Source organism: Anabrus simplex, chromosome 1 (assembly GCF_040414725.1).
Source record: "Anabrus simplex isolate iqAnaSimp1 chromosome 1, ASM4041472v1, whole genome shotgun sequence".
Taxonomy (NCBI): Eukaryota; Metazoa; Arthropoda; class Insecta; order Orthoptera; family Tettigoniidae; genus Anabrus; species Anabrus simplex.
Genome location: NC_090265.1, coordinates 1,777,570,969 through 1,777,715,147, shown reverse-complemented (window position 1 = coordinate 1,777,715,147; position 144,179 = coordinate 1,777,570,969). Strand labels below are relative to the sequence as shown.

At 40.7% G+C, this 144,179-nt stretch overlaps 1 non-coding gene across 1 annotated transcript; it reads right to left on the bottom strand.

Moving 5' to 3' along the window:
* Positions 1 to 83,724: 83,724 nt before the first annotated feature.
* LOC136859371 (5S ribosomal RNA) lies at positions 83,725 to 83,843 on the bottom strand. The gene has a single exon (XR_011017732.1). It is a non-coding gene; the product is annotated as a 5S ribosomal RNA (ribosomal RNA).
* Between the last annotated feature and the right edge of the window lie 60,336 nt (positions 83,844 to 144,179).

The following is a 144,179-nucleotide window of genomic DNA, read 5'->3' as shown; positions in this document are numbered from 1 at the left end:
CCGAAGTTAAGGAACATTGGGCGTGTTGGTGGGGGTTAAGGGAATGGAGGAGCGGAAAGGAACTGGCCACACTACCGTACGTAAACTCCGGTTCAGGCACCCCTCTGAGGAGGTTCGGACCTGCCTTCGGGCAGAATATACCCTTACCTTATTGTGAATCATACACAAATATTTGAATACTGTACAACTGATACAGATTAATATGTACTTACTTACTACCGCCTCAAGGGCAGTGGCCTGGAGCTTCAGACTTTGGGTCGAAGGATACAACTGTGGAGTATGACCAGTACCTCGCCCAGGCGGCTCCAACTGCTATGCTGAACAGAGGCCTTGTGGGGCCTTGTGGGGGATGGGAAGTTTGGAATGGATAGACAAGGAAGAGGGAAGGAAGCGGCCGTGGCATTACGTTAGGTACCATCCCGGCATTTGCCTGGAGGAGAAGTGGGAAACGACGGAAAACCACTTCGAGGATAGCTGAGGAGGGAATAGAACCCCTCTCTACTCAATTAACCTCACGAGGCGAGTGGACCCCGTTCCAGCCCTCGTGCCACTTTTCAAATTTCGTGGCAGAGCCGGGAATCGAACCCGGACCTCTGGGGGTGGCAGCTAATCACACTAACCACTACACCACAGAGGCGGACCAGGTTAATATGTAACCCGACAGTATTTACCGTGTCCTATCCTACGCTGGCGCGCTCGACCTCAGCCAGTGACATGTATATGGTCGCTTTCCTGGCCATTTTCCAAGAAAACTAAAAGATCCACTGAAACATGTTTCAGTTTTTTTAAAAAAAAGGCGATTTTCTACATTTTTCTCCCAGAAAAAAAGTTTATTGGCTCGAAAACAAAAGCTTTGCCCCATACTGAAATTCAATACATGATTCTACGGATGATAATTTACATGTTGAGGTTTCTATTATTAATAATTATTTAAAGTGGTTTATATGGAAATTATACCGCTAAAATCAGCAGTTTGTTGAAGCTTGTAGTAAATCTTGTTTTTTAATGTTGTATGAGGTATGATCAGGAGATTGGCAGAGAACAAACTGCCTCGCACTCCGAAATGATGTGTTCAGTTACAGTACTAGACATTTCTTGGCAAGTTGCTATTTAACCTTGGCAACAGTGTAATTTCAGTCACCCGCCTAATTTGGTGGCCGCACTGTAGTCATTTCACCTAAACCAGAGTTTTACCAAACTCTTTGTATCTGAGCCCCCCTTAGTATATCGCATTCATCTCCAAAAATCCCCCAACAACAGAACCTAATACTGGATTCAGTGAACGAAGAGCATAATTTTCTCATGTTACCATGTTTGATAGGTTTCGTATCATTTAGGACTAATATTTACTTTCCTTTAAATTTAAATATAACTTCATTTACACTAAGATACTTTATGTAGGGCTATGAATAGAACATTGTGACACTTGGCTAATAATTACGACAGTCTGAACCTGGAAACTTACTTGAGAAAATTTACGTGGTACAGTTGTTGGTGCTGTTCTCCAAAGACCAAGCGTTCTAGAAGTTGATCATCCGAACCGAAGATCAGCCTCTACATTAGCTCTGCTTCTGTACTTCGTTGTCATGTGGGTGAGAGTGGAGAAGGCACACTCACACAGGCATGTTGTTACGAAAACATGACCAGGTTTATGCATAAGTAAAGAAAACACGTAATTTTCAAGTGAAGTTCATTCTTTGTTTATTCCCAATATTGGCCATCGGCTTCTACAAACTTCGCCCATCTTTTAGGTAAGTTATGAATACCGTGCCAGAAAAACTGGATGTCTTTTGCGGCAAACCATTCCTTGAGCCATTTTTCAACTTCCTTGAAATTGCTGAAGTGCTGCTCTGCGAGCGCATAACCCATTGATGAGAAGAGGTGATAGTCATATGCCGACAGGTCGGGGCAGTACGGCGGGTGCGAAATGATGTCCCATCCAAGCGATTTCAAGGTGTTCTTCACTGTGTGAAACGACGCATTATCGTGTAACAAAATTACTTTGCCGTGCATTCCAGTCGTCTTTGGATCAATCATCATCATCATCATCATCATCATCATCATCATCATCATCTGTTTACCCTCCAGGTTCGGTTTTTCCCTCGGACTTAGCGAGGGATCCCACCTCTACCGCCTCAAGGGCAGTGTCCTGGAGCTTCAGACTCTTGGTCGGGGGATCCAACTGGGGAGTATGACCAGTACCTCGCCCAGGCGGCCTCACCTGCTATGCTGAACAGGGGCCTTGCGGAGGGATGGGAAGATTGGAAGGGATAGGCAAGGAAGAGGGAAGGAAGCGGCCGTGGCCTTAAGTTAGGTACCATCCCGGCATTCGCCTGGAGGAGAAGTGGGAAACCACGGAAAACCACTTCGAGGATGGCTGAGGTGGGAATCGAACCCACCTCTAGTCAGTTGACATCCTGAGGCTGAGTGGACCCCGTTCCAGCCTTCGTACCACTTTTCAAATTTCGTGGCAGAGCCGGGAATCGAACCCGGGCCGCCGGGGGTGGCAGGTAATCACGCTAACCACTACACCACAGAGGCGGACAATTCATTTTTTGTTTGTTCAAAATATTGGCCATCGGCTTCTACACTTTTCGCCCATATTTCAGGTAATTTATGAATACCATGCCAGAAAAACTGGATGTCTTTTGCGGCAAACCATTCCTAGAGCCATTTTTCAACTTCCTTGATATTGCTGAAGTGCTGCTCTGCGAGCGCGTGCCCCATTGATGAGAGGAGGTGATAGTCATATGCCGGCAGGTCGGGGCAGTACGGCGGGTGCGGAAGGATGCCCCATCCAAGCGATTTCAAGGTGTTCTTCACTGTGTGAGACGGCGCATTATCGTGTAACAAAATTACTTTGCCGTGTATTCCAGTCGTCTTTCGATCAATGCGTGATTTAATGAATCATTTGTTGGCGATAGCGTTGTGCATTAACGGTTTAGCCGGGCTTCGCCTGCAATTGCTCGTCTTCGCACGTTTGTGATCTACCAGAGCACGCACTGTCTTTCACACTGAAATCACCACGTTGAAATTGTCTCACATATTCTAATCGATGGTGCGTGTACACCATATGTTTCTACGAGCAAACGATGACTTTCCACAGCCTTTTTTTCTTTTGATTAAATAAGAAAAACAATGCTTGCCACAAATGTTCTTTTTCAGGCACAAACGTTGACATGATCACTGAACGATACAACACAGATGCTAGTGTTTGGCTGACTCAAATGTCGTGCTAGGTTAATGCCAGACGAACAAACTGATGTATGTGTCAAATTCATACGCTGCGTAATGTTCGCTGGCGCCATCTCTTAGTGAAACCCGAAAAGACTCATGCATACACCCGGTAAGCGCAGTATTTCCTTTATACAGGTAGAAATTTTAGGATATAGAGGATGTCATGGACCTAAACGTTGATCAGAGATGTGAAGTGTGATGCAAAGTCTACACAAGATATTTCAAAGTTGTACCATGTATCAGTCCGCCTCTGTGGTGTAGTGGTTAGGGTGATTAGCTGCCACCCCCGGAGGTCCGGGTTCGATTCCCGGCTCTGCCACGAAATTTGAAAAGTGGTACGAGGGCTGGAACGGGGTCCACTCAGCCTCGGGAGGTCAACTGAGTAGAGGTGGGTTCGATTCCCACCTCAACCATCCTCGAAGTGGTTTTCCGTGGTTTCCCACTTCTCCTCCAGGCGAATGCCGGGATGGTACCTAACTTAATGCCACGGCCGCTTCCTTCCCTCTTCCTTGCCTATCCTTTCCTATCTTCCCATCCCTCCACAAGGCCCCTGTTCAGCATAGCAGGTGAGGCCGCCTGGGCGAGGTACTGGTCATACTCCCCAGTTGTATCCCCCGACCAAGAGTCTGAAGCTCCAGGACACTGCCCTAGAGGCGGTAGAGGTGAGATCACTCGCTGAGTCCGAGGGAAAAGCCGACCCTGGAGGGTAAACAGATGATGATGATGACATTTAATACTGTATCTAAGTTATACGAGAGTGAAGACAAATATTCTTAAATTTATAATAATGATCTATGAATTGTGTGTACAGTAATATTTCACTCTTCAAATACTTAAAACTTACATTATTATTATTATTATTATTATTATTATTATTATTATTATTATTATTATTATTATTATTATTATTATTATTATTATTATTATTATTATGCGGAATCCTTGGATTATCGTCGCGGCCCTCCAGGTGTCCGCGAACCAGAGTTTGACTGGCTGAACGATAGCTATGATAAATATGAGCTTTGAATTCTGTTGCTGCCATCGAATGTTGTACGTATCTATGTAAGCGCATCTCATGATTCGTATCGAAGACTGCAGTGGACGATATTGAAAGCCATAAAACGAAAACAAGCGTTAACAGCATATTTTCAAATACCGTAACACAATATACGTCTATAAATGAAGTACATAAATATCTCGTAGTAGAAAACACTTCATGCATGGTCTCCGTCCGTAAAGAAAATAGTTTCGTTGCCATAAAACGGGTTTACGATGTATTTTCTGTTCTCTTATTCCAAGGAGATTTTGATCTAAATGGACTATGAAATAGCAGAGGAACTACAACGTTGTCGGTCAGTTTGAAATCATATCCCTGTTTTCCATTGCTTTTAGCCTATAGTAACATTTCATGGCAGTTGGATTTCCTTTTAAAAAACGCGTACTCGGTGAAAGTACCATCGAATCTTTTAATATCTCTATACTGATCCACATTGTCGTAAAATTGCCACTCTAAAAAATTGGTATAAATTCCAAGTAAGAAAAACATGGTAGCCGGCTCAGCGATCGGCTGCTTGCGTCTTGACTGTCGGGTCTTCAGGTTTGGGGTTCGATTCTCCACCCAGCCGTGCTAGTTTAATCTTGGACGGTTAATTTCCTCGGCCAGGGGACTAATTGGTCATTCTGTCAATATCCTCACAAAAAATGGCGTATGGCTTTTAGTGCCGGGAGAGTCCCAGGTGCAGGTGTTTTGATTTGACACCTGTAGGCGACCTACGCGTCGTGATGAGGATGGAATGATGACGAAGACGACAAATACACCCAGCTCCCATGCCAGCGGAATTAACCAATTATGGTTAAAATTTCCGATCCTGCCGAGAATTGAACCCGGCACCCCTGTGACCTAAGGCCAGCATAGTAACCATTTAGCCATGGAGCCGGACAATATTCCCACAATTCACACATCACTCATAATACAATCCTCCACCACAGTATTACTGTACGCGGCACCGAACTACTTGGCCGTGCTGTTAGGGGCGCGCAGCTGTCAGCTTGCATTCGGGAGATAGTGGTTCGAACTCCACTCTTGGCAACCTTGAATATGGTTTTCCGTAGTTTCCTGTTTTCACACCACGCAATTCTTTGAGATGTACCTTAATTAACGCCATAGCCGCTTCCTTCCCACTCCTAGTCCTTTTCAATCCCATCGTTGCCATGAAACTTATTTGTATCGGTGTGAGGTAAAGCCTGGAGCTCTTCAGACCATCGACTGTTGTAACTGAATCTGGCAATGCTTATGTCTTGTTCAATAGGGTCCTTTACATGAACATGTTTTGGACCCGTTCAGACGCCTGCCGCTGTGAGTCGTGTCTCTCGGGGAGAGCATAGCGCGTGTTCTGGTGCAGTGTGGAAGAGAACACTGGAATGTCGAGATGGGGCTGTGTACTGAGTTCTATCGGAGTGTGTAGAGCGAACTGCGAACTGTGGACTGTAGTGTGACTGAGCGGCTGAGTGAAACTGTACTGCTAGTGACCGTAGTCTGTGTACAGTCAGTACCGAGAGAAAGCGCGTACTGTGTAACTGTGTGTCGTAACACAACCCCTGCTTCAATCTTCTGGAAGCGAAACAGTTGGAGGTCAGTTACAGCACAGTCAACAAGGAGTTGGGAGTGAAAAAATCGGTGGAGGAAGTGTCTGCCGTCAACTTTAAGCAGGCGAAATAATCTAAAGCAGGGGTTTCCCAATGGCGGCCCGTGAGGCAAATGTAGTGCTCTCGAAAGCTATTTCAAGAAAAATATGTCAAGAAATTTGAAGAAAATTTACTAAAAACATTTCAGGGCTCGTTCAAAAATATTATTAATTTTCATACACATTACATACCTGAGTGAGAACTAATTCATTCCTTAATTATATTTCCTGCTTTTATGTAGTCACTTCATCTAAATAGACCATATCTAACCCGTTTGAAAAAATGTAAACCCAAATATTGATGAAAATGAGCCCTCACAAATGTCAGTATTAACTATTACAAAAGTGGTCATGAGAAACATTAAAGATTTCCATCGAATTTTTGTGCAACCAAATATAAAATCAATACCAAAGAAGTACTTCATTTTCATTGGTGTAGAAGGTGGTTTCCGTTCACTCTTCTCTTGTTGGTAGTATTGGCTCGTACTGGCTTCATTTTCGGAGACATTATCAGGAAATAACACTTGAAGATATCTTGATAGGGTTTTAGGCTCTTCAAACTGAACATCAATGTTCTGCCCACAAAGAAGATCATTGAATTTGGACCAGACAACAAATATATGTTCTTATATTGCTATCTAGAAGAAAATTCCCGAATTTAAGCAAATTTACCTCTGTTCTGTTTGCAGAATTTTATTCAAATTGGCCTATTACTAAAGTGCGACCCGTGATCATGCCAGTATTTCCAATATGACCCTCAAGCTCTCACAAGTTGGAAACCCCTGGTGTAAAATAAAACATTTTATATCATTCATTTCTTTTATTTAGTCATACATTGTTTATTTCCTTATTTCTATATACATTTATCAATTATTTTAACTTTCATTATTTCAAAAACATTTATTAAATACAGACGTATTGTATGAGACTTTATGTTACCCACGGATGTTTCAAGCAAATGTTAACTCTGTACTTCTTTTGATCGCAGTGCACTTGATTTTTTTCTTGCAGAGCTTTTAACTGTCTCATTGTGTTGAGAATTTAGGAGTCTTATGAGTGCTGGATTAATCGGACGCTTTTGACTGCATTGTTGTGGTTTTACAGTGGATATGGTGAAAATGTGTCGAACATTTCACAAAATACTTTATTGTAAGAGATGTAATCCTCTAACAGATTCAACAAATGAATTTATTTCAAAATCATTTTGGTGGGTATTATCAAATACAGTAGAGACAATACTCGACACTTACGGATTTAGCCTTGTTAAAATGGTAGATAATTCGACGGTGGTGCTCCTAGTGACTTGACCTGAAAAGTAGCGCTAAATTTAAATATCAATGAAAATGCATATACGAAAATGGATAAATAAATTACATCCAGAAAGAAAGTGTTATTGAAATATTAACTTCGAAGTTGCTAAAGCAATTCGGGATAAATGAATGACGAATTATTTAAAATGTTATTATTGAAAGACTGAAATTAAACATATAAAACGATATGAAATGGACTACTGTGAAATGGCTTGACCTTTTATTTATGCATTACATCTTTTGCTTTTTCATTCCTGTCTGAACTTTCACGGTTAGATTCGTCTTTTTTCTCATTTAAAAACATTTTATCATAACATTAAGACACTTGTCAATAAAAATATCGGCATATTCCTTACACACATGATGTAATGAATTAGCATTTAAAAGCTGGACAATTTTATTCTTAACATGAAGCCTACTAACAGAAAGAAAATCTATAAACTTAGCCTCAAAAACATTCAAAACTTCCCTATAAGCAATACTTGCTATTACATTAGGGGGAAGCAAATTTGCATCATCATATTGCTTCAACAAAATGTGTACATTTCTTAAGTCACCCATATTTCGTTCAGTATTTTTAAAGTCGCTGGCCTGGAAATGATCTGAACAGATCTAATAATGCTTATATAATCCTAACATCCCTTCTTTCTTGTACACCTTATCCAGTACTCTTGGCCCCTTGCTGTTTTCTTTGTTTATGGACGATCTGCCGTCCGAACTCAACGAAACAGCGAATACCCTACTCTTTGCTGACGACTGCAAGATATTTAGGGAGATCAGGAATCCAGCAGATGCAGCTCTGCTACAGTCCTCACTTAATGCCCTCTCGAACTGGTGCCGTACTTAGAAACTTATCCCCAATCCACAAAAATGCAGCCACATGACCATAACACTGCGTAAATCTCCTCTACCGACATCATATTACCTACTCGACAAGCCCATCACCGTGGTTACGCAACAGCGTGACCTAGGTGTAATATTCGATACAAAATTACAATTTAAGACCCATATAGAAAAATATACAGCCAAGGCTATGAAATTAATAGGCATTCTCTATCGCTTCACAGAAATTTCTGACCTCATTGCTCTTCGCCACTTCTTCCTCACGATCGTTCAACCTCTCTTAAACTACTGCTCTCCGATTTGGTCAACAGCCGCCCCCTCCAATACTAAGCAGTTAGACAGAGCAGTGTCCTTCTTTGCTGCAATTGTAAGGAACAGAAACCCCAAGCTCAGAAATCTGTCTACGCAGCAGGTATTAATGGCAATTAATGTGTCACCGCTGCACATCAGGCGACAGGTAGCTGACCTGAGTTTCCTCCACGAGATCTTAAATGGACATTACCGCTCGGAACATCTTGTTTCTCTCTTCTCTCTCCGCGTTCCTTCCCGTTCCACCAGAACCAAAGAACTTCTCCACATTCCCCACACTCAGCACTCAATACTTCAACGATCTTTCCCAATCCGCCTCCCAACACTCTTTAACAATATTAACAGGAGACAAGAGCTTGATATAGCATCAAATAAAAGTGAATTCGAGAGGTGTGTAAATAGTATCTTAAAGATAAGTTGATGCGAAGTGATTATACCGCCATCTTGACCCACGACGACTTGGCTATGAACATGGACATTCTATGGTTTTCGATTTGGACAGTTATTAGTAGGACGTGTACCTGATCTTGTTATATTTTGTTATGTTTATTATATTTTATTATGAAAGTTTACGTTTGTTAAATAGTCTGTTGACAGTGCAAGTGAAATTTGCTCAGTGCAGCTGTATCTTGTGCTTCGTGAATAAATAAATAAATAAATAAATAAATAAATAAATAAATAAATAAATAAATAAATAAATAAATAAATAAATAAATAAATAAATAAATAAATAAATAAATAAATAAAATCACTTCTCTGACATTTCAAAACCCACGGATCACACCTACAGCAACACATCGGTATTGAAGGTTAACTGCTGCACTATACAATAAAATATGCGTATTATATTTGAAGCCACTTACAATATGAGCCGAGCAGGTCAGAAGATTATGAAGTACTATAAAATTCTCTTTGTCACTGGAAGAATATATGTGCAAACAGAATATTACTTACATTTTCTTGTCACGACGGAAACGAAAGAAAGACCGCGCATTCTTCTCTACTTCATAGTTACTGCAGCCAAACATAGCACATACCTTTCCCCTCATGTTGAGAGGAGATATCAAGGAAATGAAACACGCTACTATTTAATTATGTTAACTCACTGAAAACGCATAAATAACACCAAAACTTCACACACAAATACACGTGCTCTTATGACAGAATCAGTAGTTCTCAGGTCCATCCGCTAGAGAGAGCTCTTATAGCTGTCCCTCGATATCTCGCTGTGTGTCGTGTATTGTCTCTACTGTATTTGGTATTATACGGGCTTTTAAAGGACTCTTCGTTTTTCGAAATCGGCTGACAGTTCTGAAGATCTAGCCGGAGTCCGGAGGTACTGATAGGTTACAATACAAACTTCTTGTAAGTCAGTAACAAACATACCCTACCGTGTACCGTGGTTATGCTATGGGATTTGCATAGATATTAGGGGTAAAGCGTTTAGAACTCCTAGAATGTATGTTACTCTTGCTACATTATAGAAGAACGGGTTGCGCGACACTTCCTATTATCTGAAATATTTACATTTTAACCTATTACTGCCTAAAAATCCGATGTCTAGTTATAATGATTGCTCTCGAGGGGTCTTATTTAGGGCCATCTACTTTTGATGGGCGACGTCACAGAAAATTTGTTCGATGTTGTTCTCTGCAGCGATATTGTTAATAGATACGGAGATAGACACTGAACGTTATAAATTAATATCAAGTTCTGTGACGGGCGTTTCAGCGCTATAGAACATAATGTGTTAAGAAAACAGTGTTGCTCTTATTACAACAGGGTTGCCATATCGAATTGTTCTGCACAGAAAACGGTTGCACGCAAAATTTGTGGAACTTAGTATCTAAGTTCAAGGTAAAAGGAGGAAGAAGCAACGATGAAAATTATTTTTATGAACTCAACGGGACTGGGGTTTTAGAAGAGGCTCATTTTGGTATTCATAGCATAAGGGGAAAACTTTACTGACAATCGATACAGCAATACTGGAGATTTTTCGATAATCACCACTAGAATTGAGACACTTGTCACATCGTGGGATCAACTTTTGTATGCTTATGTCGTAGAATTCTGCCGCCTAGGAATGGAACCAGCGGGCGAGATTCGTCTTCCGCTCTTCGTCTGTGTGGGAATGCTGACAGGAGTAGAGGAATTTCTCGAGGTGCAAGAAAAGATGAAAATCAGGACTTTATGGTGGATGATAAAACGCCTCCCAGCCGGACTCATGCAGAACAGTTGCTGAGCGCCGAGCATTGCCATGGATCTGCACAATACCTGCACTGAGCATTCCTCACCTCTTGTTTTGAATGGCCCATCGCAATTTTCGTAGAAACCTTATCACAGTCCGAACGTCACAGGCGGCGGGAAAGAGAATACGAGCCGCCATTTCGGGCCACTCCTCCTACGCTACTGACACCGGCCGGTATATTATTGCGCCGTCAAAGATCTGTCACGCATTTTCATAATTCTCGGCCAAATACATCTGATTTACAGTAAAAGAAATAGAGAAACTTAATTTCTGGATGGCTTAGGTATCAAAACCATTAAACAATATAATGATACTGTCGGGACTAGATTCGGTCGGCCACGTAAGACAAACCTGAAACCGTAAAACCAGTCGCCGAATGAATTCGAAGAAATCTGCTCGGCAAGGGAGGAATCGTGGTATGGGGAATGAAAATCTCGCCAAAGCGAAGAAAATCTTTTCACTTTTGCTCATAAGTCAGTCACGCTTTACAGCAGTTACATGTAGACTTCTAGGCTTGAAGTTGGTTCGGCTCCAGAGGCAGTCCACAGTGAAAAACTAAACATAAACAGCTTAAGAGTGTTAATCAGCAGGACAATACTCCTCACAACAATGGCCATTACAGTCACGACATGTGCCGCTCCAATCACTGATTCTAGGACGGTCCTTAGTCCACAGAGGCAAACACGTACAAGGCTCTAAAGCAGTACAGACCGTATTCTGTTCCGTAAATATCAAAGAAACGCAGACGGCACCTGACAGTACTTTCACGGCACACAAGAGCCACAAGTGCCCAGAGAATGTTGACGGAGCATACGAGTGAGACACCACCAAGTTCTCTGCTCACATGAGAAAGTTTTCATCGTGGAAGTATAACCGAACCGTTAGAATGATCGATTGTATATTCTGAATTTCGGGAAGCGCTGCCAACTTCCCAAAAAAGGAACACCTCCCAATGTCGGTGTTCGATTATTTGGGAGTGTTATGAGAGAGATCACATCAGTACACGTCCGTTCAAAGTTGGAAAAAACATGAACCGCCTACTACTAAAGGAATTTAGTGGTAAAATTTTTGAAGCCCTTAAACACCGTATTCCGAAGGATATTCCTTCCCTAGTGGGTGGGCGAGGTAGGATACATCCACGGTATTCCCTGCCTGGTGAATAAAAAGCGGATCCAAGGGATCTGAACTTGGGTGTGTGGGTTGGAGATCACGATCCCCTACCTGTGTCTGGAATTCTTTCCACTTGCTTATGCCGGGCTGGTAACTTTCGTCTTTATTATCCGACTTCCCTTGGCCAGTTCTTGTTCTCTTCCAGCCCCAAAGCTATTACGTTTCCGAGCCTAGGGATTCATTCATATTCACGCGCTTTGCTGCTCTTCCCTTTAATTTGCCGATATCTCCATTTATCCAAGTGTCAACCTCTTTAATTTTCCTGTTTGATTAGTGTTGTTAGTGGATGGTTGCCCAGTTGTACTTCCTCTTAAAATAGTAATCACCACCATCACAACACCACTAATACAAAATATCAAACTGATTTCAACCGATTTAAATTGCTGATAAGCACAAAGACTTGGAAGTGCATTTTGACAGTAGTCTCAGATATAAACAAGGTATGCCACTTCTTGGTTTACTGTACAGGTTTTCTGACATCACGCATGTAAATTCCCTCAGAGCATTCTATGTTTCTGTATCTTACAGATTGTCAAATACGCCTCTCTAGTCTGGTTCATTTCTCCTTCTTCTTCCCCCTGTAGTTGGGGCAGTAGAATCACACCCACGGTATCCCCTGCCTGTTATAAGAGGCAACTAATAATGTCCCCAGGGGCTCTTTACTTCGGTGCATGGTTTGATGACCACGGGGCCCTCAGTTGAGTCCTGGCATTGGTTCCACTTCTGCTAGCCTCCTCACGTTCATCTATCCTATCCGACCTCCCTTGGTGGACTCTTTCTCTTTTCCGGCCCCGACACTATTAGGCTTCCGAGGGCTAAGGAGTCTTTCGTTTTCACGTCTTCGTGCTCTTGTCTTCCTTTGGCCGATACTTTCATTTTTCAAAGTGTCGGATCCCTTCAATTTCTCCTGTCTGATTAGTGATATATACAGGATGGTTGCCTAGTTGTACTTCCTCTTAAGACAATAATCACCACCATTCTTCTTCTTCGTATTCAAACCTCAGCCACCTTGACTTCTGTACAATCGTCAGAGCCAGGGCCCGAGACTGTCGCAACCTAAGCACTAACTAATCAAGTGCTTGAGAAACTAAAACTCAAATCTCTTTCTGCTCGGAGGAATGTAGCCTACCTGAAGCTGCTATACAAAGCACCTAATAGTCTTCGGAACTCCTAATACACACGTCCCTCCCCTTACCCAAAGTCCCATAGCAATACGTTTTCCTACCATGACTAATATCTTATCTGTCAACAGGAACCTAGGTATATTCCTATCGCATCCTTCCTTCTGTCAAGATATTTCTCACATAACGTAATTTTCCTTCTGGTTCTTTCCTGTCTTTTCTCTTGTATCTAAGTTAATTTTCCTTTATTTATGTAAGTATGTAAAATCTAGGATTGTACAGTTTTACTGTGTATATTTGTGTCCTTTGTAAATGTATGTATATTTTTCATTTTAGATTATTAGCTAGTGTACATATTTCAGATCTTTTTAATTCTGCGTTATGTTGTTGTTGATCCTAAATAAATAAATGAAAAAATAAATTAATTAATAAATATGTAGCCATTGTCTGTATTTTCTGACTCATGACGTGAATTGATGGTCTTCCTTCATGTACGAATTTGCTTCTTTTTATCACGTTGATGGCATAATTTTCCGCTAATAAGCCTGATGGATTTCTAAACATCGTACATGGATCGGTGGTTGTCCACAGGTAATGTCGACACAGCTTTAGATGGACAGAAATATGTCTCCGAGTTTACCACCACTGTCGACTTGCTCTCCGGAAGTCCAGACTTGAATCCACTGGACTATCTTTTGTGGAGGATTTTATAGAAAAGTCCTGCTCTAAACATATTCGAATGCCTCAGTGATGAGGAAACCAGCGGATGGATGTCATTCACGTGTGGTAAGTAAGGAAATGCAGCGATCCCTTTAAAAATTCACTGTTACAACATTTTAGCTTTAATTAGTTTCAAACGTTTACAGTAGAATCTCAAAAGGATGTAGTTTACATTCATCGACTTTGTATTTACCTTATAATGTAATAGTGGAGAAGAGACCCTCCACATTTTTTACGGAATTAAAGTGGCGTTCTACGTCTCTGTGGTGTAGTGATTAGCTGCCACCCCCGGAGCCCCGGGTTCGATTCCCTGCTCTGCCACGGAATTTGAAAAGTGATACGAGGGCTCGAACGGGATACACTCAGCCTCGGGAGGTCAACTGAGTAGAGGTGGGTCCAATTCCCACCTCAACCATCCTCTAAGTGGTTTCCCATGGTTTCCCACTTCTCCTCAAGGCAAATGCCGGGATGGTACCTAACTTAAGGCCACGGCTGCTTCCTTCCCTCTTCCTTGTCTATCCCATTCAATCTTCCCATCCCCCTCGCAAGGATCCTGTTCAGCATAACAGGTGAGGCCACCTGGGCGAGGTACTGGTCCTCCTCCTCAGGTGTATTTCCCGACCCAATGTCTCACGCTCCAGGACACTGTCCTTAAGGTGGTAGAGGTGGGATCCCTCGGTAAGTCCGAGGGACAAACCAACCCTAGAGGGTAAACAGATTAAGAAAGAAAGAAAGAAAGAAAGAAAGAAAGAAAATGAAAGAAAGAAAGAAAATTTGAAGTGACGTTCTTGTCTTTGCATGGTTTTTTTTTTAATGCAGTGAAAACTGGGGTAATCTGTGCCTCGGGAACTTTGAGCAGAATAACAGGGAAGAATAGCTTTAAGATTCATTTCGAACAAATGATCAGTTCTTGAGAAGAAAGACGTGTTTGGTCGTCCATTACTCGGTCGCACGCACCATGCATTCTCATTTCGTATGTTATATGCCCATTCTCACTTTGCTCAGTTCAGTCTCGTATAGTTCCGTTATCATCTGATTTATTAAATATTACTTCTCTTTCATTCAAACTGGACCGTGTCATACTTCTGCGCCACACAATGTCGTATTTCAAAGTAACAGTGAGTCAAGTAATTAGGAGTCGTAACAGGTTGAAAAAACCATGGAAATCCTCGACTGATCATGCCAATATCCATATGAGTAGAATGATGGTTGTTGCGGCTTTTGTGTTGGTACTCGTCTGCCGCATTTCATTTTGTAACAGTTGGCAATGTGCTGCTGCGTTTTTGTTTTATACACAGACACTGAACATGGCGACCGGCAGCAGTACACGTGTTTTGGTGTACCTCCGAATTTGTTGTACATAATGTGTAAATATGCAGTGTTTTATTCATGTGTAATAAATGTTTGAATCACCTTGTGAGTGATGTGTTTGTGTCTGCTCGTTTGGGGCAGTCTGGTCCTCCATTTGATTTGTTTCAAAATTGTATTTGTGCGCCTATGGAACTGAACTTTGTTATGTGCGGCCGATATGTTGTTTCGTCGTTCGCAACAATGGTGATATAAATTAATCTACGTAAGGAAACGTCGTGTACTTTTACATTCATCCGCTAGAATGCAGCAGAAATTTAAGCATGCTTTCAAGGGGAAAGAGGTCAGAATACTTCAAAATCTTTAGGATATATTTTTTTTGCTAGTTGTTTTACGTCTCACCGACACAGATAGGTCTTATGGCGACGAAGCGACAGGAAAGGTCAAGCAATGGGAAGGAAGCGGCCGTGGCCTTGATTAAGGTACAACCCCAGCATTTGCCTTGTGTGAAAATGGGAAACCACGGAAAACCATTTTCACGGCTGCCGACAGTGGAGTTTGAACACACTATCTCCCGGATACGAGCTCACAGCTAGGATGGAAAAGAAACAGTAAATTGGGCTGATTCATACATACAAGGAAGGAAGATATCTTCACCTTAAAAATGTACAATTTACATCTCGACAAATTTAAAGCTCTACAAATTAGAACAAATTGAATTTAGGCCAACAGGGCTCCATATCACGCAGGGAAGTCGGCAGCATGTGAAGAAAAGGAGGTCTACACGACGTATCGAGGTCGGCGTCAAGGGATTAATAGCAGATTCGTTGAAGGCAGCAGGCGTCAATACCACTACTAGTGGTGCGAGTGGACGTAGACGACTGGTCAGATCACGTGAAGAAATGTGTCAAGGAAAAGGGTTCACATGTAGAGTAAATTTGAGAAGTATACCGTGTGTGTATAACAATAAATTATATATGTGTACTTCTTGAATATTTTTTCTGTACACTAGCTTCTTTTGCATGAAGGACGGAACTTGCAGCATGAACAGGTAATATGTAGTGCAAATATTACAAGGCTAATGCGCACTGCCACTTTGGAAAACCCAGCTGAAAATTTCTACAAGGAACGACAAACAGCTACAAGTCCACCCCACGAGGAGTATGTAAAAGGCTGTCTGTAAATGGCGCAAGGAAAACGTCTTCACTTCCGGAGGCACATTATTTGTTAAAACTATTGACTTCTTTATATATCCCAGTTCCTCAGCGAACTTCTCCCACCGCGCAGCAATTCCACTTTCGGTGACACGCATCAGCATAGAAGATATTTTTGGTAAGTATGGCGAATGTAACTTTGTCAAGATACCGAAAGACATGGACTGTATTTCCTGGCTCATGATGTGCATTAATGGCCTTCCCTCATGTACAAATGCTCGTTTCTTTATCACGAACTTCGCATAATTTTCCGCTGATAAGATAGATAGGTTCCTAAACATTGCGCAGTGGCTAAGATATACATCTGTTGAAAGTATTCTCGGTTTCAACCTGCTGTCAAGCAGACTGAAGGAATCGTTTGCTGGAAACAGCTTCTGCTGGTGTAGGAACGTGCTGGGAAGTATGACAGGTAGCCCTGTCTTGTAGAGTTCTTCAAACGTGTTGATCTCTGGGAGGTACTTGGCTATAGCCAAGTAGCTGGTCAAGGAGCCCTGGAACGTACTCGTGATGATCAGACTGAATAACACCCAGAAAAGCACGAATATTCTCTCCGATGTTATATCGGGCGCACTCTGCAAGGACACGGAAAAGAAGGATGAAAACATGTCAAAGAAAGTAGTGGAGAGTGTTCTATTTGTTGGACTGTAGGAGCGGCAAATACAGTGAATCAAATAATAAGAAATGGTTGCGAACGGCACACTGCAAAGCACACCAGCCCATGTGATGGCACTGAAGGGAAGAAATATGTTTCTATATTCGGGAATGCGTTTTGCACTGGGGACGACGATAACGATATCTGACAAGATGTGTGGATAAACGAACTCATAATCTTTGACGACTTGATGAAGCAAATTAAAACCGATGGAAGTAAAGTCAACCTTTCCCGACGCCACAGCGTTCCGTGCGTCAGGCGCCGAAATAAACTTAATCGTGGCATTTAGGTGAGAAAGCATTATTTCCCATATCTTGGTATCAGTCCCCTCTTCACCCTGTATTTTAATGATTCGTTTGTGTAAATTTGTTATTCTATTAGAGTACACAGCGTTTATCCCGTGTTTCTTTACATCCTTTGTCACATCAACAATTGCGATGGAATCACCATTTTGAAACGGATCATATGTATTGACCCACACAGTCTTAAATTTGTCACTCGCATAGACTAGCGCAACATTCAGCATTCCATTTTCCCAATAAGCTTCAAACGCCTTCTTGATCACTAAAGACATGTTTCCTCCTACCATGGAAGAAACCATCACTAGAAACCTAGCCCGTGGGTTCCAATGAATGCACTGGCTTAAAAGAGAGATGGTTTGCTCAGCAGAATTCAGGGAGAGTTCTTCAAGAAGTATCAAGAACATATCACTCGTCGTGTACCGCTCTGCATCTTCAATACCACGATCGTTTGTCAGTTGAATACTGGTGTCATTGCAGTAGATGTTAATATGCTGCAGCATAAAGTGGAACTTTGTATCAAACTCCGAGTACACCGTCGTAAATTTACTGTCTTTGAAACAGGGATTCAGTATGGACAGAATTGAATTTTCTTGCTCTTTTTCAAGTTTGTAATCGACAATCTCTTGAAACAGGACTGTGTCAGACAACTGAGTATATAATGTTACTACGATAAAAACATATCGCGGCACATACATCTTCTTACTGAAAAAGAAACAAAAATAAATGTTACATAATACATATACATTCAATTATTAATAAAATATGTAGGAAAGTACAAACAAAACATGAGAAAAACGAGGGCTGTAAGTAAAGTCGTGGGAATATAAATAGAACTCAATATTTAACAGGTTCAATTGCACTGCGTTCCTTCAGAGTAGTCACCTTTTACCAAATGTCGGCAAGGCGTTCTCTGCTGATGGCAGCAACGGAGCACCCCGTTGCGCGGAGTACAGATGCCACGTCAGGATGCCCCAGAAGAGTTCCCTCAACTTTGGAAACAGGTCGAAGCCGCAAAGATTCATGTCTTGTGAGTTCGGAGTGTGTTCCAAGATCTCAGAATGCCACCGTTGCATTGTTTGAGACATGACAACGTGCGTTGTCATGCGACACCACAGGGCGATCGCCTCACGATACATGACAACGTTTGTGCCGCATAGCTGGACGCAGATGTCGCTCCAGAAATCGGCAGTAGTACTCACTGCTGACGGTTTGTCTCCAAGGCACAGCGTATGTAAGAGTAAAATCCTCGTTTTTTATGCCACAATAAGCTGAAGCTTCACCCGACTGAGTTTTGTCAAATTTTCTGTGGACGTGGCGTACCTGGGTGACGCTATTCATTGGATTGACGCAGCCCACGTCTCATCAATGGTGAAAATACGCCGAAGAAATGCGTCTCCTTCGTTGAGGTATCTGCCCAGGTGGATGCCAGCCGGTGAATACGTCGGTGATTTGATGTTAAATCCAATGGATCGCAATTTTCCTCATGTTAGCTATACGAAGAGGTGTCCGCCAGGGATGTGTCCTGTCCATACACCTTTTCAACATCTACTCTGAAGCTGTGTTCAGAGAGGCTATGGAAGATGTTAATCTAGGTACCAAGATCAATGGCTTAGTCATTAATAACATCCAATTTGCTAATGACACTACTGTGTTAGCCAGCAACCCTAGTGATCTTCAAATAATTATAAACAACATCGTGAGGACTAGTGAAATCTACGGTTTATCCTTGACTATTAACAAGACCAAGCTGATTGTATTCTCGAAAACACCAAAACAGGCCTCCCTTTACATCAACAACAACATCGTCCAACAAGTATCTTCCATCAAATATCTTGGAACTCTAGTGAACCAGCATTGTGATTCAAAATGCGAAATCTTATCCAGGATTGGACAAGCAAAAAAACATGTTCAATACCATGAGGACCTTATTCACCAGCCGAGAACTCAACCTCCAGCTCAGAGTTCGAATGCTACGTTGTTACGTCTTTCCTGTTCTTCTGTATGGTTTCGATGGGTGGACGCTTAGCCCTTTATTGGAGAAGCGTATTCAAACTTTTGAAATGTACTTATACAGAAGAATACTCCGAATATCGTAAGTAGAAAATAAGACAAATGAAGAAGTCCTCAACATCTTAAACAAGAAGAAAGAGCTTCTCATAACCATCAAGGAGCGTAAGCTCAGCTACCTCGGACACATCATGAGAGGTGAACGATACGAACTTCTCCGACTGATCATTCAAGGGAAGATTGATGGGAAAAGATCTGTGGGAAGACGGAGAAATTCCTGGCTGAAAGACTTGCGGCGGTGGTATGGTCATACGTCGATAGAAACCTTCCGTGCTGCCGTTTCGCGTGTAATCATAACCAATTAGATCGCCAACCTTCGGAGGGAGACGGCGTCATAAGAAAAAGAAGGAGAAGATGAATGTGGCACACAGTTTGATGACTGATACCAACCTCTACGGATGTGTGCCGGACAGTTTATCGATGGTATACGGGAAAGAGACGGCTCACGACGTCAATCTGATCTTGAAGAATGGACGGCCGACGTGTGCAGTGCAAATACATAGTCTTATTCCGACCCGCACGGAACACCCTGACCCATCGTGGAACTGTCCTGTACGGTAATGCATTCTCATCATAGGCTTCACGTAATCCTCGACAACATTCTGATGCTTTTTTGCCACAGACAACCCAGATTTTAATACACGAACGCTGATTATCATTTGGAAACCTGTTTTAGAGCGGTGGTGAAATCGACACTCTTCACTTCAACGCCACACAGCAAAAACAATCCCAACTAGATGCCCGTCGAACGCATATTACACATCGACAAGAGCGCCGCGTGATCGCTCCCATATCCTATTTGCGCATGCCCGGATTACGTTGCCACTACTTTATTCACAACCCTCGTATACTGTGGTAAATTACACATTCAGAGTTGATTCTAAGAATCAGTCGATATATAGAACCGACATAGGAACATCCTAAAGCCAACACTCCGGAATATAAATTCGGTACAATTCTGGGATTACGCAAATGTTGGTATAACTTATAATTAGTTTTTACGAATTCAAATTTACGAGAATACAATTGTACAATTGAATTTTTCAAAACATCACTTTCTCTAGTTCAACATTCGCCAGAAGAAAGAGAAAAAGAAATAATGTACAAGAGATAGCTATCCTAGAAGCAGGGGTACCGTAGGGTAACAGCATCAAATAGAGAGTATAAAATAGGATAAAATAAGCGTGTATATTTTTGAATTTTGAAATTCCCCTGTTATTCAGCTATCGCCGATCAGGTAAACTTTATTAATCCTTACATATACCGCATAAATGGTGATTTACCATCGGCAATGAAATGCGTAAAGCATCTATTGATATATCTTTTAAAAAGGGAACAGGAATTTAGGTTGTGTGTTTTCGCAGGATGATAATATTCTAAGTGGGATTGAATCAAGGTGTAGTGAGGATAATGCAGTGAGGTCGCAGTTTCGATCAACAGTATTCTGTAAGAAGGAAGTCAGATCCCGGACGAACCTATCTTTACATCACTCTGTTTTCAGACAAACTTTGCTTTACGGGAAGGAAAGCTGGGTGGACTCGGTATATCTTATTCATAAGTTAGAAGTAACAGACATGAAAGTAGCCAGAATGATTACTGGTACAAACAGGTGGGAGAAAATTCAGGAGGGTACTCGGAATGATGTGATAAAGGCTAAGTTAGGATTGAACTCGATGGGTGAAGCTGTATGCATAAACCGGCTTCGGTGGCGGGGTCATGTAAGGCGAATGGAGGAGGATAGGTTTAGGAGAATAATGGACTCTGTTCTGGAGGGTAAGAAAAGTAGAGGGAGACGCACCGAAGAACAACCCAATCATAAATGTGGTAGATGCCAATTTTTCAGATGATACAGTGGTTTCTTTGCCCACAAATCAAGAAATGACATACCAAAATGGACAGAGAATTTTCTTCCCATGTATGAGCACTCGCAAAAATCTACAGTTAATTTCGAATATACACTTAATTTTTGTGTTGATTTTACGGAAGGTTGCTCATTTTATCGGATATGGCTGTGAAGTCAGTCAACCTGTATTAAAGGAATATAGACTGCATTAGAGTTATGCTTTTGTCTGATGCAGTTAAATTTAAGTCGTCGTTGCGCCTACGGAAAACTCTTTGTGGGATAAATACTGACCCGCGGTACATAGATAATTCTCTGAAATGAATCGCACAGTATTGAACCTCAGATGATAAAATCTTACCGGGCAATGTTGTACGCTGAAACGTTAATAGGTTTTATAAAATTTGTTTCAGGGGGCCCAATTTCGTTTTCCACTGGCGGGGTCTTATCGATGTGTCACTTTGGCACCGTGCGGCCAGCTGTCTTCGCGCATCCCATGAATTCTGCATATAGCAGTGGATCGCCATCCTGTGTTGGGCGGACAGGAGTGTGTCGATGATAATGCTTGTTGTTTAAAGGGGCCTAAAATCTAGGTCATCGCCCCCTAATTGTACGAGGTGGAACGAATTGTAAGGATAATTAAAATTTTAAAATGTATCCACTGACTAGAATTTCAAAAATTGATTATGAGTTTAAAATAATCACCGGATCTAATTCGCAATGCCTTATTTTCTTATAAACTGACAGAGAGAAAATAGTTTAAGGTAGAATAAGTCGTTGCCCTGAAAAGCAATCATATATAATTGTATTTAGAAGTTAAAAACACATTTAAATACAGAGAGCAAAACTAAAGCAGAATTAACTAAATGAACTGTACTTAACAATAAAATGAAATTAAAAGCAGATAGAAAACGCAAGATAAAGCAGGCCACTATAACTCATAAAACGGATGACGAGGTCTGCTGACTGCTCGTCATCTCGTGTGATGAGGGAGATTGTGCTCGGACGTTTCAAACTACGGCGAAGATTGGCCAGGTCCGTAAGGATGTGGATCACGGTAAGATGATCAGGAGGGTTTAGATATAAAAAAAATCGCTCTTATTTGCGATGTCAATATAATTCCCATATTCCAAAGTCTGCATGCTATTTTCTTAATGCAAAGATAATACATTAAAAATATATAACGCAAATTACAAAACATTACAACTTAGCATTTCAGGTCTCATCACTCTAATGCCAAATTTGCTTTGTCCAGTTACCACGGTGTGTACAAAAACTTGGAAACCAATTCTTTCATGTGATTAACGAAATAAATCGTAGGCATTTTTTTCACAGTGGAAGATAATTTTGACCGAACTATATGGTCTCTCTGGTAACTCTTGAGACAGATGGGCACATTGACAGATTCACAGTATTGTCGTGGGTTCGAGCATGATTACTGTCTTTTCCCTAGTCAGTATTTTGTACTAAAGGCAGCAGAGTGGCGCTAAAGTAGTAAAGTATAAAAAACTGAGAGAATAATGCCAACTTTGTGATATACTCACAGCCCACATAGTGATCATCAGTGGGCATTTCTAAAATTATTACATTACGAATAAAAATATGAAAAATAATCACAATTCCAAGAAGCAAAAGAATCAAGCAGAGCCTGAAACGTGATTTTAGGGAGTTAGTCCCACTCAGTAACCCTCAATTTTCATGGCGGCGCTAGACAGGTTAATTAAATGAACAGGATATTATTCGTGCCCACGGCACCATTTTAATGTACTCAGCACCTCTAATATTATTTTCTGGTGCTTCGTCTCAGTTTAAAACTTTTGAATGGCTTGTGCCTCTTCTTTTTTTTTTTGCTTCACTCGCACCGACACAGATAGGTCTTATGGCGACAATGGGATAGGGAAGGGCTAGGAGTGGGAACGAAGTGGCCCCAGCATTTGCCTGGTGTGAAAATGGAAAACCACGGAAAACCATTTTCAGGGCTGCCGACAGTGGTGTTCGAACCTACTATCTCCGGAATAATGGATACTGGCCGCACTTAAGCGACTTCAGCTATCCAGCTCGGTTGTGCCTCTTCTTAAAGGATACGTGAGATCGTTGAGTTTTCTAGAAACCAAGCTGGATTTTTGAAAAATTGTGGAACAACCGGTGCAATCCATGCTGCACGGCTCTTGGTTTCAAAGCATCATGAGAAAAACAAGCCGATGCATTTAGCATTCTTGAACCTTGAGAAGGCCTTTGATTGCTAACCGTATGACCTAATATAGTTAGCACTGCGAAAGAATGGCATACCAGAATACGTTGTCAACTGGGTTCAGCTGCTTTATGTAGAGCCACGGCGGCGTTCACCAAGGTTCGGCTCTGTCACCGCCCTTGCTCACTGTAACAGCAGACCTGTACCAAGAGACAGAGAGAAAGATACCGAATGCATTAAAAAAGAGCAATGAACTTGACAGCATGACACCTGCCTAATAATAATTGTACCGGGCGGTACACCTCCACTCCGCTAATTTAAAATGTGCGCCTGTGGAAACTCCTCTGCTGGAGGAAGTCTGAACTTTATTTACCCTATTAATTTTCTAGTTTCTCAGAAGATGTCACCACCTGGAAATTTTTGAGTTTGTGAACTGTGTCATTTTCGACGTACTTTTGTTTTGCTTGAAGTAAGAAGTGTGAACTTTCTCTTCTAGAGGACACCACTGAAAAACTACAATAGTGCACCCTAGTGGGAAGAAAAATAACTGTTCTTTGGAGAAAATTTTATTTCAAAAGTTTGTTCTTTGTTAAATTTCTTTCTGTTATTGTTTAAGTTCGCTGTATACCCCTCTCTTTCCCCTTGTTTTGCATTTGACCAATCCCGAATTTCTGTTATTAATTTCTGACCAATCATTGGTATCTTCCCCCAACTTGAATATGTTTCTATACCCTAGCCAATAAAAGGTTTGTGGGAGGGTGTTTTCTTTCCCCTAACACCTAGAACCTTCCGCGAGAGGATATAAACTGCTGATTTTTGGGTCTCCGGACCACTTCTGTTCCATCTTTCAGTGTATTAAGTACATAGCAGGAGGCGGGAAGCGCCTCTTTCTCCGGCAGCGGTCAACTATAAGGTAATGGCCGATTAATATATTCTTTCTTTGCTAGCTCAGCAGTTTAACTCTCGGGGCGGGTGCGAAGCGTTCCACCATGTAACCTTTTCCTAAAATGTAAATGTAACTACTCTTTTCATCTATTCTCTTGGAAAGCTACATTCTGGGATAGAGAGTGCTAACCCTCTCGAGCTCCCACTCATATTGTTTTGAGGTGAACTTATTTTTCTCAACCTATTCTTCGTTAATGTAAAACAAATTGTTCTCTTCTTAAGTCACCTCCTTAGTATGGGATTAGCCCTTGTATTAACGGCCTAGCGCCAAGTAGGTCTTAATCTAGTATATTAGGAGTGCAAGTTCGCCTCCTCTCAAATTGTTATTTTAGAGGTCATTTAATTAACATTCTTTTCGTTTAATAGACCTCAGTAGATTGGGTATTTTACCCCTGTGTTTATGTCCGTTGAGGACAGCTTGAAGGTGGAGTTTGGTGTGGCCTGGGAGAGGCTTAAATTTGAGAGCGAGTGGCTCTTTTGAAAATTTGTATGTTGTATGCCTCGAGGAGGCTTTTCAGTGTAATTTGGAGCAAGGGCTCCTAGGTATGAATGGGGTTTTCTGCCCCTCTGTTAAAACTTGTGTTTGGGGTAAAACTGAGCTGATTGCCCAAGCATTGTGAACTCGGGGCGCGAAGCCCAAATTCTGTAAATATTGTAACTACCTTATTTTGACTTGCTATTCTGTACCTGCCATGCTTGTTACTTATTTATTTTGAAAAGAAAATATAACCGTATTAAATTTTAAATTTACTTTACAGGCACTATAATTTCGTAGCTTGAGATCCATTCACACCCGCACCTTCTTTCACCTCTACCTACCGCTAAAACACGGTAACAATAATAATAATAATAATAATAATAATAATAATAATAATAATAATAATAATAATAATAATAATAATAATAATAATAATAATAATAATAATATCTGAAACTCAGAAACCACTTCACATCACTTTTGTAGATTTTCAGAAGGCGTATGACTCGATTGACCACACAACCCTTTTCCTAGTTCTCCAATAATTTGGCCTAGATAACAAGACCCGACAGATCACTCAAAATACACTCCTGGTACGTCTTCCAAAGTGAAATTCAGATCTGATATTTCTGAAGCCTTTCAAATCCAAACAGGAGTTCGACAGGGGGATGGACTAACATCACTACTTTTCAACGGTGCTGCCCGGCTCCGGGGTTAAATGGTTACCGTGCTGGCCTTTGGTCACAGGGGTCCCGGGTTCGATTCCCGGCAGGGTCTGCAATTTTAACCATCATTGGTTAATTTCCCTGGCACGGGGGCTGAGTGTATGTGATGTCTTCATGATCATTTCATCCTCATCATGACGCGCAAATCGCTTACGGATGTCAAATCAAAAGAGCTGCACCTGGCGAGCCAAACCCGTCCTGGGATCTCCCGGCTAGGGCCCTTTCACACGATCCACTGCTTGCCACGCCACTCCACTCCACTCCACTCCACCAGAGGTGTGGTAAAAGGCCGGTAGCGTTCACACGAGACAACCTCCGTCTACTCTCGTCAGCAGCAGGCTGCTGTCAACCGGCCTGAAGTGTCTTCCACTCTGGGCGACCGGAAGCTCCCTAAATCAGATTAGCTCGTTCAGACGGTCAACAATGTGTGTGCGCCACAAGTTCGAAGTTTTTGTTTCAAAATCTGGGTTCCATTCATAGATACTGAAAAGTTAATAATAGAAATACAAAATCACCCTTGTCTGTGGGATTAACGAACAACAGACTATTAAAGGCTTCAAATGTGGAATGAAGTTTCCCATGAAGTGATTCCACTTTCTGCCGAACTGGACAACTCCAAAGAGAGAGAAGTTTATATCTACAGTAATAGGCTATATGTGTTATATGTTAACAATTTTCGATATTACAATAACATGGGTCATTGAAAAATAATTAATCAAGGCTTTTTAGCAGTCTCCATTTCAAAAGAACTGCTTCCAATTAAATTACATAATAACATTTTCTTATTCGTGCCGAACACGATAGCCGCAGTCGCTTATGTGCCGCCATTATCCAGTATTCGGGAGATAGTGGGTTCGAACCCAACTGTCGGCAGCCCTGAAGACAGTTTTCTGTGGTTTCCCCATTTTCAAACCAGGCAAATGCTGGGGCTGTACCTTAATTGAGGTCACGGCCGCTTCCTTCCCACTCCTAGCCCTTTCCTGTCCCATCGTCGCCATAAGACCTATCTGTGTCGGTGCGACGTAGAGCAACTTGTAAAAAGAAACCAATCTTATTCGTGAGAACTACCAGTCTTATTTACAGAAGGTAGGTATAGGTAGCAAGGCCATACTGGTAGCTCACTAAATCAGTCGTTCAAACGGTCAACATTGTATGCGTCACAAGTTTGAAGTTTTTGTTTCAAAATATCGACAGAATACATTTTCTCATGTTGGTGTCCTGACGCTGTAAACTTGCTTCAAGGATTGACAACAATTCAAACAAATTCCCACTCATACGAAAGTAATTAAGGAACAGTTTTAGATCATTGGTACGTTCATCTAGAAGAACGACGAGTTCCTCGTTCTAGGCGATATGAATTCAATGGATGGACCCAATGAACCTTAGTACTGTTCTTTCACCTCAACCTTCTTTTCGGAAGAATAAAAATCCCAAGGATAATGTGCGCGTCCATGGACCAAATTCAAACCGAGACGCAAATATGTGGTGGGGACGAGAAGTTTCCGGCAAGTTGACGGAAGTGGACGGCAAGTTGACGGAAGTGGACAGCAAGTGTCTGAGAAGTGGAGTGGAGTGACGTGGCGTGGAAAGCAAGTGGACCGTGTGAAAGGGCCATACGTCATTTCATTTTTTTTCAACTGTGCTCTCCAGAGGCTCATTCAAGAATGGAGACATGTTCTCCAATCTAAAAGAATTCCTAATGTTGTTCAAATGAGCCCAACCCCTAATGGTATTCTGCTTTGCTTTTGCTCCTGACTTCCTCTCCTGAACTAGCTACTCAACAAATCAAGTACCTGCATGAATGCGCAGTTAAGATTCGCCTCAAAATCTCTTATACCAAAACCCACTTCACTTCTAAAATCATACATGCTCCACCATATCTTTTGACTACCCACGGTAGAGTCTTGAAAGTGGAAAGATTCAAGTGGGTATGTGTATGTTTGATCCCCAGCCAGAAGGCTGGTTGGATCCTCAATACCTCCGGCATCAGCTGTCATAGATGGCCTAGGCATCACTGAAGAGGCGTACTAGGGAAATGAGAAGTGAAGTAGTTTCCCATTTCTTTCCTCACTGAGCCAGAAGTTGCTATTATATTTCAGTCTTTCGAGCCGACTGAAATGAATGAACAAAACGACCCTATGAGCTACACTTTCACACCATTCATAGCAGGGACTGGCTGCATAAGGAAAAGCATTACTACCATCGCTCATATCTTAGTCACTTTCATTTTGTCGAAGCCGAGGATAAGGCTGAGACAGTTCAAGGAAAGTAACCAAATTGCTCTAGCCTATACCAGGAGACATAATGCACTGTAAGTACTACGTCCCGCCAGCAAAAGCATAGCTTGGTGAATCCAACAATTCTGGAAAAGTCGCCCTCTTAGCACGTGTCAACAAGTTCGAAACAAATTTTCCGACTCACTAAAGCATATATTTAAAAAGTCCATCTCATGAAATGCAAAAATTCAACATTATCAAACTGTAATTAGACCTTAAGCATTATATGCAGCCGAATATTTAACATTCCGAAGACATAGCCTGCTTGAAAAACTGGCAACTAAGTAAAGGAGGATTATCCGAAAAATCTTGGTCCCAACTTCAAAGATGGTGTTTACAGACTTCGGTGCAACTTAGAAATAAATACCCACACCGATAAGACATCAAGCGTAATCTGGAAAAGAAGGATACATTTTTACCCTCATCTCTTCAGATTGCCAGCTGACAGAATCTGTAAACGTGTGTTATCTTACTTTAGAAGTCTTAAAACGATTCCACCTTGGTTGGTGGAGATCTAGAAATTTCCTTTAAAGTATGGAATCTCAGGAACAGACATTCAACTCCGAGCACCACTCAGACACAAACTTAGACAGGTTCATCAAGAAGAAGTCCCAACTCGACTGAAGCATGTCCATTCTGATGGATGGAAGTAAGCACGCTCCGAAAGGATGACAACCTGGTTGGCCCGCAAGAAAACAAACAGTTGAGTTGTCGCCGTCCTTAGTGTCTCTAACGATGAATAATAATAAGAGTAAATAAATAATTCTATGCTTCGCTAACTACTTTCACACTTTTTGATGACTCCAAAATGCCGAGGTTTGTCCCGTAGGAGTCCTTTTAAGTGTCAGTAAATCTACCACCACGGGACCAGTGTATCTGTGCACATTCAAATACCACCTGAGTGAGTCGAGATAGAACCATCCAACTTTAGCTCAGAAGGTCAGTGTTTTACCGTCTGAGCTACTCAGCTCGATTAGTGGGAGACAGGCCCAGGATGAGAGAGTGACAGTGACCATGTGGCAGAGACCGCTTGATGGGTGATGCCATTTCAACATAGTACGCTGCGCTGTATCGTATGTGGCCAGGAGTAAATCTAACGAAACTCCATTAAAGACAGTCGGACGTTAAAGAATTATATTTACATTTTGAGATCCATAACAGGCTGAATATTACTTCTAAAGCATCCCTGAAGTGGCATTAAGACATTAAAGTAATTTAACACCGTTTTCTAACATATCAATACAAGTATTTAATATTTTACCTCACACAGAAGACGCTCGTTTGGTGTGATATGGCTCACTAGTTTCATCGTTGTCAAACTGAATAATATTGCCTCTGAATACATTTTTCTTATCTCAATCACGGACACAACACGGTTAACCCATTAATTGATTGCATCAAATACCGTAGCTGCAGTGGTTCAGTAACAGCTATACTGGAATAGTGCACGTTTATTAGCCGTAGTGTATAACAAAAAATTCCATTAATTCATCTCGACATTTTATTTCGAATGCATTAGTAAAGAAGGCGCGTGATTCAGTTGCTCTCACAGGCATGCACTTACATTCGGTATGCATCAGATTAATTATTCAGGAGTTATTTAGGTTGGTTTTGTGCATTTCTTTTTACTGATTATTGCAATATTTATCATGCAGCAGAAAGCTCTATTAAGCAGAAAAAATATTAGAAGCAATTCAACTGTAAGGGGCAGTCAAATTAAAACTGAAAATCCGCTACAGCGTGACCATGGTATGGGTTTAATCAAAAGTAATTACTAAACGTTTAATACATTTATCAAACTGGGAGACAAGAAGATCAATTCCATTTCTGTAGAAAGAGGTAGGTGGCTGATGTATCCACAACGGCATCCACTCTTTCACTTCCTCGTCCGATTGCGACGTCCACGAATGTATTTATTCCTCGTGAATCGTCTCTGAGGTCCAGTAGTGACTTTATATTTCATGTTCACTACTTCTTTATAACTTACCCAATTCCTGAGTAATAGGCCCTAACCTAAATAAAATTTATTTTCGCATCCTTGATACTGTATTTCACATATTAGTACAAAAATGTCAAAAATATCAGATTTAAGGCTTTTCAGGCGTTTGCTCTATTAACCAGCGTTTCGTCTTAGGTCTGACACTAGACTCATCAGAGTGGGATGTGTCAGACCCTACCCACTGATGCTGGGGTGTATGCAGGGGAACTTATCAGAAGCCCTTATAAGAGGCACAGTCTGATAACTGCATATGTGAGATAAATCTCCACAATGGAATTATTGCCCGCCTAGCAATTCCGAATGGCAAATTCTTACATCTGATATTTTTGACATTTTTGACATGCTCTATTGGTGAAAAATATCTAATTCCCTCCATGGGAATTTAGAATTTAGAAAATAAGTGCATATCGACTAACACAAAATATCTATAACAAAAATGTATCTCCAAGAGAAAGAAAACCAAGACATTACCATACAGTCATTAAACCAGAATGTCCTTACATGATCGGAGACGCTAATTTTGAACAGGAAAGCACGCACTGAAAATATTGAGAAAAATGAACGCAAAATCATAAGAAAAATTCTAGGTCCAAAACTAGCCGACGGACAATACCAACTTAGAGGAAGAGAGGAAATCAAACATTACACAAATATTCGCAGTGAAATTAGAAAAAGCAGACTAAGATTCTATTAACATACTTAAAGAATGCATCCAGACAGACTTACCAAAGAAATAGTCGAATTCTATGACAACAGGAGTATCACAATGAAATGGATTGGCGAAATTAAAACCGATTTTAAACAGACATGAATTACACCAGCAGATGTCCAAAACAGGATAACTTTCATGTCCAAAATTCACAAATGGCAAGTTGACCAAGAGGAAATACCAAAGGAGAAGACACTGGAACAACCTGGTCTGAAGACAGAAAGGAAGGCCGCAATAAAGGAAGGTAAGAAATATGGACACAAAGGAAGGCAAATGCACACCTCTAGGTACTTTACGTAGTTTTAATGGGCTTATTCGCATATAATAATAATAAAAATAATAATAATAATAATAATAATAATAATAATAATAATAATAATAATAATAATAATAATAATAATTCTACCTCAACCCCGCGCATTTAAAAGAAGCGCTTAAGAAACACTATCTATCGAACAACTCTTGAAACCGCTAATGCATAAAGTTGGGACATTGATCAGAAGATGTCACTACTGATTAACTGAGTAATATGTTATTTTAAAGTTTCCTAAACTGACTGGATTTATTTGTTTTGTTTTGGTGTAAATCAAGAAGTTTGAACTTTTTTTCATGGATGTCTCTATAAAAACTGAGGTCACGCACTCTGGTGCGAGGTGGAATAATTAATGATTTGAAGAAGTTTTGTGTTCATAGGTTTTCGCAACTAAATTGACTTTCATTTATTTTGGTACTTCAAGGTTTGCAACACTTCCTTCCTTCTCTTCCCGCCAGCTTTTGAGTCTGGCCAATCACAAATTTTCTCTAATTATTTTTCAGCCAATTACAGGCTTCTTGTAGGTTTTTGGTTTATCCAATAAAATGAGGGTGTGTGTCCGGATTTAGTCCAGAGCCTTCTCGAACCTTCCCCTCGGGTATATGAGCTGCAGCTTTTCCTAGTTACCTTGTCTTATTGATCGTCGAATTTCTGAGTGTGTGTATTAACACAGGAGGAGGGAGGTGCCTCATTCCTCGGCAGGCAGTACATCAGCCCAGGTAATGGCCACCAGTTTTATATCTCTGTAGCTATCTCCGCAAACTTACCCGAGGTGAAGGTTCTAATTTCTAACTATGTAACCATCCGTTTCCTAAGAATGTAAACTACTTCTTCTTATGTAATATTTCATAAAGACTTAAACGGTAAGTCGGGGATAGAGAGTGCGTTACCCTCTCGAGTTCCCCTTCAATTTATCTTGAGGTGACTACGACTTTGTGACTGTTTCTCTTCCAGTAAAGCATTAATTAACCTTTCTTTCTAGTCACCTCAGTAGCTTCGGTTTAGCCTCTGTAAAATCGGGCCGCGAGCCCAAGTAGGGTTTTATTCTTGGTTTTTTAGGAGTTCAAGTGTACGCCTCCATACATTTTTGAGTTGGGGCCAGTAATTTAACACGTTCTTCTTTTCACGAAGGCCCAGTAGTATGGGTACTAGATACCCCTGTATTAACTAGATTGTAAATTGTAGGTTATGCCTAGAGAGGCAAGAGATTGTAAAGTTTTATGTAACGTTGTCTTGAGTAGGCTGTAAGGAATTGGGAGCGCAGTCTCCTTGGTTGAATTTGGAGTGCATATAAGCTCTTTTCTGTGATTTGTGTAATATTGAGTGGGCCATTTGGAAGGCCGTATTTGTAACCTGTGAAGTAAAGTGCTCTTGAATTCGGAGATTTCTCTCCTCGTCTAACTAAACGCAACATCTGCGATGTTGTAAAATTGTAAATTTGAAGCTGGAAGCTCAGTACTCATAATTTCTAACCCTTGGGATTTCTTTCTTGTATCAAACTGCTATTTGTACCTGTAACTTTGTTATTTCAATAAGTGAAAAGTTTGGTAAGTTTGAGATTTGAAAATATAACCTTTATTTTTAAAGTTTTATGTTCATCTTTGATATCGTAGATAGACCCATTCCAACCAGCACATTCTTTCACCTCTGCGTTCAACGGATAACCCTGGAACAATAATAATAATAATAATAATAATAATAATAATAATAATAATAATAATAATAATAATAATAATAACAATAATGTGATACGGTGTTAGAACTCCGCAAGAAAGCAGGACAAGACTGCAATTCACAGAAAACCACGGAGAAGTGGCATACCTTCATTAAAATCCAGGAGACATCAAAGATTATATGATTCTAAAAACATCAATATGGTCAGACCAGATTGGCATAAATCTAGCAAGAGTTCAAGGAAAACAATACCAAGAACTTTTACAGAACCTTTAAAGAAGAACTGACGAGTTATAGGGCACCCACTCTCTGTTTTACATGACTGGATGGGGCTTCAGAAACAAATAATGAAGAAAACTGTAAACCTTTGGCAGATCATTTCAAAGACCTTATGAATTACGAACCTCCTACTGACAAACTCACATTTGAAACATCAGAACCAAATGCAGATTCAAAGCCTCCAACAATGGAAGATATTGAACATATTGTATACGAGTTAAAAAACAACAAAGCTCCAGGAGAAGCTGGTATAATTGTTAAAATGTAGAAACTAGGTATGGAAATCTCGCTCAGAAAATCCATACAATTCTTACAGATATCTGTACCAGTGAAACAATTCCTAGGGACTGGAAGTGTGCAATAATTCATCCATTACATAAGAATGGGGATAAAACTGACATAGATAACTACAGAGGTATTTCCCTACAAGCTATCACCTACAAAATTCTTTCAGAACAGATTCTTAACCTCAAGATCATCCTACAAATTCGTAAAAGCAGGCAAATGGTGATCAAGAAAATTTATTGGACCTGTCTATACAGGTAAAACTTGATGATAAGGAAATCTCATATACTGTTCCAATACTCAAAGAAAATCTGAAACACGTTTGAGAAAAGGCGTTTGAAATTTTAAGGACATATTCTCAGAATGAGTAATCAGAAATTAACCACAATAATTTTGAACCTTGCTCTATCAATGAAAGTAAAAAATAATAGGCTGCTCGAATTTGGAAAAGATCTCCGTTAAATAGGCATGACAGACTACATTGTGTTAGATCTAAGTTCAGAAAATTAGTCAACTATGCCCGCTTTACACACCATCCAAGCACTACCACCAACAAAACCTGCTCTACTGATCGCAGGAAGAGTTTCAGGGAAAAGATGAAGAGATTTTGGGAGAAGGAAAAATGCAAGGACATCAGCAACAGATAAATAAGTTCAATAATAATAATAATAATAATAATAATAATAATAATAATAATAATAAAATAATTTCGTGTGGCTATTACTAGCCAATTGCAGCCCTTGTAAGGCAGACCCTCCGATGAGGGTGGGCGGCATCTGCCATGTGTAGGTAACTGCGTGTTATTGTGGTGGAGGATAGTGTTATGTGTGGTGTGTGAGTTGCAGGAATGTTGAAGAAATCACAAACAACCAGCCTCCGGGCCATTGGAATTAACCAATGAAGGTTAAAATCCCCGACCCGGCCGGGAATCAAACCCGGGACCCTCTGAACCGAAGGCTAGTACGCTGACCATTCAGCTAACAAGTCGTACATAATAATAATAATAATAATAATAATAATAATAATAATAATAATAATAATAATAATGTAATTGTTTTTACTTCCCACGAACTACTTTGATGGTTTTGCGAGACGCCTAGGTGCCGGAATTTTGTCCCGCAGTTTTTCTTTTACGTCCTGTAGATCTACCGACACGAGGCTGACGTATTTGAGCACCTTCAAATACTACCTGACTGAACCAGGAACGTACCTGCCCAGTTGGGGTCAGAAGGTCAGCACCTCAACCGTCTGATCCACTCAGTCCGGCGAAAAATTAAGGAGAGCTCGGATGTCCAACCTCCCATACGTTAACATTTCCAAATTCATACATTATCCTTCTACTAATTTCAATAATATGTGACATTTAATGAAGACAGATGGTAAAAATTGTCAATGAAGTAATGCATTATGTAGCCGCCAAATTAAAAAAAACTGTTAATCCTGTTGTTTTGCGTCTTAATATAGGTGTCACTGTTACAAGTTGTAGAGATCATTTATAGGGCAAAATTTCGAAATTTCTTTGCAAACTTGTCTGGAAAACGGTCAACGCAAATACGATCTCTGAAATCGGAAATCACATACTCTAAAAACTGAAGGCTTATGATGACAAGAGAAGCTGTCATGTGCTGCTACATTCTTATTTGCGTGGTTTCTTCTACCCCAGCACTTCTCCTTGAATTTCTCGCTGCCACTTACTTGCAGCCAGCAGCGATCTAAGGAAGCATGTTATGGCGATGCCAAAATTATGCGGCTCGACGCTCATGCGAACGACGCCGACATCAGCCAGCTAGGCAGCCAATTGGAGCAGCCCCCTGGGTGAATCCAATTTGCAGCGCAAGAATAGCTTTTCTGCTTTACCTCGCTCGCAGAATGTGAGAGGAGAGATGCTCTCTTTCCTCAGTCTGCTGAATGAGCATGAATGGGCATGGCAGCAGCACCAAACTATAGTCCTTCTTAACATTCGCCTAAAGAGATAGGTTATATTTCTTTAAAGCATAACGGGTGGTTTGACGTCATTAAACTTGATTTTCACTTACCCTAGCACAGGTTCTACTGGCCTGTCACGGCAATAGCTGCGAACAAAAACTAAAAAGAAATTGAAACGTGAAAAAAAATAACGGAAAATAAACTGAACTACGGAAGACCATTTATTTTGCCTTTAAACATACCCTTCCGTTCTGACTATGCATAAGGAATTTTTGAACCTTGGCAATTTATAGAATTTTTACAATGGATTCTGTTCTCAAGACTTGAACCGACCACATACAGCTGGCCGTGTAATACTCGGCAATATTCTGTTGGCAGAAAATCCTAAATGTACCTATGAATCATCCGCTGAATCTTTTTTTAAAATGCTATATATTCGGGGCGTCGACCTAGAGAGATCTTTTGCACCTACTTTGCACCATACGTTACGAGCCTGCGTGTGTTTGGAAATTGCGGAAGTGTAAAGTGTTGAATGTGAGGAAAGGAACATTATGGGCGGCACAATCACTCAGTCCCCAGGCCTGGGATATTAATCATTTACAATTAAAAACCCCTGACCGGGGTGACAGGCCGACGCGTAGCCCCCTACACCACGACGCCGGACCGTCTGAATCTCAAAACTATAAGGACCTCATCCTGGTTAGCAGAGAAGGATGCGAAGGATATTGTACTAGTATACTGCCTTATATGGTTCATGAAATCATTATCATACAGCATCATATCTTTAAATACATCGCTTACTAGAGTTTGTGGAAAATAAACCAAACTGTTGTGGCAACACGAATTATACATTTACCATTTCCTCAGCAAGATGTTGTGCTCGGCAGTGCATACAGATTTCATTTAATAAACCTACATCGAAAAATTCAATGTAAGTTTCGTAATAAAGGACTTTTTGAAATAGAGAATATCCTGAGGCAGATTTCTTTCTGTTTCTCGCTTATTAGAACCAACATGGAGCAACAACTAATGTTCTGGCGATGACTTGATTTCACAGAGCCCTCTATCGGACTACCACAGAAGGATCTGCATAGACAACTTTCACAGAATAGAATTATTTGTATTTAAGTTAATTACAATCAGGATGAGAGGTCGCTTTGGCTGTAACTAAATGCCACTTTAACTTAAATGCATCAATTAATATACAAAATCTAGGAATAATAAGAACAAAACATAAAAGAGCGTAAGATACATTTTCCCACTGAGGATAAAAATAAATTAAAAACTAAACATCTAGAAGATTATAATATTTATTTTACCATAACAGAAACATAGACTATACTAACAACGAAAAGAAGACATAACAGAAATCTAAGATACATTTTAATACTGAGGATGAATTAAGAATCTAAAATGTACCTAGGAGATTATGATATTTCATACTATTAATTAGTTTGGTGAAAATTAACTTACATGGCTTAATAAGTGGAAAGAAAGTGGCATTTAAGACATTATCTCAGAGTTTTGACACTAGTTTGCTGTGTTTCACATAGTTTAAGATCATTGTATAATTGAAAGGCAGTGGCAATGAACAACTTAAGAATTATCTACCGGATACCTTTCTTTTGACAATAACGCATAGGCGTTCGTATTGAGGTTTTCTCACAATATTATGTTACACGTTCAAACTATAGAGAGAGATTTTGATACTTTTAGTAATGTGTATATTAATATTCTTTGTACAAATTAACTTAGACAGAAGCTCGTAGAGTTTTCAAATTCTCCAGAGCCGCACGATACAACAGTTGTCAGTGGTGATTATTGGTTTAAGACGAAGTACAACTTGGCAACCATTCCCCATTAACAGTAACCAGAGGGGAAACAAGTCAGGGACCCAACACTTAGCAAAATAAAGGTATCGGCCAAAGAAAGACAAGGGCCATGAAGGCATGGAAATCAGAGCCTCCCTAGGCCTCGCATGCTCCAATACCATCGGAGTCGGAAAAGAACAAGAGTTGACCAAGGGAGGTCGGATAGGATAAATGAAAGTGAGGAGCCTGGCACAAATAAGTTGAAGCAATACGAAGACTTAGCTAAGGACCCAATGGTCGCCAAATACGCTCCCAAGTTAAGAGCCCCTGAGGCCCTATTTAGTGATCTCTTATTACAGGCAGAGGATACCGTAGGTGTTGTTCTACCGCCTTAGAAGAAAGATAAGCCAGAGATTTTGAGGATGTTTTCCAAAAGAAAAAGGGCATTAGTCTGCGTGACAGAAGGACAGGTAGATTGTGTAAACGAGTCTCACAGATGGCCGTATTGATGACTGAATAAATGAATAAATTATTGTTATTATTAATAATGACCCGACAGTTTCCGGCCTAGAAAGCCAAGAATAACGGCCGAGAGGAATCGTCATGCTGACCACACGACAACTCGTAATCTGAAGGCCTTCGGGTTGAGCTTTAGTCGCTTGGTAGGCCCTTCAAAGCTGTAGTGCCATGGGGTTGGGTTAGTTAGGCCCAAGAGTTGTCACAGACAACTGCCGCCGCTGTTCCAGAACTGCAGAGAGCACACAGTACGTCTTCTCTGGCTGCCCACACTTGGCCCACAAATGGCACCGACATGATCAGGTAGCTTAAATCATTCACCAGAAACTTTCTGTAAAATGTGGATTTCTTCAGTCGTCAACTGCATGTTGGAAATACACACCTGCGCCCGTTCTCGAAACTCTTCGTACAATCTCGCATTGGACCAAGAAGTCGTAATCGGAGTCATGCTCAGCAACAATAGGCCAGATATTATTCTAATCGATGAATAAAAAAGATTCACATCCCTTACAGAAACTGCTTCTCGAAACAACTCCATTCTGCATATAATAGCAATGGAGATATCAAAATACCCAGAACTGGCAATATAAACTAGAATCAGTGATCACATCATAGTAATATCATGTACTGGTGTTCTTCCGAAAAGCTTGCAGGGCTCTCTGGCCGCATTAAACCTCCATCATCACACGTAAGTTAAACTACAAAAAGCCACCCTGCTGAGCACCTGCCACATTGTGATAAATTTTCTAGGAACTTTTCCTCTGAGTTACACCAAGCATCATGAAGTTCCATGCCACAGTTGCGGTGATCCTGAAGGACAGATTCCTAAAACGGGGAGATAAAAATATGTTTAGTACATTATCTGTGCACTTTCATTGATTATATGTTTGTTGTACAGTAGAACTTCGCTTAACTGAAGCCCGGCTTAACCGAAATGCTCTGGCAAAATTGTATTTTAATATTTGTTTTTATCCTCTCGTTCTTAGCCGTCGATGTTAGTAATATCTGTCTCTATGTGCTGAGAGCTACTAGACGAACCCTATTTTTATATAATGACTTATGCCACAATGCACGTGTAGCATAAAACAAAACAGTTTCTTACCCTCTAGTTCGTTCCAGGATAGATTTTTCTTGAACAAGCAGCAATTATTATTATTATTATTATTATTATTATTATTATTATTATTATTATTATTATTATTATTATTATTATTATTTATATATATATATAATTCGCTGGGGCCATCAAGGACCACGTTAAGTCTTGTTGCATTTGACACTGAACTTGGCTTTCTTTAGAGCCCTAAATTCTCTCATTCTTTGTGAGTGGGCCTGCTTACGTTCCTCTGTCCAAGGGGCACCGTGTCTTCTCTTCGGTTACTCGTCTCGGTTTAGCCCGTTCGTCAATATTTTCTTGCGGTAGAGATCTCTGTTAAGGGCGTCCTCAGCTGAGATATGTAGCATTTGCAGGTCTTCTTTGGTATTTCTAAACCAGGGAATTGTGGTTTTGGGGTTTGAATCAAAAAAGTGAAAGATTTCTTTAGTTAACTTTCGTCCATTCTTTTCAGATGACCGTAAAATCGTGCCCGTCTTTTTCTGATTGTGTCGGTAATTTTCTCTATTTTTCTGTAGACTTCCTTGTTGGATCTCTTTTGATGGATTCCATTTCTGTACTTTGATCCCAAGATTCCTCTCACAATTCTGCGTTCTCTTTTCTCCAGTTCTTCAAGGAGTCCTTTGTTGGCATTTAGAGACAGGGTTTCGGCTGCATATAGAACTACTGGCTTCAGAACTGTTTCATAGTGACGTATCTTGGTGTTTTGGGAAAGGCATTTCTTGTTGTAGATTGTGCGGGATGTTTGGTAGGCTATTTCCAGTTCGCGTACTCGCTCCTGAAGTGCTTCTTTGTCCAGTCCATTTTTCATGATGATCTCACCCAGGTATTTGCATTGGTCTACTCGGGTGATCTCCCCGTATTTTGTATGGAGTTTTGGTGGAGTCTCTTTGATGTTAGTCATTACTTCTGTTTTCTCAAACGATATCTGCAAACCAGCTTGTTCGGCAATTTCCTTTAAAATCTCAACTTGAGCTCTAGCGGTTTCTATGTCGTTTGAGAGAACAGCAATATCATCGGCAAAGGCTAAGCAGTCTGTTGCGATCCCCTTGGATTTGGTTCCTATTCTCAATGGACTGTAGTTGGCTTCCTGTAATCTCACTCGCCAGGTTCAGATGATCTTTTCAAGAACACAGTTGAAGAGTATCGGGGATAGCCCATCACCTTGTCGGACTCCTGTTTTGATGTCAAAGGAATGCGAGAGACATCCGTGGAACTTCACCTTGGATTTTGTATCGGTCAGGGTGGCTCTAATTAATGCCAGCAGTTTCAGATCAACTCCAAATTCATTTAAGATGTTTAGCAGGACTTCCCGGTCAATGGAGTCGTACGCTTTCTTAAAATCCACAAAGACAGACACATACTGCTTGGACCTTAGTGCACAATATCTGATGATCGTTTTGAGATTTTGGATATGTTCAGCTGTTGAGCGACCTTTTCTGAACCCTCCTTGGTATTCACCTATTTGATGTTCGACTTGTGCTTCCAAACGCTCCAGGATGGCAAGTGATAGAATTTTGTAAAACACGGGTAGCAAAGATATTCCTCTGTAGTTGTTGATGTTCTTCATGCTGCCTTTTTTTGTGTAATGGATGGATCAAAGCTATCTTCCAATCTTCGGGTAGGGTCTCCTTGTTCCAAATTTCTTCTATTTGCTTTTGCAAGATATCAAGTGATTCCTCTGAGGCATATTTCCATAGTTCTGCTACTACTGAGTCTTCCCCCGGCGCTTTGTTATTTTTGAGACGGGCAATGTGGCGCTTGATTTCATCTCAGTCGGATGGTCTGGAATCTGGGTACCTGAGTAAGGGTTCCTTGGTCACAATGGCGCTTTGCGGTTTAGAGCAATTAAGTAAATTCTTGAAGTAATCTGCCAGAATGCTGCAATTTTCTTCATTTGACGTCGCCAGTGTGCCGTCCTTTCGCTCAAAGCATAGAGATGGTGGTTTATAGCCAGTGAGTTTGCGTTTGAAGGCTCTGTAGTACTCTCTGCTTTCATTCTTCCTAAAGTTTTGTTCTATCTTTTCAATGAGAGAATTTTCGTATTTACGTTTCTCAGTTCTGAACACCCTAGCTGCTTGGGCACGTTGGGTTTTGTAGGTTTCCCAATCATTTTCTGATTTCGTAGAGTAGTACTGTTTCCACGCATTGAGTCTTTCTTGGAGGACTGATTCGCAGGTACCATTCCACCAGGCATGCTTTTTGCTTCTCTTGATTTCTGAAACGTCTTTGTTGGCCTCAACAAGGAGACTTTTAGCGTTGTTAAAGTCACAGTCATTTGGTCTAGCCTTCTCCTGGAACTCCTCGACCCTTTGCCGAAGTTTATCATTGTAGACGCGTGTGATCTGTTTGGTTGTCTTCCTTGTGTTTGCGGGAATTGGTTTGAATTTGATAAGAGACATAATGATCTGAGGCCACATTGATGCCTTTCTTTACCTTGACATTCATAATCTCAGGGCTGTTTCTCCTGGAGATTGCAACATGATCAATTTGGAACTCTCCGAGAGCTTGGACGGGAGAACGCCAAATCATTTGCTTTCTGGGTAGATGGCGAAAGTGGGTCGACATGACCTGCAGGTTGTGATTCTCGCAAATGGAAACCAGTCTTTTACCGCTGGGATTGGTTCTTTTGTGAGCAGGGTAATTTCCTATAACTTTCTTGTACTTCTGTTCACGACCTAGTTGGGCATTGATGTCACCCAAAAGAAGCTTGACATGGTGTTCGGGGATTTTGTTTAATTTTTCATCCAGTAGGTCCCAGAAATTATCAACTTCGTCTGGATCAGACTTGTTCTTATCGTTTGTAGGAGCATGTGCGTTGCCTCAAGATGTTTTCTGGCGTCTGGTCATTTACCAGTCTTCGCCGTAACCCTGGCAAGGGACCAGTTTTTTCTTCACGGTGGTATTTTATTTCCATACTACCCTCTGACTCTGCTGGCGGCAGAGCCAGCGAACTTCCCCAATTCCAATGGGACGCGCCCGATGGAGGTAACCGGTAAATCCCCACACGGGTCTTCTTCTTCTTCTTCTTCTTCTTCTTCTTCTTCTTATTATTATTATTATTATTCGTCACGAAGATTATGCAGACGACTCCGACGTTGACAATAGCAGTTCTGAAAATCGAGTTATATTAGATGATGGATTTAATGCATTGGAGGTAAGATTGATTTCGAATTTTTATTAAAATACAGTACCACACGCTTTAACTGCAGTACTGTAATAAAATTACTGTATACAGTATTCAGTTCAATAGTAACAAAAATCTTTCATTATTTCATATTGCTTTGAGCTTTGTTGAACAAAGCAATTAATCTACACCAGCTGATGTATTGTTGAGTAAACGTGGCGTGACATACAGCAGCTGCACAACAGCGCAGCACCAAGAAAATTCAGAAGAAAATCACTGATTTTATACAATGAGTGACACGTAAACATTTTAATTATAATATACAGTATCCACCTTTGCATAACAGAGTTTATGCATTTTTATTTCGACATTTAACTTCCGAAAATATTTACCGTGTCTCATCTGAAAAAACCCATCAACCGAAGTGACTCCGCCCTCTTTATTTCGGATAAACGAGGTTCTAATGTAATTATTTTTGTCCTAAATATTTGAAGATATCTGCATAGTTCCATAATCAAGAGGCCGAGTCAGCCGATTTTGCTACCGGCACAAGCCGAGCCTTCCTAAATAGATTTAATAATAATAATAATAATAATAATAATAATAATAATAATAATAATAATAATAATAATAATAATAATAGAGGAGAGTCGTATAATATGGAATACCATTTACTTTTGGCAGTATAACTTCTTACCGAAATCAGTTATGAAATATAAATAAATATGGTTTGAAAATTCAAATAATTAGCCAAGATTCTCTATATTTTTAAATTATAAATTGTTAGTGTCTTCACGTCAAAATTATTTCTTTCAAAAAGTTGCACTTGGTGGGTAATACGGAATAGTCGGCTAATATGGAATAGTAGGGTAAATAATATGTAAATTAAAATACAGCTTCAATGAATTCTTTCAGTTATATTTAAGGAACGTTCTTACAGGTGAACGTACAGAATTTTTTTAAAATTGAAAGAATCTGTATACACTAATTATTCAGAGTTTTCTTTTTTCAGTCACTTGTTCATTCAGTGACAAAAGTCACAGATGCAGAAACTGAGATCTATAGGTAATTAAATGTTATAATATACCAGGATTAATGCAATTAACTTTAATTAATTTTAAACGTCATTTTACTTTGAAACTGTAACAGTATTCCATATATCCCTACACACCATGTTTGAATTAAAGGATTCGTCATGCCCCAAACTTTGCACGACAAGGAAGTTACACTGTTGTAGCAATATAAGCGACTCTTGTACAATATGTAACATTGGATTTCCCAGGACTAAACTCAGTTTTGGTAATTGATACAAGCTTAAAAGTATCACCTGCAAAAGCTTTTCAAATATGAAAAACAAATATTCTTGCTCCACGCACTAACCTCACTCACGAGCATGTCGAAACTGAATACAAAGCATCATGAGAACATTTACCGTAATTCGACGAGTTTCCACCTGAGAGGAGTACCTTACAGGCAAGATATTGTGGTATTCCATATTGGCTGACTATTCCATATTACCCGATTCCCCTCTAATATTGCCCCTGCAAGAGTTTAAATCTACCGACACAAGGCCGGTGGATTTGTGCACCTTCAAATACCATCTGACTGAGCCAGGATGGGCCAGTCAATTTGGGCAAGTGCTCTACCGTTTAAGCCACTCAGCCTGGCACTCGAATTTGTTAACATAGTCCTTTTTCTCCTAGGATTAGGGTTAAGTGGAATAATTATCCAGTATGGTCCTTTAAGTCAATAATCACCACCATTTCCTCTGGTCACAGCTTTACACTTCCGGGTTGAGAGCCTGTATGTAAGGTCCAATCCTCAGAAATCCCTCTGAAACTCTAACGTACTCGTGTATTACAGGTTATAAAGCATTATCCTTTAAGAGCATTTTGTGAAGAAAGCCAATATTCCACTTCAAACTGCTATACGAAATATAATTCATTTCTCATAATTTTATTGCAATATCTGGGATTACTTTCTGGGGATGAACAAGGTTTGGGAAATAAGCCGAGAGAGAACGCATTAAATTCGGTACAATAGTGAAATTCGTGTAATTTTGTAGAGCAGTGCCTTTTAACAAGTGCGCTTTATGAACGCGATAATCTTCCAGCAGTTAATACGTTCCCTGTGCCGGACGTAGGACCATTAGCGCTTGAGGATTACATACCCGGTCGTAGGTCTCTAATCACTGTGACATTTCACTAACTTATTGCTTTTAATTATTACATTCACATGAGTAATTCACTGTTATATAGAATTAGTACGCATTACACGCACTGTATACGGGCAGTACTGTGCGAAACACTCTTTTGAACTTCGCAGTATAATTGAAGACCTCCCACCAATTTTTTGAAAAATGAGATTTCAGTGGAAATAGTGTGTATCATCACGTCTCTATGCTGTGGTGTCAACTTACGTCTTACATTTGAACTTCAGGCTGGTTTACAACAAGCAGAACTTCGTCATCCGTGCTATGAAGGTGGTCAAGATGAGCACAGTGCTTGTGTTAGTTCATCACCAGGCGTAATAGATCATTTAAATAAAGGCCATAGAAGAAATCACATCAATTTTTGAAGTATTTTCTTTGCATTTTTTATTTTTTTATTATTACACTAGCATTTGTACCCGTTCTTAGCATGGGAATTTGTAATGGATTACATGTTCCCTTACATGCGTGTATTCAAACGTTAAATACGGAAGGAGACGAGCTGCTCGACAAAATGGTATGTTCCGAACTGTCGGTGGAGAGATGGCGTTGAATGATATTAGTAGACGAATAAGTTTGAACGGTGTCTTTAAAAGTAGGAATGATGACAATATGAAGATAAAGTGGGAAATGAAGAGGAGATATTGAGTCAAATATTCCTTTACAGGAAGGGGAGTTAGGGATTGGGATAATTTACCAAGGGATATGTTCAATAAATTTCCAATTTCTTTGAAATCATTTATGAAAAGGCTAGGAAAACAGGAGATAGGGAATGAATCTGCCACCTGGGTGACTGCCCTAAATGCAGATCAGTATTGATTGATTGATTGATTGATTGATTGATTCATTCATTCATTCATTCATTCATTCATTCATTCATTCATTCATTAGAGAGTTTATTGTACGGTACAATTCCAGGTCCGAAGTTGTACGAAATTCCCCGTGCTTCTCGGTTGCATATTGTTGTTTCTCTGATCACTGCAGAGGCACTGTTGTTGAAGACTCGTGAAACACACCGTTGATGTTAACCTCCCTTATTATCTGTTCTATCGAAAAAAGTAAAATGGCTCCTTAGTTCATCCCGTTAAGCCACCCTGAAGTGAAATGAATTGAGAGTTCCACGGGATTTAGACTAAAAATCCAATTTTTCCTAATCAACTCCACTATTTTCCATTATAAAATAACTAGGTTTACGGGTATAAAATAACGGAAATAACATATTCATATACGTTCTTTATGTACAGTCCTTTGACAGACATAATTTAACGAACATATATCGGAAAAAAAATCATTTTTTTGTAAAAGGAAACTCCAAGTGCTAACTTGACGTCATATGCACCTGATAACACAACACAATCCTGAGCGAGTAGATCACAAATTGTACCTGCTTTTGGGCTAAGTCCGCTAGGACTTAGACTGCAAAACCGTCCGTTAATGATATCTCCCTTATTAATTATCCTATCGAAACATGCACACGAGAACAAAGTTTTAGAAATTGATTTCCATTAAGGCAGGTAGGTTTCCATTCAGGCTGGTTTTCTATGTTTTGTTAGAGTACAAAATCTCAGTTTCATTTCGTATAAAACGCCAGTAAGTCAGGGATTGAGAAATAATATCGGTACTGAAACGTGCCCGAGGACAGGCGGATTCTAAATAACAAGTTTGGTAGGAATATATCCAGTAGTTTTCAAGTTGTTAGAACTCAGACAGACAGACAGACAGACAGACAGACAGACAGACAGACAGACAGACAGACAGACAGACAGACACCAAAGCTAAAAGAGTATGCAGGGGGACCTTATTACACCTGAAACAGATAACTTCACGAAAATTTCGTCTAAACTGTCAATATAGAGACGCGTGGTCTTTGGGATTTTATTTACACAGATAAGAAATATTTTCTACATGCAGCACATTTTGGACAATGTCCAGAACAATGTTTCAGAAATAATTTTCCGTTAAGGTTGGTAGATTTCCATTCAGATTGGTCTTGTATAATTTGCGGAAGAGTAAAATCTCTGTTTCAGTTCCCTATAATCCTACAGTCAATTATTTTCGGAAATTTGAAATGGTATGGACCTCAAAACCTACCTTTGGACAGGTGGATGCTCAATATGAAGTGTGATTAAAATATCTCCAGTAGTTTTCCATTTATAGAAATATGCTTTACACGTACACACTTTTGAGCTAATTCCGCTGGGACTTGTACTGGAAAACCGTCCGTTAGTGATATCTCCTATCGAAATGATGCATATTAGAATAAAGGTAGATTAGCATTAGGTATGGTTATGTTCATTTTGTGGGATTGCAAACTCAAGGTTTCGGGTTTCGTATAAATTTCCTGTCAATTTAGGGATTCAGAAGTATTATTGGCCCTAAAACCTACCCAAAGACATGTAGATTCTAAATATCATGTTTGGTAGAAATATATCCTGTAGTTTTCAAGTTATAAGGACTCACACAAACAAAGAGACAAACAGACATCGGAGGGTCTGCCTTTCAAGGGATGCACTCGGCTAGAAATAGCCACACGAAATTTAATTATAACAATTCTTTATTTTTAATAGTATTGTTTATAATTTGCTTTACCTCGCATTGAGACAGAGATGTCTTATGACGACGAAGGGACAGGAAATGGGAAGGAGGCGGTCGTGGTCATAATTGAGGTACAGCCCCCGCATTTGCCTGGTGATAAAATGAGAAACCATGGGAAACCATCTTCAGGGCTGCCATAGAGGGGTTGGGGGATGGGAAGATTGGAAGGAATAAAAGAATGGAGAGAGAAGGAAGCGGTCGTGGCCTTAAGTTAGCTAACATCCCGGCATTTGCCCGAAGAAGAAGTGGGAAACCACGTGAAACCACTTCGAGGATGTGAGCCGCATCCTGCCGGTCCATAAGAGATACTTGGATTATTATTTGACATAATATGTAAATTTTATTGTTCTGAATTTCAGTCATACATGGTAAAGTAATGAAACACAGGATAGCTGAGACCGGAAGTCGATGGAGCCATCAAGTCTCTGGATATTGCCCAATACTTCCTCGGGACTGTGAGAATGGCTTACCGTCACTAGGAGTTGGCACATCTCGGCACGTGTACGATGCTGACCAAGCGAAATATTCAGCTAATGAGAACGCGTGGATATGGCAAATATGGAGTCTACATCGCGCGAACTGATAATCCCAGGTTGACCAACATGTACAGTTGCTTGAGATAAATTCTGTCATTTGACGGATTTCCACAGGTCTATAAGTGAAATATAATCAGGAATACGACATAAAAATTATAGGAAGAGATTTGATATTATTTGAACTGTGTTTTATTGATATGTTATAATTACTATTGTGTCATTATAAACGGCAAGCATTCTGATTGGTGGTTTGTCTAGACATGCGGGAACGCCATAGTTGCAACGGCGTTACCCACGCTTTCTTAGCACCCCAAGCTCTGGAGAGCGTCACTCTGGTCGCGCAGTTTGGATAGTGAAGAAGTGCAACTCTGATCGCGGATACTGACGTGAGGTGGACGTTGTTCGATCTGCTCCGAGAATTGTACTTAAAAGTTGCCACGTGAATATATCAGTACCAGTATATGGTCTTTAAGACCAATAAACTGTGTTTCAGTTGTGCAGTTGAATAGATTAACTGATGCAGAGTTAAGTGCAGATCACATTATCGCAAAGTTCACTACCAATAAATAGACGGTGATAATTAGCTGCAGTCTGGAAAGTGCAGGAGAGACGTTCCGTTGTCTCATATTGTCGTGTCGGTCGCGTTTCGCGCGAGGAACTCTCGGGCCGTACCGCGTGCCGCTCTCAATAACTGTGTATATAAACCCTCAAGTGTAAAATTTACAGTGCATTTATATGTCAGTGTGTTGGCTGAGTCTATAGCCAAGAAAGGGTTGTCCGGCACGTGCAGAATTGAGCGGTGAAGAGATATTCATCCAAAGCCTTCTGTGTTGCAGTGTTCAATAACTTTCAGCAAGAAGATGGCTTCGCCTATGGAAGAAGGAAGTGTATTTCTATGTGTTGAAGCAGTGATCAACATGGAGTGAACACCCAACGAGGCGGGGATGTGAGCCGTTGCCATGTATCCGGAGAGTCGTCCAAGATAAGGAGCATGTCTTAATTATGGAATGTTATATGGGTTATGTTAAAATACTAATGAAGTTTAGAATAGGGATTTTATTTAACGTAAAATAAGCCTGATGGCATGTGTTTATTTCACTTTTATATGGTTGTATATGCGGATAAGAGAGAAATGCATGTTCTCTATATCTTTATTTTGATTTATAACTAGTTAGATGGGATAATGACGGAATTGTTAGGATTAGTTGTTGTGAATTCATGCATGGTAATTTAGTTTACTATTATTCCCATTTTTCCGTGTGTATTAGTGCTAGGAGAATTAGATTGACAAGTTCATCCAATTTCAAAGTTAAACACTTGCTTCGTTATTTTATTTTGATTATTTAGAGAGTTAGTAACAGTTAAAATTGCATGACGCATGGTATTTCGGAAGCTCTACGTAAGGAGCTGCATAACATCGTTGAAAGAATAGGATCTTCGAATTTAGGTTGGAATCTATTTTTGCCCAATGATTTGCACGGGAAATGAACCCGGTCTCATAATGTAAAAGGCTGATGTGATTTGTAAGAGGTATGAGAAGTTATAATGCATGCGGAGTTATAAAGTGATTATGCAGGCCGATTGCATGCTTGATAAGTGAAAGACTAATGTGCTGTGGATATGTACCTGCTATTGTCTTCTGAGAGAATAATAATTATCAAAATTGACGGAATTGATTCCAGACCAATGAGTCTGATGTGTGTTAAATTGTCGAAGCATGCTAGGAAGGAATATGATTGTACATGAGTTTCCGTGTAGCCGACGAAAGATGATATCGCATTGCAAGCTAATATATTGGCCGTGTTTATTTAGACAACGTGAATGAGATGGTATTTCCGTGTTACAATCGTGGCAGACAGAAACCAAACCTTAGCACAGTGTTGAGTTCCAACATTTCCTTTAGCTCACAGCATAGCAGGAAATACGTGACGGATGACCGCGCTGTTGAGTGCGCAAGTGCAGCAGAAGAAGGCAATGTTGCCCATTGCTTTCCAAATGATTTATTAGGATAATTATGTGTTTTTCTCTTACAGGATTGTGTTTTATGGTGTTTCATGTTGTTTGAATATGTTCTCATGTTGTTTAATGGGGAACAGCCCGAGTGCTGAGTAATTTTCATGGTCAATCTAGTTCTCACTAGATCCTTTGTGGTGAACCGCGATTCACGTAGAATCTGTGTAGTATGTAAGACTTTTTCTCTTTATCCGATGTAAATGGATGTGATATTTTGCCTATTTTTGTTCATTGTAAATATAGCGTAGGGAAATGCCACTAGTATTTTTCATAATTCATATCATGTCCCATTGCGTCTTAATTTTTGTTTTCATCGTAACCTTCTTTTATATTGTATTTTTCCTTTAACGTTTAATCTTGCGACGACTCTAATTTAAATTAAATTTGTAACCCGTATCAATGTGATAATTTCAAGTGTATCTCCATTCGAAATAAATACGTATCAGTATATACGTACACATGTTAACATATAACATGAACAATGGACTATAAGAAGAAGATTTATTTCTAAAAGTATTCAAGTATTCAATGTTGTGCTTGATACTTCATTTCACATTTGTTTCTATGATCAATTAATGTTTTTAATGTCCAGTTCTTTCTTCAATTTTGAGTTTATGTTTAATGTCATCTTTATTTAATTTATTTGATTTTCATTAGTATGATTCGGGGATATTTATGAATAAACTCATTCTACGCCATATTATTGTTTCTCATTCGAGTTATACCTCGATTTTCCTGTCATTTACTTATATTTAAGTGAGGAACTTCGACTTTTAGCCTGACCCAATGACGACCAACCCACTCTCTGCCCAACCCTGAGTTAGTCGGATGTTCATACAGGAATGGAGGCATCGTCCTAGAGGGTATTTACCCCTGGGCACGGTACAGATGGTTGAGGTGGGAATCGAACCCCATCTACTCAGTTGACCTCCCGAGGCTCAGTGGACCAATTCCAGTCCTCGTGCTACGTTTCAAATTTCGTGGCAGAGCCGGCAATTGTACCCGGGCCTCCGAAGGTGGCAGCTAATCACACTAACCACTACACCACGGAGGCGGACTATTTTTTTAATCATACAAGAAATGAAATGAAATCACGTATGGATTTTAGTGCCGGGAGTGTGCGAAGGAGAGTTCGGCTTGACAGGTGCAGGTCTTTTGAATTGACTCCCGTAGCAACCTGCGCGTCGTGATGAGAATGAAGTGATAATGAAGACAACGTATACATTCATTCTCGTGCCAGTGGAATTAACCAAATATTGTTAAAATTCCCGACCCTGCCGGGAATCGAACCCCGCACCGCTGTTACCACAGCCCAGCACGCTAACCATTTAGCCATGGAGCCGGAAATTAAAGAACATAGTTAGCTGAAAAGACAACAAGGTTGTAGAAAGTGCTGTTAAATGGAAATGCTAATGGTCATCATCATTATCATCTGACGATCTTCTGCTAGCCTCTTTATGTTGCTATATGAACCACATACCAGTTCACCGACGGAGTTCCTGATGTATAACATCCTTGGTGGTCCCCTGGATCTCTTTCTTGGTACTTTACCTTCAATTATGATTGGGAGAAGAGAGTCATGTCTCAGTACGTGTCTAAGGAACTTCGATCCTCTTTTACGTTCTTTAAAGCAAGGTCATTTGTTTTGTATCCACCCATATTATCTTTGAAATTCTTCTCCAAAAGCACATTACTGCAGCCTCCAATTTTGTTTCTTCCTGTTTCCCTAATGTCCATACAGTAGCACACTCCAAACAAAGGTCTTGAGAAATTATTTTCTGGTTTCCAAACTGAGATGTTTATTTAGAAATATGTTTTTCTTATTCTGGAAGGCTTGTTTTGCTACAACGATTCTTTTCTTAATTTGTTGATACAAGGTGATCAAATTCAGGCGTTGTTTCCGTGGATATAAGTCCCCACTTACTGTGGTACACCACTCATTGTATCCGAAGCTAGCCGGTTACCGTGCAGTCAAAAAATTCTCTCCTGTCTAATACAGTACCATCTAGGTTCATTTTCTTCATGACCATTCTGACAGGCTCTTAGCATGGAGGAGGGATGATTACTGGAGCTCTTAACTGCCGCCGTCTCAAGTCCTATAGAAGGAGGCGCGTGAAGAGGACTTGGAAATATCGCCGAGAGAACAGGGAATTAGAGAAGTTGTGTAATGAGCATAAAGTATTCTTGAATGAACTCAACACTATTATCTGCTGCCTGTGCGAGTACGTGCCTCATGGAATGAGAAATGTGGAAGGGTACATGTGAGCACGCTGAAGGACATAATGTCAAACTCTGTGACAGTTTCATCCTCAAAGCACTCGCACGGGGTGATAAAGTGTAGTGAGCCAGGAGACTAGGTAATATTCACCCCCACGAGAATTGTTCGTAGACCTTAGAGAATGGGGTAGGAAGAGAAATGAAGAGGGAGATATACAGAGGTGGTTCAATAACTGACAAGGTTCTTATATATGTTCTCTATTTCGTTTTGATTTTCCGTCTAAACACATATTATCTTCATGGCTATCAGACCTCGCCTCACATCTACCAAACTGTCAAAATACCAGCTGCTGGACTGAGTGACTCAGCCGGTAAGGCACTGACTTTCTCAGCTCAAGTCCGTGGATTCAATTACAGCTGCGATCAGTGGTATTTGAAGTTGCTCAAATACGTCAGCCTTGTGTCGACAGGTTTACGATTTACCGGCACATAAAAGAAATAAAATATATACCGTCCGCCTCTGTGATGTAGTGCTTAGTGTAATTAGCTGCCACCTCCGGAGGGCCGGGTTCGATTCCCGGCACTGCCACGAAATTTGAAAACCGGTTCGAGGTGTGGATCGGGGTCCACTCAGCGTCGGGAGGTCAACTGAGTAGAGGTGGGTTCGATTATCACCTCAGCTATCCAGGAAGTGGTTTTCCATGGTTTCCCACTTCTCCTCCAGGCAAATGCCGGAATGTTACCTAACTTAAGGCCACGGCCGCTTCCTTCCCTCTTCCTTGTCTATCCCTTCCAAAGTTCCCATTCCCCCACCAAGGAACCAGTTCAGCATAGCAGGTGAGGCCGCCTGGGCGAGGTACTGGTCATCCTCCACAGTTGTATCCCACGACCCAATGTATCACGCTTCAGGACACTGCCCTTGAGGCGGTAGAGGTGGTATCCCTCGCTGAGCACTTAATATTTACGAAATGGGCATTTATAACGATAAAAAATAGGCATTAGTCCGCATTTGTGGTGTAGTGGTTAGCGTGAACAGTTGTCACCCCCCGAAGGCCCGGGTTCGACCACCGGCTCTGCCACGAAATTTGAAAAGTCGTACGAGGGCTGGAACGGGGTCCACTCGGCCTCGGGAGGTCAACTGAGTAAAGTGGGGTTCGATTCCCTCCTCAGCCATCCTTGAAGTGGTTTGCCGTGGTTTCCCACTTCTTCTCCAAGCAAATGCCGGGATGGTACCTAATTTAAGGCCACGGCCGCTTTCTTCCCCCTTCCTTGTCTATCTTCCAATCCTCCCTCCCCCCACAAGGCCCCTGTTTAGCATAGCAGATGGGGCCACCTGGGCGAGTAACTGGTCCTTCTCCCCAGTCGTATCCCCGATCCAAAGTCTCACGCTCCAGGACTGCCCTTGAGGCGGAAGAGGTGGGATCCCTCGCTGTGTCCTTGGGAAAAACCAACCCTGGAGGGTAAACAGGTTAAGAAGAAGAAGAAGAAGAAGAAGAAAAATGGGCATTAAATAGTGCAAAGCAAAACAAAGTCATCTCCGTACAGGCCATGAAGGCCCCTAGAGCGGTGGAAGGTAAAGGCTTCCACTATCCGCAACCTCGGCACTTGATGGGGTAGAGTGGTTAGCTCTACGCCCGGTCGCCTTTGCCCCCAGGAATTAAACTGGTACTCATTTTTTGTGTAGGCTGAGTGAACCTTAGGGCCATGTGCACCTCCGGAAGTGGAAATCTCGTTTCTTAAATTTTACGACTTCCCGACGGGGATTCGAACCCACATCCTTCCGGGTGAACCGAGCACTCCTTTGCCGCCTCGGACAGGCAGCCCCTACCTTGCAATCTAGTACTTGGATATTGCGCACCACCACCTCTCCTTCCCTGCCGGGCAACATTCAGCTGGTGAACTTTTACTTTTTCCACCAGCAAGACTCGAACCACGGAGTCAAACCTTTAAGGACTTGATGCCTGAACAATCACGACCACCAGACGGGCTTCAAATGAGTTTTCTACAGATCATTTTGCTCTTCAGTGCTTTCAGAATCACCCGAACGTAAATTTCCATACGAGGGTAAGGTTTTCTGTTATTTCGCGAACGTCTAGATTAACAGCACTGCAAAAAGACAAAGATTAAAAATATATGTTTTGACTTTGCAGGCGAGACCTATTGTTTACACTTCACTGTGTCTTCTGATGTGGGCAAGAACAATTTTGTTACTTCCATTGATTTTTCTCAGTCTTACTCTTGTCCATCACAATAGGAACGTGACTGAGGCATGAGCGATGCCAGTAATGCAATTCCTTATGCAATCAGTCGCTCTTATGAATGGTGTGAAGCCGGGCTGAGTGGCTCAGACGGTTAAGGCGCTGGCCTTCTGACCCCAACTTAGCAGGTTCGATCCTGGCTCAGTCCGGTGGTATTTGAAGGTGTTCAAATACGTCAGCCTCGTGTCGGTAGACTTACTGGCACGTAAAAGAACTCCTGCGGGACTAAATTGCGGCACCCCGGCGTCTCCGAAAACCGTAAAAGAGTAGTTAGTGGGACGTAAAACAAATAACTTTATTATTATTATTATTGAATGGTGTGAAAATGTTGCTCATAGAGTCGGTTGGTGCTTGCATTTCAGTGGACTTGGCAGACTGGTATGTGATAGCAACTTCTGGCTCAGTGAGGAAAGCGGAGGGAAACTACCTCACTTCTCATTTCCCTAGTACGCCTCTTCAGTGATGCCTAGGCCATCAATGACAGCTATTGGTGGAACTGTTGGGCATCCAACCAGACTTCGTGCCGAAGACTGAACGTACGTATACATCATACCATGTGGATTGGAGGTAGCGTGTCTGGCTTTTACTTGTAGGCCTTGGGTTAGATTCACTGCTAGCCCAAGATCTTAATCCTGGACTGAACGGGATTCACTCAGCCTTGTGGAACGGTCTGAGTAGTTGTCCGACATGTGAGTCAGTGCCTCAGACAACAAAAGCAAGCAGCACGACTGAGCATGTCGACACTATGACAACGAGGCTGCCCAATATCTGCTGTCCATCTGTGTTCTCCCGTGGTTGGGTGTGGGAGAATAAGTCCACGACATCCCTTGCCTGTGGCAAAAGGCACTGAAAGAGTAGTTCGCACCTCTGGGGTCCTAGTTGAGTCTAGCACCATTTCCATTCCTGTCAGACCATCCTCGTGCAACTCTTGTTCTCTTTCGAACACGACGGTATTCATTTTGAGACCTATGGTGTCCTTCGTGCCCCTCCTCTTATTTCTGCCGATAATTCATCGAAAGCTCGGGCCTCTTCCTTTGTCATTTGTAGTTAGTGCTAAGAGCTAAGGTTTACGTCGAAGGAAGAATCTAAGCTTCCATTCATTTTTGATTTGTTATACCTACTCTATGTAATCATGAGAGCCTCCGTGGCTAAGGCGGCAGCGCGCCGGCCTCTCACCGCTGGGTTCCGTGGTTTAAATCCTGGTCAATCCATGCGAGATTTGTACTGGACAAAGCGGAGGCGGGACAGGTTTTTCTCCGGGTACTCCGGTTTTCCTTGTCATATTCCATTCCAGCAACACTCTCCAATATCATTGCATTTCACCTCTCATTCATTAATCATTGCCCCAAGGGAGTGCGACAGGCTTGTAGACGAGGATAGACTTATACTTTTAAAAATAAGATGACCGGGGGAAAAATTCCTTAAGAATAACTGAAGTCAAGGTTATATCTTGACATAAACTGTTAAGGTGCTGAAGGGACTCTTCCGGCCTGTTCCACTTTGTTTACTTCCCTTGCGTCGTCAGCTGACTTTAAACACGTTTCTTTAGCTGAAGATGTTCTAAATCAGGAACAAAATACGTACTTTTATAGAGTTTAAGCTCGAATGTGTTTTGTGATTACATAGACTAGCCATAAGAAAGCAAATAAGTAATGGAAGGTGGGATCCTTCCTTCAACCTAACCTTAGTTGAGTTGATGCCAATACGGGACAAAAGTAAGATTTATAAGTTGTAGTGTTAAGAGGGAACCGTTTTCCAGTTGTAAATTCCTCTTAAAACAATAATTACCACCACCAGGATATCTCACTGGGCAGCAGTCGATATGGCAGACCAAGAGAGCCTGAAGGCCAAAAAAAAATGCTTGCAAATACAGTCTATTACCGTAGCACCATAACATATCGTCGCTATTTGGAGAAAAGGTCGTATCTCTCAATGCTCTTCCTATCCATTATTTCCCTTAATACTAGTCCACTTCCCAGCCACATATTGATATGCAGTCCATCAGAACAACTTTCGTCGTGTCCATTTTCCGGTGCTTACGTGTAAAGGAAAATGAACCTTAGCGTACAGTAGGTATGTTTGTTTGCAGGACTTTTTTTTTTTTTACAGTAGCGAAGTTATAGGGCTCGAGGCCCTCTCTTACACTTTATCACAAACAGTATTAAGTAAAATCATAACTAAAATGCTTACTTAAAACCGTTAAAACTACATAAATTAATAGAATTAAAATTAATTTAAGTAAATTACTATTAAAACTAATTAATGTTAAAAACTCTTACATCTGACTAATCCTCAAACACGCACACATTCAAACTTCAATCATTCAGTCGGCTGTCCTCAGCAGGTTGTCTCGCAGGTGACCTTAAATCTTGATAAGGAGGTAGTTTCTCTGACCTCAGCTGGCAGGGAATTCCATAATTTGGAGCCGGCCTCTATTCATTTTATTTATACGTTGCACTGGAATAGAAAGAAAGGATCTCGAACGTGTATTTAAGTTATCAAATGATGATAAAAACGTCAAATCAATCAATCAATCAATCAATCAATCAATCAATCAATCAATCAATCAATACTGATCTGCATTTAGGGCAGTCGCCCATGTGCCAGGTTTTCAGCTAACAATCTAATCACCATCGTTAAATGTGTAGCTATGGACGTTTATCATGCCTCAGCCATGAGAGAGCCTGATAGTATGGGGTGATATGTGCATCGTACCCGGTATTGTAAATAAATCGCAAACTGGAATTCAGTACTCGTTGATGTTTAAGTGTTTCTTCTCTTGTCATGTCAACTAAAACAATGTCACAATAATCAAGAATAGGGAGAAACAGTACCTGTATTAGTTTGGCCTTTAGCTCAAATGGAAATACACTCATGTTCATAAGAACCAGAACACCTTGAAAGGTTAGAGATAGGAAGTTCATATTCACAAGACATGTACGTTCTGAAGAAACGATTAGCATTTGAACCATGCCAGTCCTCACGTTCAAAGTCCACATCAAAATGTCGGCACACCACCACCGACTGGTAAACTGTGCCTGCGGCTCTCGCTGTCGCTATAAACCCAAGGTAATGGATTAGTGTGACTCGAGCAGACCTGCAGGATGCCTTGCAGACGTATGCGAGAATCGTGCCGTCAAATGAATAATTTTGAAAGGGTGCGTTATTGGCATGAGAGAACGTGATGCGTCTATGCGGAAAATTGCTGCTCGTGTGGGAGGAAGTGCGTCGGTAGTGCAACGGGTGTGTGTACAGAATGGTTCACAGAAGGCCGTAGAACGCGACGAGATGGGTCTTGTCGCATCACCCAGACCACACCCCGACAAGGTCGACACCTCATCCGAATGGCACTGCAGGACAGATCTACTGTGCGTCTGGCGCAAGAGTTGAACAGTGTAACACATCGTACACTATCAGGAGTGACAGTCCGTCGCCGTTTAGTACGGTCTGGGTTACCGGCGCGTCGTCCACTTCTCCGCCTACCTTTGACTAATGTGCATAAACATGCTAGACTGAAGTGGTGTATGGAATGACGTCACTGGGAACAAGAATGGCAGTAGATAATATTTTCGAACGAATCCAGGTTCTGTTTGTTTGAAAATGATGGCCGCATTTTGGTTCGCCGCAGACAGGAGGAGGGGCATCACATTGACTGCATTCGCACACGACATACAGCGCCAACTCAAGGCCTTAAGGTGTGGGGTGCTATTGGGTACAACCACAAATCGCAGTTGGTGCGTGTCCAGAGCACTGTGATCAGTTTGACCTACGTGAATGACATGCTGCGACCTATAACCATACCCTTTCTGTACGACACCCCAGACGCCATACTGTATTAAAGCACGACCATGCGCGACCACATGTTGCTGCACGAACACGTGCCTCCTTGTTGTCACAGGATACCAGAATGTTGCCCTGGTCCGCCCGATCACCGGACTTGTCGCCAATCGAAAATGTGTGGGATATGGTGAAACGACGGGTGCGGCGCTGTGACCTAGTGCCAACAACCAAAGAAGAACTGTGGAACCAGGTGAATGCAGAATGGAACAAGTTATCATTTCCATGGAGGAATCAGTGCCTCTAGGCAACAGGAGACATGCTGAACATAGGTGACTGAAATGTTCATCGATTCTTTAGAACATACTAATGCACATGTCCTGCGAATATGAACTCCCATTTCTAGTCTTTCAAGGTGTTCTGTTCTTTATGAACATGGGTATACATCCCTCTGCCGTTTAAGAGGGTGAAGCACTCCAAAACAAATTTGTTACATGTTCCTTTCGTGTAATTAGACCAATCAAGAGTTCCATTTATAATTACGCCGAGATTTTTAACCGTTTTACTGTAGGGAATAATGATACCATTCAGTGGGATTGCGACATTTACGCACCCCTACACTATAATGTACTGTACTTACGGTTTATTTTCCTTTACACGTTCGCATACGAAAACTGTTCTGATGGACCGCATATGCATATTTGGCTGGGAGACGTGACCAGTCCTAAGGAAAACTTCGGATAGGAGGAGCATTGTGAGATATGACCTTTTGCCCGAACAGCGACGATATATTGGCAATTAATAAATTGTTGTGAGGCATGTCTTGCTGCTTTAGGTGTCCATACTAACAGTATATATAATACACTGACTGACAGAGCAAATGCAACACCAAGAAGGAGTGGTTCGAAAGGGATGAAAGTTGGGGAAAAAACAGAGACGGCACGGACGAATAATTGATGCTTATTTCAAACCGATATGCAGGTTACACAATGCGCACGGCATCGACTCAGTAGGATGTAGGACCACCGCGAGCGGCGATGCACGCAGAAACACGTCGAGGTACAGAGTCAATAAGAGTGCGGATGGTGTCCTGAGGGATGGTTCTCCATTCTCTGTCAACCATTTGTCACAGTTGGTCGTCCGTACGAGGCTGGGGCAGAGTTTGCAAACGGCGTCCAATGAGATCCCACACGTGTTCGATTGGTGAGAGATCCGGAGAGTACGCTGGCCACGGAAGCATCTGTACACCTCGTAGAGCCTGTTGGGAGATGCGAGCAGTGTGTGGGCGGGCATTATCCTGCTGAAACAGAGCATTGGGCAGCCCCTGAAGGTACATGCTGCACGTAGCGGTGGGCATTTAACGTGCCTTGAATACGCACTAGAGGTGACGTGGAATCATACGCAATAGCGCCCCAAACCATGATGCCGCGTTGTCTAGCGGTAGGGCGCTCCACAGTTACTGCCGGATTTGACCTTTCTCCACGCCGACGCCACACTCGTCTGCGGTGACTATCACTGACAGAACAGAAGCGTGACTCATCGGAGAACACGACGTTCCGCCATTCCCTCACCCAAGTCGCTCTAGCCAAGCACCATGCCAGGCGTGCACGTGTATGCTGTGGAGTCAATGGTAGTCTTCTGAGTGGACGCCGGGAGTGCAGGCCTCCTTCAACCAATCGACGGGAAATTGTTCTGGTCGATATTGGAACAGCCAGGGTGTCTTGCACATGCTGAAGAATGGCGGTTGACGTGGCGTGCGGGGCTGCCACCGCTTGGCGGCGGATGCGCCGATCCTCGCGTGCTGACGTCACTCGGGCTGCGCCTGGACCCCTCGCACGTGCCACATGTCCCTGCGCCAACCATCTTCGCCACAGGCGCTGCACCGTGGACACATCCCTATGGGTATCGGCTGCGATTTGACGAAGCGACCAACCTGCCCTTCTCAGCCCGATCACCATACCCCTCGTAAAGTCGTCTGTCTGCTGGAAATGCCTCCGTTGACGGCGGCCTGGCATTCTTAGCTATACACGTGTCCTGTGGCACACGACAACACGTTCTACAATGACTGTCGGCTGAGAAATCACGGTACGAAGTGGGCCATTCGCCAAGGCCGTGTCCCATTTATCGTTCGCTACGTGCGCAGCACAGCGGCGCATTTCACATCATGAGCATACCTCAGTGACGTCAGTCTACCCTGCAATTGGCATAAAGTTCTGACCACTCCTTCTTGGTGTTGCATTTGCTCTGTCAGTCAGTGTAAATGGTGAGTAATAAACCTGTATACATGTACAGTATTTTAATAATAATAATAATAATAATAATAATAATAATAATAATAATAATAATAATAATAATAATAATAATAATAATAATAATAATTAATAATAATAATAATAATAATAATAATAATAATAATAATAATAATAATAATAATAATAATAGTCTGGTGTTATTCATCCTTTCCAAATGAATTAAGTAATGAATTCGTCCCAGTCCCATTGTGTCAGTAAGTTTAAATATTTTAAAATATATTTCCGTGTTGGGTTATTATTATTATTATTATTATTATTATTATTATTATTATTATTATTATTATTATTATTATTATTATTAGCAATTACCCGCGGCTTCGCTCGTGCGCATTTCGTAATGTGATCAAAGTAATCGTTCCTCGGCATTGTACTAAGACAATATCTGAAAATTCCTACTAAAGTATAAAAATTCACCCAAAAATTGATTTTCATTTAAACCAGAAAATCTTTGTAAACCATGTGTGTGGTATTACCTATTGAGGCTAAGGCGACCATGCGACATAAAACTGTACATGTGAGAAGAGTCTTCTCTCAAATCGAAAAAATACATATATAAATGCAGCCCCCTATTCCCACATCTGTAACATCATCAGTTTTTGAGACTTACATAAGTATCCCCATAAAAAGAAGTCAACCCCTTGATCACTCTTTCCCCTACCCCCACCCCCACTTAAGTGCATTTCCGAAAACATAAACACATGTTTCTTTTATTTTTAAAGGAGATTCCAAATACCAGTTTTCACGTCTGTAACATCTTCAGTTTCTAAGATATAAGTATCCTCATCAAAAATAATTCAACTATTTTTCACTTCTTTTCACCCCCTGTTAAGTACCTTCTTCAAAAAAAAGAAAAAGGTACAGGTTCCTGTATTTTTAAAGCAATTTCCAATACCAAGTTTCTTATCTCTAACATGTTAAGTTCTTGATATATAATGTAGGTATACCGGTACTCATTTTAAAAATTCAACCGCTTTTCGAATTCCTTTCAGCCCCTTAAGTGGATTTTCCGAAAACAACAAAATACGTGTTTCATTATTTTTAAAGGACATTCCAAATAACCGTTTTCATGTCTGTACTTCTGTAACACCTACAGTTTTTGAGATAAATGCATGCTCATAAAAATAATTCAACTTCTTCTTCACTTCTTTCCACCCCTCTCCCGCCTTAAGTGGACTTTCCAAAAACAAAATAAATAGTGTTTCTTTATTATGAAAAGAAATTCAAAATGCCAACTTTCATGTTTGTAACAGCTTCAGTTTTTAAGATAAAGTATCCTCATAAACATATTTCAAATCCTTATTTACTTATTTTCAACACCACACCGCTTACGTAGATTTTCTGAAAAAACAATTGAGTGCTTCTTTATCTTTAAATGAGATTCAAAATAGTAACTTTCACGTCTGCAACATCTTCAGTTTTTGAGACATAAGTAACCTCACAAATGTAATTCAACTCCTTTTTCACACCCTCCTTTTTCCTACCCATTAAGCTGATTTCCCCCTTCTTCAAAGTGCGTGATTCTTTATTTTTAAAGGAGATTCCAAATACCAGTTTTCACGTCTTTAACATCTTAATTTTTGAGATATAAGTATCCTCATAAAAATAATTGAAATCCTTTTTCACCCCATCCCGTTAAATTCATCCCCCACCTCCAAAAATACGTGTTACTTTATTTTTAAAGGACATTCCAAATACTAATTTTAACCTATGTAACATCTTTAGTTTTTGGGATATAAGTATCCTCATACAAAGAATTCAACTAATTTTGCAATTAATTCACGCCCTTAAGTGTATTTTCAAAAGACAAAAGATTATGACTTTCTTTACTTTGAAAGAAAATTCCAAATACAAATTTTAATGTCTGTAACATCTTCAGTTTTTGAGATATAAGTATCCTCATGAAAAGAATACAACTCCTTTTTCACTCCACGCCGCCCGTTAAGTTGGTTTCACCCCACCCAAAAAATGCGTGTTTCTTTATTTTTCAGGGAGATTCTAAATATCAATTTCCACGTCTGTAACCTTCAGTTTTGAGATATGTTTCTACGAAAAAAATAATTCATTTTTTAACTTTCTTTCACACTCCCCACTTAAGTGAATTTTCCAAAAATAAACAGTGCCCATTTCTTTGAAAGAGCTTCCAAATACGAAGATCACGACTGTAACTTCTTCATTTTTGAGATATATGTATCCTCGTAAAAGGAATTCATCTCTGTTTTCTCCCCTCCCCCTACCAAGTTGATTTCCCCCACCAAAAAATGCGTGTTTCTTTGTTTTTAAACGAGATTCCAAATACCAGTTTTCAAGTTTGTAACATCTTTAGATTTTTTGGTATATATATTCAATAAAAATCATTCAACTATTTTTTTAATTCTTTCACCCCCACCCCTGTCAAGGGTTTTACAGAATACAAAATAATACATGTTTCCTTATTTTTAAAGGAGATTCCAAATATGCATTTTCACGCCTGCAACATGTTAAGTTTTTGAGATATACTGCAGACACATTAATTTTAAAAATTCACCCCTTTTTCGGTTCCCCTTAAGTGGATTTTCCGAAAAAAATATTTATGTTTCTTTACTTTTACACGAAATTCCAATGACCAGTTTTCAAATCTGTAATATGTTACCTGTTTGAGATAATTTGCAGATATAGTCTTTTTATTTTATTCACCCCGCTTGTCACTCCTGTCCCCCTCCCCCCTCTTCATAGGATTATCCAAAAACACAAAATTACATGTTCCTTTATTTTCAAAGGAGGTTCAAAATTCCAATTTTCACGTCTGTAACATCTTCAGTTTTCGAGATATAAGTCTCCTCATAAAAGGTGTTCAACAACTTTCTTCCCATTTTCACCCCCGTTAATGGAATTTTCCTAAAATCAAAAAGTACGTGTTTCTTCATTTTTAAAGGAGATTATAAATACCACCTTTTACGTCTGTAAACTTTTAAGTTTTTGAGATACAGATATCCTCATTTTAAAAATTCACCCCCCTTTTCACCCCCATTAATTGGATTTTCCAAAGAAATAGGTGTTTCTTAATTTTTAAAGGAGATCCCAAATACGAATTTTCAGGTCTGTAATGTCTTAAGTTTCTCAGATATATGTATCCTCATAAAAAGCATTTAACCCTTTTTCACCCCTCCTATTGGGATTTTCCGAAAACAAAAAAATACGTGTTTCTTTATTTTTAAAGGAGATTCTAAATACCAATTTTTACATCTGTAAACTTTTAAAGTTTTGAGATATAGAGACTCTCATTTTAAAAATCCACCCCCCATTTCACCCCCTTATTGATGGAATATCGTAATATCCTCCCTTAGCGAGCACCTACACGGTAATATGAATATATCCCCAAAATTTCATTCCTTTATGTCCAATAGTTTTGGCTCAGTGATGATGAATCAGTCAGTCAGTCAGTCAGTCAGTCAGTCAGTCAGTCAGTCAGTCAGTCAGTCAGTCAGTCAGTCAGTCAGGACAAGTTATTTTATATATATAGATAGACCCGTGCTTCACTACAGTATTCTACAATGTATACGGATATCGAAGTAAATACTGTACGTGCAGTAAAAATATTGTTTTAAAATTGCATATCTCTTAGCATTATACGAGAAATAGCATGGGTAGGTCCCCATATGTTGTTTCCAATGTAAAGAGTGGGTTGCGGAGTTATGATTATAACGGCAGGCTGACTTGCCTACTGCCATTCACAATCGAGTTGGGAAGTTAACATTATAGTTGCAGTTCCCATTGCCTACTGCGCGCTCACAATCGATTTGGGGAGTTTTAGTTACAATGGCAAGCCCCTTTCCTACTTCCAGACAGATTACAGTTGAGGAGTTTTTATTATAATGGCAGGCAACTTCCCTACCACCGGTCAAAATTGAGTTGTGCACTTATCATTATAATGACAAGCCCTTTTCCCTTCTGACAGCCAGCTTACTGCCAGTCACACAGAGTTGGTGAGTTTCCATTAAAATAACAGGCCACTATGCCTAATGCTAGTCACATTTTAGATCGGAACATTTGTTTATAATGGCGGGCACCCTGGCCTACAGCCAAACATTATCGGGTAGGGGCGTTTTGAACAAAATTGGATGCTCCCCTTCCTTCTGCAAGTCAAATCGAGAAGTGAATTATTCATTATAATGGTAGGCCCTCCTTACTAATGCCAATTACACAGGAGTTGGAAAAGGACCCCATTCCTACTGCCAATCACAGTCGGTGTGGAAAGTACTGATTACAATAGCAGACTCACCCTTTCTTGATCGCTACAAATCGACATCAATGAAATATATAGATCGGCATACGAATGCATATGCGTGTTTACAATATTGCAGACCTTCATTTACAGACTAACTGCTGCTAAATGGTACTTCATATCGACAAAGGATTGTACCATTGTATTTAGCGGCCAAAATGGCTGGTCCTATTTCTCGCATCTCATCTATTCATGGGTCAGGTTGAGTTAGAAACGTTGAATAGGTTGAAATTTGTGTAAGATTATCTTACATTTCATTACTTTTCGGATAATTATGTGACATAGCATTTGGCTCACGTATGGGTTCTGTGTGGGCCAATGTTTGTGTAGAGTTTGACGATTCTCTCTTTCCTATAAGCGATTGAAAGTATGAATTATGCATGTAAAAATTCCAAATTTACTTAAAATCTAGAAATAGAGACGAATCTAACGTATAAGGGATGCAGATGCGACAAAAAGTCATAAGACCAAGGTTGAAGATCACTCCAAGTTGAACGGAGATTGTGCCATCCGGTATGTGATAGGACTTCCAGTTTATCCCAAAAAACACCTCGAAACAACACCATCATTAAAATTGCCTCCATATTTTGATATTCTTCGGGGATAAAAGTGAAAAATTCAAAGATCTTGGAAATTTTCCGTCCTTTACAGACTAAAACGTATAATTTTGCCTATTTTCTTGCTCGTGTGGCAGATTATGCCGCAATCTGGTGTTGGGTGAGGGGGGTAAAACTTAGTACATTCAGGAAACTACACCAAAAATATGCAGATGGTCATTATTACCCTTCAAACGGGTAGCTGTACGAAAATTTCACCAAAATAGTCAATGTACAGGCACACACAGTCGTTACGATTTAATTGATATAGATAGATAAGGAATCTGCTACACATACAACACCTTTTGGTCTTTGTCGGCTGGACTTAACCTGCAAAACCGACCGTTTATGACATCTCACTTATTAATCCTCCTGTCGAAAAATGCATATGAGAAAAAAGTTTTAGAAATGGATTTTTTTTTGCTAGTTGCTTTACGTCGCACCGATACAGATAGGTCTTATGGCGACGATGGGATAGGGAAGGGCTAGGAGTTGGAAGGAAACGGCCTTGGCTTTAATTAAGGTACTGCCCCAGCATTTGCCTGGTGTGAAAATGGGAAACCACGGAAAACTATTTTCAGAGCTGCCGACAGTGGGGTTCGAACCTACTATCTCCCGAATACTGGAAACTGGCCGCACTTAAGCGACTTCAGATATCGAGCTCGGTAAATGGATTTCCATTAATTTTGGATGTGCATATTTTGAGGGAGTGCAAAATCATGGTTTCGGTTTCGGAAAATCCCCCAGTAAGTTTAGGCATTCAGAAATAATATTGGCCCTAAAACCTACTCAAGGACAGGTGTATTCTAAATATCAAGTTTTGTAGAAATATATTCAGTAGTTTTCAAGTTATAAGAACTCATACAATCAAACAGACAGGCACCAAAGCTAAGAAATATGCAGATGGTCATTATTACACCTGAAACGGATATATGTACGGAAATTCTGCCAAAATAGTCAATGTACAGACACACGTTCTTTAGGATTATATTTATATAGATGACAGATAAGCATGGGCACGTTTGTAAGTGCAAACCTTTATTTCAAGATTTACTGCTCCTAAACGGTAGATCATGCCAACAAAAGGTTTACACCCTCAGACGTCCCTTTTAGCGCTCTACATGTTTGGTCTTAAAACATTTTCTCGTATCTCCCATATTTGTGGGTTCGATTGAGTTACGATATTTGAATGTGGTGAAATTTGATTACATTTTTATTATTTTACATTATTTTTCACATACTTATGTGGAAGCTTGAATCATGAAATTTGGTTCGCATAAAATAGCAGACGCCATCCTGCTGAGAGTCATTATCAATTTGTAAAGTATTAATTATAAAGGCACTCACACCTTTTCTGGACCGGTACAAATCGATTTCAGTGAATAAATATAAAATGATATACGAAAGTATATGAATTTTGACCTTCATTTAAAGATTAACTGCTACAAAAGGTACATCATATCGACGCCATATATAACGCTCAAAATGGCTGGTCCGATGATGTGTTCTCGTATCTCATCTATGGGTAAATTGAGTTAGAAAGGTTGAATACGGTGAAATTTTGGTAAGGTCTTTTCACAATAAATTACATTTCGGACACATATGTGACAGCTACAGACATAGAATTTGGTACACATATAGCTACTGCGTGGGCCAAGCTTCAAGTAGAAGTTGACGACCCTATCTTTCGGATAAGTGAATCAAACTACAAATTGTACTTGTAACAAGTGCAAAAAGTACGTACAATCCGGAAATAGAGCCAAATTTAACGTATAAGGGATGGCGATACGACAAAAACTCATAAGACCAAAGTTGTAGATCACTCCAAATTGAACTGAGAATGTGCCATTCGTTTAGTGATACGACTTACCGTTTAGCCACCAAATATCTCAAAAGGAATGTCTGCACCGTCTTTAAACCTGCCTCCATATTTCGATATTTTTGGGGGGTAAAAAATAAACATTTTAAACATCTCGTAATTTTCCGTCGGTTACAGGCTAAATGCTACACATTTGCTAAATTTCAATTTTCTAGCTCGTCTGGCAGATTATGCCGCCATCTTGATATGGGGAGCGGATTAAAAATTAGGACTTTCAGGAAACTTTAAGCCTATGAAACCTATAGGTTATCGTTTAGGATAGATATATCTGACCGCGTTCTTATGCTGTGCCCCAAATTTGAGACTCCCAGCGAGACCCCTCAGGGTATTTTGAAGTCATCAGCTTCTCTGGTACCAAGTTTTAAGTTTCTAGGATGCCTGTAAGTGCCTCATTAGTTCACGTCTCTACCGAGCTCGATAGCTGCAGTCGCTTAAGTGCGGCCAGTACCCAGTATTCGGGAGATAGTAGGTTCGAACCCCACTCTCGGCAGCCCTGAAAATGGTTTTCCGTGGTTTCCCATTTTCACACCAGGCAAATGCTGGGGCTGTACCTTCATTAAGGCCACGGCCGCTTCCTTTCCACTCCTAGCCCTTCCCTGTCCCATCGTCGCCATAAGACCTATCTGAGTCGGTGTGACGTAAAGCAACTAGCAAAAAAAAAAAAAAAAAAAAAAAAAATTCACGTCTATTTTAATTTTTATACCTTAACTTATATATACAGTACAGTATACTACGCACACTTCAATTTATTGATATGGGTTATATTTAACCCCGTTCCCTAGGGGTTCTAGGGGCGTCCTGCCCCCACAGCGTATTTTCCAGATAGTAGGTAATATTTATACGCCTTCCACCCCAAAGCAGACCGAACTTGTACTTTAAAAATATCCTGAGTGACACTATTCATCTCAGCAATCCCGAAAAGTATGGATTCGACACTATTTTCGATTACTTTCATATACCACTAACACCTCGCCCTCCCTGGACTTCAAAAAATTCCGGAATGTTATTATTTACCTCAGCGACCGCGAAATCTATATATTCGTCACTATTTTGGATTATTTCTATATATCACTCCCCCTCGGACCCCCCACTTCAAAGGGGGCTGAAGTTGGACTTTACACATTTCCGGAGTATTACTATTCATCTAAGGGACTTAGAAATCAATGGATTCGACGCTATTATCGATTATTGTTATGTATCACTCCCCCCTCGCCCCCTTCACGAAGGGGCAGACTTGGACTTTAAAAAAAATCCGGCGTGTCACTATTCATGCCAACGAAACCGAAAACTATGTATTCGACACTATTTTCTATTAATTTTATATCATAACCCCCCTGACCCCTACCCCTAAGGGTGCTAGGGATGGCTTACTCCTACAGTGCTCGTCTCCAGATAGTAAGTTGTCAGTGTACCAAATTTCTTTGATTTTGCTCCAGTGGTTTAGGAGGAGATGTGTCATTTACATACATACATACATACAAACAAAGAAACATTCATTTTCTTATAAAGATTATTATTATTATTATTATTTTTTTTTTTTTGCTAGTTGCTTTACGTCGCACCGACACAGATAGGTCTTATGGCGACGATGGGACGGGAAAGGGCTAGGAGTGGGAAGGAAGTGGCCGTGGCCTTAATTAAGGTACAGCCCCAGCATTTGCCTGGTGTGAAAATGGGAAACCACGGAAAACCATTTTCAGGGCTGCCGACAGTGGGGTTCGAACCTACTATCTCCCGAATACTGGATACTGGCCGCACTTAAGCGACTTCAGCTATCGAGCTCGGTATTATTATTATTATTATTATTATTATTATTATTATTATTATTATTATTATTATTATTATTATTAGGTGAATGGATCATTAAAAATGGCAATGAAAATAAGTAAGTAGCTTGAAGGATTCGGGAAATGGAAATTGCTTTTCAACACACAAGGAATGTTCATAACAAAATCTGCTTGTCCTTGAACATTAAAATTCGTTATTACTTAACAGTGATCTAAAGTGAAGTTTTTTATGCTTCGGAACGCACAATATACATCATAAAAAATTTAAGGAACAATTAGAGATTAAAGAAAGGAAAATCATGAGAAAATCTGAGGGTTCCGGAAATAAAATAAAATTACTTTTCCCTAAACCCTACTCGGAAGTATATTTTAAAATATTTAAATTTACTGACACAATGGGACTGGGACGAATTCTATATTTAATTCCTTTGGAAAGGATAAATAACACCAGACTTACTTATGGAATAAAAAAAACATCTGCGAATCAAACGTACGAGCTCAAAATGGTATAATGGTAGAGAAAGACCTCACTGAATTAGAACATGCAGGACAGAAATGTAATCATGGAAATATGTTCACACAAAGATGAGAACAAACCAACAAGGCTCCTTCAGTCTACTTTCTTCTCACAAGTGGATTTGGGCCTGTTTTACTGCCGGATGCCCTACCTGACACCAACCCTATATGGGGCAAAATAATCACTATTGCGTGTTTCTGTGGTGGTTGGTAGTGTAGTGTATTGTCTGAATAGGCAGGGGGTAAGTATTAGGACAAACACAAACACCAAGTCCCCGGGCCAGAAGAATTAATCACAGGCCATTAAAATCCCCTACCTAGCCGGGAATCGAACCCGGGACCCTCTGAACGCTGACCATTCAGCCAATGAGTCGGACACAAGACTCCTTTAGTAAATCCGTAATTCAATTCAAACTTGCTATTTCGAGTTTTTTCAGAGGTTAACTTTTAATTCGCTTATCACAAATTTGAAAAGGAGTGAACTGGACAACATAAGATGCTCAGCTATGAGCTTGCATTCGGGAGATGGGGTTTCAAAAAACCACCAATCCTGAAAATGGTTTTCAGTGGTTTCCTACTGTACGATTTTCTTCGTTCCGTCGTCAAACATCTTAGCGCAGTGTTTGAAATCACTAGAAGTTCTCGTATTCAGTTTAAATTCGGGAAAAATCTACGTGAGATATATTACTTTCATCGCTCGAACAGGAATTCTGTAAGGCAAAATGGAAGTGGTGTAATCCACATCAGGTGATGAACCCAGGGAAATCAATGCTTCAGAGCGTTTCCCAGTTTTGCGTGGGCCCACAGCTCGTCACCTAGCAACCAAATCCCATTCGAATGATGTTCCAGAAGTTATCTGATAGGATAGGTTGGACGCTTACAGTGAAATGATGCTGGATATCGGGTATCACCGCCTGTCATGTATCTCACACGGTTATTCAGTGGGGTAAATACGGTTATCAGATCTTTCTAATTATAATTGTATTTCATCTCCTATCGCAATAAGCATTCACATAATACAGTACATACATACATACATTATCATTAAAGACGGTTATGCTTTTCGGCGTTCTGTCTGAAAGCCTCTCTGAATTTACTAATCGTCGCCACAATCCTCTATTTGCAACTAGTTTTGATTGATTTTAATAATCTACCTTTAATTCCATAGTCCCCCAGTATTACGAACATCATTTCCCTCGGTACCCTGTCATATGCTTTCTCTAGATCTACGAAACATAAACACAACTGCCTATTCCTCTCGTAGCATTTTTCAATTACCTGACGCATACTGAAAATCTGATCCTGACAGCCTCTCTGTGGTCTGAAACCACACTGGTTTTCATCCAACTTCCTCTCAACTGCTGATCGCACCCTCCCTTCCAAGATGCCAGTGAATACTTTGCCTGGTATACGAATCAATGAGATACCTCGATAGTTGTTGCAATCTTTCCTGTTCCCTTGCTTATAGATAGGTGCAATTACTGCTTTTGTCCAATCTGAACGTACCTTACCAACACTCCATGCTAATATTACTACTCTATGAAGCCATTTCATCCCTGCCTTCCCACTATACTTAACCATTTCAGGTCTAATTTCATCTATACCTGCTGCTTTATGACAATGGAGTTTATTTACCATCCTTTCCACTTCCTCAAGCGTAATTTTACCAACATCATTTTCCTCCTCTCCATGAGAGGCTGTTCGCAACACCACCAGGATGATTTCCTTTTACATTGAGAGGCTGTTCGAAATATTCCCTCCACCTCTCCAGTGATTCCCTGGGATCTATTATGAGTTCACCTGAATTACTCAAAACACTGTTCATTTCCTTTTTCCCTCCCTTCCTAAGATTCTTTATTACTGTCCAGAAAGGTTTCCCTGCTGCCTGACCTAGACTTTCCAGGTTATTACCAAAATCTTCCCACGACTTCGTTTTGGATGCAACAACTATTTGCTTCGCTCTGTTTCTTTCATATACGTACAAATCCCTGTCTGCCTCGGCCCTTGTTTGGAGCCATAACATTATATACTTGTAACATAATTCCTAGATAAAAAAATCTTCACAATTTTACATTCTGAAGAACATATGGTACGCTTTGTCTCATTGGATAAGCGGTTCGCGGATTCTGTCCCTGAAGAAATGGTCCAGTTTTGATCGTGGTATTTCATGGCATCCTTGTTGGCATGTTAATTTCTTTGAATGTTGAAATCACTTCTTAGCAGACAATGTAGGGTCCCCATACTACGAAAAACGTAAAATTAAGCAATTTCCTCAACTTTGAGGAAAATTGAAGAACTAAAGGGCGCGGATAGCTTTATCAAACTTAAAATCCAGTTTCGAAAATCACTTCCGACCTAATTGCAGTTCCGGAAAAACAGGATAAAATCGCTTGTTGTCAAATCCCAGCCAAATTAACATAATTCTTTCTGTATTACGTTTGTTGGTTCAATACCCAAAGACGTTGTTTTTATTTTTGAAAAATATCGACACTAAAATTAATTATAAGGGCTTAAGTGAAACTCTGCATTGACACACTTTAGCGCTCGTAGTGGTAGAAAATCGCAAACTGCTAATCTAATCCACCGGATAACAATGACTAAGAAAAGGATTGTCATTTTTAAGATTAAATAAAGAATATATTCTAACACTTTGTTGCAGTTTATTTACCTAAACTTCGTACCTCATATCCTGGGATGTGTTCAATAATGAGCTGCTTGCCTTGAAGGGCTAGAACTGTGGATTTGTTTACAAGCTGCCTTACTTCGCATCGACACAGATAGGTCTTATGGCGACAATTGGATAATAATAATAATAATAATAATAATAATAATAATAATAATAATAATAATAATAATAATAATAATAATAATAATTGTACCGCTCCGCTTGAAAAGCGCCATCTTCAATATAAACTGGCAACAACTTGTGCAAAAACTTTGGACTTTTCTTCACAAATGTCTCTACAAACAAAACTGATGTAGTGCGCTCTAGAGTGAAGAGGAACGATTAAGAATACAAAGTAATTTGTTAATTCAAGGTTTCCTAAACTGAGTTGATTTGTCTGTGTTTTTTGGTATACCACAGTTGTCAACATTTCGATCCCTTTCCGCCAACTTCAAAATTAACCAATCGGAAATTTCCTGTATTTAAATTTCAACCAATTTGCGTTTTCTTGTAAATATTTAATTATCCAATAAAAATGAGGGGGTATGTCCGGATACCAGATCTCTCTCGAACCTTCCTTTCGGGTATAAAAGCTGGAAGTTTTTCGAGCTACCTTGTCTTCTTGATCGTCCAGTTTACTAAATGTGTGTTAATAGCGGAGGCGGGAGGCGTCTCGTCTTTCATCGAGCCGTCCAGCGCAGTAAGGTAATGGCAGGCATTTAATAACCAGTCGATAGCCTCTGAAAGCTAGCTCGAGGGGAAGATTTCCTGTCTTTAATTACAGTATGTAACCTTTAATTTCTAATGTTCAATAATGTAAATTTCATCTTCAAATGTAAATCTCAAAATTAGCCTAGAAACTTAGACAAAATTCAGGAATAGAGAGTGTGACACCCTCTCGAATTCCCTATCAACTTCTACTTGAGGTGACTATGTTTTTGTAATTGTTTTCTATCTGTAGCCTTGTAACTTAAATTTTATCCATCTAGTCACCTCAGTAGAATAGAATTAGCTTCTGTAACTTCGGGCCAGAAGCCCAAATAATGTTTTAATAATGTGTGAAAACTTAAAGGAGTGCAAATGTCTGCCTTCGCATTATTTTCATTTTTGGGCCAGTAACTCTAACCTGTGTTTCTTTTCTTCCCACCAAGGCCCGGTAGAATGAGTATTCGACACTCCTGTGAATATTTTTTTTTTGCTAGGAGCTTTACATCGCACCGACACAGATAGGTCTTATGGTGACGATGGGATAGGAAAGGGCTAGACTGTTGAGAGTTAAGACAGTGAATTCTGTTTGAATTGTAAAATGTAGGCTGTGCTTTGAGAGCCCTCAAAGTGAAAAGTTTAGTGAGCAAATATGCTCTGGTTGTTGAAGGTTGCCGTGAGAAGGCAGTAAAGGTATAAGCTTTGGAGCGTAGTCTCCTAGATATTCATAGAAAATAGACGCTCTTTCAATTAGGTAGAAGTGTTAGTAAAACTCTGTAAATGAAAGTTGGAGACCTGTGTCCTAGACTGTTGAGTGTATGGAGCAACGCTGCTCAAATAACGTAGGTAAGTACGTAGTAACATAGGTAGGCAGTATTACCTTACCTTACCTATGTTTTCTTATATATATAAATGATATGAGTAAAGGAGTGGAATCGGAGGTAAGGCTTTTTGCGGATGATGTTATTCTGTATAGAGTAAGAAATAAGTTATAAAGTTGTGAGCAACAGCAAAATGACCTCGATAATGTTGTGAGATGGACAGCAGGCAATGGTATGATTATGAACGGGGTTAAAAGTAAGGTTGTGAGTTTCACAAATAGGAAAAGACCTCTCAGTTTTAATTACTGCGTTGCTGGGGTGAAAGTTCCTCTTGGGGATCATTGTAAGTATCTAGGTGTTAACATAAGGAATGATCTTCATTGGGCAAATCACATAAATGGGATTGTAAATAAAGGGTACAGATCTCTGCACATGGTTATGAGGGTGTATAGGGGTTGTAGTAAGGATGTAAAGGAGAAGGCATATAAGTCTCTGGTAAGACCCCAACTAGAGTATGGTTCCAGTATATGGGACCCTCGCCAGGATTACCTGATTAAATAATTGGAAAAAACCAAAGAAAAGCAGCTCGATTTGTTCTGGGTGATTTCCGACAAAACAGTAGCGTTACAATAATGTTGTAAAGTTTAAGCTGGGAAGAAGTGAGAGAAAGAAGGAGAGCTGTTCGACTAAGTGGTATGTTCTGAGCTGTCAGCGGAGAGATGGCGTGGAATGACATTAGTAGACGAATAAGTTTGAGTGGCGTTTATACAAGTAGGAAAGATCACAATATGAAGGTAAAGTTGGAATTCAAGAGGACAAAATGGGGTAAATATTCATTTATAGGAAGGGGAGTTAGGAATTCGAATAACTTACCAAGGGAGATGCTCATAAATTTCCAATTTCTTTGAAATGATTTAGGAAAAGGCTAGGAAAACAACAGATTGGGAATCTGCCACCTGGGCGACTGCCCTAAATGCAGATCAGGATTGATTGATTGATTGATTGATTGATTGATTGATTGATTGATTGATTGATTGATTGATTGATTGATTGATTGATTGATTGATTGATTGATTGAAATCGAGAGCTTCAAGCTCAGAGGATTAATTGACAAATTTTGTTGATTTTCTAGTTTCTCCTACTTTGTATTTAAACTACTATACCTGAAATCTTGTTCCGTCGCTGAGCGACTTGTTTTGTTAATATTATGCATCTGAAAAAATAGAGAGGAGAAAAGAAATATAACTTTATTTTTAAAGCTTTTAATTAATATTTTGATTGTAGTAGATAGACCCATTCATTCCCGCACCTTCTTTCACCCCTGTCCACCACAAAACACGGTAAATAATAATAATAATAATAATAATAATAATAATAATAATAATAATAATAATAATAATAATAATAATAATAATAATAATAATAATAATAATAATAATGTTGGCTTTACGTTCGACTAACTACTTTTACGATTTTTGGAGATTAGTGATGCCGGAATTTAGCCCCACAGGTGTTCTTTTACTTGCCAGTATATCTACTGAGACGAGGCTGACGTATTTGAGCACCATCAAATACCACCGGACTGAAGCAGGATCGAACCTGCCAAGTTGGGGTCAGAAGGTGGCTATCAATAATAAACTCGTCGAGCCATCTGACATGGGAGACAGCGAACCCAGTTGTGATTGCCACGTATATGCAGCTGATGGAATCGCCACGCATAAGCACGTACCACTTTAATATATGGAGATCATTTGGTAGAGTATTAGCTATCATGAAAAATCGGCCCCTTATATTTTGTACGAACATTTGGACAAAGGAGAGCTCCTTCTGAATATTCCGTATTATTGTAAAATTATTGAGAGATTGTGAGCTCATTCTATTGCGCAACGACAGATGGATCGTTAAGGCTCACAGATTGCGCAGCGAACGATTCCTGTTCTCAACCACACGCTCAATCCGTCTACGTGAGCATACGGCAGTAGCGATCAGTGAGACACTGATGTTTCAAGCGGACAGTGTACGTCAGGGCCTCTCAAACGCCCAAACTCTCACGCGCGCAAATAGAGGCGCAAGAGCTCCGTGCACTGTGCATCGGTGCCGCTCGGCTCGACTCGGACCAACGCTTCGTCTCTGGGCTACTCGGCTAAGCTCGGCTCAACTCGTCTCAACTCGGCTCGGATTTGGAACACTACGGAGCAAGTGAGGAAGAGGGAGACAGGGAGAGCGAGCGAGACAGGCGTGGAGAAAGAGAGAGACAGCGCTATTGCTCCAAATCGAGGAGTGGGGGGCTGCACTCTGGTCAACCAAGCCAGTCGTCTTTTGCACCGTGCACAGTGCATGCACTCTGGTGTACGTCAACATGGCTAGATGTAAGGATGTGACAGATTGACAAAAAAGGAGCAATCGTGTTTGGTCGTGCCCATCAACGGTACGTGAAGTTGCTGGATTTGTTGGTGTTTCACAGTTGACTGTTCAAAGTGTCTACAAGCTTTGGTTTACTACAAGTGGTCATGAAACACGACGTCAGAATTGAGGTCGGAAAAAGATCCTGACTGAGAGGGACCCAGAGAGACGTTTCACGGCCTTGCTTCCAAACCCGACAGGAATTCTTGCAGTCAGTGAACGAAGATGCATCCCAACCTCTTAGTGAGAGAAAATTGCGACGGGAACTGCATGCAATGAACATTTGGAGTTGGTCTTCTCGCAAGAGGACATTGTTCATACAGGCACACGAACCTGCGCGTCTTCAATGGGCTAGAAATCATAGAACGTGGACAGTAACTGACTGAATGTAGGCTGACGAATCATGCTTTTTCCTGTATTCCAATTACGCACGTCTTCCAGTGCACCGAAGGCCAGATGAAGTATTTCATCCTGGATGTGTGCGAGGTCAGCTCCAAGCCGGTGGTGGGTCTGTGACGTTTTGGGGGTGTTTCTCGTATCATGGAATCGGCCCATTCACTGAGGTGACCACTAACTTGAACCAGCATGTTTAAACATTCTGGATGATCTGTTATTTCCTTTCAGTCAACATCTCCATGATGAATATGCTATTGATACCCCGATTTTTCAAGTAGAAGCAGTAAAGTTCATCGGGCTGGGCGCATATGTGACTGGTTTTATGATCACCTCCCTCACCCTATTACATCTCGATTGGCCTGCAAAATCGCCTTGCTTGAACCCCACTGACAATCTGTCGGACGTGTCGGAACAGTGGGTAAACCACTGACATCAGCATCCGCCGCAATTTGGTGGATTAACCTGGATGTGACGTACCTACTACAAATTTGTGGACTCATTTCCTAACCGAATCCAGGCGGTCATCAAGTCCAGAGGCGGAGTTGCACAGTTTAAATGATGCTTGTAATGATTTCTCCAGGACTGACTAATTTTTTGTCCGGTTAGCTTGTTTATTCTGAAGAGATATCTGAATCAATTATAAAAGTGAATGTTTCATGCTATTGTCAGCCCCTGAAGTTCAGTAGACAGCATGATGTCAGGAAAATTAATCAAGTACCAGTTAGAATGACCAAGGTTATGAAGCAAGGACGCAGAGATAATGACTGATGACTCGTGGCATCCTATTCTGTCACGTTTATTATAGACATTAGGATGTGGCCGCCAACTTCGTAAGTGTCAGAGACTACACCGCCTTAGAACGTTTCTATATTGAGTACGGAAGTAGCGTCTGATTTGAGTAGCTGCCTTTGTTCCAGCGATCCAAGGCTAGAATCTGGACAATACCAGCGTACATCCTGCGAATGCATTTCACCACCACTTACACTCACTTTCGGCAAAGATGAAAAACTAATTTTGAGTATTGTCAAAGAATTCGCAATCATAGCTCCAGTTAAAGATACTGCTGCAGCGGAAGGTAGGAGACAACGCATTCCTTGATTTAACCGCACGTTCTTAAATAATCATCGTCATCTACTGAAGGCGAAGCCTTATCGCTGTAGCCACATCTGACGATCCTCAGCTAGCTTCTTCATGTTGCTATATGAACCACATGCCAGTTCACCGACGGAGTTCCTGATGTATAACATCCTTGGTCGTCCCCTGGTTTGGAGGAGTGTCATGTCTCAATAATTGTCCAAATAACTCTGTATTATTCTTCTTTATCGTATTTAATAAACAGTGGTCCTCTATGCTGAGTTCTTAAATAAGAGAAGAATATTATAACCAAAAATGTTGATTCCCAAGCCCTGTTTAATTCTGTCTCCTTTCATGTTATACAAGTTGAATAATAATAATTTGATCTTGCTTTCCACTCCACTAACCACTTTTACTATTTTCGGAGACGCCGAGGTGCCGGAATTTAGTCCCGCATAAGTTATTTTACGTACCAGTAAACCTACCGATACGAGGCTGATGTATTTGAGCACCTTAAAATACCACCGGACTGAGCCAGGATCGAACCTGATAAGTTGGGGTCAGAAGTCCAGCGCCTCAACCGTGTGAGCCACTCAGCCCAGCTTACACAAGTTGGAGCTCGCAAATAAAAATCTGTAGGATGGAAATGTAACTTAATCTGGAAAATTATTCAGAATTATTCACACAAAGCGTTTTGAGGAAGATGAGAGGAAACCAACACGACGGTCGTCAATGTGAGGCACCGCAGATCATCATTTCATCCAGGATTATGTTGCCGGCAGGACGATAAGTAGCTATTTCTTCTTATTTATTTGTGTAGTTTAATTTCTCATGCAGGAATGTACGAATCACTTGCAGCGTATTTTATTTCTTACGTAAGGATAGGCAGAAAGAGATGAGATTTATAAGAATGTGGAACAGAATGTGTTACGATACTCTAGAAGTGAATTAATTTATACATTTCTTTTTATATCTAAATTATTAAATGAGAGAATCACTCTCCGACATTTGCATCGTGTTAAAATGTCGCAGTCTGGGAAGTTGAAGTCTTAATGAACTGAGTATATTTAAATGTTCTTAATGTTATGCCGGGTGGATTTGAAATGAAATATCTTTGAAGTTATTCCCTGTTAAATTCTCGGATCAAGTAATATTGTGAGCGCTATATGAGGAACAAATTTCTATTTGGAGTTAAAAGATCTTTCGGAACCATTCAATGAATAATTGTGAGGTCTTCTTTATGTGTTAAGTTGATGGAGGCAGTGACTGGCGATAAATGGATGTTGCCCTACGTATTGCTAGGGACAGGATGTAATCTTCAGGCAACCTGTGGTCTACGGCGGATTTAAAACGCGGTAAGATATGGATAAGTTATTCAGTTAATTACAAGTCTTCAAATATGCATGTTTGGCTAAATAATCGCGTTGGATCTTCGTAAAATGATATGACGTAGTATATGTGAAAATAATGAGGTCACCCTTGGAGAAATCATAACAAGCATGTAACACCGTCTCCACACTCAATAACCGCCTGGATTCGGTTAGAAATTAGTCCACAAAATTGTTCAGGTACGTCGCATCCAGGTTAAGCCAATCGCTGGGGATTTGATCGTGCATGCTGATGTCGGCGTTTTAACAGCGTTCCAACATGTCCCACATATTTTCAATGGATTCAAGTCCGGTGATTTCGCAGGCCAATCGAAATGTAATAAGGTCGAGGAGTGTTCATAAAAGTAGTCACATATGCATCCAGCCCGATGAACTTTGCTGTTGTCATCTTGAAAAATCAGGGTATCAGTAGCATACTCATCATGCAGATGAAAAGCAACACCTGATCATCCAGAATGTTTAAATAAACATGCTGGTTCATGTTAGTGAGCGGGCCCAAAGAACACCCGAAAACTCACAGATGGACCTCCGGCTTGGACCTGACCTTGCACACATCCAGGATGAGCTCCGCTACACTGGAAGACGTGCGTCATTGGAATACAGGCAAAATGTCTGTGTGAGCAATGGTCTTTTGCGAGGTGACCGATTCCAAAAGCTCATTGCATGCAGTTCCCCTTGCAATGTTCCCAATCGTATCTCGCTAACAGTTTGGAATGGACCTTCATTCACTGACTGAAACAATTCCTACCGGGTCTGCAAAGCGATTTTGATTGACAAGCCGTGAAACGCACCTCCGGTCCCTCTCAGTCAGGATATTTTTCCGGCAACAATATTCTGACATCGTGTTTCGTGGCCACGTGTAGTACACCAGTGCTTGTAGACGAGTTGAACAGTCCGCTGCGAAACTCCAACAGATCCAGCAACTTCACGCACCGTATGACCATGCGCACGGCCAAACGTGATAGCTCCTTTTTGCCACTCTGTTACATCCGTACATCCACGTATGTTGACGTACACTATCTGACTAATCGCTACTTACATAGAGGCAGTGCGCGTGTGATGGAGCACAAAACTCGTTCCCTGAGCCATCTATGCGTGTATGCGTGCGCACGAGGGTGACTTTTTGCCCGATGAGCTTATGTTGTATAGGATCTTCGTGGATACTCAGTGTAGTAATAGAGTCGTCGAACTGCAATTAAATAAGTGGAATAATGAACGGTGTTTCAATCTTTCGAAATGAGCCACATGTAGTGAAATTTATGCCGCGAAGAGGAGTCCGAGATGTTATGATGTTTAATGTGTTAGAAAGGACTTAACGAATCTGGCAGTTTCGTCACAGAGCCTATGTTTATCACATCGTGGCGTGTTACTGCTTGAATATAGGAGATTTTAGTGACTGCATGTTATTTATTTGCATGCTTGATTGTACAAGTAGCAATGCATTTCTGATAGGATATTTGAGCCATGCAGACCAGTGTATTGTCATCGCATTTTCCCCCGACTCATCAGTCCAGGATTTGACTACGCTGGTGTGTGGAGGCTCTTAATGCCTTTCTTCGCAGCGTGTTGGTCATGCTGGTTTTAACTCGAACTCTTTCTACCAGGTAGATAGTGAGCTAAGAATGTTACCCAAATTTTAATATCTTTTCGGCGGCCCTTCATGCCCTTTTGGTGTTTTCGCCTGGCCATTTAAAAACTTTGAATTCTTTCCCTTGTGGCATGGCAACAGTGTTTTATCATGAAGATTTTGAGTGGCTGAAAACGGAGTGACTGACTTAGTGGAACGTTCTATCCGCCCTTAGTGTTTTCCCTTAGATTTTGTGTGCTTATTCTCGTTTTAACTTTTCCCTCTTCTCTTTCTTGTTGAGTTGCCCATCCCTTTTTCGCCTTCCACATCCCTATCCTTTTCCCATTCGGGTTCGTTTTGTATTCTGTATTAATCTCTAGTTCGGTATCATTTGTATTCGATTTCGCGTTTATCCTCTGAAATCCACGTTCAAAACAAAAATTTAGTGGCTCAAAACAAAATAAAACATAACTAGTCGTGTACTGACATTTCTCTTTTCTTCGTGTGTCAATCTTTAACTTTTTGGTCTTGCTTCTTTGTAAATTATGTTTGCAGTACTAAAACATATTCATTTATTAAAACTTGAGAAATATTTTTACTTGTTTTGTACCTACCATGTTCCTCTGATATCTTTCACACGCTTCCGTGACAATATTTAGTAAGACTACGATCCTTTATAATCATAATTATTAAATTATCTCAACACCAGGAACAACACATATCTTAAAGCATGGTTATGACGTCAGATTGAAATTCTTTTGTTGTGTGAAATGGGAAGTGTATCTTGAATTCTAGGAGCAGAATCGCATGTCTGTCTGCATGTATATTACTTGTGTTCTGTATGTGCACGCATCCTTGGTCTATTCATTTCTCCATTTCAGGCCTGGATGCATTTTATCATTCATTATTCCTAGCAATTCTACTTTACGAGACAGCGTCGGTTTTAATGTTGTGTATGTCCTGTTATTGTTTTATTTTGAGTTTAAAATTTGTTCTTATTATTATTATTACTATTAATAGCAATAACAATTGTTTTTACATTCTCCATGAGACGTTACATGCAAACATATGAACATTCAAAAATTAAATGCACTAGGTTCTCGGTAGAGCCCTGCACTGTGAAGATATCCGTGAAGTTAGTGTCTTGGCGGATACAAACTCCATGGCAGTGCGGATAATTTTGCTGGTAATTTATAAATAATTTATGAATGTTTACTCAGGTATACTCTTATTTTTAACACAGGAGAACAAAACATTTGAACTGAAAAAAGAAACCATATTTTCTCTGCAGCGAAATTTTTGTGTGCCCTCTTCGTTATCATAATAATTTCAACACTTATATTAAAAAATTTTCTTAATCATGGCGTCGTATGTCTACATCTGGTCGAAATGTTTTTCTTATTCTGTAGGCTAGTCAAACTTTGTTTTCATTAATTATTTCGCTTATTGTATAACTTTTACTGCAAGTAGGAATTACATAAAGATCAAATAACAGATCTTATGCGTGACATTGGTACATTACCACGGTTGTGTAAAAATAAATGTAACTGGAAATTACTATTATAAAATATAAAATTACCCAACTGAGGCAATTTCGGCAATTGTACCAGTTTAATGTGTTTTTAAATTTTCTTGACGTCGCACCGACACAGATAGGTCTTATGGTAACGATGGGACAGGAAAGTGCTAGGAGCGAGAAGGAATAGGCCGTGGCCTTTGTTAAAGTAGGCGTGGTGCGAAAATGGGAAACCGCAGAAAACAATTTTCCCTGCTGCCGAGAGTGGTATTCGAACCAACTATCTCCCGAATGCTAATTTTATATTACTATGGTATCCGTGAAGCCGGCCCCGTGGTGTAGGGGGTAGCGTGCCTGCCTATTACCCCGAGGCCTCGGGTTCGATTCCCGACCAGGTCAGGGATTTTTACCTGGACCTGAGGGCTGGTTCGAGGTCCACTCAGCCTACGTGATTAGAATTGACGAACCATCTGACGGTGAGATAGCGGCCCCGGTCTAGAAATCCAAGAATAACGGCCGAGAGGATCCGTCATGCTGACCACACGACACCTCGTAAACTGCAGGCCTTCGGGCTGAGCAGTGGTCGTTTGGTAGGCCAAGGCCCTTGAAGGGCTGTAGTGCCTTGGGGTTTGGGTTTTGTGATATCCGTGAAAATTTGTGTTCAGTTATTGTTATTAACAAATACATCGCAATCGGGAAATATCGCGGTGGTACTGGTCACTTAGAGTAGTGTAATAAAGTTTAAACATAATTACCGAACAACAACAAGAACAACAAGAGTACAACAATCAATTCCACGGAAAGAAAATAATACAAGAAAGACTACTAGTTTAACTTTATAAATCCAGCATCATCATATAAAAATACACACACAATATAAGTATTTCCAGTGCATAACACTATTGGTTGAGCTTACTGCGAGCTTAACATTACAAGTTATGAAATTAAATGTCGTATGGCTTTAAGTGCCGGGATATGCCAGGACGGGTTCGGCTCGCCACGTGCAGGTTTTTCTATTTGACCCCCGTAGGCGACCTGCGCGTCGTGATGAGGATGAAATGATGATGAAGACAACACATACACCCAGCCCCCGTGCCATTGGAATTAACCAATTAAGGTTAAAATCCCCGATCCGGCCGGGAATCGAAGCCGGGATCCTCTGAACCGAAGGCCAGTACGCTGACCATTCAGCCAACGAGTCGCACATTACAAGTTATAATAATGTTAAAACGTAATTACCCAATAACAACAAGAGTACAACAAGCTACTGCATGGAAGGTAATGTACAACTGGAATTCATATGATTTGGATTCGTCAGTCGATTGCGTACAGTCGAACCTTGATATCTCCAACCTCATTAATAGGATCTTCAGTATCTCGAAGTAACTTAAATTTCCCGGCCATTTGTGCTATTCTTCACATGTATTTATTTCTCTTTTACTCGAAATTCGGTTATACGAATTTCTCGAGTTGTCGAAGCAAACGTTTCCTCCCTAGAAGCAAAACATACTCTGTAACGCGAATTTTGTGCAGTGTTAACTGTGCAATACGTCATTTGTGGTTTGTGAGGAACAAGTAAATAAATGGTTACAGTGATGCTGGGAGCTAATATGACGCGAACCGAAAAACTCAAACGTCTAGTGATAGGAAACTTGGCGAAGCCTCGCTGTTTCTCGGGTGTGAATTAATTACTGGTCACGTACGAAATCAACCCCTGAAGTCGCGGATGACAAGCTCCATTTACGAATCTCCGCTGCGTGGTTTTGACGAGAAGGTTCAACGTGAAGCACACGCGCCAGATCTTAGGACGCAGACACACGCGTTGGGGTGCTTTCCACCCCACATATCATTGTATTGTAAAATTTGAATTACCGGGCGAGTTGGCCTTGCGCGTAGAGGCGCGCGGCTGTGAGCTTGCATCCGGGAGATAGTAGGTTCGAATCCCACTATCGGCAGCCCTGAAAATGTTTTTCCGTGGTTTCCCATTTTCACACCAGGCAAATGCTGGGGCTTTACCTTAATTAAGGCCACGGCCGCTTCCTTCCAACTCCTAGGCCTTTCCTATCCCATCGTGGCTATAAGACCTATCTGTGTCGGTGTGACGTAATGCCCCTAGCAAAAAAAAAAATATGAATTACTGTATTAATTGGAGATTTTAAGGTAGATTATGTAACAATGACTCTGCAGGGATCCAGCCAGAAAGGTACAAGAGCGGGGAGAGCACAGGAAAGTTATTTGTACATTTCACTAGGAAATAAAATGACCTGGGGTGGATTCCACCCCATACGCGTGTGTTTGAGGGTTAACAGCAACAAACAGAAGAGACTAAAGGATTTTTTTCTAAACGTGCTAACCGAGGTATGTTCTTGTTTCACTGCTGTATGCACTGTATCCTGTCCTCTAAAAAGTTACTATAATAAGTATTGTAATTAAAGTGATGCCGTAAAATAGAGTTCCTTTGTATAGTTTCAAGTACTTTTAACCAAAATGTATTCATTATAAACCCGTAGATTCAATTATGTGCTAACCAAACCAAACCAAACCCCATGGCACTACAGCCCTTGAAGGGCCTTGGCCTACCAAGCGACCGCTGCTCAGCCCGAAGGCCTGCAGATAACGAGGTGTCATGTGGTCAGCACCACAACGAATCCTCTCGGCCGTTATTCTTGGCTTTCTAGACCGGGGCCGCTATCTCACCGTCAGATAGCTCCTCAATTCTAATCACGTAGGCTGAGTGGACCTCGAACAAAAATCCCTCACCTGGCCGGGAATCGAACCCGGGTCCTCCGGGTAAGAGGCAAGTACGCTACCCGTACACCACGGGGCCGGCAAGGGAATTGAGCCAACGGCACGTGGCGTTCCCAAGCGGTCACCCATCCAAGTAATGACCACGCCCAATGTTGCTTAACTGCGGTGATCGGACGAGAACCGGTGTATTCAACATGGTATGGCCGTTGGCCAATTATGTTCTATACGTGCTCAAAATCGATATTTTCTATATCTCGAAATTTCGATAACTCGAAATAAAATTTAGCTCCCGAGATGATTCGAGATATCGAAGTATTTAAATGTTGGTAATGCTAGACTGCATTGCTCACTTTGAACCGTCCTCTTTGCTGGCGTGACATTGACTTAATGTTGAGAACATTCGGTTTCCTGTTATCATGGATACGTAAGAAAGTTGGAAGGCAGCCGAAGAGTTGGTAGCACTGAGCGAACCTCAGTGCATTAATTTCTTCACGGAAGCAACCTTGACCATTAAATGCAGCTGTATCAGGAAGCAGAGCCAACAGTGTCTACTATTGTCCAAGGTTACCAGGTGCAGCCTGATCAAGGTTATCCTAGGAAATACCGGCTCGGTCTCATGCAGCGTAGATCTACGTCGTTTTAGCAAAAAAATAAAAAACCACACTACGTTCACATCGAAATTTCTCTTTTAAATATCCTACAGATTTTTGATTGCACGGTGGAAAGATAACTCCTGGTACTAGCCACCAGCTGAAAATGGATTGCGGGGAAGGTGAGCATAATGTCTAATTGAAGGCAAGTATTCGAAAGTGTTTATAAAGGGCCTAACATCTAGCTCATCGGCCCTTCGGTCACATACCGCTGACTCCTACAGGGCAGTTAACAGTCAGACAGTTACACGTGTGTTACGATGCTATTTTCTGAAACGCGAATACTGAAGTGTTATTATCGAAAGGTATAATGCCAATCAGGGCTTTCACGGCCAAAGTTAAAAAAAATAACAGCAATAAAAACCTTGTAAGTGTGTGTGTCTGTGTATGTCAGTGGCGCCGACGTTTAGGGAAAGGCGTTTTCTGCCCCTCAAAATTGATCTTAGGAAGCAGTGTGTCATTTTGCACCCCCAAAATTTCTGCTCCCAGATAAAGTGAAGTAAAATCGTGCCCTCACTTCGAGGTGGTGCAGCTCTTTTAAGGAATGCCCCAATGCAGGTGAGCTGCATGTACCACATCCTAGCCCTCCTGCCAGTCTTAAATGTCTGGGAGTACCGGGAATGAAACCCGGGCTCCCGAGGACGGCAGTTAATAACACTAACCATTATGCTACGGAGGCTGAAAAGGCGTTAAATGTGAAGAAGTTGGTACGGTTTTATGCCAAGAAATTAGATCAGAAAGCGGGCGTTCCTTCAGAGAACTACATTTCCAATGGAGACTGCTTAGGGGGTGCGTCGGGTGTTAGAAATCTTCACATTTCTATCATGAAATGCATAATACAATATGCAGTTATTTATTTATTTATTTATTTATTTATTTATTTATTTATTTATTTATTTATTTATTTATTTATTTATTTATTTATTTATTTATTTATTTATTTATTTATTTATTTATTATGCCTTTGTAGGTGGCGAAGTTAGGGCTCTTGGCCCTCTTTTACACTTAACCACTGTAGTGATACATCAATGAGAGCAGAGTTTGAGTACATAATATTATATAGTAAATAATAACCTACACAAAACATTACACTTTTCTAACAAAGGAATTGTTGTACATAGAGGATCGGTGAACAGGAATAGAAAGGGAGGAACCAGAGTGGGTGAAAGGAGGACAAATACTAAAGCTGGAATTAAATTAAATTAAATGTATAGTGGGCTGTCTTCAGAGGGCAGTCTGTATATCTGTATCAGTATGTGATACGTTCGTCGTTTGTCCCTGAAATAGTGTGATAGTATAGGGTGACATGTGTATCATAACTCAGACTGTATATAAATCTAAGGCAAAAATTAAGTGCTCGCTGAAGTCTGCTCTTTTGTTGCATCTACCAGAATGACGTCACAGTAGTCGAGGACGTCTTTGACTCTCACATTACAAGGTGAAATATCGCTGTTTCTTTTAACCGAGGCCATTTATCACAAAAATGTATATATGAAGGAAGTTATAATTGTTTTATTGTGATTATTTTTATACCATCGTACATAAAATATACCTTCAACATATTTATTTACGAATCATGTCCTATGTTTCTGTTTACTTGTGAATATTATTGACAACTCCGTGCATAGGACCGATCAAAATATATTTGAGAAACAAGCTCTGTTATTGTTCTGTTTGTAAATGTTGTTATTATATAGGAATGCTTGCATGAATAATTATTCCTCATTTCACATGCCTGTGCTCATAATAATCATGCCCTCCCAATAATTACCCGAAGTTGGTGCACCTGGTGTTTGTACGTGTGTGCAGTGTTTTGTACCTTCTGTTAGTGACAATCATGCATACTAATATTGTCACTATGCAGTTACTTGTTTACAGATTACATTTATTTAGGCGCATAGTACATTATCACGTATATTTTATAAGAATAACATTTTATTTTGTACGTTTAGAAAAATAGGAATGTTCCAAATACTCAAATTAACGTAGTGCAAAATTAAATTCATATGAAATCAGTTGCAACACATTTTGAAGCACGACAATCAGACAGAACTTCTTGTGCTTACAACGTGTTTAATACCGAAACACAAATTTTTATGAAAAAACTACTTTTGTATAGAGTTATAGTAGCTAAATCAGAACTTCCCAGCTCCATATATTTATCGTTCCTTGGCACTTTTCATCTCCTCAGTAACAGTTTTTAACAATCTACTTTCATTTTCTTTTCGAATTGAGCCTCTATGGACTGCGTGTTAACAACCAATCTCATTTTGAGTGTCTATGTCTTGTTCGTCTGCCGGCTTTGACGTCCTGCCAGTATCTCCTGAGCCTATCGATCACCGCTTTCTTCCGCTCCTCCGGTACAGGGCCTCTGCGTCTTCGGGGTTCTATCTCCAAACATTCTACTTTACTTATTAAACACTCATACGCAAAAAATATGTACCGTTGATCGATCTCTCAATGTTGAAAGATTAGAATAGATTTCACTAAAAATTGTTTGTATAATCCACTATGGTAAGTCGCATCGAACATGAGGTTTAATTTTTTAATTCAGTTAACAGTGGATGATAACGCAGACCAGTACGCCAGGTATCGTCAGAAATTCAAAAGCGGATATATGAAAAACAGTGGAATACATCGAGGAAGTGGGCGCGGCCTTTCGCAGGAAGTTTTAAATACCTCAGCAGGGCATTTTAAAATGGCCGCACACAAAAGAGTCATATCGCCATGTGACAGAGGACTTTTAGGACAAACACCTCAGTTTTGTTTTTTGGACCATTTTGGCTTAAAAATCAGTAAGGTTTCCCCTTAACGTGGACACAAACAGTCAGTCACCGAGTCAGAAGAATTTACTAAATCAAGTTAAAATTCTCACCCCGGCTAGAAATCGAACCCGGGGTGCTCTGAACAGAATCATCTACGCTGAACATTCTGCAAGGGATCTCGATGATCATAGCCAGTCTAATAATAATAACATTACATACATTATCATTATAGACTTTTACGCCTTTCAGCCTTCAGTCTGCAAGTCTCTATGAATTTACTAAACGTCGCCCCAATCTTCTATTTGCAACTAGTGCTGTGGCCTCAGTTAGTTCTATACCTCTTATCTTTAAATCGTTATAAAACGAGTCTAAGCATCGTCGTCTTGGTCTCCCTCTACTTCTCTTACCCACCATAACAGAGTCCATTATTCTCCTAGGCAACCTATCCTCCCCCATTCGCCTCACATGACCCCACCACTGAAGCCGGTTTACGGGTACAGCTCCATCCATCGAGTTCATTCCTAAATTAGCCTTTATCTCCTCATTCCGAGTATCCTTCTCCCATTGTTCCCACCTGTTTGTACCAGCAATCATTCTCGCTACTTTCATGTCTGTTACTTCTAATTTATGAATAAGATATCCTGAGTCCAGCCAGCTTTCGCTCCCGTAAAGCAAAGTTGGTCTGAAAATAGACCGATGTAAAGATAGTTTCGTCCGGGAGCTGACTTCCTTCTTACATAATGCTGTTGATCGCAACTGCGAGCTCACTGCATTAGCTATACCACACCTTGATTCAATCTCACTTACTATTTCACCATCCTGAGAGAACACACAACCTAAGTACTTGAAATTTTCGACCTGTTCTAGCTTTTTATCACCAATCTGACATTCAGTTCTGTTTAATTTCTTACCTACTGACATCAATTTAGTCTTCGAGAGGCTAATTTTCATACCATACTCATTGCACCTATTTTCAAGTTCCAAGATATTAGACTGCAGGCTTTCGGCGCAATCTGCCATTAAGATCAAGTCTTCAGCATATGCCAGACTGCTTACTACATTTCCACCTAACTGAATCGCTCCCTGCCATTTTATACCTTTCAGCAGATGATCCATGTAAACTACAAACAGCAAAGGTGAAAGATTACAGCCTTATCTAACTCCTGTAAGTACCCTGAACGAAGAACAAATTCTACCATCAATTCTCACCGAAGCCCAGTTGTCAACATAAATGCCTGTGACTGCTTTTCATAATCAATAGTCCCCTAGTATGGCGAACATCTTTTCCCTCGGTACCCTGTCATATGCTTTCTCTAGATCTACGAAACATAAACACAACTATTCCTCTCGTAGCATTTCTCAATTACCTGGCGCATACTGAAAATCTGATCCTGACAGCAACTCTGTGGTCTGAAACCACACTGGTTTTCATCCAACTTTCTCTCAACTACTGATTGCACCCTCCCTTTCAAGATGCCAGCGAATACTTCGCCTGGTATACTAACCAATGAGATACCTCGATAGTTGTTACAATCCTTCCTGTTTCCTTGCTTATAGATAGGAGCAATTACTGCTTTTGTACAATCTGAAGGTACCTTGCCAACACTCCATGCTAATCTTACTACTCTATGAAGCCATTTCATCCCTGCCTTCCCACTATACTTCAACATTTCAGGTCTAATTTCACCTATTCTTGCTGCTTTATGACAATGGAGTTTATTTACCATCCTCTCCATTTCCTGAAGCATAACTTCAGCAACATCATTTTCCTCCTCCCCATGAGCTTGGCTGTTCGCAACACCACCAGGAAGATTTCCTTCTACGTTGAGAATATGTTCGAAATATTCCCTCCACCTCTCCAGTGATTCCCTGGGATCTATTATGAGTTCACCTGAATTACTCAAAACACTGTTTATTTCATTTTTCCCTCCCTTCCTAAGATTCTTTATTACTGTCCAGGAAGGTTTCCCTGCTGCTTGACCTAGCCTTTCCAGGTTATTACCAAATCTTCCCACGACTTTTTGGATTCAACAACTATTTGTTTCGCTATGTTTCTTTTATCTACGTACCAATCCCTGTCTGCCTCGGCCCTTGTTTGGAGCCATTTCTGATAAGCCTTCTTTTTACGTTTACAGGCTGCTCTCACTTCGTCATTCCACCAAGATGTTCGCCTTTTCCCATCTTTACACACAGTTGTTCGTAGGCATTCCCGTGCTGTTTCTACTACAGCATTCCTGTATGACAACCATTCACTTTCTATATCCTGAACCTGCTTACTGTCTAGTGTTCGAAACTTCTCACTAATCAGATCCATGTACTTCTGTCTAATTTCCTCGTCCTGGAGATTTTCTGCCCTTATTCGTTTGCAGACAGATTTCACTTTCTCTACCCTAGTCCTAGAGTTACTTAGTTCACTACAGATCAGATGGTGGTCTGTATCATCGAAAAATCCCCGGAAAACTTAACATTCCTAACAGATTTCCTGAATTCTGTTAAGATATAGTCTATTATGGATCTGGTACCCCTAGCCTCCCATGTGTAGCGGTGAATAGCCTTATGCTTGAAGAATGTATTCGTAACAGCTAAACCCATACTAGCACAGAAGTCCAGCAAACGCTTCTTATTCCCATTAGCATCCATATCTTCCCCACATTTACCAATCACCTTTTCGTATCCTGCAGTTCTATTTCTAGCCCTCTCATTAATAATAATAATAATTATAATTATAATAAAATAAATAACAATTTCGTGTGGCTATTTCTAGCAGAGTGCAGCCCTTGTAAGGCAGACCCTCCGATGAAGATGGGAGGCGTCTGCCATGTGTAGGTAACTGAGTGTAAGTGTGGTGGAGGATAATGTTATGTGTGGTGTGTGAGTTGCAGAGATGTTGGGGACAGCTCGAACACCCATCCCCCAGGCCATTGGAATTAACCAATGAACGTTAAATTCCTCGACCTGGCCGGGAATCGAACCCGGGACTCTCTAAACCGAAGGGCAGTACGCTGACCATCCAGTCAACGATTCGGACAATAATAATAATAATAATAATAATAATAATAATAATAATAATAATAATAATAATAATAATAATAATAATAATAATAATAATAATAATAATAATAATAATAATAATGGCAAAGATCAGACGCTATACCATGGTTATCAAGCCAGAAGTACTTCACAGTTCAGAATGGCTGATATTGAATAAGAAATATGAAATGGGTGTGGTAGAGAAGAAAGAAATAAAAATCTTGAGAAAGATTCTAGGACCAGAAGAAAGTAAAGACGCTAGATGGAAGAAGAGGAGAAATGAAGACCTATACAGACAGACAGAGAAGGTCACAAACAAATAAAATACCGGGCGAGTTGGCCGTGCGTGTAGAGGCGCGCGGCTGTGAGCTTGCATCCGGGAGATAGTAGGTTCGAATCCCACTATCGGCAGCCCTGAAAATGGTTTTCCGTGGTTTCCCATTTTCACACCAGGCGAATGCTGGGGCTGTACCTTAATTAAGGCCACGGCCGCTTCCTTCCAACTCCTAGGCCTTTCCTATCCCATCGTCGCCATAAGACCTATCTGTGTCGTAAAGCCCCTAGCAAAAAAAAACAAATAAAATCTTTAACTACATCATCAAATTAAAAGCAACTACTAAATGGGTAGAAGAAACAAGAAAAGACATGGAGGAAGTTGGCATCAATCCAAATGGAATATTTAATAGGGATATGTTTCGAGCTAAAATTGTTCAATTCAAGGAGTCCCAAGAAAAGCAAAATGAAAAGTCCAAGAACATATCAGAGGCGAGGAAGAAGAACGACAGGGAAATGATGAAGAGAAGAAAGAAGGACTAACCAGCAATTCAGTTGTTAACCGTGGTGCAGAGTAAAACAATGGCTTTGCAACCCATTAAATAATGTTACGGTTTCGGGAGATGCCGAGATGTCGGATTTCTGTCCCGCGGGAGTTCTTCTACATGCCAGTAAATCTACCGGCACTGGAATGACGTAACTGAGCACCTTCAAGTACCACCGGGCTGAGCCAGGATCAAACTTTTCACCTTCGGCTCAGAAATGCAGTTCTTTGACCGTCTGAGCCACTCAGTTCTTCAAACACTAATGAAATAATGGCGCGTGGCCTCCGGAGAGGCGTGATGGGCGACCTGTGCCTCTAGGGGGATGGGGCTCTTCCTATGATGAATTCTAATGATGAAGACGGCACACACACCCAGCCCCTTGAGCCATCGTAATTAACCAATTAAAATTAATATAAATATATATAAAAATATAATTCCTGCACAACTGCTGTATGTAGCTGAAATATATGATAATAGAAAAATATGCACCCATGCTTCGCTACGGTACTCTACACTGTGTACGGATATCGAAGTAAATTACTATACATGAAATGAATAACATTTTTTAAATTGCATGTCTCTTGGAGTTATCCGAGAAACAGTTTTGGAAAGTCCACAGAAGATGTTTCCAATGTAAAGTGAAACTTTCGGAGTTGCGATGATAACGGCAGGTCAACTTATCTACTACAATTTACGAAAGAGTTGGTAATTTTCATTTAGCGGCAGGCCCCATTGCCTACTGCGCGGCCACAATAGATTTGGGAAGATTTCCTCACAATGGCAGGCCATATTTCCTACTTTCAAGTAGCTTACAGTTGAGGAAATGTTATCATATGTGCAGGCACCTTCCTTACTGCCAGTCAAAATTGAGTTGTGTTGATATCATTATAATGCCTAACGTCAGTCACATTTTAAATGGGTAAATTTGTTTATAATGGGAGGCATCCTTGCTTACCGACAAACAGAATCGAGTAAAGGCGTTTCGAAAACAATTGCACGCTCCTTTGCCTTCTGCTAGTCGAATCGAGAAAGGAATTATTCATTACAATGGTGCACAGGAGTTAGAGGAAGACCCCATTATTACTGCCAGTCAAAGTCGATGTGGAGAATACTGATTACAATAGGAGAATCCCTCCTGCTGAAAGTCACTATCGATTTGTAAAGTATTAATTACAATGGCAGACACACCCTTTCTAGATCGCTACAAATCGAATAAATACAGACGACATACGGAAGTATATGGATGTTCACCTTCATTTACAGAATAACTGTTACTAAACGGTACATCATAACGAAAAACGGGTTGTACGATAAGGCACCTCTGGCCTCATTTAGTGATCTAAATGGCTGGTCTTATGATATGTTCAAGTATCTCATCTATTTAAATTTAAGATTGTTTTAGAAACGTTGAATTGGGTGAAACTGGTGTAAGCTTTTCACACATTGAATTACCTTTCAGGTACTTATGTGACAGCTTCAAACATAGAATTTGGCTCACATATGGCTACTGGTAGGGCCAATATTCGTGTTGAATTTGATGATCCTGTCTTTCCTATAAGTGATTCAAACCATCAATTATACGTGTACAAAGTGCAAAATTTAGGTACAATCCAGATATAGAGCGCTATTTAAGGTATAAGGGATAGAGATACGACAAAAAGTGATAGGAACAAATTTGTAGATAACTCCAAATTGAATGGAGATTGTGCCATCCATTTTTTATACGACTTACCGTTTAGCCAAGAAATACATCAAAAGGAATGTCTGCACAGTCATTAAAATTGAGTCCATATTTCGATATGTTTGGGGGTAAAAAGTGAAAAATGTGAACATCTTGGAATTTTTCCGTCGGTTAGATGGAGAAAGCTATAATTTCACCAAATTTCAATTTTCTAGCACGTCTGGCAGATTGCGCCGCCATCTTGATTTGGGGGGAAGGGGGATACAATTAGGAAATTCCTGAAAATTGTTTAAGCCGACGAAACCTATAGAATGTCGCTTTGGATATATAATACGACTGCGTTCCTATGCAGAGCCCAAAATTTAAAGCCTTCAGCGTGACCCCTTCAGGGAACTTTGCGAATTTTCGATTTTTCTAGGGATCCTGGGGTCATCAGCTTCTCCGGTACCAAGTTTCAAAATTCTGAGTTTTTCTGGAAGTGCCTCATTAATTCATTTTTATATATATTGATATATACATCGCTCCAGACAGTTTGCTTTTATATAATATATATATGGATTTACTACTTAGAGTGGCGCAATAACATTTTACGACCGGGCGAGTTGGCCATACGGTTAGGGGCGCACAGCTGTGAGCTTGCATCCGGGTGATAGCGGCTTCGAGCCCCACAGTCGGTAGCCCTGAAGATGGTTTTCCGTGGTTTCCAATTTTCACACGAGGTAAATTCTTGGGCTGTACCTTAATTAAGACCACGGCCGCTTCCTTCCCACTCCTAGGCCTGTCGTATCCCATCGTCACCATAAGACCTCTCTGCGTCCGTGTGATGTAAAGCCAGTTGTAAATATTTGCTATTTGCTTTACGTCGCACCGACACAGGTAGGTTTTATGGCGACCCAGTTGTAAAAAAAAAAAAACATATTATGACAACAGCATACAACACCAACAAAAATACAACTTTAAATTTTCTTTCATTTAGAAGCAAGAGGAAAACAATGCACATGATATAAGCTAAATACAGAGTGGACAAGCGCTTCCCGTTGCTTCTAAACCTGAATGATATTAAATTTATCAAAATAACATTTTAGATTCTTAATTGCTTTAAAGAAGCCCCATAGTTAAAGACTGTGAAGTGGTGAATCTGTTTGATACCTTCAGTTTAACAACACTCCTTCCATAAGATTCTGCTACAGAAATGCGTTCACGGCTGTTAGACGTTCGCTTTGCTGTCCTGCAATGGATTGGTTTGTAGATATATCGGACTCTTGTAATTACCTCCACAGTTCCTCCATGACAAATGGTGAACGATAAAAAGAGAACTCGCTACTTTTAACGAGTTCTTGCAGCGGTTATTAGTAGCATTGTGTTACTGGAGAAGATGAAGTTTTATGTTCTTCCGTCTTTCTGTTTATCGTCATCAAATACACTTTTTTCTGAGAATGTTTTATGATGACTAATGGGAACGCATATAAAAGCAAAGTACTCACAAATTACAGTTCACTTGATTCTCTAAGTAACTGCTGACTCGTAAATAAATTGAGAAGTATTTGTTTATTTGTCCGCCTGTGTGGTGTGATTAGCTGCCACCCCCGGAGGCACGGGTTCGATTCCCGGCTCTGTCCATAAATTTGAAACGTGGTACGATGTCTACAATGGGGTCCACTCAGCCTCGGGAGATCAACTGTGTAGAGGTGGCTTCGATTCATCCCTCAGCTATCCTGGAAGTGGTTTTCCGTGGTTCCCACTTCTCCTCCTAGCAATTGCCGGGATTGTACCTAACTTAAGGCCATGGCCACTTCATTCCCTCTTCCTTGTCTATCCCTTCTAATCTTCCCTTCCTCCCCCCCCCCCCACAAGTACCATATTATTTAACATAGTATGTGAGGCCGCCTGGGTGAGGTATTAGTCCACCTCCTTAATCGTATCCCCGACCCAAATTCTCACGCACCAGAACACTGCCCTTGAGGCGGTAGAAGTGGGATCCATTGCTGAGTCCAAGGGAAAAAACAACCCTGGAGAGTAAGCAGATTAAGGGAAAATGAAGGAAGGAAAAAAAGAAAGAAAGGAAGAAAGACTTGTTTATTTGTTGAAGTATAGGGAGATACAAAAAATTACAGCAAAAGTTGTACTTCATCCATACATTGAACGGTAAATGACATTTTAAGCATAAGTGGACGTGAGACATACAGAAATATTTTACAACTACAAAAGTAACCGTGCTTCGCTACGGTATTCTACATTGTATACGGATATCAAAGTAAATTACTGTACATGCGGTGAATAAGAATTGTTAAAATTGCATATCCCTTAGCGTAATCCAGAAACAACAGGGGATGGTTCCCATACATTGTTTCCTATGTAAAGAGCGAGTTGCGGTGTTGTAATGATAACGGCAAGCTCACTTGCCTACTGCCATTCAAAATCGAGTAGGTACGTTTTCATTATAATTGCAGGCCCCATTACCTACTGCGCGGTCACAATCGATTTGGGGAGTTTTAGTTACAATGGCAGACCCATTTCCTACTTTCCGACAGATTACTGTTGAGGAGTTTTTATTATAATAGCAGACCCCTTCCCTACTACCAGTCAATGACAGGCAGCTTTACTTAGTGTCAGTCACACCGAGTTGGTGAGTTTCCATTATAATAGCAAGGCCACTATGCCTAATGCCAAGCACATTTTAGATGGGTAAATTTGTTCATAATGGCGGCCACACTTTCCTACTCCACAACACAATCGGTTAGGAGAGTTTTGAAAAAAATTGCATGCTCCCTTGACTTCTTCCAGTCAAATCGAGAAGAGAATTATTCATTACAGTCGCAGTCCCTCCTTTACTAATGCTAGTTACAAAGGAGTTGGAGAAGGATCCCATTCCTATTGCCAATCAAATTCGATGTGGAGAGTAATGATTACATTAGCGGACTATAATGTCAAACACACCGTTTCTACATCACTACAAATCGACTTCAATGAATGTATATAGATCGACAAACGAAGTATATGCATGTTTTCAGTATTGCAAACCTTCATTTGCAGATTAACAGTTGCTAAACGATACATCATATCGACAAACGGATTGTACCATAAGACGCCTCATTTAGCGGTCTAAATGGTGGTCTTCAGATATTTTCTCCTGTCTCATCTATTTATGGTAAAATTGAGTTAGAAACGTTGAATAGGGTCAAATTTGGGTAAGGTTTTCTAACAGTGCACTACTTTTGGGTACTAATATGACAGCTACAAACACAGAATTTGGCTCACGCATGTATAATGACTGGGCCAATGTTTGTGTAGAATTAGATGATTCTGCCTTTCGTATAAGTGATTCGAACTATGCATTATACGTGTACAAAGAGCAAAACGTAGGTATCTTGAGAAATAGAGACAAATCTAGCATGTAAGGAATAGAGATACGAGGAAACGTCACAGAACCAAAGTCATAGATCACTCCAAATTAAACTGAGATTGTGCCATCCGTTTTGTGATACGACTTACCATTTAAGTGCGAAATACCTCTAAACAAAGGTCTGCGCCGACATTAAAATTACTTCAATATTCCGATATTTTTCGGGGAAAAAATAAAATATTTAAAGATCTTGGAATATTTCCGTCGATCACAGGCTAAGACATATAAACCCAAACCCCATGGCGCGACAGCCCTTGAAGGGCCTTGGCCTGCCAAGCGACCGCTGCTCAGCCCGAAGGCCTGCAGATTACGAGGTGTCGTTTGGTCAGCACGACGAATCCTCTCGGCCGTTATTCCTGGTTTTCTAGACAGGGGCCGCTAAGACATATAATTTTGACAAATTTTAATTTTCTAGCTTGTCTGGCAGATTGTTTCTCAATATTGCTTTGGGGGAGGGTGTGGGGATAAAAATGAGGACTTTCGGAAGCTAAAGTTAACAAATATGCAGATGGTCATTACTACACTGAAACGGATAACTGTACCATAATTTTGCCAAAATAGTCAAAGTACAGACACACGGTCGTTATGATTTTATTTATATAGATTTGTATTACGTCACACCGACGCAGATAGGTCCTATGGTGACGATGGGATGGGGAAAGGTCTAGGAGTGGGAAAGAAACGGCCGTGGCCTTCATTAAGGTACAGCTCCCGTATTTGCCTGGTGTGAAAAGGTGGGAAATCACAGGAAGCCACTTTCTGAGCTGCCAACAATGGGGTTCGAACCCACTATTTTCCGGATGCAAGCTCACAGCTGCGCCCCCTAACTGCATGGCGAACTCTCTCGGTACATATAAGTTAACCATATTCCCTTATGTTTATTATTATATCTATCTACAGTCTTCTTCTTCTTCTACTCTTCTAACGCCTTCACCACACCTGTGGGGTCCTAGGTGCGAACTGTGGCCTTGCTTTACAGCCGGATGTACTTCCTGAGCAGGTCTCTCCACGCCCAGCTGTATGCTAACGCGTGCAATCTTATTAGACATTTCCGTTTCGATTTCAGGACCTTAGAGCTTGAAATAGCAGCTAAATGTGCATACATTGCTTTCCTATGGTTTCCTCATCCTCTCCCAGAAATTTCATTGTCGGTTTCGATATGCACTTATTGATAGTTCCCTTCTGAGTTTATAGGTGGTGCTGAGTTATGACATTCGGAGCACAGCTAGTGTGTCTCAGTGTTAGGAAATGTGCTATTTATGGAGCTGGTTGTGCCACAATAGTAATTTCTGGAACAGTGAGGAAAGCGATGGTGAACTACTACACTCCTCCCCTCAGTTGTTTGTCCCATTTTGCAGCTTCGATCGGTTTTTGCGGTTTTTCCATAACCACATAATCTTTGGTGATGCTATTTGATGATCCACAAGTAACTGGTAAGTATGACTTTGAACCCAGTAAAAATGCACTGCAAGTTCGTAGATTTCATTAAACTAAAAATACGTACAAAACGCACATTCAACACCACACCACATAAGACACAGGCAAAATGGTTCCATGAAACAGCAGACTATCAACTTAAGCACTGATACCAACCTGTGACCTGAAAATTCCCAAAATGTAGTTCAAAATGTGCACAGATGTATTTCACACATTCCCAAAAATGTCCCGTAAGAGTTGATACTACTTATGAAGTATGCAATTTAAATGAACTAGTATTAATTACTAAATTTGTCTTTAGTCTAATAATTTGGCCACCTCTGTATATCAAGAACTAACAGCTTCCGTGGCTCAGGTGGCAGCGCATCGGCCTCTCACCACTGGGTTCCGTGGTTCGAATCCCGGTCACTCCTCGTGAGAATTGCGCTGGACAAAGCAGAGGCGGGATAGGTTTTTCTCCGGGTACTACGATTTTCCCTGTCATCTTTCATTCCAGCAACCCTCTCCACTATCAATTTCATTTCATCTGTCAGTCATTGACCATTGCCCAAGAAGAGTGCGATAGGCTTCGGCAGCCGGCACAATTCCTTTCCTCGCCGCAAGATGGGGCTTCATTAATTCCATCCCTGACTGGAAAACGGGTTGTAGGTTCTCATTTTCTGTATATCCAAACTTGCAAATTCAGGGGGGGAGATATGAACTCAACAACAAATTATTCTCCATCCACTTCCCCGTCGAGATACATTTTAAATATTTGACTAATGAGAATAGTCGCATTGAAGTTGTTCCCTTAGGAGATACTAACATGCGAACTCATTTCGAGTCCCGCTACGCCGAGGGGTAATGTCGAGAAAGAGAGTGAAAGAGACTCGCACACAAGGTCAAGCAGAGTTCCATTGTTTTTGTTGTCCAAGCTGTTCGCCTTCAGTTCGCCGCGCTGCATTCCCAGCTAACTGCTGCTCTTTTGATGTGCAGCGGTCTACACTCGTGAGCTAGCATACACCTTCACATTACGTAGGTGTGCGGAACTCTTCTGCGTGCGGTGGTTGTTGAGTTGGTTTTTTTTGTTGCTATTTTGCTTGACGTCGCACCGACACAGATATGTCGTACGGCGACGATGGGATAGGAATGGGAAGGAAGCGACCGTGGCCTTATTTGCATTTGCCTGATGTGGAAATGGGAAACTACAGAAAACCATCTTCAGGGCTGCCGACAGCGGGGCTCGAACCCACTATCTCCCGATTATTGGATACCGGGCGCACTTAAGCGACTGCAGCTATCGAGCTCAGTCGTTGTTGAGTTTGGCGGGGCGCTTGAGGCAGTAGAGGTGGGATCCTTCGCGGAGAAACCAGCCCTGGAGGGTAAACGGATTAAGAAAGAAAGAAAGAAAGAAAGAAAGAAAGAAAGAAAGAAGAAATTGGCCTTTCATAACAAGGTTTAGAGATCATCTGTGTTGTCGCTGACAAGTCCCGTGTCATCTGCACATAGAACCACAGGTATATAAATGTCTTTATTGGCGTACTTAAGGTCACTAAGCCTTCTTTACACTAAACCAGATATTATACATTAGTATCATAATTAATACTTTAAAAAGCACAGTTAAAGCAATCTATAGATATTATAACTGAACTACAATTCCACCCCATCGATACATACTGTATATAATTACAATAATAATAATAATAATAATAATAATAAGAATAATAAGAATAAGAATAAGAATAAGAATAAGAATAAGAATAAGAATAAGAATAAGAATAAGAATAAGAATAAGAATAAGAATAAGAATAAGAATAAGAATAAGAATATCGTAATGGCACGATCAATGAAAGACCAGAAATGCACAGTTCACTCGTATCCTGCCGTAGGGCCTACCTCTTAACGCTCCTTTAAATAACTCTGTGGTTTGTTGATGAGAACTACAAGCTGTTTTGGATCTTCGAGAGCTTTTTGGATATTCTATTGAATATAAATAAAAGATCTTTCACGTCTATGAATTTCAGTCATTTTTCCAATTCGAATACTGTTCGTCTGTGTCTATATAAATTCAGGATAATCCGAAAGTCTTTATTGTCTAAATTTTTCACGAGGGATCGTAATCATTTTGGATTGCAGCGTATTAAATACTCTTTCATAATCGATAAAGCAGACAAAAATTAATATCCTTTCTTAGTTCAAAATTGTGTAACACTACAATGGTACCAAATTAGATCTTTCTTGTACCAAAAACTTTCCTGTGTGTTTTCAAGATCTATTTACCATTTGGCATGTATAATTAGATATGACTTTTTCATCTGCAGCTATAGTTTGTACATTCATACGAACGTTAATTAATTCTTGACACTGTCACTTCATAGAATAAAGTTTTCCTTGCGTTTCATGCCACTACAGTGACAGCTGCCAACTCCAGGAAAAATAAATAGAATCCCCCGTGGAACGCTGTCTTTTCATGCTACATTGTTCACGTCATGAGTCTGCTTGGTCTGGTTCACGTGTCTGATGCTGCCAGCGTCACAAAGTTAGAAAAGGTGAACACACATGACCCCTGTATGGGAGGTAAAGGTGCTGTGAGCTACCGCATTCAACTCCTGTAGTGTGATTCACATCAACCAGATCTCATATTTAGTGCGTTTATAGCAGTGGCGAAATTGTAGTCCATACAAAGTGATGATGATTAGACTTCCGAGTTTTAGGAGGTAGGCCTAATAGGTTAGAATGCAAACCAACTTGGTTATTAGGAAGTATCGTTTAGTGGTGCCGGCCCTGTGGTGTAGAGGTAGCGTACCTGCCTCTTACCCGGAGGCCCCGGGTTCGATTCCCGGCCAGGTCTGGGATTTTTACCTGGACCTGAGGGCTGGTTCGAGGTCCACTCAGCCTACGTGATTAGAATTGAGGAGCTATCTGACGGTGAGATAGAGGCCCCGGTCTATAAAACCAAGAATAACGTCCGAGAGGATTCGTCGTGCTGACCACACGACACCTCGTAATCTGCAGGCCTTCAGGCTGAGCAGCGGTCGCTTGGTAGGCCAAGGCCCTTCACGGGCTGTAGTGCCATGGGGTTTGGTTGGTATCGTTTAGTCCGTTCTGGAGTCGTGTAACAAGAGTAGCATGGATACTAGGGGTTCTGATGGGTCGTATCCCTAAAGTGTATGCAAGCCTCATAACTTAAGCGTAGTGTAGGGTAGACTATACTTGGTACGCTCTTCAGTAATTTTGCGTTTTAACCTATTACGGCCCAAACGTCCGGAGTCTGTTGATGATGTTGGTATTTATTTTTAATGTTGACAACATTTCTTCGTACACACTACGGAAAACGTAAAACTAAGCAATTTCCTCAATTGTGCCAAAAGTTGAAGGGCTGAAGGGCCCGGAAAGGTTTCAAATTATGAATCCACGACAGCTCTATCAAATTTAAAAAATTCCAAAATCAATTCTCGCCTAAATGCAGTTCCAGAAAAAACCTAAAATCACTTGTTTCTTTACTCGTTATCGTTTTTACTAAATCCTACCCAAATTAACTTTAGATTATTATTTCCCTAACGTGTTCCTTGGTCAATACCTTCAGGCATTTTTTTTTTTGAAAACTGTACACACCGAATGTAGATATAACAGCTTAAGTGAAACTCTGTATTAATTCACATTAGCACTCGTATTGTTTAAAAAAGGCAAAATGATAATTTAATCCACCGAATAACGATGATTAAGAAAAGGGTTGCATTTTTTAGGAATAAAATAAAGAATACATTCTTATACTTTATTATATGTTGTTTACCTAAAATTCGTAGCTCATATCCATAGGATGTTTTTAACATTGAATTGCTTGCCTGATTTTTTTACTTTGGCATTTTCTTCAGTACAGTAGCTTTCCTACAACCCTTAGGACTATACACTTGATTTCTCCATAATTCTCTAACTTCTCCGGTTTCCTCCCTTAACCCTCTTCTTACACCATCCACTCTCTCTACCCCGGTATATCTTTGTTTCCTATTATCCTCCGTTTTCCAATAAGTTATCATCAACCTGGAGTCCACCTGCGTCGCGTAACGGCTAGTGTTATTAATTGCCTATCTCGGGGCCCGAGTTCGATTCCCGGTACCGCCAGGAATTTAACAATGGAAGGAGCCCTAGTATGTGGTTGAAATTGTACGTGAAGCTCACCATTCGGGGTGAAACTGAAAATAGCTGCACCGCCTCGGGATGAGGACACAAGTTTACTATCGTATTGAAAATTTTCTGTCATCCTTTTCACTTGTCCGAATAACTTCAATCTTCTTTGTCCAGCCATACTCACCTCCATAATTCCTATGATTTTATTTCTCCTTCATTTATAGTTCTTGTTTTTTACAATTGGCTTTACGTAGCACCGACACAGATAGATCTTATGGTGACGATGCGACAGGAAAGGGCTAGCAGTGAGGAGGAAGGGACTATGGCATTTTTCTGGTGTGAAAATCGGAAATCACGGAAAACAATCCTCTGGTTTTGAACGCACCAAATACCGAATGCAAGCTCACAGCTGCGCGCCCCTTAAATCCTCGCTCTTTATTTATCTAATCTTGACTTTCTAGTTACTCTCCTCTAAAAATCTCTCTGTTGTGGCTGATGCGTTAGCTCTTGTAAATTAATTGCGCAAATTTCTGGTCACTCCACTATCGAATTGTTTGCGAATTGTTTTGGCTTGTAGTCGCCCTAATATATTAAAGATTTTCGGCGACGGTAGGATGGGAAAGGGATAGGATTGAGAAGGTCGCGGCCGTAGTCTTAATTAAGGTACTGCTCCATTATTTGCTGCTGTGAAAATGGGAAACCACGAGTTTCATTCGTTTTAAAAATGTATCTTCCGTAATACCGAATTTGGTGCCCGAGTCATTCTTCCGCTCTCACTTATGTTTCTCTCAACTTCTAACTTGTGTGCCATCAGTCTCTATTATTGATGCCGAATGTGCCCGCCTAACCACAATCGCTAAAGCGTCATGTCTTCATGTTTTTCTGACACCGTGTTTATTGCCATTAGTGGAAAAAGATCAGCATCAGAATGTCGAATGTGGTCGGCAGGGTAGGAGATGGGCACCAGATTGCAAGCTAAAATCCTAGATTCAGTTCCAAACCTTTTCGCAGTGTTTATATGGAGTGTGGCTTCCGAAGAGGCCCTGTGCGGATCTTTCGAGTTGACGCCCTATGGGAAACCTGCGCGTCTATGAGCAAGGGGTCCTACTTATGATGAACTATAATTTGAAGAGGACATACACACTCAGCTCCAGAGCTATCGCAATTAACCAATGAAGGTGAAAATCCCCGACCCGGCTGGGAATCGAATCCGGGACCCTCTTGACCAAGAGCCTACACGCTAACCATTTAGCTATGGAGCCGGATATCACATGGCACATGACGGAGTTATGACTGAAATATTTGATTTTTTGACCAAAAAATCGGTCGGTTTTTATTCATATAAATACAGTCCATTCCTTCCTCTATCAGATAGTGGTATCAGTTAAGCCACTCCGCCATTTTTAAATCCCTTAGCGACCGTTAAAAAGGAGTGTTCTATGAATTTAATGGCCTACCACACGCCCTGAAGCGGAGCAATATGCGATGACCTTGGAGCTCAGGGCAGAAAGAAAAGCCGTGATCAAGAGTTAGTGAGAAGAAGACATCATAAGTGGCAGAAAATATCCAAGGAAAAAAAGAATTACGTGGTCTGAAGTGGAGACATATGCTGAAGGGCAATTCTGAAATGAATAGATATTCTTTCACTTTTTTTCGCGCTTTGCTTTTTTTGTCCGTGCAAATTGCTTCTTTTGCTGCAGTTATTATCAAAATGTTTTCTAAATTTTTTGAGATACTTCTGTAAGCTACAATTATTTAAATATCTAATGGTTTTTAAAATACTTTAAATTTTAATATGAATTTTGATGCTTAGTGTTGGATTATTTTTCAAATTTAGAAACAAATTCTTATACTTTTCTAGAACTGGGCGAGTTGGCTGTGCGGTTAGAGGCGCGCGGTTGTGAGCTTGCATCCGGGAGACAGTGGGTTCGAATCTTACTGTTGGCAGCCCTGAAGATGGTTTTTCCATGTTTTCCTATTTTCACACCAGGCAAATGCTGGGGCTGTACCTTAATTAAGGCCACGCCGTTTCCTTCCAACTCCTAGGCTTTTCCTAGCCCATCGTCGCCATAAGACCTATCTGTGTCGGTGCGACGTAAAGCCACTAGCAAAAAAAAAAAAAAAATCCAAACGGAATCGTATTCATCTGATACTAAAACCCATTACTATTTACACGTATATTAGGTAAAAGTCAACAAATGTCAGCTTTATAAAACGAAGACTGTTACGCAAGGGACTTTTTTACGGGATTACTTTTTAAATAATAAAAATGAAATAACATTTGAACCAATGCAGCTACAAACCTAAAATGTGGTAAAATATGTGTTTATTTGTACCTAAATGCAACAACAAAATTTGGAGAAAATCGGATATGAACTGTAGAAGTTTCCGAATTCAGTCCTAACTCCACTTAATCCTTGATCCGACTCCTTGCTGTTATTTGACAGAAGCAGGCTCTCCCTACCTCAGTGTCAGTATCACACACATGGGCGTCACCTAAACAGACCTGCACTAGGACTCCCCGGGGCCACACGACCTTAATCAATTTATTAGTCTTGGTTTTGCTTCAAATTTAAAATTATATTTCTCTTCTGACCAAGGTAGTTGGCCGTGCAGATAAGGTCCGCAGCTGTGAGCTTGCATTTAAAAGGTAGTGGGTTCGAGCCCCACTGTCAGCAGCCCTGAAGATGGTTTTCCGTAGTTTCTCATTTTTGCAACTGGGAAATGCTGGGCTGTAACTTAATTAAGGCCACGGCCGCTTCCTTCCCAGTCCTAGCCCTTTCATATCCCATCGTCACCGTAAGACCTGTCTGTGTCGGTGCGACTTAAAGCAACTTGTAAGTAAAATATATTTTTTTCTCATAAATAATTCAATTTCAATCCTTCAGTAATAATTTAAAACACACAATATCGCCAATGTCTAGCATTCTTGGAAGAGTGGGCGGGGGGGGGGGGAAGGATTCAATAAATGGAGTCCACATTCGAAACCTTGAAAATAAAAAGTAGCACGCTTTTTAGTGTTGATTGAGCATCCCGCTATTCGATAACGTACGTAACGTATCGTAAGGATTTTGATTTTATATCATAATAATGTTATAGTTTTTACGTCCCACTAACTAAGATTTGACGGTTTTCGGAGACGACGAGGTACCGACATTTTGTCCCGCAGGAGTTCTTTACGTGCCAGTAAATCTACCGACACGAGGCTGACGTATGTGAGCACCTTCAAATATCACCGGACTGAGCCAGGATCGAACCTGGCCAAGTTGGGGTCAGAAGGCCAGCGCCTCAACCGTCTGAGCCGCGCAGCCTGGAGATGATTTGATATCAATTAATTAAAAAAGCAGTGTTTCATTAGAGATGAAGAACTTCTGTGGTGTAGCGGTTAATGTGATTAGCTGCCGTCACCGGAGGCGCGGGTTCAATTGCGCTTTTTCCCACTAAATTTGAAGCATGGTACGAGGACTGGAACGGATTCCACTCAGCCTCGGTAGGTCAACTGAGAAAAGAGGTTCCGATTCCCAGCTCAGCCATCCTTGAATTGGTTTTGTCACATTTCCCTCAGGCAAATGCTGGGATGGTACCTAACTCAAGGCCAAGGCCGCTTCATTCCCTCTGCGTTGTCTATCCCCTCCAATCTTTCTTTTCTCCCACGAGGCTCCGTTCAGCATAGCAGGTGAGGTCACCTGGACCAAGTACTGGTCATCTACCTCAGGTTCATCCCCGACTCAAAGTCTCACGCTCCAGGACACGGCACTTCAGGCGGTAGAGGTGGGATCTCTCGCTGAGTCCGAGTGAAAAGCCAATTTTGGACGGCGAACTGATTAAGAAAGAAAGAAAGAAAGAAAGAAAGAAAGAAAGAAAAAAAGAAAGAAAGAATACAGTAGTCTTTTCTAAGAAGTTTGCTTTTATTCAAATTGGTTTCTGCTTCTCTCACGTGTGTGAGACAGACAGCAGCATTCAACATTTCCGGCATATAGCAACTCTTACAAAGGAATGGCATGATGTAATAATAAAAAAATCTTGATTTCCTTGACGAGCTCAAACAAGGAACAAGAACAATTCATAGCAGTACAAGAACTATCATATATGGAGGATAGCTTTTCCGCATCGCTCCACTTCAAAGGGAAGATGTATTCACTGGCCGGTTGAATTTATTTGTACAACTGCAATAAAGAATAGCTTGGTTAATTCATTATATGTGCAAGTGAAGCAAGAATTTTGTAATGTATAAATATATGCTGATATATGAAGAACGTTGTTACAGTTATATAACAAAAAATCAAGGTGGAGGCATTATCTTATAAATAGGGCGAGGATGTACAGGTAGTAAAAATATCCAAAATAGACAGGCAAATATGCACTTAAAAATCGCAAAATTGGCTAAATGTTTTACGTCAAGGGACAAGTGGTCACCAAGTCAGGAAGAGGTACTAATAATACTGATAATAATACAACTGACGACACTCTTATCTCCTCCAGACAATAATTATGTCAACAGGACACTTCAAATGAAGCTTGGTCAGCAAATGTTACAGTGGGCAATCAGATATTGTTCCGAATTTTGAACAAAAAATGTTGGCCTTTTCTCCGCTAATCTATATATTAACGAAATTGATGAGAACTAAAGTCAGTCAGTATGGCCATTCTCTCCGGTCGATTTCCTTCATTTTTGTTTTAACTTAAAGGTATTCATGCACAGATTTGTCATCCGGCACTATAAATCACTTAACTTTCGCCTTCCTCAAATTATTTGGTTTGTTTCTATTTTTTCTCTCTTTGAAGCTATCATATCTTTGGCTCTAATAGAGGTACGGATTTCGTATTGACCTAAGAACACTCAGTGGATCAAGATCTTTCATTTCAGCTCTTAACTATTCAAATTGGTTGATTATGAGGAACGTTATGAGTGCACATTCAATTTGACGTCCCATTTGTTCAACATTTTTCTTCTCATTGAAGCAATTAAATCTTTCGTTCTAATTAAGGTACACAGTTCGTTTTGGTCTAAAAACACTCAGTGGATCAAGCGCTTTCTTTGGAGGCAGTAACTACTTAAATTGGTAGATTCTTAGAAATGTTATTAGTACATTTGTCTCCGTGACGAAGATCTTTGAAGGACTTTTTAACAATTCGTGTTGTTCTAAGGAACGTTTAATTCAATTTCTTTATGTGATGTATTTTCAAGTGTTTTGTTGACATAATATTACATTCTATTACCACAGCAGATCATGTGCTTTATTTCATTAACTCGAAACTTTGCAAATAATCTGTGAGGATAGTAACGAACAACACCATACTTTGTACATTGCGGGCGGAGCCAGCGGGAAACTGAGAGTTTACTAAGAACAGCTTTGGCAAATCCATCCATTCATTCTACCAGACCGATTTGGTTCATTTTTGCTTTATTCTCTCCGCAAATACCCGCCCGTATATCATGATATAATGATAGATATCAAAGTTCAGCCTGCTTGAGTAATCATAAAGTCTAATCATTCAATGATCACTCCAGGCGACGCCATACCCTACTCAGCAGGTTGCTAAGCGACTAGCACTTTCATTGATACTCTGATATATGATTTTCATCCTCATTCCGACTCGTTGGCTGAATGGTCAGCGTACTGGCCTTCGGTTCAGAGGGTACCGGGTTCGATTCCCGGCCGGGTCGGGGATTTTAAACGGTTCCGATAAATCCTTCTGGCTCGGGGACTGGGTGTATGTGTCCGTCCGAACACTCTCGTCATCATACTCATACACCGTCCGACTCGTTGGCTGAATGGTGAGCGTTCTGGCCTTCGGTTCAGAGCGTTTCGATTCCCTGCCGGGTCGGGGATTTCAACCTTAATTGGGTAATTCCAATTAGAAGTCATCCTATGTGGGGCCCTGACCTTCATCTTCACAGACATACAGGACGCCTAACAGGCCGTCTACTAGAAAAAGACCTGCACCAGACCATGCGCCATTATTATTATTATTATTATTATTATTATTATTATTATTATTATTATTACTCATACACCACAGACACACGCAATAGTGATTCCATCCCTCCATCTAGGGTTGGCGTCAGAAAGGCCATCTGGCCGTTAAACAGGGTGAAATCCGCATGCGTGACACAGTTCACACCCGCGACCCCAAGGGTGTGTGAAAAAGTGGTAGCAAAAGGAGAAAGAAGAAGATATGATTTTCTTCCTTAGTAATATCATTGCGTGCAGCCACGTTTGATTACTACCTGTCAATCCAGACAGTTACACTTTCTCTGATCACAGAAGAATGATATTCCCTGCTAGACACTCTTTGATTCTGTAACCTTTCCTAGGTTCCAAATATATTCAACAGATTGCATTATATGCTCCTAAGAGAGAAAAGTCTACGTACGAACAGACCCCATCATTATCTGGGAATTTAGTAGCTACACTATAAAAAGTGAAGGCCATGTATCTCAAAAGAGTTCAGTGCCTGTAAAAACACACCTCCGAGACGAGACTATGAGCTCACAATACAACCGTTCTATATAGAACTTACATTGTCTTCTACAACACAATACCAAGCTTTACATCAAGAACTGCAGGATTAAAAGAAACGAATATGAGGATAGATTTTTACCAGACGGACGGCATGACTTCAGAATGGATGTATTCTGACCACGGAACACGATAACGCGCTTATAATTAAATGTTCGTTACAGTAGTATAATTGGACAGTTCGGCCGCCTCCTCCTCCTCCCGCCGCCTCCTCCGCCGCCTCCTCCGCCGCCGCCGCCGCCGCCCGCGGGAAATTTGAATTTTGGAGGGAAATTTCAATTTTGGCGCGAGATTTGAATTTGTAAACAAAGCCACGTGCTTTTTGACAGCTGTCATCGACAACAACGCATCGCTAACCTCACTGCTGCCATCTTGACGGGCCTAAACCTCACTAGTACCAACTTAACCTAACTAGCGTGAGGTAAACAAAGCCACGTGTTTTTTGACAGCCACGTGCTTTTTGACAGACAACAACGCATCGCTAACCTCAGTACTGCCATCTTGACGGGCCTAAACCTTAGTGGTACCAACTTAACCTAACTAGCATGAGGTAAACAAAGCCACGTGCTTTTTGACAGCCACGTGCTTTTCAACAGATTTGTAAACAAAGCCACGTACTTTTTGACAGCTGTCATCGACAACAACGCATCGCTAACCTCAGTACTGCCATCTTGACGGGCCTAAACCTTAGTGGTACCAACTTAACCTAACTAGCATGAGGTAAACAAAGCCACGTGCTGTTTTGACAGCCACGTGCTTTTTTGACAGCTGTCATCCGCCATCTTTAAACCACAGTGCACTGTGCTGCCCTCTATATCGCAGTAGCTGCAAAATTCGTCACCTGTCATCGGCAGTGCTGCCATCTTGACGGGTCTAAACCTTAGTGCTACCAACTTAACCTCACTAGCTTGAGATAAACAAATCCACGTGCTTTTTGACAGCCACGTGCTTTTTGATAGCTGTCATCCGCCATCTTTAATCTATAGAGCACAGTGCTGCCCTCTTTAGCTACTTACCTTTGAAATGTGGTGGCGGATAATTTGAAAAATGCTTTTCGACAAGCAGCCATCTTTAATCCAGAGTGCACCGTGCTGCCATCTTTAGCTGAAATGTGGTGGCGGCAAATTCCACGTGCTCTTGTTTGAAAACAAACTCACGTGCTTTTTTGACAGCTACCATCCGCCATCTTTAATCAACAGAGCACAGTGCTGCCCTCTTTAGTTTGAAATGTGGTGGCGGTAAATTCCACGTGCACTTGTTTGGAAACAAAGCCATGTGCTTTTTTTTGACAGCTGTCATCTGCCATCTTTAATCCAGAGAGCACCGTGCTGCTATCATGCGGGCAATTTCATCACCTGTCATCCGCCATCTTTAATCCACAGAACACCGTGCTGCCCTCTTTACGGCTACTACCTTAAGCATGTAGTAGCGGGCAATTTGAAAAGTTCTGTTAGCTGTCAGCCGCCATCTTTAATCAAGAGTGCACCGTGCTGCCATCTTTAGTTGAAATGTGGTGGCGGCAAATTCCGCGTGCGCTTGTTTAGTAAACAAACTCACGTGCTTTTTTGACAGCTACCATCCGCCATCTTTAATCAACAGAGCATAGTGCTGCCCTCTTTAGTTTGAAATGTGGTGGCGGCAAATTCCACGTGCTCTTGCTTGGTAAACATAGCCACGTGCAGCTGTCATCCGCCATCTTTAATCCAGAGAGCACCGTGCTGCCCTCTTTATCGTAGTAGATGTAAATTCGTCACCTGTCATCCGCAGTGCTGTCATCTTTAGCTAGATACCTTTGAAATGTGGTGGTGGATAATTTAAAAAGAAAAATTCTACAGCAGCCATCTCTCGGCGCTAATTGCATAAGATGGCGGCTATACATAACTCCTTAAGTGTGCTTACGCAAGATGGCTGCTATACACAGGTTCTTATGAGACGCCCTTGGGATGCTTGCGCAAGATGGCAGTTATACATGGCTCCTTATGAGATGCCCTGGGGATGCTTGCGCAAGATAGCGGCTGATCTTATGGGATGGCTTAAGGGTCCTTGCACAAGATGGCTTGAGACGCCCTAAGGATGCTTGCGCAAGATGGCGGACACAAGATGGCGGCTATACACAACTCCTTATGAGACGCTTTAAGGGTGCTTGCGCAAGATGGTTGCTACTCTTAGCTTAGAGGCTAACGTGTCGTGCTAGTTCGATTCATTAAATTTAGGGCTTAAATGCAAAATGTTAAATATATCGAAAACGGTGCACCGTAGAGCAAAACGGACAAAATTTTTCTGCCTAATACCTAGGTTCGCAGTATGAGGAACAAGTAAAACATAGTCTAATGATGGGGTCAACGGTTCGGTTCCTACTTAGGCCCTTTGGCATTTGCTCTGTTTTAGCTTGTATTGAAGCGAGTCTTCGTAACATGATCAGGTCTAGCTATGGTAGAGAGTGTAACGTACCGTGCTGGTTCGATTCATTAAATTTGGAGGCTTAAATGCAAAATGTTAAATATCTCAAAAACGGACAAAATTTTTCCGCCTAATACGTAGGTTCGTAGTATCAGGAACAAGAAAAAACATAGTCTATTGATGAGATCAACGGTTCGATTCCTACTTAAGCCCTTTGGCATTGGCAGCTATCTATTTCTACAAGATGGTGGCTGCTCTTATGAGACACAAGATGGCTTGAGACGTCCTAGGGATGCTTACGCAAGATGGCGGACACAAAATGGTGACTATACATAGCTCCTTATGAGACGGCCTAGGGGTGCTCGCACAAGATGGCGGCTACTCTGATGAAGAAAGCTAGCTTAGAGGCTACTGCGCAAGATAACAGCTGCTGTTATGCATGCGGTGGAGGGCAATTTGAAATTCTATGTGCTTAATCAACAGAGCACCCTGCTGCCTCTTTAGCTGAAATGTGGTGGTGGATAATTTGAAAAATTCTTTTGACAGCTATCATCTTTAAAAACAATGGCGACTATACATAGGCTGTTAAGGCCTTATCATTCTCCTCCTCCTCCTCCTCCTCCTCCTCCTCCTCCTCCTCCTCCTCCTCCTCCTCCTCCTCCTTCTCTACCTCCTCCTCCGCCTCTTATGTCAAGGCATAGCTTTATATCGAACAAGTTTAAACCTGCATCGCGAAGGCAAGCGTGTGCAGCGATAACATTATTGTACATGTTTAGACTTTCGAAACATAAGAAGAGTAGAATCAAACGCTGTACTCGATACGACATGTGATCAGAACATTGATTGATGCGTTCAGAAAACAAAATAAGTGATCAAGACTAGAATCGAACACTGTACTCAATACATCATGTGTTTAGAATATGTCAGGGGATACGCTTGTTCTAAGAAGATCAGATTGAAACATAACAAGACTAGAATAGAACACTGTAATCGATGTTGTTAACTTCAACATGTGATCAGAACATTGATTGATGTGTTCAGAACACAAAATAAGTGATCATGACTAGAATCGAACACTGTACTCGATACAACATGTGATCAGAACATTGATCGATGTGTTCAGAACACGAAATAAGTGATCAAGACTAGAATCGAACACTGTACTCAATACAACATGTGTTTAGAACATGTTAGGGGGTACCCTTGTTCTAAGAAGATCAGAATGAAACATAACAAGACTAGAATCGAACACTGTAATCGATGTTGTTAACCTCAACATATGATCAGAACATTGTTTGATGTGTTCAGAGCAAAAGTACAATTTTGATGATTTGCGCAGCTAACTCGCTCGGTAAACGATATAGCCAAAGTATATCTTCAAATTATTTACCTTCCATCATTCGTCTTGTGTGTAAAAATCAGTCGAACAAGTTATCGCATAAACATGGCTGAAAAAAAATCGTGATAGGGTATGGAACCCAGGGGTTACATCTTATCAGAAGGGCAAAAAGGATGAAAGGACTCTTCCTCCTCCTTACCGCACATTCCTTGGCTAAAGGGCTAATGGGCTAAAGGGCTAATGGGCTAAAGGGCTAAAGGGCTAATGGGCTAAAGGGCTAAAGGGCTAAAGGTGCAACAACCTCATCGATCGCTATCAGCAAGAACGCTTGTACTTTGTTAAGTGTAGAAAATTAATCTTTATTGGTAAATGGTTTTATGTTCAGAACAAGGAATGGAACCTAGGGGTTACGTCTTACCTAATAAAATCCCCGAGGTGCGATGAGTTACGTTTTTCGAACTAGTGTTTGGAACACTGAACTTTTCAAGATGGCAAGAGTGAGGTTAGCAATGTTCTGTTGTTGGATTTTAAATTCCACGCTACAACATGCATAAAGTGGCAGCCCTTGAGGTTTACTCCCGTAAAGATGGCAAGAGTGAGGTTAGCAATGTTCCGTTTTTGGATTTTTAAAATTCCCCGCTATAACATGCAAAAGGTGGCAGCCTTGAGGTTTACCGCCGTAAAGATGGCAGCAGTGAGGTTAGCGACGCTCCATTGTCCTTCAAAGTGAGGTTAGGGTTCGTCAAGAAGACAGCTGTCAAAAAAGCACGTGGCTATGTTTACCAAACAAGAGCACGTGGCTGTGACGTCACGGTCACGTAGTATGCTGCCTCAGCATGCAAAGTTCAATGTCTACACCTACGTAGTTAACACTCTGCTATGTTCACAAGATTTTTATACATCACTATTCTTTATGCTTTAAGTTCATTCACATAGGCTATGCTAAGATAGCAGCACAAACACATGCGAACTTTGTACATTCTAATGGAATAAGTTTAGTACTGTGTGCGTCATGGATACATGATGCGTGCACGCATTTAATCTTGACTATACGTAATGCTGCTGCTTTGTTTACAAGATTTTTTTACATTGCTATTCTTTATGCTTTAAGTTCGTGCACGCACAAGCGATACTCGTACGTTCTAGCAGGAGAAGTTTAGTACGGTATTCGATACATACATTATCGATAGGTGATGTGTACACGCTTTAGAACATAGCTCATCTTTAAGCTTTAAGTTCATGCACATGGGTCAGGGATACACAAAAGCGATTGCTACATGCTCTAGCGGAAGAAGTCTAATACGATAGTCGATGCATGTAAAATCGATAGCTTATGCTAAGATAGCAGCGCACTTACACGATTTTAGCACAATCTAGTAGGAAAAGTTTAGTATGATAGTCGTTTCGTGCAAAATCATTAGGTAATGTGAAAACGCTTTGAAACAAGGCTATTCTTTGTACTTTAAGTTCATGCGTACAGGTTATGCTAAGATAGCAGCACAATCTAGCGCAAGAAGTTTAGTACGAGACATGCAAAATCGATAGTTGATGTGTACACGCTTTAAAACATGGTTATTCTTCGTACTTTAAGTTCATGCGTATAGGTTAGGCTAAGATAGCAGCACAGTCTAGCGTAAGAAGTTTAGTACGAGAGTCGATGCATGCAAAATCGATAGGTGATGTGTACACACTTTGAAACATGGCTATTCTTTGTACTTTCAGTTCATGCATCTTAGTTATGCTAAGATAGCAGCACAATCTAGCGGAATGTGTACATGCTTTGAGACATAGCTATTCTTTGTACTTTAAGTTCATGCGTCTTAGTTATGCTAAGATAGCAGCACAATCTACCTGCAGACGTTTAGTACGAGAGTCGATACATGCAAATTCGATAGGTAATGTGTACATGCTTTGAAACATGACTATTCTTTGTACTTTAAGTTCATGTATATAAGTTATGCTAAGATGCCAGCACAATCTAGCGGAAGAAGTTTAGTACGAGAGTCAATGCATGCAAAATCGATAGGTAATGTGTACACGCTTTGAAACATGGCTATTCTTTGTACTTTAAGTTCATGTGTATAAGTTATGCTAAGATAGCAGCACAATCTAGCGGAAGAAGTTTAGTACAATATTTGTTGCATGCAAAATCGATAGGTGATGTGTACATGCTTTGAGACATAGCTATTCTTTGTACTTTAAGTTCATGCGTCTTAGTTATGCTTAGATAGCAGCACAATCTACCTGCAGAAGTTTAGTACGAGAGTCGATACATGCAAATTCGATAGTTGATGTGTACACGCTTTGAAACATGACTAATCATTGTACTTTAAGTTCATTGGTATAGGTTATGCTAAGATAGCAGCACAATCTAGCGGAATAAATTTAGTACGAGATTTGATGCATGCAAAATCAATAAGTAATGTGTACACGCTTTGAAACATGGCTATTCTTTGTACTTTAATTTCATGTGTATAAGTTATGCTAAGATAGCAGCACGACCTAGCGGAAGAAGTTTAGTACAATATTTGTTGCATGCAAAATCGATAGGTGATGTGTACACACTTTGAAAAATGGCTATTCTTTGTACTTTAAGGTCATGCGTATTGGTTATGCTAAGATAGCAGCACGATCTAGCGGAAGGAGTTTAGTACGAGAGTCAATGCATGCAAAATCGATAGGTAATGTGTACACGCTTTGAAACATGGCTATTCTTTGTACCTTAAGGTCATGCGTATAGGTTATGCTAAGATACCAGCACAATCTAGCGGAAGAAGTTCAGTATGAGATTCGATGAATGTAAAATCAATAAGTAATGTTTACACGCTTTGAAACATGGCTATTCTTTGTACTTTAAGTTCATGTGCATAAGTTATGCTAAGATACCAGCACAATCTAGCGGAAGAAGTTCAGTACAATATTTGTTGCATGCAAAGTCGATAGGTAATGTGTACACGCTTTGAAACATGGCTATTCTTTGTACCTTAAGGTCATGCGTATAGGTTACGCTAAGATAGCAGCACAATCTAGCAGAAGAAGTTTAGTACGAGAGTCGATGCTTGCAAAATCGATAGGTAATGTGTACACGTTTTGAGACATAGCTATTCTTTGTTCTTTAAGTTCATGCGTCTTAGTTATGCTGAGATAGCAGCACAATCTACCTGCAGAGTTTAGTACGAGAGTCGATACATGCAAATTCGATAGTTGATGTGTACACGCTTTGAAACATGACTATTCATTGTACTTTAAGTTCATGGGTATAGGTTATGCTAAGATAGCAGCACAATCTAGCGGAAGAAATTTAGTACGATATTTGACGCATGCAAAATCAATAAGTAATGTGTACCCGCTTTGAAACATGGCTATTCTTTGTACTTTAAGTTCATGTGTATAAGTTATGCTAAGATAGCAGCACAACCTAGCGGAAGAAGTTTAGTACGATATTTGTTGCATGCAAAGTCGATAGGTAATGTGTACACGCTTTGAAACATGGCTATTCTTTGTACCTTAAGGTCACGCGTATAGGTTATGCTAAGATAGCAGCACAATCTAGCGGAAGAAGTTTAGTACGAGAGTCGATGCATGCAAATTCGATAGGTGATGTGTACACGCTTTGAAACATGGCTATTCATTGTACTTTAATTTTATGGGTATAGGTTATAATAATATAGCAGCACGATCTAGCGGATGAAGTTTAGTACGATGGTCGATGCATGTAAAATCGATAGGTGATGTGTACACGCTTTGAAACATGGCAATTCATACTGCTGCTCTGTTCCCAAGACTTTTAAGAATAGCTAATCCTAATACTGCTCTTAACGACGTCGAGCTAAGGATTGATTACGTGACCGTGACGTCACAGCCACGTGCTCTTGTTTGGTAAACATAGCCACGTGCTTTTTTGACAGCTGTCTTCTTGACGAACCCTAACCTCACTTTGAAGGACAATAGAGCGTCGCTAACCTCACTGCTGCCATCTTGACGGCGGTAAACCTTAAGGCTGCCACCTTATGCATGTTATAGCGCGGAATTTAAAATCCAACAACGGAACATTGCTAACCTCACTCTTGCCATCTTTACGGCGGTAAACCTCAAGGGCTACCACCTTATGCATGTTGTAGCGCGGAATTTAAAATCCAACAACAGAACATTGCTAACCTCACTCTTGCCATCTTGAAAAGTTCAGTGTTCCAAACACTAGTTCGAAAAACGTAACTCATCGCACCTCGGGGATTTTATTAGGTAAGACGTAACCCCTAGGTTCCATTCCTTGTTCAGAACATAAAACCATTTACCAATAAAGATTAATTTTCTACACTTAACAAAGTACAAGCGTTCTTGCTGATAGCGATCGATGAGGTTGTTGCACCTTTAGCCCTTTAGCCCTTTAGCCCATTAGCCCTTTAGCCCTTTAGCCCATTAGCCCTTTAGCCCATTAGCCCTTTAGCCAAGGAATGTGCGGTAAACTAATCTTCTTAGAACAAAGATATCCCCTGACATTTTCTAAACACATGTTGTATCGAGTACAGTGTTTGGTTCTACTTATTGCGTGTTCTAAATACTTCAATCAATGTTTCGATCACATGATAAAGTTAACAGCATAGAGTGCAGTTTTCGATTCCAGCCTTGTTACGTTTCTTCTGTGATTTGCAAGTCTAAACATGCATAATGACGTCATCACTGCAGCACGCGCTTACTCTAGCTATCCCGATGCAGGTTTAAACTCGTTCGATAGAGCTATGCCTTGACATAAGAGGAGGCCTTAACAGCTTATGAAAAAGCACGTCGAATTTTTCAAATTACCTGCCACCACATTTCAAAGGTATGAGGTTTAGTGCTCTGTAAAGATACCTGCACGATGCAAAGCTAACTTTCTTCATCAGAGCAGCCACCATCTTGTGTGAGCACCTCTAGGCCGTATCATAAGCAGCTGTGTATAGTCACCGTCTTGTCACTGCTACCTTGCGCAAGCACCCCTAGGGCGTCTCATAAGAGCAGCAGCCATCTTGTGCAAGCGTTCTTAAGCTGTCTCATAAGAAGCTATGTATAGCCGCCATCTTGTAGAATTAGATAGCTGCCAATGCCAAAGGGCCTAAGTAGGGATCGAACCGTCGATCTCATCATTAGACTATGTTTTTCTTATGCTCCTGATACTGCAAACCTAAGTATCAGGTAGAAAAATTTTATCCGTTTTCGAGATATTTAACATTTTGCATTTAAGCCCTAAATTTAATGAATCGAACCTGCACGGCACGTTATACTCTCTACCATAGCTGGACCTGATCATGTTACGAAGACTTGCTTCAATACAAGCTAAAACAGCGTGAATGCCATAGGGCCTAAGTAGGAAACGAACCGTCGATCTCATCATTAGACTTATGCTATCATGTTCCTCGTACTGCGAACCGAGGTATTGGGCGGAAAAATTTTGTCCGTTTTGCTCTACGATGCACCGTTTTCGAGATATTTAACATTTTGCATTTAAGCCCCAAATTTAATGAATCGAACTAGCATGACACGTTAGCCTCTAAGCTAAGAGCCGCAGCCATCTTGCGCAAGCACCTTTAAGGCGTCTCATAAGAAGTCGTGTATAGCCGCCATCTTGCGTCCGCCATTTTGCGCAAGCATCCTTAGGGCGTCTCTAGTCATCTTGTGCAAGGACCCCTAAGCCGCCTCATAAGAGCAACCGCCATCTTGCGCAAGCATCACTAGCGCGTCTCATAAGGAGCCTTGTATAACCACCATCTTGCGCAAGCATCCCAAGGGCGTCTCATAAGAACCTGTGTATAGCAGCCATCTTGCGTAAGCACCCTTAAGGAGTCATGTATAGCCGCCATCTTATGCAATTAGCGTCGAGAGAGGACTGCTGTAGAATTTTTCTTTTTAAATTATCCACCACCACATTTCAAAGGTATCTAGCTAAAGATAGCAGCACTGCGTATGACAGGTGACGAATTTACATCTACTGCGATAAAGAGGGCAGCACGGTGCTCTCTGGATTAAAGATGGCGGATGATAACTGTCAAAAAAGCACGTGGCTATGTTTACCAAACAAGAGCATGTGGAATTTGCCGCCACCACATTTCAAACTAAAGAGGGCAGCACTATGCTCTGTTGATTAAAGATGGCGGATGGTAGCTGTCAAAAAAGCACGTGAGTTTGTTTCCAAACAAGAGCACGTGGAATTTTTCAATTTGCCGCCTCCACATTTCAAAGGTATCTAGCTAAAGATGGCAGCACGGTTCTCTCTTGATTAAAGATGGTGGATGATAGCTAACAGAACTTTTCAAATTGCCCGCTACTACATGCTTAAGGTAGTAGCCATAAAGAGGGCAGCACGGTGTTCTGTAGATTAAAGATGGCGGGTGATAGGTGATGAAATTGCCCGCATGATAGCAGCACGGTGCTCTGTTGATTAAAGATGGCGGATGACAGCTATCAAAAAAGCACATGGCTTTGTTTCCAAACAAGAGCACGTGGAATTTGCCGCCACCACATTTCAACTAAAGATGGCAGCACGGTGCTCTCTTGATTAAAGATGGTGGATGATAGCTAACAGAACTTTTCAAATTGCCCGCTACTACATGCTTAAGGTAGTAGCCATAAAGAGGGCAGCACGGTGTTCTGTAGATGAAAGATGGCGGGTGATAGGTGATGAAATTGCCCGCATGATAGCAGCACGGTGCTCTGTTGATTAAAGATGGCGGATGACAGCTGTCAAAAAAGCACATGGCTTTGTTTCCAAACAAGAGCACGTGGAATTTACTGCTACCACATTTCAAACTAAAGAGGGCAGCACTGTGCTCAAAGATGGCAGATGACAGCTGTCAAAAAAACACGTGAGTTTGTTTTCAAACAAGAGCACGTGGAATTTTTCAATTTGCCGCCACCACATAGAGGGTAGCACTGTTCTCTCTGGATTAAAGATGGCTGCTTGTCGAAAAGCATTTTTCAAATTATCCGCCACCACATTTCAAAGGTAAGTAGCTAAAGAGGGCAGCACTGTGCTCTATAGATTAAAGATGGCGGATGACAGCTATCAAAAAAGCACGTGGCTGTCAAAAAGCACGTGGATTTGTTTATCTCGAGCTAGTGAGGTTAAGTTGGTAGCACTAAGGTTTAGGCCCTTCAAGATGGCAGCACTGCCGATGACAGGTGACGAAAGAGGGCAGCACGGTGCTCAAAGATGGCGGATGACAGCTGTCAAAAAAGCACGTGGCTGTCAAAAAGCACGTGGCTTTGTTTATCTCGCGCTAGTTAGGTTAAGTTGGTACTACTGAGGTTTAGGCCCGTCAAGATGGCAGTACTGAGGTTAGCGATGCGTTGTTGTCTGTCAAAAAGCACGTGGCTTTGTTTACAAATCTATCAAAAAGCACGTGGCTGTCAAAAAACACGTGGCTTTGTTTACCTCATGCTAGTTAGGTTAAGTTGGCACTACTGAGGTTTAGGCCTGTCAAGATGGTAGTACTGAGGTTTGCGATGCGTTGTTGTCGATGACAGCTGTCAAAAAGCACGTGGCTTTGTTTACAAATCTGTCAAAAAGCACGTGGCTTTGTTTACCTCGCGCTAGTGAGGTTAAGTTGGCACTACTGAGGTTTGGGCCCGTCAAGATGGCAGTACTGAGGTTAGCGATGCGTTATTGTCTGTCAAAAAGCACGTGGCTGTCAAAAAACACGTGGCTTTGTTTACCTCGCGCTAGTTAGGTTAAGTTGGCACTAGTGAGGTTTAGGCCCGTCAAGATGGCAGCAGTGAGGTTAGCGTTGCGTTGTTGTCGATGACAGCTGTCAAAAAGCACGTGGCTTTGTTTACAAATTCAAATCTCGCGCCAAAATTCAAATTTCCCGCCAAAATTCAAATTTCCCGCGGGCGGCGGCGGCGGAGGCGGCGGCGGAGGCGGCGGCGGAGGCGGCGGCGGAGGAGGAGGCGGGCGGAGGCGTGCGGCGGCGGAGGTGCGGCAGAACCATCCAATTATACTACTCGTTACACTACTGAAAAGGGCAGGCAGAACAATATGAGAACGACAGGCAGATCAAGTCGAGCAGTGGGGGCCCTCTAGTATATTTTTTAAATTGATAAAATGACCTTCCCACTTCGCAGAGCCAAAGGCCGTAGCCGTGTTGAAACACAGGATTAAGCAATATTGGGCGTGGTCAAGAGTTGGGTGGGTTTCCACGCGCTGTTGGTGGGGGATAAGGGAATGGAGAAGCGGAAAGGAATTGGCCACCCTACCGTACGTAAACTCCGGCTCAGGCACACCTGTGCGGAGGTTCAGACCTGCCTTCAGGCAGAATACACCCTTACCTTACTTCACAGAGGTCAGGGGACAGTACGTAACCTGCTGTGGTAAAACCAGGTGGTAGTACTTCGTCCCTCCTTTCGACAGCCGCAATGGGCAAAGCATCCATCCATCCGGGATTCCTTTGCATTATACTGTTAAATTTGGCCTTGATCTCATCTCCTATTGCTCCATTAAGGTCAGCAATGGTCGTCTTCACCTCAGGAACAATCCCTACAGCCTTCACAGGAGGAAATGCTCATTCTTCCAGATGCTTTTGTTTTTGGACGGTAGCTGTTCAAACTTGGAATAAATGTATGTGAGACCGCTGAAAATCTTGGGGTTGTCCAGTGCAGGATGCAGATTCAAGGTCAGCTCGCTCCAAGCAGAATCAGAGGACAGAAAGAACGCTGTTGTCCTCTAATCAAATTTAAGTGCCCGTGCAAAGAATGGTTGCTTTCAGCCGCTATTTGGTAAATAAATCTAACAAAGGAGAGATGGGCGGAAGAATACAATTTACAATCTTAATATTTGTCGTTTTAGGCACTTAACATGCAAATATCTTTAAAATAGCTATTCAAACAAGAAATAGGCATTAATGGCACTGAAACAGAGTTTTCGAACAAAACCTAAAATGAAGACAGGAAAGACCAGGACCGAAGAAGGATGCGGGCGTACTGGCCGAGTGTTAAAGCACAAGACAGAAAAGAGTTGAAATAGCTGGCCGAAATGAACTTAATAATAATAATACAGTATCTGATTCATAACAGGAGTGCAGAAGCTGAGGAGATAAGAAAGATCGAAAAATACTCAGACAAATTTTGTCCCCAGAAAAGTAGCTAACACCTGGAAGAAAAGGAGGAATGAGAAACTGTGTTCACAGACCAATGAACTAACAGATCAAATGAAAAAGAGGCGCCCAAAGATTTCTTGGCATGTCTTTCGGATGAGCGACGACAGATTGGCCAGGAGGATCCGAGATTATACCGAGAAATATAAAACCACCCTGATCTGGATGAGGGAAATTACGAAAAACCTAAACGAACTAGGTTTATACATAGAACATATGAAGGACGGGATAACGTACAGAAAAATGAGACACAACAGAGACCCAGACAAACAGACAGAACATAAAGGTTTGGGAGCAGAAGGGACAGGAACAGAGAAGTATAAGCTAAACCTGGTCCTCAGGGTATGCAAATAATAATAAAACGCTAATATTTTAATACCAGGTGACCCATCGGCGTCGTCCTTTCTACCTATAAGTGTCCCGCAAGCATTAGCTATGAATGGGATGTCTAATAAATGATATTACTGTCTGCAGATAATTTACGTCAGGATACGGAGAGATGACAGTAGGCTGCACGTTCCTCAGCGCTACCCGTCTGCTACGCCCATTTGTGTTACGAAGCCTCCTTTTCGAACGTAACTTCGGTGGCACTACATTTGCTGTCAACGTATCGACAATGGCTGTTGTGTTCAGCAACAACGAATACACAAGCATCATCTTAATCTACGGAGAATCTGGTGGGAATGCAGCCGATGCTCGTAGGAGTTTCCTGTTATACACGTATTTCGCCGAACAGAGTTACGATTAAGAGCTAATTGATCGTTCAAGGCACATACCACATTCAGGCAACTTGAAGAGTGGAATGTATATACGCGCATAAATAAATTAGTTATTAAATTTTACTTTCTGCATCTCTGGCGCATCTAAAAATTCACCATGCTACAGGACGTGAATAGTAAAATATATTCTGTTTGACATCCGAAATAAAAATAACGTTATAGCTCTCCTTTGTAGACCAGAGATTGGGCATCCTTTTCATCACTGGTGCATGCGGGACACTTATAAGTTTTTTGCTAGTTGCTTTACGTTGCATCGACACAGATAGGTCTTATGGCGACGATGGGAGAGAAAAGGTCTAGGAGTGGGAAGGAAGCGGCTGTTGCCTGAATTAAGGTACAGCCTGAACCGTTCTGTTCATGGACCAATAGTATAGATTTTAGTATTGATATTGGGATTACATAAGACCACCCACGAAGTCATTGTCTTATAGTTTATTTCATAAAAGTTTCCAGAAGAAGCGTTCTCGTGTGAAGAGAGCTAGAGCGTCATTATGAAAATCTCCAGAACCTCATTAAAGGGAGTTATGTCCCAAGCCAAGCCTCTTAATGAAGATTGGGGACGCTTCCCGGATCCCGGCAAAACTTACCTTCGGAGGGAAGAAAGAATTAAATTAATATGTTTGGTTACGGAAGAGTTGCATTGGATTTGATACAAGAATTGCAACCTGCATAATTTCTGCTTAATTTTGATATGCATTAGGGCTGCAATCATAAATGCATTCGTTAAGTAGGGTACTTGACGTGCGTTGTGCGGGAAAACTTCGAGTCGCGGGCGCGCGTATCCTGCACGCGATCAAGCGGCGTGGTTACGCTAACCTGGTTATAAAAGCAAGGCCGCCTGGCACATCAGCCTCATTCCTTGACCGTAAGGCTGCTTGAACGAAGTCGTCATGCTGCGTGTCGGTACTGAGAACAACATTTTATCTTCGAGCTGCACCTACAACTAGTACTACTGAATCTGCGAGGAAGTAAGTAATCAACTTGCATATTCAGCTAAAGTCTTGATATTACCTGTGTTGATATGCTATGATGAGATGAGGTACCGCCTGTAATAGACTGATGAACTAGTAGCTTCATATTTCTGTGAGGTCAAGTTGTAACTGACGTAATGCTAGAATAAATATAGGCTCAGGGTAGTTCTTCCAGAACTACATGTTGTCCGAGTGAAAGGATGGAATAACAGTGTTACTAAGAGTGGTGAAGAAGCTATAGTGTACCAGGTTTAAAATTCAGAACAAGACTTGGTCAATGTAACGTGTGAGGCACGATAGTAATGGAAACAGGCATCGAGTCTGGACAGTCTGTAATCAATGAATTTGTTTTCAGTTGCCCCTGCATCAAGCCAGAACGAGCTTTTACATCATCAGTGCGAGGAAGCCACAACCGGAGCTGAAGCCGACACGACAACGGGAAGCGATCCAGGAACGTTGGGTGTACCTGATCGGAGCGACGTCGAAGGGGACATCTTCCAACCATCTACGGAGCTGTACGAAGGATTCACGTAAGATAGAATGTCTCCAAGTGTTCACCAGTATCTGCTGCAAGCGTCGCAGTTTGTCATGATCTGGTAAATTCAGTGGTCCACAGGGAGGGCCGCTCCGTCATGTCATCAATCATATAAGGTCAGAGCTTTCCAATTCTGTTTCAAGCATGTCATTTAAATTTAGATAGGAATAGGGGGGCCGTCAGCCAACAGGTTAGTTATGGTAGGAAAATTCTTGGTAATAACGAGCTAGGCCTCAAACTCGAACCCCGTACATTAGGGTAGATGATAGTTTGTAGATTCCTTATTGGTGTGTTTATATTTCATTTCGATAGTCTTATATTAGCGTGCGTGTTATCTTCATGGGTCAGGTCGAACTCCCTTGGTCATGTTAGGTTAGTCTAACAGGCAGGCACTATTTATTGTGTCGCGTTTAGGCATTTGTCACTGCAGACGTAGGCTGTATAGTTGAGACCAGGATTCAACCCGTAATTCACCTGGCTTCACTGACAGGGCGAGCGAGTCCGAATGTTTGAGAGATGGGAGCATTATGCATGCAGCTGACTGTATGAATTGATATGAGAAAGCCCAGCACAGTTTGAGAGTGTATTGGATGTATGTGAGATGCCTTATTATGGCCATGTGACTATAGCTTAATGATTTGTGTCTTTGTATTATCAAGGTTGAGCCCATGGGAGGCGGAAATAAGATTTGTTATATTGCTGGTGATATTGAGATGAGGGCGGATCGCCCAGGTGTATTTAAAAGAGTGCTTTTAGCAGCCAGATTACGTGAGGTGTTTTGAAAGGCGAGATTTCTTAGCCTGCAGCCAGCTGAGCTCGTAAATTATGGGGACTGCCGCTTGTCAAGTGTTCGAATGATGAGGGTTGTTGTGTCTGACGTCACAGTCTTGAAACTCGGTTATATTGCTGTCTGCAGCTTGTCGAGTGTCTAGGGGGGAGAAGACGACCTTGATGTTTTGAACGCGGGGAGAGATTTTTGTTTGGTTTGTTCTACTTTAATTATAACACTGGCCCGTTTGATATTGACCCCTTTGACATGTTAGTTGTGTTCTTTTTATATTGTTTGTATATGAGTATTCTACGCCTTACTCTTCATGGGACCAGGGTTCGTGTCCGAGTCAGGACACTGTACATTATGTGTTTGCATCGGGGTTCGATGGTACGAGGCATAGTAAATTTTATGGGAATTACTGTTAGATGTGTATTTCAGCAGATATCCGTTTTTCTAGATTTCATTACTTACACAATTGTAACATGCTTGTTACAGCACAGCTGTGTCGTGAAGGCAGTGAACTGGTTGTCATCGGCTCAACATTATCTTTACCCAAGCATTTGAAAGCTCTTACATTTGTAAATAGTTTTTGCTTATGTAATAAATCCCTGATTGTAAAACTTTGAATGCAGCGGTGTTTTCTGTTAGAATTTTTTTTAATTTAGCTGATTCTTACCTGATTAGTCACATATCCTAGTGTTTTATCTTAATGTTGCCCATTGTTCACCCATGTTATCCCTGAGAAGTGCACTATTGTCCGGCCGAGCAAGGATGTGTGTTCAGGTAAGATTATGTGCACAAGCTCACGTTTGTGAGAGTTCTTTCACTACTGTACTCTGGGTTCGAGACCGGCTTTCGCCTGGCCGGAACCATGGAGTCCTGTAGGGCACAAGCCCCAGAATTTGCCTGGTGTGAAAGTGGGAAACCATGGAAAACCGTCTTCAGGGCTACCGACAGTGGAGTTCGAACCTACTATCTCCCGAATACTGGATACTGGCCGCACTTAAGCTTTTGAAGCTATCAAGCTCGGTCTTATAAGTATTGGAGTGCCACCTGGTATATTCGTATACTCTTCGCTCAAGACCTTTTGTATCTCGTGTCCAGAAGTATTCATTTCAGGCAAGAGGTCAGTATAGCCCTGAGAACCACTCAGTACCTGCTTACTCTCTCTCTCTCTCTCTCTCTCTCTCTCTCATTGGTCACATTCATTAGATGCCTAACACATGCACGCATCTGAAGTGTGAGGGGAGGTGGAGATAGCGAAGTACGGGATATCTAGCATGAACGAAACACACGCGGTGGGAAGATACTTGCTTTTCCGTCTGCTCGCACGTCCCCTTGGCTTGACAATGAACAGATAACATTACAAGTGAAAAGCTTTAACAGCTTCATTTCAAGTAATACTAATCCCGTATTGACTATAATCAATTAGTGAATATTCAAGATAAACTTAAATATTGTAACTAAGTGGTCCGCCTATTCAATACAATATATAATTTATTATATTTAGTACATGTTTCGTCCCCTAAGGGACATCATCAGCTAATAATATATTAACATTAATATATCAGAAATACAAAATAGATATTATTAAAATTGGAAAGGTACATTAAAATATTGATGTATGGTTACGACATTTTAAACGAGATCTTCGAAATTTTGTTAAAATTGTAAGTCATATGATAGATAAAACAGTTAAATTGTCCATTTTACTCTTGATGATATTCTTGGAAAATACCAGTTTTGCTTTATAAAATCTTTAATTATCAATTGTTGTAAATAGCACACTTGATTGGTATCTCTTGATGAAAGATTTGTTAAAACTTTGATATGCATTCCTTAGATAGAATAATATATTGAATACTTCAGATTTTGAAGTCAACTCGGGGCCGTAGTGGTAAAGTTCTTTGTAGTAATGGATATAATTGTATTCCTTATTATTGGCCCCGATGTGCGGAGAAGGACTCACTTCTACTGAGGTAAGTGTGCGAGGTATTATTATTATTATTATTATTATTATTATTGTTATTATTATTATTATTATTATTAAAATATAGACGAATTTACCAGTATTCTCCATGCTTGGTAGCTGAATAGAGCGCCTAAATTTCAAAGGGCTCTGAGAGGACTTTTCCGTGTATGTTCGTCTTCGTTCGTCTTTTTCGTTTACACGCAACACATCACACTACTAACTACCACTATGCAAACATATCATGTTGGGGTCAGGAAGGGAATACGATTGTAAAACTGGGCCTAATCCACAAGTATCTGCGGGATAAAGTGTGGAAAGAAGTAAATAGCAGTACTGTCCTTCGTTGACTCACAGCGCACGCCTGCACTGGTGCATGTATGCTAGCCCGCTGTACGTATAATTGTTCGGGTTGCAGCTCATCCTTTACAGGAGGACGATAGACATAACATAACGTGTTTGCAATAAAACTGGCGAGACTAAGTCTGTTGGCAAATGGAAAATTACATTTCTATCCCACGATTCAGTGGGCTGATACATGTAATGTATCATTGAAGGTAAACTGTGATTTCTTTCTAGCCACTATCAATGTCACGGAACCTGTTATGTACAGGTAAGTTTACCGTCAAGGTGTGTAATGTGAATTCTACATTATTATACGCTGCAATTGCAAAGCGACCAGCTAGATTTATTCCGCTGCTACCATACAGCTCCTGCCTTGCTGGTAATGACGTATGTGTATCTTCTGGGAGATTAATCCCTTGATCATTGAACGAAGAAGTTAGCTAGCTTTACTAATCTTTTCCCTTTGATCGGCTAGATTCTTAGTTCTAGTGGCGATAGTGTATAGGTTGGCTAAGGAAAATACATTTTCGTTTGCTCTTAAAATTAGTTAGATATTTTTGTGAACAATCTCAAGAAGATATTCGAATTACATCTTAATTACATCTTCCCAACACTCAAAAGAAAAAGCTAGCCACACAACATTAACTTTGCTTTTAGTTAACTATTTATTTATTTATTTATTTATTTATTTATTTATTTATTTATTTATTTATTTATTTATTTATGCTAGTGGCTTTACATCGCACCGACACAGATAGGTCTCACGGCGACGATAGGACATGAAAGGGAATGACTGGGAAGGAAGCCGCCACGGAAAACCATATATAGGGCTGCCGGCAGTGGGGTTCGAATCAACTATCTCCCGAATACTGGATACTGGCCGCACTTAAGGGACTTCAGCTATCGAGCTCGGTTATTTATTTATTTATTTATTTATTTATTTATTTATTTATTTATTTATTTATTTATTTATTTATTTATTTATTTATGTATTTCTTCTTTTTCTTCTTCTTCTTCTTCTTCTTCTTGCGTTCTGGCCTTCTAAGGACCACGTTGACATTTCAATTCTTCCTCCTTAGTTGTTCTTTCCTTTTCTTCCAGTATTCTTTCATTTTGCACTGTGCTTCTTTTTCCTGTCTTCAGTCCACTTTGTGCCTGTTTTCTTTTCCTTCCTCCCTTGGAATCCTTCCATTGTAATACTTTCTTCTTAAAAATCTTTCTTTCCAATAATTCTTGTTCTTACTTATTAATTAATTAATTAATTAATTTATTTATTTATTTATTTATTTATTTATTTATTTATTTATTTATTTATTTATTTATTTATTTATTTATTTATTTATTTATTTATTTATTTATTTATTTATTTATTTATTTATTTATTTGACTTCAGGAGTGGCGACGTACAGGCTCGTGGCCCCTTCTTACACTTAACCACATAAATTACAAGTTAATTCGTATATAAAACAGATGTACTATTATCAAGTCAAGGATAACTGACATAAATAACACATATGGATAACATATAAACAAGGAGGAAACCAAACACATAAAAACAAGTTAAAAAGAAATCTGGAGCATAAATGTAAAAAGAGAAAGAGAAAGGTCATAATGAAAATGTTACATACAAACTGAAAAATATAAGCAATGAATAAACAGAACACAACACGTAATAAAATACAGAAAATACAAGTGTGGTAACAAACAGTGATCTATGTAAATGAGTAAAAATCTAAATGTTATGTACATTTACACTGTTGTTCTTTGAGTCATCAGTCCATAGAGTGGTTTGATGCAGCTATACATTTACACTATAACAATAAAAATCTAATAATAACCTAATGTTAATTATAAGAATAACAGTGTTCTTCAGCTGTATAGTAAAATGCCAATACGTACCACAATCGCACAAGCTAGCAGACGTCACCAGTCACACGAAACAATCGGCAGTTTTCAACAGGTAATCTCTGCGTGCAATTTTAAATTTAGCTATTTTTGCTCAGGTGGCTCTGTACATTGACGAAGGAAACATAAATTTCTGTTGGCGCTATATTTTTCATTTTAATTTTAAAATTATTGAACAGAGCATTCAGTTGCATCTCCATGGATTGCCTGGATTTATCAGGTGAGGTGTTTGGTCTCACTGTGTTTTATAGGAGATATATGTTACCTGTCTGAAATTTAATTGTGCGAGTTTGGATGACGCCATAATCTTCCCACAGCCCTTTCGTAATTATAGTGTCCAAATTATTGCTCTCTTTCCGTACAGGAAAATATAATGTCTCCAATGATTGCCGAAGAAGCGTAACAATGTTGAACATTAGTAACATATAATGAGAAAGAAATGGAGTTTCTCAGTCGACTGAAAGAAGGAAACCATCTCATAGTAACAACATAATGTGAAAACTCCCTCCATAGAACTCTTAATGAAGTTCATACACCACCGATTACTTCCCAGATTAAAAACAACCTGTAATACATGTTTAACAACATTGATGAAAGAGATCCTCACAGGGTTCTAGAATGATAAATTTAATTCCGTATCAGGTGCAAAAGTATGTTTATACAAGTGTATCCATTGTAACGCATAACTATTACAAACAGGATGTTGGTAGACGTGCCAAAGAGGTCAAGGGTTCGTGCTTTTAACATGTCTAATAAACAGGAGTAAATGGTCATGATGCAAGTACTGGGCTTCCCCAGCCGGATGATGTATTTCTCAATTAAGTGGCGTGGCATTTCATTACTGCGTAATATGAAAAATACCGGAACATCACATATAAATTGAATTATTTTACATATCACCATAATGTAGGAAACAGTAGTAATTTCGAAATGTTATGGTTTATATTCAGGAAACTAATACATGTTTGCATAAATTAATGAAATTTTTAACATACTATGTAAACCACTGCAATATTACAAACGATGAATGTTGTATTCAACTCACCCATTGTCGTAAAGCCAATATAGGCTGCGATGTTACTCATATTTCGTTTTTATTCGTAACCTAAACAAAATAATCAATTTATGCCTTCTGTGAATGTGCTGGAAAACCCTGAAATGGAAAATAAAACATATTTGAGAATATCAAAAATACGTACCGTACGTAAAGAAAGATGTAGAGGCAATACCGGGAAAATATGAAGTACAATCTATGTAATTAACATTTTTGTTGTTCGACAATTTGAGTGCTTATGCCAAGAATACCATGCCAGCCGTATTGAAGGTAAATTCTACTATCTAAAATTCAAGGCGCAGAATTCTGTCTCTTTCTAACAAAACGAGAAGTAGTTGGTTCGAATGTAAACTTACTGTAGCGAGTAACAAGTGCACTCTAGTCTACAGAACGTTATGCTATGAGTTTTACATAAATATTAGGGGTTCATCACATGAGAACCCCTAGAAATTATGTTACTCTCACTGCATTAGGAAAGAGTGCCCTAGTCGCACTTTAACCTATTACTGCATATCAATCCAAGATCTGTTTATCATATGATGCAGGATTATTTGTGAATAAAGCGAATGAAACCAGTATTGCCACCTGAAAACACGAGGTCGTTTGCCAGTCAACAAACCACTTTCCATCTCATTTCAAAGCTTCAAAAATCAATAAGCAAGCAAGAAGTAAGTTCAATGGAAAACACATGTTAGTTTCAGTACCATCAGATTTTCATGTAAGTATAGTTGAACTTCGATATCTCGAATTTCCGGCGGGAGCTGAGAGTACACCGAGTTATCGAAAATTCGAGGTATCAATCAATCAATCAATCAATCAATCAATCAATCAATCAATCAATCAATCAATCTCAAATGATCTGCATTTAGGACAGTCGCCCAGGTGGCTGATTCCCTATCTGTTGTTTTCGTAGTATTTTCTTAAATAATTGCAAAGTATTTGGAAATTAATTGAACATCTCCCTTGGTAAGATATTTCAAACCGTAACTCCTCCCTCCTATAAACGAATATTTTCCCCAATTTGTCCTCTTGAATTCCAGCTTTATCTTCATATGATGATCATCCCTACGTTTAAAAACACCACTCAACTTATTGGTCTACTAATGTCATTCCACGCCATCTCTCCGCTAACAGCTCGGAACATACCACTTAGTCGAGCAGCTCTTCTCCTTCCTCCCAAGTCTTCCCAGGCCAAACTTTGCAGCATTTTTTTAACGCTACTCTTTTGTCAGAAATCACCCAGAACAAGTGCTTTTCTTTGAATTTCTTCCAGTTCTCGAATAAAGTAATCCTGGTGAGTGTCGCATGCAATTGAATCATACTCTAGTTGGTGTCTTACCAGGGACCTATATTCCCTTCCTTACATCCTTACTGCAACCCCTAAACACCCTCATAACCATATGCAGAGATCTGCACCCTTTAGATACAATCCAATTTATGTCATTACCCCAATGAAGATCTTTCCTTATATTAACACCTAGTTACTGAGAGGACTTCTGCTGTTTGTGAAACTCACAACCTGACGTTTAACCCCGTTTATCATCACACAATTGCCTGCTGCCTTTCTCACAACATTATCCGGGTCATTTTTCAGTCGCTCGCAATCCTGTAACATTTACTACAGTATAACATTCTCCGCAAATAGCCTTATCCGTGATTAGAGCTCTTTACTCGTATCATTTATATACACGAGAAATCATAAAGGCATAGAAAAATGTACTTACTACTACGGATTCACATAAAAAGTCTGTACTGTTATTTGCTTCTTAATATTTGACACACTTCTTTTTTTCAACATATAAAATTTAAATATTATAGGAAATCGTATCGAAAGATTGATTTTATCATAAGAAGCAAAATTATCATTTCAGAATGTTTACAAATTCATAATTTTGGAAAGATCTGTAATTTTCCTGCGTTGTTTTCTCTGTAAACATGTGCACTCTATAACAGATTAACAGCGCGATATGCGTGCTCGCCAGCTGAGGACTGTTAACCTAGTACTTGCTCGGAGTTACGAAGTGGACTAAAGGAGGTTTATAAGCTACTGTTGGGCGTGGCTACACAAGGTCTCAAAGTTCATACGGATAATCAACAATACACTCCGACTAAAACATAGAGTGTTTAATTGTGTAAAGAGATGATTTACATTTAGGTTTCTCCTGCAGGAACTAATTTTATCAGGAGATAATTAAGTACAAATAAACGTAACGTTCTGCATATAATTCCAGTTACAGCAAAACAATTCACACTTGGGCTTGAAATATACTTCGAGAAATCGAAGAATTCGAATTACAGGACTTCTTGTTATCGAACATATATAACACATGAGTAATATAGGATTCTGTCGGGAAACTGAAATTCTCTCAAGATATAGAAAATTCGAGTTACAGATGTTCGAATTATAGAAGTGTAACTTTACTAGCAGACATGGTTAGCTATCAAAATTTACACAGAGTAAAAGTAATATGTTTCGCTCCAAGCTCTTATTTTAGTCACGACCCTGAGGTTCACTCAGCCTGCACCTAAAATGAGTACGAGGTTAACTCCTGGGGGCAAAGGCGGCCGGGATTGAGCTAACCACTCTACCAGCAAGTGCCGAGGTTACGGATATTGGAAGCCTTTACCACCCACCCCTCCAAGGGGCCTTCAAGGCCTGTACTGAGATGAATTTGCTTTTATTATTATTATTATTTATTTTTCAAAAAATGTTGCTAAAATGTATGGATGGTAGATGGAGAAGGAGCAAGCCCCATCTCCGTTCATTAAACATAATTCTTTTTTCTTTCTTTCTTTCTTTCTTTCTTTCTTTCTTTCTTGTTTAATCGGTTTACCCTCCAGGATTGGTTTCTCCCTCCAACTCAGCGAGGGATCCCAACTCTGCCGCCTCAAGTGCAGTGTCCTGGAGCGTGAGACATTGGGTCGTGGGATACAACTGGGGGATGACCAGTACCTCGCCCAGGAGGCCTGACCTGCTATGCTGTAAAGGGGCCTTGGTGGGGGATGGGAAGGTTGGAAGGGATAGACAAGGAAGAGGGAAGGAAACGGACGGGGTCCATTCAGCTTCGGGAGATCAACTGAGTACAGGGGGTTCGATTACCATCTCATCTATCATACAAGTGCTTTTCTGTGGTTTGCCAATTTTTCTCCAGGCAAATGCCGGGATGGTATACAATTTAAGGCAACGGCCGGTTCCTTCCCTCTTCCTTGCCTGTCACTTCCAAACTTCCCATCCCTCTACAAGGCTGCCTGCTGTTCAGCACAGCGGGTCTGGCCGCCTGGGGAGGCACTGGTCCTCCTCCCCAGCTGTATCTCCTCGACGCAAAGTCTCACGCTCCAGGACACTGCCCTTGAGGCGGTAGAGGTTGGATCCCTCGCCGAGTCCGAGTGAAAAACCAAACGGGGAGGGTAAACAGACTTAGAAAGAAAGAAAGAAAGAAAGAAAGAAAGAAAGTTGTTCTACACTCATTGACTAGACGCGATGCAATAAAAATCCACGCATTGATTTATAATCAGTTGCAAGTGCCAATTTTTGGAAAAATGATCCACTATCCGTGGTTTGTAGCAAAATTGCTGCCAACACTTGAAATCTTCTGTAATGTAAATGAAGTTTCTTTCCCGAGTGACATTCGCACCCAGAAATGTAACTGTGGCAAACCTGCCTTCGCGCGCTTCTAGTGGTGTGCAAAGTGTCTATGTTTCGAATGTTTCTAAAGTCTGTATCATCCAAGCACCGTATCTTCCTTAAGCGTTAATATAAGAATGAACTTACAAAACATTGTTATCCCTGAAAAATACCGTTCATACATAACATTTACTGTGAAACCCAGTTGTAATTTTACAATCAACATAACTCCCTTGTATCCCCTAACTTGAAAAGAAATATTCATGACATCATCATAGACATTTATTCGTTAACTAATATATATAGTAAGTAAATTCAATGTCATTTGGACGTATTAAGTGTGTCGTCTTAGATGGTTGAACAGTTCGATTCTGGATGCACAGATTTTATTGCAGTGACAGCACACACTCCTTGTTACAGCAGGTGGTTGCGCAAGAACACCATCCCTCGCATTCGCTCCTCCTCTAAGCTTTAATCTTCTCCTAAGTTCAACTCCATTGTATATAATGCTACGCCATTTGGGCCTATCCTCGGCTGCAGTTTCCCAGTTGAACGTATCAATACGACACCTTTCGAGATTACACTTTAGAACATCCTTATATCGTTTAAGCTGACCTCCGTGGTTACGCTGGCCATTTGTTAGTTGGGAGTACATTAATTTCTTTGGGAGGCGTGTATCTGGCATGCGGACGATATGGCCTGCTCAACGTAGCTGATGCCTGACTATCTTTACCTCCATGCTTGTGATATTGGCTTCCTCGAGGATACTAATGTTCGTTCGACGATCTTGCCATTTAACTTTCAGTATTCTCCGCAAGCATCGTTGATGGTATTTTTCCAGGCATTTTAGGATTCTCCTGTGAGTTGTCGAGGTGCAGGGATTACAACAGCATTGTAAACGATGAGTTTGGTTCTCACACTGATATCATGATTGCCAAACACTCTTCTTAGGAGACGACCGAAAGCCGCACTTGCACATCTTGAAAGATTTAAATTTCTGCGTCAATATTTGCACATGTTGAGAGCTGGCTTCCAAGGTAGCAAAATGATCTATGTTCTGCAGAGATTGGCCATTGATTGTAACAGGCGGAGTTATCTTATTGGAATAAGGTGCCGACTGGTAAAGGATCATAGTCTGAATTCGTGTAGGAATCATCAATGGAGACAAGTAGATAAATGAAACAAAAAAAATTCAAGTCTGGCTGCATGGATAAATGATTAGCGTGCTGGCCTTTGGTCACAGGGTTCCTCGTTCCATTCCCGACTGGGTCGGGAATTTCAACCATAATTGTTTAATTCTTCTGCCACGGGGAGTAGATGTACAGTATGTGTTGTCTTCATCACCATGACGCGCAGGACGCCTAAGGGATCCAAATCCAAAGACCTGCATCAGCCCTCTCCGGAGGCCCCACGCCATCATCTCATTGAGATTTGAAAACGGTGCACAGAAGTTCGATAGCCGCTGCACCACCGAGTCGCCTTCAGCTCTAAGCACGTCGAAAACTTCAACCAGCCTCGGCTGAGGAAACAGTCGAGAGTCTACGGATAAGCCAAAACATGTATTTCCTTATACCTTTCTTTCGTTCTTTATTTATTCGTTTCTTTCTTATTCCGTTTACCGTCCACGGTTGATTTTTACCCCGGACTCGGTGAGGGATCCAACTTCTACCGCCTCAAGGGCAGTGTTCTGGAGCGTGAGACTTTGGGTCCGGAGGATACAGCAGTACCTGGCCCAGACGACCTCACCTGCTACGCTGACCAGGGGCCTTGTGGGGGAATTAAAAGATTAGAAGGTAAAGACACGGAAAAGGAAAGAAAGCGGCCGTGCTCTAAAATTAGGTACCATCCCGGCATTTGCCTGGAGAAGAACCGAAAACCACTTCTAGGATGGCTGAGATGGGAATCGAACCCACCTCTACTCAGTTGACTTCCCGAGGCTGAGTGGACAACGTTCCCGCCCTCGTACCACTTTTTCAAATTTTGTGACAGAGCCTGGAATCTAACCCGGGACTTTGGGGGATGGTAACTAATCACACTAACCACTACACCACTGAAGTGGACTCTACTCCTCTTTCGCTGACAGAAATTCCTGGGAAATCGGATTCTTACACTTGGCGGGTTCTTCTCGTAAGTTCATTTACAGAGACTTGTAAAGTGAATCCTGAAAAGCAAAGCAGTGAATAAGAAGAAGAAGAAGAAGAAGAAGAAGAAGAAATGGGGTCTTAAATGCCAATATATTTCACTCTCATTCCCGTGACCTCGGGCATAGGATACGAGGGCCTAACCCACCATACTAGGACATTTATCTTCCCCACGTCAACAAGAGAGCATCTTCGTAATTTTTCACTGGACAAACGGGAAATAATTTTTTCTTCACCGTTCTAGTGATTTAATATTACACCTGTAAAGAGAAATTTTCGAGCTGTAATATAGCCTTCTAGTCAAATCTTCTCAACGCTTACCTCTTTGTCTAGGAACATCTTATGAAGTTCAAAATATTCAGGAATGTCCTCCTTAAGTTGCAACAGTTACAAACACTGGTGCACTCTATCCACGTTTACACTCAGTTTGGCCTTACGACAACGCAAGGGAGAATTCTAACATCGCCATTACTTCAGCTGCAGAGCAGACAGCCTTGATTTTTCTAGAGAACAAAAGAAATTGATGGCCTTACCATTGCCTAGACTCCGAAGGCTAACTCCTAGACTCTTGGCGTTGCAATAGACCATACAAGGCCAGTAGAACGTATTAGGTTAGATAATGTCGCTATTAAGCTGCGGCCCCTTCGCCTTTATCCAGACAACCTTGGTTGTCTCTTTGAAAGTAAATTGCGCTAGAAACTTGACCTTGGAGTATATACTACTGCATTCAATCACTCAAGAAAATACATATATTTCAAACTTCAGATCGTTTGTGTTTTATAAGTTTGAAAATTCAAAGTAATCGCTCTGGTGGTCTGCATTATATTTTCATTTATTTTTACTATTAATAACAACAGTCGTATCAGCACACTGTATTATTACGTAACCGATTTCCGGACTCTGAGGTACATCGTCAGTGTTAAAACCATTTACAACATTTAAGTTCACATGATTGTGTCGTCAAATTGAATGAAAATGAGCTAAACTAGAGCACTGTTGAGATCAACTGTAAGAAAACGAAAGAGCAAGTGTAGGAGTGTGAACATAACACGTATGAACCTTACAATGTTGTTATAATAGGTGTGACATACCATAGCCAAAACTGGCTGGTCCCTTAAGAGAAGATGATGATTGAATCGGTTCATAAAGAAAGGGCATCAGTCACATTTTTTTCGAAATTGAGTTAACGTTGAATTTCTCATCTTAAATGGTCATCACATCGTTTCATAAAGAAAGGATATCTGTCCAGCTTCTCCTTCACTGTGATTTTGTGATTGGAAAGTTAGCGTTTTGTAATGGAAGTGCATCGGTCCGGACTGAAGTCCTACGGCGCTAGGTGAACAGCGCACTACTCTCTTGTTTTATGCATTGTTTTGAGGTTATTTCACTGTGTAACTGCATCATTATTGCACTGACGTATTTTATTATTTTTCATTATACAGAACCTATAGAACTATACGTTTTATCATTCATTGATGGCTTGAGCATGAACACTTTCAGACCAGGTGGCTCCAGTCGAGTGCCATCATTTTTGCCAATAATATGTGCGCACCCAGCAGGAAAGATACCTATTAAGACGAGGAAAATTGATGATGTGAAGAAACTGGTCGAGTATATACCCGATGAGTATCAGGAGTACTTCACGGATCTGACTACTTAGCCTACTGTGAGAGGAGAAGATGACAATGACAATTATTATTAGAGGAGGACACAGACGATTTTGTCTCATTTCAGTCACTGTTCTTTATCCTGAGACTAAGAACTTTGTTATATTATAAAATTACAACATTCATCTGCGAAAGAAAAGCTGTATGGAAACTTTGAGTGGTTAGATAAAGCTACTCAGTTGTAAACCTCTTTTTATAAAGAAAAGCCAACAGTCCACAAGATTTAAAAAATTTATATAATTCAACTAAACCAAACCAAACCAAACCCCATGGCACTACAGCCCTTGACGGGCCTTGGCCTACCAAGCGACCGCTGCTCAGCCCGAAGGCCTGCAGATTACGAGGTGTCATGTGGTCAGCACGACGAATCCTCTCGGCCGTTATTCTTGGCTTTCTAGACCGGGGCCGCTATCTCACCGTCAGATAGCTCCTCAATTCTAATCACGAAGGCTGAGTGGACCTCAAACCAGCCCTCAGGTCCAGATAAAAGTCCCTGACCTGGCCGGGAATCCAACCCGGGGCCTCCAGGTAAGAGGCAGGAACGCTACCCCTACACCACGGGGCCGGCTATATACTTCAACTACTGATGATAAATTCATGAAATATATTCAGAGGAATCTTAATATGCATTCTCTATATGAAGGAAACAATTTTTTACATTTCTATTGTGATAGTAAAATATCCAGATAGTTTGTCTTGATTTCCCAATAATCAGCTAAAATGGACTGACGCCCTTTCTTTATGAACCAATTCGATTATGATTATGATGATGATGATGACGACGATTATGATAATAATGATCATGAGAGGGTGAAACCCGGTGTTTTCACATAGCCTATTCCTGTCGAATAACATCAAGCAGTCTGATGAAGGCTTAACGTCTCCATCCGACGGACGATTCACCATCACGGAGTCATATGCCCTCACTCCATGCAAACACTGCGACGAGATTTGGAATTGAATCCAAGAATTTGGCATGTAATTATATGATTAGAAGTTGTATGTGCTACAACCACCTCCCCAACCGTGCCGGCCAACATTCTAATGGTAATTATTATCCGGACCCGCTAACTGTGGTGTCAGACTTAACGTCTTAACGACCATGGTCACCTGGCGGCGAGTGAGGACGAACATCAACACAAGCACCCAACCCCAAGTTAGGAAAAAATCTCCGTCAATCGAACCCATGACTCTTTGAAGCGAAGGTCACTACACTGAATTATCAACCAAGAAGCCGGGCTATCATCATTCACAATCATCGACCTATATTTCATTAACTCCAAAAGACAGGCTTATACCTCATTAGTACATATTCCTAAACAGTGCATGGGTAATCGGTACATAGTGGTGGTTTTAATGCCTGGAATTTGACATTTATATGACCACCGTAAAGCAGTGCGATAATCTGCATGTTCTTGTCTGTGTGACGATCTGTAGTTTACGTTTTGTGTGGTGGTTAGGTCTCTCTAGTCCGTAATAATGTAGTGATACTAGTCAGCTCAGACCGGAGTATTTAAAAGTAATATACTTATCAGAGCTTCATTCATAACTTTGACTTTTTTGTCTTCCCGGCTTGTGGCACAACTCTTCACATGCCTGTGGACTTAAACGCGCAAAGAATTTCCCAGTCCGGGTAATTATTATAACATTTAAGAAAATACTTTCTGTGAAGTCGTATTCACATAATATTCCCCACTACTTCCACGCACGGAGAAGTTTCTGTTATCTTTGCTGATTGATTAGGGTCTAAGAACAGCAGGGTCAGCAGCATCATTTGTCAAGTTCCACGGTTATCACACGTATGCAGTAGAATGGGTGGCCTACACCACAGTGCTGCAGGGGCCCCCATTATCGTTCTTGCAAATATGTTACCAGTGTAATGATTTTTATTATCTTGGCGGGTGTACAATGCAAAGAAATTCGAGCAAGTTAAGCTTTAACATAAAAAAGAAACGTTACAGAGGAATTGAGATGAGCTATTGAGAAGAATGGCATTGTTTCTGTGCAAGATAAAATCCTCCGCTTACGAAGAAGTTAGTGCCTTGTACATAATGATAAGATTCGTTGAAGCATACCAGAGTAAATTGAAAACTTGACACGGAAAAGGATGAAAGTGCCTAAACGTATTTTTTCAGGAAAAAGGAAAAACATAGTTGGGGTCTCAAAAATGATTTGTTTGTGTATTTTTCATACACTAATAATATTGTAAATAATTTGTATTAAACACAATAAGGAAAATTATTATACTGAATAATACAAAATTAGGAAGAACAGATTTCGTTGTAGAAGTCATGATATTCTGCATCCATGTAATCCAGTATCGCCAGTAATTTTTTTCTTGCCATCACTTGCCATTACCTATGTATCAGTTCAGAAGGCCTCTATGTTCCTGACTTCTGCATATTTTTCCTTCTTGAAGACAGCATGTTCCTTCCACTCTTACATATCATTGAAAGATACCTTGTTTTAATTTTTGGTAAATCTGTCTCTGTTACATTGATCAATGACTTATTAGCGATATGCAATGATGTTGTGTTTATAAATGCATAATCTGCACCGGAGAAATCCAAGAAATCAGATTTTTCCATTGTCACCACCCAAATTGGATTTTGAAGTCGTGCTGTTCTCACTACATTCTGAATTTCTTCAGGCTTCACGTCACACTAACCACTTTTACAGTATTCGAAGATGCCGAAGTGCCGGAATTTATTCCCGCAGAAGTTCTTTAACGTTCGAGTCAATCTACCGACACGAGGCTGACGTCTTTGAGCACCTTCAAATACCACCGGACTGAGTCACGATCGAATCTGTCAAGTTGAGGTCAGAAGGCCAGCGCCACAACCGTCTCAGTTATTCGGCCCGGCTGCAATGGAATCGTAGTTTCCTCTAACAACCAGATACCAGGTACCAGCAGGACCATTCTGTTCTTATTTTGTTCAATACACTTGTCACACCATATTTCCAGCTGGCGTTTAAGTGGTAACTGAGTGAACAAAGCCTTTAACAGACATAGCATGTGCATCCTTCTCTATGCCAGTATCCGCGAGGTTCCATCCGATTCCAATCTTACGGCATCAGCAAGAACTACAAGCAGGTACGCGGCACTTCCATCTCTTCCCAGTCCATTGGCGATGGTGCATAGATCGTTGTATTACAAAATCTGTTTTTGACCAGTTTGGCACTTACATCTTTTCAATGTAAAGTCTTCAATTATCTACTGGGCTTTACGTGATGTAAGGCGTGAATGAATGAATGAATGAATTGACTGGCATCTAGGTCATCAGCATTAAGGGAATTGAAAACTGTCCGAACTCTAGGAAAATAAATATACCAGAGCGGGAAACAAAACTGAAATAATTCTTGGGCGTCGCATGTTTATATGCCATCAACATCATCACGATTAAATATTTATCGTAAGGTCAAAGCCCTGAGCGTGGACAGGGTGGATCATTTCGTATATACTATACAATGGAAGAGCAGTCACTACTGTCCACAGTGATGCACTTGTGGTTTCAATTTCTCATCCTTTTAACTGCGATAGATTTAAGGACACCACAGTATCGGAATTATGTTCTGCATGAGTTGTTTAATGAGTCAGAAAATAATGACACGGAATTTTTGCTCCTATCCTACCTACCGAAGCCAGAATCGAACCCTATTCTTGGGGATGGGAATTTTGGAAGATATAGACAAGGAAGAGGGAAGGAAGCTGCCTTGGCCTGAAGTTAGGTACCATCCCGGCATTTGTCTGGAGGAGAAGTGGGAAATCGCGGAAAACCACTTTGAGAATGGCTGAGGTGCATTTTTGAACAATTTTGACTCAAAACCAAAAACAACAATTTCCTGATACGTTAACATCAAGAAAACCCCCGAACAAAATGGGCCTACGATCAGAAGACGCGCACAACCGAGACCTTTTCAGAACAAGAATCGTGAATGTTGAGACATTGAGACTGGTGCATGTTCGACAGAGCAAGCTAATGAAAACCTACTGGATGGAGCGAAAATCAAATAAACTGAAGAATATATAATGAAACTTATCGTGGTCCTCGTTGGCCGATTAGGGAAAAAGAAAGAAAGAAAGAAAGAAAGAAAGAAAGAAAGAAAGAAAGAAAGAAAGAAAGAAAGAAACAAACAAACAAACAAACAAACAAACAAACAAACAGTAATCATTCTTTCTTCCTTTCTTTCCTTCTTGTTTAATCTGTTTACCATACATCGTTGGTTTCTTCCCGCGGACTCAGCGAGAGATCCCACCTTTACAGCCTCAAGGCCAGTGTCCTGCAGTGTGAGACTTTAGGTCAGGTGGATAAAACTGGGCAGGAGGACCAGTACCTCGCCTAGGTGGCCTCACCTGCTATGCTTTGCAGGAGCCTTGTGAGGGGATGGCAACAGTGGAAGGGATAGACAATGAAGAAGGAAGGAAGCGGCCGTAGTCTTAAGTTAGGTACCATCCCTGTATTTACCTGGAGGAGAAGTGGGAAACCACGAGGAGGGAATCGAATACCTCTACTCAGTTGACCCCCGAGACTGAATGGACCCCGTTCCAGCCCTCGTAGCACTTTTCAAATTTCGTGGCAGAGCTGGGATCCAACCGGGACCTCCGGGGGTGTCAGCTAATCATACTAACCACTACACCACAGAGACGGACATTATTATTATTATTATTATTATTATTATTATTATTATTATTATTATTATTATTATTATTATTATTATTATTATTATTATTATTATTTTCTGATCTATCGGAGTATGGTGAAGGCCACAAACGATGTGAAAACTGAACTCTTCCTTTGATGTAAAAAAGAAGGAAGAAAGTTAATTAAGCGAGGTCGGGCATAGAAACCGTGCCGACGCACCTGACATTTTTAACAATAAAAGTACGCCTTTGTGGTCCGAATTCCCCATTAAAGTGGAGTCATGTGTCTATGATCACGATACCTTCTGCGAAGTAAATTTTCTTGGTTGTTTTCGAGGTTAGACCAGAAAATGTTAAGCAGAGGAATCTCACGCGTTATACACACACGGAATGAAAGTGTATAAGACGAATTTTAGTTACTGTTATGTTGATATCGCACGTAGTGACAGTTTCTTTGCACCACCACCGAATAAATCATCTAACTCCGAGCAGAACAGGTTTACATACGAAGGCATGACATTCTATGCCCGATTGTCCATTAAAATTATCTCGATACAAGAATACTGACCTATTGAATCAGTGGTATTCTGTACTGAGTAACGAATCTCCTCTATTTTCTACCACAATATTTTAGTACGGTGGATTATCGGTTCACTTGCTCTTCTCTTTCCGGAGTATAATTTTCCAGCAAGAGGGCAAGTCCCTATTTATATAATGTTCGCTCATCAGTGCGTTGTTTAATAGTTCATGGAAGTTCTTATAACCTTGAATGTGTTCACGGACAAAGAAATCTGTCGTAACGTTATGGTACACTCCTCTGACGCATAGCGCTTCCTGAGTTAACGAATATTTCCCCAGATCTGATTACCCCGTGTGGAAATACTTTCTGTTATACGTGGCTTGTGTGTCAGATGAAATGACTGACTTATTCTAGTTTAATTCTGGGGAATTCTGGGGAGTGTTTATAAAATCACCTTGTCCTGTTATGCTAATATGGCAGGAAAGAACAAGCCCCTGGTTCAGTGTAGCAGGTGAGACCACCTGTGAGTGGTACTGGTCCTCCTCCCATTTGTATCCCCGACACAACGTCTCACGCTTAGGACACTGACTTTGAAGCGGTAGAGGTGGGATCCCTTGCTGAACGATAAACTGATTAAGAAAGAAGGAAAGAAAGACAAAATATAAAAGTAAATGAAAATTCTCATTGAAAACTTAACATTTCACACGAAATAGGGCAAAACTGAAAAAAAAGAATCTTTTCAAAATTACGTAAATTTTAAAACAGATGTAGAAAATTCAGAATAAAGATTCAGAATCCAGACCACAGAATATGTGGAAAATTATTATTCTAACTGCAATAGCTCTCACAGATAGAATCGTTAAAATGTTTTTATAACACTGTAATTCGTGATTTCTGAGGATATTCTCAGAGAGAGAATTGAGTAAACGTTTGTTTTCACATACATATAGTTAGCTTTATAATGACATGCAAATCAAGTCGGTTGATCGTGTCGTTTTTAAAATAATTATTAAATTGTTAATTCCATTTTTATTCAAAAATGGGAAAGAGATGTCAGTACATTTTCAACATTTGTCGAATTTATGGAGCCGTGAATAGTATACGGATAAAAGATTAATGAAGGGTTACTATGGTGACATTGAGCTGCCACAAGAAGCAAGTAGCTACTGAACAAGCAGGTAGCAACGCAGGGCTTGTTCAACTGAAATGTGTGCGTTGCATAAAGTTCAGGCATGAAAATTGTACAAATAAATTCACTTACATACAATTCCAGGAATCGAAGGGGAAACCGGAGTGACTTTCAAAATAATTTCGATGTGTGGGAAATCTGTCAAATTTAGTAATTACATTTCCAGAACACGTTAATAAGTAGGTAAATTCCTAAGACAGTGCTTATTGTATTCCGTATAGTACAGTATATATATATATATATATATATATATAGCCTCTCTCGTACCGAAGTTGACTGGCTTGTACAAATCCTACTTTAAGAATTGTTCCAAGTCATCCCGGTTATGTAATATATTATGTATAAAGCTATAGCCTAAGTCGTGCAATATGTAACATTAAGGGATAACTTACGACAAAACATTCCTCCCACTTCGTTCAGACATGGGACTGTGCAAACATCTAGCAGGTTGGTGTGGTTGAAAGTTGTATCTACATAAATTTGTTATGTTTATAGCACATAGTAAAGTGTACATTAAGATGTAGTCAATAACATGAACACATTAGAAGTAAATTAATGTCACAAGTCTGTTCAAGATATTATACATGCTTCAAATAAATTATACAAATGATTTAAGGTACACTAAAGTCGCAATTGAATCATAATCCGACATTACCTTCATTAATAATTTCCATTTTTTTACTTTTGATTTGTCATAAAAACTCCATATTCATATGGATATGAACGGAATTTCGGAAGAGCATAACATGACACTTTATAAAGTGAACATCCATATAGAAAAGTCTTCCCTTTAAAACCAATGGTAAAAAGCTGTGAGAGATGAGAGATCGATCTTTTCAGTTATAATGTCAATTGCCTCATAAAGGAAGAGGAGTGGTTTTATACTCCGATCACACGAAAGCAAATTTCTGAACGTCTCGCAAGTCACCTTTACCTTCATACGAATATATAAATTCTACGCAACTCTCGTGCAATCTGATCGAAGTAAAATCGGTTCCCGACAGAACTTCCAGCTCAACCCGTTGCCGCCGAAATGGCTGCAACGAGACCAAAACGCTTGGACACGTTCAGGGATTCTGCAGGAGCACTGACTTACAGCGTAACAATCGTCACCATCGAGTAAGGACATCAATTGCTCAAGACCTGAGGCAAAG